This window comes from Bos javanicus, chromosome 9, assembly GCF_032452875.1.
Source record: "Bos javanicus breed banteng chromosome 9, ARS-OSU_banteng_1.0, whole genome shotgun sequence".
Lineage (NCBI taxonomy): Eukaryota > Metazoa > Chordata > Mammalia > Artiodactyla > Bovidae > Bos > Bos javanicus.
Window position 1 is genome coordinate 99,931,258 of NC_083876.1, and position 144,179 is coordinate 100,075,436.

Here is a 144,179-nt window from a genome sequence, read left to right on the forward strand (position 1 = left end):
GCTGAAAAGTCCCGAATGAGGTGCATGGACTTCCCCATCCTCCAAGGTAAATGATGAGAAGAAGAGAGCCCTTGAAGACAGGGGACGTGCTGTGTGTCTTCTTGCATTGTGTATTTTACTCTAAAAGTTGGGGAAATCCACACTATCCTTCATATTAAAAATTGCAACATCTATATAACATAGTCAGAGAAGGCAATGGCATCCCACTCCAGTACTCTTGCCTGGTAAATCCCATGGAGGAGCCAGGTGGGCTGCAGTCCATGGGGTCGCTGAGGGTCGGACACAACTGAGCGACTTCCCTTTCACTTTTCACTTTCATGCATTGGAGAAGGAAATGGCAACCCACTCCAGTGTTCTTGCCTGGAGAATTCCAGGGACGGGGGAGCCTGGTAGGCTGCTGTCTATGGGGTCGCACAGAGTCGGACACGACTGAAGCGACTTAGCAGTATATAACATAGTAAAGTACACATTCTCACCTGATGTGAAGAGTCAACTCATTGGAAAAGAGCCTGATGCTGGGAAAGATTGAGGGAAAGCGGAGAAGGGGGTGACAGAGGATGAGACAGTTGAATGGCATCACTGACTCAATGCATATGGTCTGAGCAAACTCCAGGAGATAGTGTCCAGGAGATAGTGAAGGACAGGGAAGCCCGGTGTGCTGCAGTTTATAGGGTGGCAAAGGGTTGGACATGACTTAGTGACTGAACAACAACAAAAGTTGCTTGGTTGAAAGATGTGACTTTAAATAAACACTGAAATCACGGTAGGCCAGTTTTGGCCATAAGGCCAAAGATATCTAAGACATGCTTGTTCTTTTTCCTTCTGCTTGGAGTCACTTCCCTAGATTTGTGAAGAAGCACTAATATGACATAAAAATGTTGCAAAGTTAGTGTTGCATAGGTTAAGTCTTTTAAAAAGAGAGAACGGAACAGAAAATATAAGTATTATTTTGTTTTAATATTAGTCTTAGGTGTATGTGTGTGCAAATGTGTATGTGTGGGTTTGTGGTCTTTGCAAAGGCAACTGCCTTTTAGGAATTGAGTAGTGTGGCATTCTTAGTCAAGCTTTTTAAATACTTTATCCATTGATCCTTCACTCAAGCTGTAGAAAAAAACTGAAAACACACAAAATAAAATAACTTCTGCAGGGATCCTTCTTCCATAGCTTGCCCTGTTCTCCTCTTTCGTCCAACCAACCAGACCAGCTTGTCTTCAACAGCATCTCCCAGTATTCCCAGTATCTCCCCAGGCTCCCCGATGCTGCTGATGGAACGTATCTGCTTAGCACCTGCAACACCCGGTAAGCCTGGACCACAAGCTGGAGGTCTCAGCCAGCCAGGAGTCTCTCTCCTCTCTGTTCCTGCTTTTCCTTTACTTGCCATCACCTGCCTCCTTCTCCGTTACTCAACCACACCATTTACGTGGCGTTCACGGTCATTAAAATCGTTGCATAGACTATGCAGAGAAAGAAAACTGAGAAGCACATTTAGTTGTCATCAGGCCACCACCTCACACAGTCATGAGTCAAATTCTTCCAAGTTTATAATTTCTTTTCCTCTTGTTCATAAGACAGTGCCCATTAAAACTTTGATTATCAGTTACTACAAAACGGAGGTAAGTGATGGGGGACAGCTCATTATTTAAGTCTTTCTCCAAATACCTGATTTTCATCTAAGCCAGGAAACTCTTCCCTTTCTCAGCATTCTCAGAGCTTTTTGTCTTGACTAAGACATAGTGAAGTTCCCCTCAGCTTGACTAAACTTTAAACAGTTTTCTTCTGACTTTTATAGGGCCCCTTGCCTCCCTTTTCTTCAAGAATTTAATTTAGAAAACTTGCATTTGTAAGTTACTTTGTTGCCACTTCAAGATGAAGGCCTCCCGCTGGCAACCAACCTCCCCTAATATCCTGCAGTGCTTACTTTTCCACTAGTTCATCCCAGCTAACAACCATCCTGTTTTTTTATTTCAGCAGAGTTGAGTTTTGTCTCATTCCCCCATCGCAGTAGCATTGAATAAAATCTCCCGTAAATTCAACCAGTGAAATTCTTTTACAAGACAGTCTTCGTGAGGAAGGTAACTATTGGTCTACGGATCTGATCACTGAGAGTGGTCATTGGATGGATCTTCTGAAATTAAGGAAAAGAGGAAAATGAGCAAGTATCTCAAAGAGGTAAAACAACACAAACATGTATGTACTACATCCTAGGCCCGGAGTGTCTCCCATTCTTCTGTGTACTAGTAAACTCAAGATGTTATAGTTGTATCTGTTGAAGACAAAGTAGCAGAACCCAAAGTTCTGCAAAGACTAGATTCAAGAAGTGAAATACTGAAAAAAAGTTTTAAAAAGTCACAAATGGTCTTTTGCTAAATGGTGTATTGGTTCGAAATATGAATAAGTCTTTATTATTTCCCAAATGAGAAAAGGTTACTTGTCTCCTCTGACTAGTTGCATCATACTAATCAGAGATTACTAGACTGAAAGCAGCTTGATTTTTTTTTTTTTTTTTTGTAGTAAGCCATAAGGAAGAGGTCATTTCCCCTCCACATAACTATCTAATTGACTCAGTGCGGGCATATTCACTTGTGTCTGACTCTGTGACCCTGTGGACTACAACCCTCCAGGCTCCTCTGTCCATGGGGTTTCCCAGGCAAGAATACTGGAATGGGTTGCTTTTCCTTCTCCGGGGGATCTTTCTGACCCAGGGATCGAACCGGCATCTGCTGTATGGCAGACTCTTTACTGCTTGAGCTATCCAGGAAGCTGGGTTTCCCAGCTGGCACTGGTGGTAAAGAACCTGCCTGCCAATGTAGGAGACACAGGAGACGTGGGTTCCATCCCTGGGTCTGGAAGATTCCCTGGGGAAGGAAATGGCAACCCACTCCAGTATTCTTGCCTGAGAAATCTCATGGACAGAGGAGCCTCCCAGGATATACAGGCCGTGAGGTTGCAAAGAGTTGAACACGACTGAAGCCACTTAGCACGCAGACACAGAAGACTGAACGCAGCCTGAAAGGTGTGGGTCCAGAGTCCTTTCATGGATTAGAAACCGGAGCCCTGATGGTCTGTGTCCTTCCTCAAGGTTACAGACTCAACGCTCCCACCCTTTATTCAGAGCCCTTTCACCAAACAGCACTAATTCATACAACAGCTTAGGGAAGGAAATACCATGGAACTAAATTTAAATCATATTAGACCTGACTGTATTGTTGAATGTTAGCAAAGTCATGTTAAGCAATCACTGACCAATTCAACTGCATTAAATTTATCTAAGTCTATCTGAATTCAAGATAGTTTTATGAAATACATTTTATTGTACTCAAAACTCTGTAAAACTTTCTCCTATGTATATAGGCATTCTGGTTTTAACTTTATATTATTTTATATGGTTTTAAATATCAAAATAAATGATAAAAAGTGGGGAAAAAATAGCACCAACACAGTGGATCAAAACCTCTTTAAGTCTGATGTGAACAACATGCAACTCTGCACCTTTTTCCTAAAGTATAGGACGGCTTTCCATAGCCCACCCAGCGATCACTGCTGGTGCCTGAGCTCTTTCGAAAACGCTATCATCATCACTGAAGCACAGAGGCACCAGCACCATGAAGATATTTCCACAACTTTTAATTAGCTCCCAGGATTTTTCTTTTAGAGACTGCATTGTTTTAGGAGTAGCAATTAGCGGCTATTTTGGCTCCCTGATTCGTGGCTGTGTTTCTGACTGTCTCTCGTGGATTTAGGAGAGAGAACAATTACGTTTGGAAAGGGCAATGATAGGGTTCTTGCCTGACAGTTTTAACTCGGCCCTGGTGTGAGTCACCATGCTCCTGGAAACAAAGGAAAGGAGTGGGAGCAAGATTTCCACTCTGCTCGTCACGTCGCAATTTCAGGGCGCTTCTCTTTGACCCATCTCTGCTTCTTTCTTTCTTTTTTTTTTTTTTCTCTGCTTCTTTCTCAGTTCAAACTAGCATCTTCGAGGCACAGCAATGAAAATTTCTCATTTATAGCTAAAGATTTTTGACGAAAAAAAAACTGAAACATCTTCAGAAATAGGGAGAACACAGTGTCCTTTCCCTGTTGAACGTTCAGATAAGACCCTGCATGAGCCTTTCAGCCTGTCTGATATTTTTGCTTGTTTCCACTGGAATTTTCCTTCTTTCTTTCCTTCTCTCTTTTCTTCCTTCTTTCTTTCTTCCTTTCATTTTATTGAAGCATAGTAGATTTACAATGCTGTGCCAATCTCTGTTATACAGCAAAGTGACTCAGTTATGCGCATTCCTTTTTCATATTCTTTTTCAGTATGGTTTATCACAGAATACTGAATACAGTTCCCTGAGCTACAGAATCGGACCTTGTTGTTTATCCTTTCTAAACATAACATTTTGCATCTAATAATCTCAAACTTCCAGTCCATCCCTCTCCTTCCCTGCTCCCTGCTTTACAAACACTATGAGGAACAAGCACAAAACAAATGGAGAAAGGTTATCAACTGGTCAAGGACTGTATAATCATCAGAGGCTTAGGTAGGATGTGGGTTCAGCCAACCACTGCGATATAGTGTCTCATACAGTTCACTGTTTATTCAGGCTTAAAAAGATCACTCTGGAAATTAACCAAGACAGAGGGCCTTTGAATATAACCTCCAAGATTCAGCTCTGTTGTTGCTTCCCTTATAAAACCTTCCTTCCCTTTAGTAAGAAGATAGCACTTCCTTCTCTTTGCTTATAAAGTATTTTGTTTGGTTCTCTTTTATAACACTCTTGACTGTCAGATCATAATGAATGCAACCATATTTACTCAAGGGTGGAAACTGTCTTACTAATGCTATTGTTTAATTGCTGGTGATCTGCCTTGAACACAGCAGGTTTCCAATATAGGTTTGCCTAATTAAGTTAATAAGAGAGTCCTTTGGACAGCAAGGAGATAAACCAGTCAATCCTAAAGGAAATCAACCCTGAATATTCACTGCAAAGACTAATGCTAAAGTTGAAGCTCCAGTACTTTGGCCACCTGATGTGAAGAGCTGACTCATTGGAAAAGACCCTGATGCTGGGAAAGTCCATGGGGTCACAAAGAGATGGACACAACTGAGCAACGGAACAGCAACCAAGCTAAACTGCAGACACGCAAGTATTTGTTCATTAAATGAGGGTCCACTTTCAAGAGCTACAAGTTTTGGTAAATTGTAGTTGGAGAAACATTACAATGCAGCCAGTTCTTGTATGTTCTTATTTATCCTGGATCTCTTTGTTCTGGTGTGAAGAGTACACACAAGTGCCTAAAAGCACGGATCCATTCAGTTCCATTCCAACTGAGTTCAAATCCAAACCTTGATGCTAAGTAACTGAGAATTTGGGCATGTTTTGATCTCCTTAAATCTCATCTCTCAAACTGGAGTACAAACAGTTATCTCAGAGTGTTGAAGAATCTGAAAATGGTTGAATATTATATTAAAAAAAAGTCACAACTTTGCTATCAGTTTCTGTCACTGAGCAGATACTATAATGATTGCTTTCATTATTTTTCTGTTTTATAAGATAAATAGGAGAAAAAGCTTTAAATTATTTTATATTATTCATACATAAATAGGAGAGTTTCTAGGCTCTATAGCTCTCCATTCTCAACTGTCATAACTCCAAAAGGAAGAAAACTACTCAAAAATCATTACCCATCTTCTTCTCCAACTGAAAGGAGCAGCTCTTAATTCTGAACATAATAATTGTGCTTTGGAATTCTCAGAATCTAAGAGCTAGGTAGAATGACCCCACCTCTCCAGGGATGTAGAGGTAAGATTGGGAAAGACCAAATATAATTTAATGTTACAACCAGAAGAAAGTGGGAATAGATGGGGTTGCACATGTCACAGTGGTAAAATGTAGTAAAAAATTATAGAATCCAGCCAAATGCTAGGAAATACATAAATTATATATTGAAGATTAATAATGACCTCACCCAAATTAACTTTTTTCCCTTGCACTGATGATATTTCAGATTTGGTAGCATGTTTTGATATAAAAATTTATGTATAGAGTTTAATCTTTCTTTTGTGTTTTCCTTTAATTCACACCTAAAATGAAAGTCAATTAACATGCAAATATCTGGAGATGTGTCTATTTTTCCACCACTCATGCAAAGAGGCATGTTTGAGTTCATGTAGGGAAAATACAAGTTGAAAAAAATTAACCATATGCTAATCATCACTGGCCACTTCCAATAACTTCAGTGTGTTTACAGGCGTTTTAAGTGATTGAAGCTGTGTTTGAACTATGTGTGCGTGTGCTTAGTCACTCAGTCGTGTCTGACTCTTTGTGACCCCATGGGCTGCAGCCCACCAGGCTCCTCTGTCCATGAGGATTCTCCAGGCAAGAACACTGGAGTGGGTGGCCATGCCCTCCTCCGGGGCATCTTCCCAACGCAGGGATCAAACCCAGTCTCCCACATTGCAGGCGGATTTGTTACCATCTAAGCCACCAGGGAAGCCCTCTTGAACTATATAGGTGTGTATATATATATACATATATGTCTGTGTGTGTGTGTGTGTATATATATATCTATATATATCTATATATATATCTGCTTTCTTCTCTCAAGGAACAGGAAAATATAATGATATGTTTGGTAAAATCTGGAGGTTGTGAGATAAACATTTTTGCTTTTTTCCTCTTAAATTAAAAAGTAGTTTGAGTAGTATCAGTACAGAAAAGGACCTAGGGGATTATCAAATTCTAACACTTTGCTTTTCAGATGAGTAAACAATAGTCTATAAAATCCAGGTCACAGCACAAACTATCACAAGTCTATGGCAGAACCAGGAGTAGAGGTGTCTTCTCAGCTCTGGTCCAGGCTCTTCCGCCACTTATCCTGGTTTTGCACAATTTTGGATGAGTGGTCATCGCACTTGTACACAGCATTCCTGGGAGTTCCTGTAAAGGGCCCATTGGAACAAGTTAGTTTTAATGTGAGGAGTGAACACTCCTTTGGGGGTGCATTCCAAATGTGAAGTAAGAGTCTATTCTTTTTAGTACACACACATGCACAGACAAGCGAAAACACACACACTCACATTATGTTTGCAGCCCCTTCCACATTTGCCAGAAGAACTAAAGAGCCTCCTGATGAAAGTGAAAGAGGAGAGTGAAAAAGTGGGCTTAAAGCTCAACATTCAGAAAACGAAGATCATGGCATCTGGTCCCATCACTTCATGGGAAGTAGATGGGGAAACAGTGGAAACAGTGTCAGACTTTATTTTGGGGGGCTCCAAAATCACTGCAGATGGTGACTGCAGCCATGAAATTAAAAGACACTTACTCCTTGGAAGGAAAGTTATGACCAACCTAGACAGCATATTCTAAAGCAGAGACATTACTTTGCCAACAAAGGTCTGTCTAGTCCAGGCTATGGTTTTTCCAGTGGTCATGTATGGATGTGAGAGTTGGATCATAAAGAAAGCTGAGCACCGAAGAATTGATGCTTTTGAACTGTGGTGTTGGAGAAGACTCTTGAGAGTCCCTTGGACTGCAAGGAGATCCAACCAGTCCATTCTGAAGGAGATCAGTCCTGGGTGTTCAATGGAAGGACTGATGTTGAAGCTGAAACTCCAATACTTTGGCCACCTGATGTGAAGAGCTGACTCATTTGAAAAGACCCTGATGCTGGGAAAAATTGAGGGCAGGAGGAGAAGGGGATGACAGAGGATGAGATGGTTGGATGGCATCACTGACTCAATGGACATGGGTTTAGGTGGACTCTGGGAGTTGATGATGGACAGGGAGACCTGGCGTGCTGTGGTTCCTGGGGTCACAAAGAGTCGGACACGACTGAGCGACTGAACTGAACTGAAGTACATTTGCATTCATATTTATGATTTTTCTGTTACTTCCTTATTGATATTTGAGATTCCAACAATTAAAAAAGAATATTTCATACCCTAAAAAAAGAAAGCTTACTTTTTTAACAATATGGCACAATTACAGTGTAATCAATGCAATCAAAACTGCAAGAGGACAGTTGACCAGATTTCATATGAGCAGTTCTACTGAAGGTTCACTAACAGAACCTTTGAACAACTTATCAAGTGCTAATATCTACCCAGGGTTACCCTCATCCTGCCTGTAAGTTGGGGTACCTGAGTGATAGCTTTACAAGACCTTATTTGAAATATCTAAGGAGTAGCAAGGTCTTCCCTGGTGGCTCAGTGGTAACGAACTTGTGTGCCAATGCAGAAGACATGTGTGATCCCTGATCTGGGAAGATACCCTGGAGAAGGAAATGGCCACCCACCCTAATATTCTTGCCTGGAAACCCCCTTGGACAGAGGAGCCTGGCAGGCTACAGTCTGTGGGTCACAAAGATAGTATATTATCACATACTCAACTGCACTCTGTCCTTAAAAATTGTGAACAATGTTAAGTGTATTCTTTAAGTTTCATAGGGAAATATGAGATTATAAATAATAAATCCTAGGGAAAGTAAGGCTTGGCTATACATAGTATTTCTGACTTTATACGAATCTATTTTGACATAAAACTTTTAATATTAGATGAATAAGTAGTAAAATGTAAATATCAATCTTTATTACGTTAGGACATTTTTTTAAATTTAGAACTTTTATTTCAAAATCAAAGTCATCTGATCTTAATTGGTTACTGATGTGCAAAATCTGTCAAGTTCTCTGGTAGCGATGACAAGCAAGGTACGTACAATGATGCCCAGTTAGGTAGTGTCAAATTCAGTGCTGTAACTTGATGGGATGCTGGGATCCATAAAGGAGAGGAAAAACAGCCCATCCTGCGTCCATACCCATCTCTCACAATGAAAACCCCAAAAAGCTGCTCTTTCCCAGACCAAAGCTGATGTGGCCAGTTCACATCATGGCCAGTTCCTTGAGAAATGGTCTCACCCACTAACGGTAGACTGTTTCTAAGACAATGTAATACACCTTGCAAAACCCCTATTTTATTGCCTTTGAAGCTGTTGAAAGTTCCTCTGATGCCCATCCACATTTTTTTTTTTTTTCTGGAAAATAAGAGATACCTTCAAGTTCTGAAGCCTACAGGAGACAGTTCATACTAAGCTTAAAGTTGTTTCCACCAAATCTCCACTTGGAAACTAGAAGTTAGCGAATCTTACTCTTCTTCCTCCTGTGTCATCTTGGGGTTCAGTTCAATACAATCCCTTGTCAATGCTCATCTTTCCCGTTCCACTTTTCCCACTTCATATTTCTCTGGAATTTTCCTCCATGTTTCAACTTCTCAGCTCTTACTTCCTCCAGCCATTTGAACTCTGTTGGACACCATTCTATACTTAAACAACGACAACAACAAAAAAAACACCCAACCTTAGAAACTGTCAAACTTCATTTGACTTCAGTCACCTGATCATGTGACCATATTCTTGACCATCTCTTAACCCAGAATTACCACTTCTCCGACATCTTAAACTCCAGAAGTTTCAGTGTCTCAAGTCAGGTCTGTGCTGCCCTCTGCTCACCGCATCTCTGGCCACTTCCACTGGGATCAGTATTCTTCCGCTGTGGCGAGCCACCATCTCTTTCTCCATTTCAGCTCAGTAGTTTAGTTCTGTTCTGGCTTAACCACCCTCCCTGATCAATTTAGTCACAAAGGTTCAGCACTTCAACCATATTATCAATATATTTATTTCTGATAACCTCTTATCATGTGGTTACCATGTCTATTAACATCCTGTGAATCTATTAATTAAAGAACCCACCTTTCCCTTCCTATAACAAGGCTGCTTAGTGATGAAAAACCACAGAACAGAACCACTACGAACTCATAGTCTTCAGTCTCTGATGATTACGTAAAACTCAACTGCCCTTCTTTTATGTACTCCTAGTTGCTTATTTCTGTCTCTCTTAAAACTCTCAGGAGGGAACATCTCCTACTGCAAACAGAATACAGGCCAGAAGTGGAGGACGGGAAAAAACTGCACTCCCTGTCACTTCGGAACCTGTGTCAATCCAGACCCTATGGAGATCTGTCTCTGTTCTCCTTCTTCTAGCTTCAGTGGAAGATTCCATTTCCCCTCTTCATGTGCTAATGTGTTTAAAATAAGCCCCCTGTAACTCCTCTGGGGGATTATTAAACATTAGCTACCAGTATGGCTCCTCCCAGGACCTAAGATTTATCTCCGTCAGTTCTTACCCCATTCCCCATAGTAAATAGACAGGCATTTCTCTCCTGTCGTGAAACAAAGACTTTCTGTTGACTCTCCTCCTCCTCCTCTCCTCATTCTCCTTTCTCTCTCCTCTGTGAAGCTTTATAAATAAAAGTCAATACTTATTTCTTGCATTTCCCCTTCATCACATTGAAATCTGGTGTCTGATTTTCACACTCTATGACAATTGTTATTATCCAGATTGTAAGTGGTCAGATGACTTAATTCAGTGAATTTTTTTTTTTTTTTGGTTCTTATATTACTCATTCCATTTATGGTGTGTAAAATTAATTGCTTCTTATAGGTTTTAAGAGTCTGTCTGTCGTCATTGATAGGATTCTCTCTGGCCTCAATTTCTCTTCTTCCATCTCTAAGCTAATTGTGAAGCAGATTCAGAGCCAGTGACTGCAGGAAGCAGGAGTGGTGAAGACCATTCTGGCGATGCTGGTGGGGCCACACAAACTTCTGCAAAAGGCAGCGTTGGCAGTGCTAAAAGTAGCACTTCCAGGGCTAAGAGGATTTTCAGGATAAGCTGTGGAGTCCGGTCCTCAAGGCTAGAGGCAGCAGATCCTAAATAGCTGTTGAGAAAATCGTGTTTTTTCCTCATGGAATTGAAACAGTGAAAAAAAAAAAAACTAGACAAATATATAATGAAACCTCGAGTAGTGATAAATGCTAAGAAAATTTAAGAAAAATGACACTGTGATAGGAAGTGGCCAGTGTGGACATGTAATGTTTTAACTACAGGATCAGAAATCAAGCTGAAGAATCACACTGGGGCCAGGTACTAACAGAGTGAAGCACAAACCATGAAAATATCTCGGACAGTCCTTTCCAGTCATGGGAAGGGCTGATGCCAAGGCCCCAGAACAGAGACAGGTCTGGCAATTTCCAAACATGATCAACACAGCAGGAGAAATGAAATCAGAGCTTAGACAAGGGCCAGCACTTGGAGGAGCTTGGATTTAGTTCTGCGTGTGATAGGTGTAGTTAGAGTGTTTTCAGCAGTGATGAAACACGGCCTGGTTTAATTTGGGGAAATGCTGCTTTGTGTCCTGAATGAAGTAGAGAGTTTCAGAAAATCGGAACTGGAAACAAAGAGAGAAATAACTGAGTTGAAGGTCTTGGTGCCTTGCAGTTAAGTCACAGGAAAGAGGATGACAGGATATAAGTAGATCCAGGAAATATTTTGAAGGAAGAGCTGATAACACTGGATGATTGACAGCAAATGAAGTATGACTTCTAGGTCTTGAACCTTAGCTCTGAGATAGATGTTAGTGACATTTATGGCACTGGGGGCGTGATGGCGCAATGAAGAATTCCTTTGGGGACAAGTTAACATGAATAGGCCTACAAGACATCAGAGAAGAGAGCCTTAAATTGAAGAACTTGACACATAGTAGAGATTGAGCTGGAAATGCAAACTTGACAGCTATTCCAGGTAGTAAATATGTACAGAGAAAAGAGAAATGCCAAGCAACTTAAGGCCAGGGAAAGGATGATCCAGTAAATAAAACTGAGAATAGAGAAAAGAAACGCCATGACTGTGGTGCTCTGGAAGGGTACCTGTGGATCGCATTTCAAGAAAGAGTGAATAATGAAGAAATGGTGCAAACTGCTGACTAGGTGTGGAAAGATACAGGGTATTGGTGCCTTCAACATGAGCAGGTTTGTGAAACAGGAGTGCTAGAGATGTGGGGTGTAAAGAGGGCTGAGAAAGTGGGGGCAGGGATTGGAAGCAACCCTACTAATGAGCTGTGCTATGAAGAGGAACAGGTATGGGAGTTACGACATATTCTGAGAACAGACAATGTCTCCACATTTATATAATTGTTTCTTTAAGGACATGTTTGTTTGGTGTGGTAAATGAGATCCAGTAGAGAGGGACAAAGCAAGGATGCTATAGGAAGAAGGGAGAATTAAAGGACTAAAGGGTAAGGGAGAGCAAGAATCGATGAAATCCAGAGCAGAAATACGATAGTGGGAAATGCACCTGAGCAGCTATCCACTCTAACAAAAAAGAAAGCGAGCACCTTGGTACCCAGGGAGATGGGCTTTTGATTTTCCTGCAGCTCCTGTTTTCTAAGCAAAAGTAGATGAAATGTCATGAACTAATGGTGAAGTGGAAGCAGGAACACTGGGCATTTGAGAGGAAGGAGAAGATGTAAAATAGATACATCAGAGAGAAGCAGTGTACTTCATATAAATGAATAGAATTGCTAGGAAATAGCAAGGGCCCACTTGGGAATCATAGGGAAAAGTCTAAGAAGGGACTGGGTAACACTGTTCTAAGTTTCACCTCTTGCAGGGTAGGGCCTGTGTTTTATTTTCTCGGTCTCTCCTGAGCTTTCTGTGTGTGTGTGTGTTAGTCGCTCAGTCATGTCCAACCTTTGCAACTCCATAGACTGTAGCCCACCAGGCTCCTCTGTCCATGGAGTTCTCCAGGCAAGAATACTGGAGTGGGTAGCCATCCACTTCTCTGGGGGATCTTCCCAACCCAGAGATCGAACCCTAGTATCCCACATTGCAGGCAGATTCTTTATCCTCTGAGCCTACCATAGTAGATACTAAATATGGAGAAACAGACATAGAGAATAGACTTATGGACATGGGGAGAGGGGAGGAGCAGATGAGATGCATGGAAAGAATAACCTGGAAACTTACATTATCATATGTAAAATAGATAGCCAATGAAAATTTGCTGTATGGCTCAGGAAACTCAAACAGGGGCTCTGTATCAATCTAGAGGGGTGGGATGGGGCAGGAGAGGGGAGGGAGGTTCAAAAGGGAGGGGATATATGTATACCTATGACTGATTAATGTTGAGCTTTGACAGAAAACAGCAAAATTCTGTAAAACAATTATCTTTCAATAAAAAATATAAATTAAAAAATAATGGAAATAAATGAGTTCATTGCACAACACTCTAAATGAGAAAATGTTTCTTTATATGTAAATATATCTCAGACTGTAAAAAAATACAGGTGCATAATTCATCTAAAAGCTTCTTTCACAAGTCATGATTATCCTCAAGATTATTACCATCCTTATATTCCATTATACTTTTCAGTTTGTAAAGTTTTCCTTGCAAAACTGTGTGTTTTTTAAACTTTGCTTTTAAGCTATTTGCATAAGTTATGACTATATTTAGGTTATTATATCACAGATGTTAAAAAGTAAGCTTATTTTTGAATTAGACCATCATCCATTTGAATTATGGCTCTAAACCCTGTTAGCTGTATGACCTGAGACATATTACTCAAACTATTTTTTGCATCAATTATTTAAAAATAAAGTGAAAATACAAACACCTATTTTCTATGCAAAGTGCACAAGTAGAAAAATCATTATAACTGCAAAGATCACAGGAGAGAAAAGAATCAATGTAGGTATCTCAATGCATCAATGTAGCAGGAGAGAAAAGAATCAATCTAGGTATCATGTAGATAACCATGATGATGTGATCACTCACCTAGAGCCAGACATCCTGGAATGCGAAGTCAAGTGGGTCTTAGGAAGCATCACTACAAACAAAGCTAGTGAAGGTGATGGAACTCCAGCTGAGCTATTTCAAATGCGAAAAGGTGATGCTGTGGAAGTCCTGCATTCAATATGTCAGCAAATTTGGAACACGCGGCAGTGGCTACAGACTCGAAAAGGTCAGTTTTTATTCCATTCCCCAAGAAAGGCAATGCCAAAGAATGTTTAAACTACTGCACAATTGCACAAATCTCACATGCTAACAAAGGAATGCTCAAAATTCTCCAAGCTAATCTTCAACCGTATGTGAGGCAAGGACTTCCAGATGTTCAAGCTGGTTTTTAGAAAAGGCAGGGGAACCAGAGATCAAATTGCCAACATCTGTTGGATCATACAAAAAGCAAGAGAATTCCAGAAAATCATCTATTTTTGTGTCATTGACTACACTAAAGCCTTTGACTCTGTGGATCACAACAAACTGTGGAAAAATTCTTAAAAATGGGAATACCAGACCACCTTACTTGCCTCCTGAAAAATCTGTATGGAGGTCAAGAAGCAAAGGATAGAACTGGACATGGAACAATGAACTGGTTCCAAATTGGGAAAGGAGTACATCAAAGCTATATATTGTCATCCTGCTTATTTAACTTATATGCAGAGTACATCATGGGAAATGCTGGGCCAGATAAAGCACAAGCTGGAATCCAAATTGCTGGGAGAAATATCAATAACCTAAGATATCCAGATGACACCACACTTATGGCAGAAAACAAAGAGGAACTGAAGAGCCTCTTGATGAAAGTGAAAGAGGAGAGTGAAAAAGTTGGCTTAAAACTCAATGTTCAGAAAACAAAGATCATGGCATCCAGTCCCATCACTTTATGGCAAATAGATGGGGAAGCAATGGAAATAGTGACAGACTTTATTTTCTTGGACTCCAAAATCTCTGCAGATGGTGACTGCAGCCATGAAATTAAAAGATGCTTGCTCCTTGGAAGAAAAGCTATGACCAACCTATACAGCATATTAAAAAGCAGAGACATTATTTTACTGACAAATGTCCATATGGTCAAAGCTATGTTTTTTCCAGTAGTCATGTATGGATGTGAGAGTTGGACCATAAAAAAGGCTGAGAGCCAGAGAACTGATTCTAGAACTGTACAAAAAAGATCTTCACGACCCAGATAATCACGATGGTGTGATCACTCACCTAGAGCCAGACATCCTAGAATGTGAAGTCAAGTGGGCCTTAGGAAGCATCACTACGAACAAAGCTAGTGGAGGTGATGGAATTCCAGTTGAGCTATTCCAAATCCTGAAAGATGATGCTGTGAAAGTGCTGCACTCAATATGCCAGCAAATTTGGAAAACTCAGCAGTGGCCACAGGACTGGAAAAGGTCAGTTTTCATTCCAATCCCAAAGAAAGTCAATGCCAAAGAATGCTCAAACTACCGCACAATTGCACTCATCTCACATGCTAGTAAAGTAATGCTTAAAATTCTCCAAGCCAGGCTTCAGCAATATGTGAACCGTGAACTTCCTGATGTTCAAGCTGGTTTTAGAAAAGGCAGAGGAACCAGAGATCAAATTGCCAACATCCGCTGGATCATAGAAAAAGCAAGAGAGTTCCAGAAAAACATCTATTTCTGCTTTATTGACTGTGCCAAAGCCTTTGACTGTGTGGATCACAATAAACTAGGGAAATTCTGAAAGAGATGGGAATACCAGACCCCTGACCTGCCTCTTGAGAAATGTGTATGCAGGTCAGGAAGCAACAGTTAGAACTGGACATGGAACAACAGACTGGTTCCAAATAGGAAAAGGAGTACGTCAAGGCTGTATATTGTCACCCTGTTTATTTAACTTCTATGCAGAGTACATCATGAGAAACGCTGGACTGGAAGAAACACAAGCTGGAATCAAGATTGCTGGGAGAAATATCAATAACCTCAGATATGCAGATGACACCAGCCTTATGGCAGAAAGTGAAGAGGAACTAAAAAGCCTCTTGATGAAGGTGAAAGTGCAGAGTGAAAAAGTTGGCTTAAAGCTCAACATTCAGAAAACTAAGGAAGGGGAACTGTGCACTTGAGGTGTCCAGGGACTGAGCATTTCAGATCTGCTTGGTAAACCTGGTGCACCACCATGCTGGCCGCAAGACTTGTGTGTCTCCGAGCTCTACCTTCCAGGGTTTTCCACCCAGCTTTCACCAAGGCCTCCCCTGTTGTGAAGAATTCCATCACGAAGAATCAATGGCTTTTAACACCCAGCAGAGAATATGCTACCAAGACAAGAATTGGGATTTGACGTGGAAAAACAACCCAAGAACTCAAGGAGGCAGCTTTGGAACCATCGGTGGAAAAAATATTTAAAATTGATCAGATGGGAAGATGGTTTATTGCTAGAGGGGCTGCAATTGGTCTTGGAGCTTTGTGCTACTATGGATTGGGAATGTCTAATGAGATCGGAGCTATTGAAAAAGCTGTAATTTGGCCTCAGTGTGTGAAGGACAGAATTCATTCCACTTACATGTACTTAGCAGGAAGTATTGGCTTAACAGCTTTGTCTGCCATGGCAGTGAGCAGAACTCCTGCTCTCATGAACTTCATGATGAGAGGCTCTTGGATAACCATTGGTGCAACCTTTGCAGCCATGATTGGAGCTGGAATGCTGGTACAGTCAATATCATATGAGCAGAGTCCAGGCCCAAAGCACCTTGCTTGGTTACTACATTCTGGTGTGATGGGTGCTGTGGTGGCTCCTCTGACGATACTAGGGGGGCCTCTTCTCCTCAGAGCTGCGTGGTACATGGCTGGCATCGTGGGAGGTCTCTCCACCGTGGCCATGTGTGCGCCCAGTGAGAAGTTTCTCAACATGGGGGCCCCCCTGGGTGTGGGCCTCGGTGTCGTCTTTGTGTCCTCACTAGGATCAATGTTCCTCCACCTACCACTGTGGCTGGTGCCACTCTGTACTCAGTGGCGGTTTATGGTGGATTAGTTCTTTTCAGCATGTTTCTTCTATATGATACACAGAAAGTAATCAAGCGTGCAGAAGTAGTACCAATGTATGGAGTTCAGAAATACGATCCCATCAGTTCGATGCTGGGAATCGACATGGATACATTAAACATATTTATGCGTGTTGCCACTGTTCTAGCAACTGGAGGCAACAGGAAGAAGTGAAGTGACCCAGCTTCTGCTATCCTCAATACATCAGATATCTGGCTTGTTTAATAGGGGCAGATATTCATTAAATAGTTTGTACAAGCAGCTTTCATTGAAGTTTAGAAGATAAGAACTTGTCATCGTGTTTCAAACGTTCCAGTAATGTGATGCTTCAGGTCTGTTTTTCTCCTGGAGAATAAATTCAGTAGTTCTCTTCCAGATAGCACATGCATTTTCAATTCTTGTGTCTGAGTAATTCTACAATGTTCAAATGATTGTGAAAACCAAGGTTTGTTTTTCAGGAATTTGAGTGTTTTATCTATTTTAAAATTTATCTGGTTTAGTGAAAGTTCACAAACTTGTGTACCTGCAGTTTCCTTTTTGGAATGTTGAATATTAACAAGTAATGTCATAAGTGATGAAAGGATTTGGTGAAGGGACCAGAGAGAAGCAAAAGGGCACCTGCAGTGTTTCTTTGAATGCTCAGCACTGAGGCGATGGCTGCGGCAAGCCAGGGAGTCTGCACATGGGCAGACGAGGCATGGCTGCATCTCCGCAGAGCCGCCAGACACACTGAGCAGGTGACAAAGACATCGAGGGTTCTCCAGGCGCTCCTTACAGTACAGATGGGGTCATGCTTGACTGCCTGCTGTCTCACGCTGTTACAGAGTTCAAAATGCTAACCACATGGAGAATTCCTGTTATGTGACGTGTATGTTGTAAGTCTTACTTTTGAATCACCTGAAACAAAGTATCGTTAAAACACTCAGGAAAAAATACTCAAAGCATGAATGTTATTGCATTTTTAAGTATAGAAACAATATGTGCATAATTGCTGAAAAATTTTGCAAATTTATTGAGATGCTTAAAGAAATGCATGCTTGCCTTTCTCATTTCTTCAAGCTTTAAAACTTTTTTCAGAAAAACCTGTTTGTGATTTATACTTGAGATTATGAAAGTTCTTCCCTTTAATCTGATTTCTTGCATTCAAAAAGGAAGGCAAAGTGAGGCTTTTTTCCTGAACTGTATCGATCAAAAATGTAATGGAGAAAACACTTCATTAGAGTTTCCCCCGCCAGAATTTTCCTTCTGTATAGACCGTTATCTTGTGCCCTTTGTAAGTTTTTTGATACAGAAGAGTTATTTCTGGCAGCTCTTAAGAATGAAAAAAGTGTATGATTATTGAGATGGTATATCGACAAATATTTATTACAGTAACCCAGAAAAAACTATGCTAACCACCTCACTTCAGGATGTTTATTTCTGAATAATAAAGGTTCTAGTCAGATGGTAAAAAAAAAAAAAAAGAAGAAGAAAAGAAAGAAAACAAAGATCATGGCATCTGGTCCCATCACTTCATGGGAAATAGATGGGGAAACAGTGGAAACAGTGTCAGACTTTATTTTTCTGGGCTCCAAAATCACTGCAGATGGTGACTGCAGCCATGAAATTAAAAGACGCTTACTCCTTGGAAGGAAAGTTATGACCAACCTAGACAGCATACTCAAAAGCAGAGACACTCCTTTGCCAAAAAAGGTCCATCTAGTCAAGGCTATGGTTTTTCCTGTAGTCATGTATGGATGTGAGAGTTGGACTGTGAAGAAGGCTGAGCGCGGAAGAATTGATGGTTTTGAACTGTGGTGTTGGAGAAGAGTCTTGAGAGTCCCTTGGACTGCAAGGAGATCCAACCAGTCCATTCTGAAGATCAGCTCTGGGATTTCTTTGGAAGGAATGATGCTAAAGCTGAAACTCCAGTACTTTGGCCACCTCATGCAAAGAGTTGACTCATTGGAAAAGACTCTGAAGCTGGGAGGGATTGGGGGCAAGAGGAGAAGGGGACGACAGAGGATGAGATGGCTGGATGGCATCACTGACTCAATGGACATGAGTCTGAGTGAACTCTGGGAGTTGGTGATGGACAGGGAGGCCTGGCCTGCTTCGATTCATGGAGTTGCAAAAAGTCGGACATGACTGAGAGACTGAGCTGATCTGATCTTATCTGTTGGAGAAGACTCTTGAGAGTCCCTTGGACTTCAAGGATATCCAACCACTCAATCCTAAAGGAAATCAGCCCTGAATATTCATTGGAAGGACTGATGCTGAAGCTGAAACTCCAATACTTTGGCTATCTTATGTGCTGCTACTGCTAAGTCGCTTCAGTCATGTCTGACTCTGTGCGACCCCATAGATGGCAGCCCACCAGGCTCCCCTGTCCCTGGGATTCTCCAGGCAGGAACACTGGAGTGGGTTGCCATTTCCTCCTCCAATGCATGAAAGTGAAAAGTGAAAGTGAAGTTGCTCAGTCATGTCCGACTCTTAGCGACCCCATGGACCACAGCCTACCAGGCTCCTCCGCCCATGGGATTTTCCAGGCAAGAGTACTGGAGTGGGTTGCCATTGCCTTCTCCAACCTTATGTGAAGAACTGACTCATTTGAAAAGACCCTGAAACTGGGAACGATTGAAGGCAGGAAAAGAAGGAAACAATAGAAAATGAGATGGTTGGATGACATCACAAACTTGATGGACATGAGTTTGAGCAAGCTCCAGGAGTTGGTGATGGACAGGGAATCGTGTCTTGCTGCAGTCTATGGGGTCACAAAGAGTTGGATGTGACAGAGTGACTGAACTGTTCTCAAATTTGGATATGTTATTACAGAGTCACTGGTGTCTGAACTGTCGTAAATAATTAGAAAAATTGAAAAAATATATGAAACAATTTTTTCACATATTGCACCAAAGAAGGAAAAGGATTCAACCCTGGGAAAAGGGAGACCAATGAGGTGTGTCCTACCATCACTCCGATTTTGCTAGATGTCCTTTAGTACGCCATTTGTGGGAGCCGTTCTTAAAGTAGAGTCTGGAGTTTTGCTGACTTGACAAGGAAGAAAGGGATGTCTGGGGGAGTGCTGATGGCTGGAATTTGAGTTGCAGAGTTCCAGAGAGGAGGATGCAGTGCAGAGGAAGAGCTTCAGGGACCCACACAGTGGCCCTGTGAATTCTTGCCTGGATCCTGAGACGTGCACTTGTAGAGACCAGCAAGGAGAAACTACCCTGCAGCCATAAGCGGCCAGATCAGGCAAACACATGGGGGTCTGAGGTGTCTGAGTTCCCCTCAACCAGCGTGGGTGATGAAAGACCATTCAACTCTCTGTTGAGATCCCAGGAGGGTAACACTTCCGTGTCAGATTCACCTAGAGGTAACATACGGCCAGTCCAGAGTTGCCTTATCAGAACATGAAAAGAAGCCGCAAAAGTTTTAAGTTTCAGCGTTTACTTCCTGGGATAAAGAGTATCTGCACCTGGACTTGTCCCTCCCATAACTATAGCTTCACATTGGATGAAAAACTGAAGTAAGCAGATCCTCTGAATGAACTTATTGGAAAAGAACCTGATGCTGGGAAAGAAGAATGGGGTGACCGAGGATGAGATGGAGAGATAGCATCAGCAAGTCAATGGACATGAATTTGAGCAAGCTCTGGAAGATAGTGGAGGACCGAGGAGCCTGGTGTGCTGAAGCACATGGGGTAACAAAGAGTCAGACATGACTTAACAGCTGAACAACGACAGCCTACAAGTAACTTAATCACCTGCCATCTCAAACTGAAGCCCGATTGAAGAAATGTTTCAAAATTGTAATATCACAATATCCAGAATCTATTTAAAAAAATCACTTGATATGCAAAGAAACAGAAAAAAGGTGAACCATAAATGGAAAACGTTAGGTAATAGGGACTCAGAAATTCCAGAGATAATATAATAAGAGACAAATTCTTTAAAATAGCAATTATAGCTATATTCAAGTATTTAAAGGAAATAAATAAATGATATAAAAAGAAATATGTGGGACTTTTAGGGAAGAAAAAATATGAGTTGAAATGAAATTTTCAGTGAATTGACTTAATAGAATATTAGAATCTGCAGGGGAAATATATAATGAGTTTGAAGACATAGCAATCAAAGTTAACCAAAATAAAGGACACTGGGAAAAAAGGCTGAAATAAGCAGATCCTCAGAAACTTGCATACAATATCAAGGAGTGTAGCGTGCTATTTAAAGGAGAGGCGAAAGGGGGGAGCAGAAACAGTATTTGAAGGAATAATGACTGAAATTTTTCCAAATCAGATGAGAACTATAAAACTGTAGATGCAAAAAGACTGAAAAATCCAAGCAGGAAAGATAAAAATAACACAAATGACATCATAGTCAAATTGCCCCAAGGGTAGGGCATGGCATTTCTCCATCTCATCTTCTTCCAGAACCTGTTCCAAGCCATGGGGTGTGATGCAGACAACGGGGATGATGGGAAGCAGCTGGTGATTGGTAGGTGTCCTTGTCTGTGAAAATAGGATGCATTGGTTTTACTCTAGGTTCTTTCAAGCTTTCTATTGGTTATAAATGTATTTCTCTACTGAAGGGAAAATGAACAGAGCCTTTTTGACAAAAGATTTTGCACCAGGCTTCAGGGTCTGAAACACAAGGCCAGAAGTTCCTCTGCTTCAAGTGGAAGCAAGTTTTTGGTGCCCCTTCCCTTCTAGTTTTGACTTGAAGCAGATCTTTTGTGCTAGGCCTTTCCTTCTCTGCCCCACCACAAAATACCCTACACACAGCCACATTTTACTCTCAGAAAAATGCCATCATTCCTAAAACATCGGTACAATCTGGAGAAATTAGAACATCCCACCCTTCATTCTCAGCCCTCTTGGTCAAGACCACTCCTTGCTGTCATTCATGCAAAACGCCTGGACTGCTGGTTTTGTTGTTGCTGTTCAGGCACATGGTGTGTCCGACTCTTTGAGATCCCATGGACGGCAGCACCAGACTTCCCTATCCTTCAGTGTATCCCAGAGTTTGCTCAAACTCATGTCCATGGAGACAATGATGCCACCCAACCTTCTCATCCTCTGTTGCTCCCTTTTCCTCCTGCCCTCAATCTTTCCCAACCTCAGAGTCTTCTCCAATGAGTCAGTTCTTCCATAAGGTGGCCAAACTGTTGGAGCTTCAGCTTTAGCATCAGTTCTTCCAATGAAATTCAGGGTTGATTTCCTTTAGGATTGACTGTTTTTTTTCTCTTTGCAGTTCAAGGGACTTTCAAGACTCTTCTCCAGCACCACAGTTTGAAAGCATCAGTTCTTCAGCACTCAGCCTTCTTTATGGTTCAACTCTCACATCTGCACATGACTACTGGAAAAACCATAGCTTTGACCATATGAACTTTTGTTGGAAGGTGATGTCTCTGATTTTTAACACATAGTCTGGGTTTGTCATAGCTTTTCTTTCAAAGAACAAGAGGTTTGTTTTTTTTTAACTGCTAAAACTTTTTTTATTTTATTTTTTAACTTCACAATATTGTATTGGTTTTGCCATATATCAACATGAATCCGCCACAGGTATACGTGTGTTCCCCATCCTGAACCCTCCTCCCTCCTCCCTCCCTGTACCATCCCTCTGGGTTGTCCCAGTGCACCAGCCCCGAGCATCCAGTATCGTGCATTGAACCTGGACTGGCGGCTCATTTCATATATGATATTATACATGTTTCAATGCCATTCTCCCAAATCATCCCACCCTCTCCCTCTCCCACAGAGTCCAAAAGACTGTTCTATACATCAGTGTCTCTTTTGCTGTCTCGTATACAGGGTTATTGTTACCATCTTTCTAAATTCCATATATATGCATTAGTATACTGTATTGGTGTTTTTCTTTCTGGCTTACTTCACTCTGTATAACAGGCTCCAGTTTCATCCACCTCATTAAAACCGATTCAAATGTATTCTTTTAAATGGCTGAGTAATACTCCATTGTGCATATGTACCACAGCTTTCTTATCCATTCATCATTTCATGGCTGCAGCCATTGTCCCCAGTGAGTTTGAAGGCCAAGAAAATAAAGTCTGTCACTGATTCCATTTGTTTGTTGTTGTTGTTGTTGCATTTTCCTGGCATGGCACAGTTTGAGTCCAGTTCTAGAGGAAAGAGAAGTAGTGGGTGGCCTTTACATGGTAACTGAGGATGAAGTGTGCTCAGTTTATTCAGTACTGCTGGGTAACTTTAAGGGACTTGTGTCAGTGGCCACACAATTTTCCAGTTGGGGGCAGACTAATGTAAATCCATGTTTATTGCTAGAAATCAAACTGAAATCTCAAGTTAGTTACAGGAAAGAGAAATAAAATATTGAGTTATTTGTGTTTCTTTTTAATTAACTTTAGAATCTTTTCTAATGAGTTTTGATGGCTTTCCCATCATATAAGCCCTTCATTGCTTTGTATCCCGTCTTTTCATGCTGCTGTTTCCTTCCATAACACTAGCCATTAGAGCTGGGGGTGTAAAAGTCCTCTCTTTAGCACTCAAAGTCACCCAGCACAGTTTTCTTCTCTTGATTCAACTACTTTCCATCCATTCTGAGCTTGCTAATATAAAAGAACCACCTGTTCTTTACAATTTCATAATTACCTTTTCTTTTTCCTTCTTGAAACCATACTAATTTGTCTTACTCTTGGGTTAGATTTCAAATTTAAAAGCTACATAAAATAAAGTGCCATATTAATGTGGCACTTACTGTTCTTGATTTCTGTGTGACTTATATAAACTAGTGTCAAAGCTTTATTGTCAGCAGTCAGAAAAGCTACACATTTCCTACTATGAAATATATTGCTGTGTACCTATTCAAGAATGTAGAAGTTATTTTTGGTTGCTCTCTGGTTTTCAAAACAAAACCAACTCTGATAGAATTTGTCACTATCAGCAAAACCAAAAAAAAAAACAAAAAACAAAAAGAATAAAAATAGATAAACAGTGATAGCTTTTAGCTTGGGATTCTGTGTTTGCAATAAACCCTAGTGCCAGGCTACTGAAAATTACAATTTTATTTCTGAGTGGTTGAGAAGTAGATAATAAATATACACACACTTAGCCTTATGTAAAACTGCAGAGAATACTACCAACAGAGGAGATGTGTCGGAAGACTCAATGCAGTTTACAGTGAATTAATAACCCTTTATAATAAGCATGCAGTTCTATTAGAGCAAGGAACATGCATTCTTTCTCACTTAATTATGAAATAATGAATAAAATAATTAGTTACGCGACACTACTTCTGCCCAGATTATGTGGCTGGTTTATAATCAAGGCATAGCATAAAGAAAAAAAAGGAGCACTCTAAGAATGTTTTTGTTTTGTTTTTTGGAGTAAACAATCTTTACTGGCAGTGTTAAGAGTGCAGAAAAGAAACAAGTCCAGAGGGACCATGAGGGAGGCAGGCATGGCTCTCCTCCCCTGGTTAGGACCTGTCACCAGGCCAGTGCAGTGGAAGTGCTTAACTGTGGATACTCTGAACCCAGAGCCTTCCCCAAAACAAGATCTCAGGTAGGAGGAAGTGTCCATGATTAAAGATTACAGAGGAATACTTCCCCATCTATTTCCCATGAAGTGGTGGGACCAGATGCCATGATCTTTGTTTTCTGAATGTTGAGCTTTCAGCCAACTTTTTCACTCTCCACTTTCACTTTCATCAAGAGGCTTTTGAGTTCCTCTTCACTTTCTGCCATAAGGGTGGTGTCATCTGCATATGTGAGGTTACGATATTTCTCCCAGCAATCTTGATTCCAGCTTGTGTTTCTTCCAGTCCAGCGTTTCTCATGATGTACTCTGCATAGAAGTTAAATAAGCAAGGTGACAATATACAGCCTTGACGTACTCCTTTTCCTATTTGGAACCAGTCTGTTGTTTCATGTCCAGTTCTAACTGATGCTTCCTGACCTGCACACAAATTTCTCAAGATGCAGGTCAGGTGGTCTGGTATTCCCATCTCTTTCAGAATTTTCCACAGTTTATTGTGATCCACATAGTCAGAGGCTTTGGCATAGTCAATAAAGCAGAAATAGATATTTTTCTGGAACTCTCTTGCTTTTTCCATGATCTGGCGGATGTTGGCAATTTGATCGCTGGTTCCTCTGCCTTTTCTAAAACCAGCTTGAACATCAGGAAGTTCACGGTTCATGTATTGCTGAAGCCTGGCTTGGAGAATTTTGAGCATTATTTTACTAGTGTGTGAGATGAGTGCAATTGTGCGGTAGTTTGAGCATTCTTTGGCATTGCCTTTCTTTGGGATTGGAATGAAAACTGACCTTTTCCAGTCCATTCTGAAGGAGATCAGCCCTGGGATTTCTTTGGAGGGAATGATGCTGAAGCTGAAACTCCAGTACTTTGGCTACGTCATGCAAAGAGTTCACTCATTGTAAAAGACCCTGATGCTGGGAGGGATTGGGGGCAGGAGGAGAAAGGGATGACAGAGGATGAGATGGCTGGATGGCATCACTGACTCGATGGACATGAGTCTGAGTGAACTCTGGGAGTTGGTGATGGACAGGGAGGCCTGGCCTGCTGTGATTCATGGGGTCACGAAGAGTCGGACATGACTGAGCAACTGAACTGAACTGAACTGAACTGAAGAATACTTCACAGGAGAAACACAGTGAGAATCTAGCTTCCACCATTTAAGAATACACTTTATATTAACTAGAACTTGACCCAGAAAGTTTCTAATTTTAAATTTGCAATGGTAAATAATGTGGCTACCTATGATCTTGACTTTCTACTTTTCAATAAAAAAAAAAAAAAAAACCTATTCTCTTGGTTCAAATTTCTAATAACATATGGAAGATTATTTTAGTAAAGGATTGCTAGAGGTAAGAATCTGCCTGTCAATGGAGGAGATGCAAGAGACATGGGTTTGATCCCTGGGTTGGGAAGTTCCCCTAGAATAGGAACTGGCAACCCACTCCAGTATTCTTGCCTGGAAAATTCCATGGACAGAAGAGCCTGACAGGCTACAATTCATGAAGTTGCAGAGTTGGATATGGCTGAGTACACACACATACACTCGCACACAGAGCCCATCAGACAATTCCTTACTTGGGAAGGAAAGATCCAGTTGTATTGAAGATTGCTTAACTCTTTGCAGAAGAAAGGGACATGGAGATGTAAATGTCCAACATCTTGCTGTTAGTATGATGGGTGTAACAGGAAAAAAAAAAAAAAACCAGCAAAACCAGATTAGGCAGCCACTGATGCTTATCACCTGAAATAAAGTTGCTATTAAGTCACCCCTAAAAAATGATGTATAGAGCTCAGGGTAAGTCAGGAAGACTCTCCATGGCCTGAGTGGAGGCAGAACCCTAGGCAGATAAATGATGGGAAAACATTCAAAGAAAAAAACTGACCAAAATCCAGACTGACTGACAGCTTAACCGACATGTACTCCAACTCTGCCTTTCTCTACACTATTCATTAAAAGATGATCTGCACTTTGAAAATAACCCTTGAATTATGCTATAACCAAGCAAAGTCAGACAGCAAAAATGAGGAAAAATAGTTGGGTGATTTTCATCAGTCTTCAGGGTAGGAAATCAATACATAATTGTTAAGAAATATAAGTAAAATTATATAATATATTAAGGTTAATACAAAACAAAAATGCAATCTTTGATATTCTAATATTTCATAAAGTAACACAACAAAGTATTGACCATATTACAAAGATAAAATACAAAGAATCTATAAGAAAATAATCAAAACATTCCAAATAAATAAATATATTTATTCTGTAATAAAAATATCAGTAAAAAAAATAACAAGCAGTGCAAAGATGCCGATTAAAAGGACAATTGATCGTGTCAGAAAAAATTTGTATTCAAAACCCATGTTCCAAAGTACTTTTTAAAATTAGTAATGTAAAACTTACAGAAAGTTTCATAGCCATGAATTCTTAAATGCTTAAAATATTACAAATATTTCAAAAGAAGTTAGACATTCAATTTAAAGAGTTGGAAAAACTTTAAGAACTAAATGAAATGAGAAATAATAATAGCAAAGCAGAATTAAGTTAATAATTAGAACTATGTAATAACTAAAAAATACATTTCTGCTTCTAGAAATAAATTGCCTATAAAATCAATTTTTGCTTCTCTGTGGAAAAATAATACTGAGATAGAGAAGGCACTAGCTATCTTGATAAAAAATAATTTCATAAATTTATAACTGAGAATGAGCTAGTAATCACAGAATTAGAAGTAATTCAAACATAGATATTAAGTAATTTGATCAATTGTCTCCATGTTTTTTTGAAAACCTGGGAGAAATGGACAATTTCCTAGAAAAATATAACCTAATGAAAGTAACTGCTGATAGTCTAAAGTGACCAATTACTATTTAAGACATTGAGAAAGTGTCAAACAATACCCAGGTATATTCAGTTTCTCAAGTAGATGCTATTAAAACTTCAAAGAACATTTACATATTCATCTAATTGGAATAGAAAGACTGGAGATAGAAAATGAGTCAGGGAAGCAATTGAGACATAACAATTTGGAAAATTTTAGAACTGATGAAACACTTTAATTCCAATTAAAACTGTATACAATGCAGCACACATCAAAATATCTCTTGATGTTAAAAACTGAACAGTGTTTTAAAATACATGAAAAAACAGCACACGATCCTATAGGGCATGACGGGGTAGTAAGTCCCAAATTGGTACTTACTGGAAAGCATAATGACTTCAATAGTATTAGACCTTGTAGAATGACCAGCACAGGAGTAGCAATAAAAAGTGTAGTTTTAGAATTAATAAATTAAAAACTTGGCAGGAACTAAAATTCTAAATTCAAAAGGAAAAAAGATGGTTTTAAAATATTAGACAATAGATCTAATTTTAGAAAAAAACACAAAGACGACAGTAAAGACATATGTAATTGGACTAAATAATGCAGCTAAAAGGCAAAATTTTGTCAAGAATTTGGTAAAGAAATTTCCACAAATAATGGAATAAACTCTTCTATATGTTGTTTACAAAAATATATCTAAATTACAATGTTATCAAAATGTTGAAAAAAAAAAGCTAGGAAAAAATCTACCGAGAAAATACTAAGCAGAAAGAATGCTGGTATAACTCTTTCTTACTGGACAAAAATAGAGTTTAAGGGTAAACATTGTTGCATATTTCATAATGATAAATTTTAATATAGCTGAAAGATATAATTGTAATTAAGATAAGAATATGAATATAATTAATGAATAATTATAATTATAGTGTGCATTTAATAACACAGCTTAGAGATACAGAAGAAAATCTGACAGACTGAGAACTTTTTCAGTAACTAATAGATCAAGAAAACAAAAATCAATAAAGGTATAAAATGTTCAGATTTTATGGCAAGGAACCTAATCATAGTATATATATAACTGAACCCTAAAACTATGAACTCTAAAATTATGAACTTTTTTCAGTTCGGTTCCATTCTGTTGCTCAGTCGTGTCCAACTCTTTGTGACCCATGGACTGGAGCATGCCAGGCCTCCCTGTCCATCACCAACTCCTGGAGCTTGCTCAAACTCATGTCCATTGAGTCGGTGATGCCATCCAGCCATCTCATCCTCTGTCTTCCCCTTTTCCTCCCGCCTTCAATCTTGCGCAGCATCAGAGTCTTTTCAAATGAGTCAGTTCTTTGCATAAAGTGGCCAAAGTATCGAAGTGTCAGCTTCAGCATCAGTCCTTCCAATGAATATTCAGGACTGATTTCCTTTAGGATGGACTGGTTGGATGTCCTTGCAGTCCAAGGGACTCACAAGAGTCTTCTCCAACACCACAGTTCAAAAGCATCAATTCTTCAGTGCTCAGCTTTCTTTATAATCCAACTTTCACATCCTTACATGACTACTGGAAATCAATGTGCTTATCAACCATAAATGGTGTATTACATACAATTTGCTCTATTTTAGATTATTTAGTAAATTCAGTAAGTTTCAATTTATTTCAAAGGATTAGTGTCATATAGATATTATCTTTTATCTCACTTTCCATATCCAAAATTCTTATATATTGTAAAACTAAGAAATTCTTCTAAATAACTCACAAATTAAAGGAGAAATAATAATGAAAATCAGAAATATCGAAAACAAGGCATCATTAAAAATGCTACACAGAAAAAAAACAGATGATTTTTTTTAATTTATTGGCAAAATTGCTCTCTTAAACTTTAAATGAGAAAATAGTAAGAGGTAATAAATTAAGCAACAGACATGGGGAGATATTATGGAAAGGCAAAGCCAATCTGAAGGAAAGAGGCAATTTGGCACTTTTATCAATAACCTCAGATATGCAGATGACACCACCCTTATGGCAGAAAGTGAAGAGGAACTAAAAAGCCTCTTGATGAAAGTGAAAGAAGAGAGTGAAAAAGTTGGCTTAAAGCTCAACATTCAGAAAACGAAGATCATGGCATCTGGTCCCATCACTTCATGGGAAATAGATGGGGAAACAGTGGAAACACTGTCAGACTTTATTTTTGGGTGACTCCAAAATCACTGCAGATGGTGACTGCAGCCATGAAATTAAAAGATGCTTACTCCTTGGAAGGAAAGTTATGACCAACCTAGATAGCATATTGAAAAGCAGAGACATTACTTGGCCAACAAAGGTCCGTCTAGTCAAGGCTATGGTTTTTCCAGTGATCATGTATGGATGTGAGAGTTGGACTGTGAAGAAGGCTGAGCACCGAAGAATTGATTCTTTTGAACTGTGGTGTTGGAGAAGACTCTTGAGAGTCCCTTGGACTGCAAGGAGATCCAACCAGTCCATCCTAAGGGAGATCAGTCCTGGGTGTTCATTGGAAGGACTGATGCTGAAGCTGAAACTCCAGTACTTTAGCCACCTCATGTGAAGAGTTGACTCACTGGAAAAAACTGTGATGCTGGGAGGGATTGGGGGCAGGAAGAGAAGGGGATGACAGAGGATGAGATGGCTGGATGGCATCACTGACTCAATGGACATGAGTTTGAGTGAACTCTAGGAGTTGGTGATGGACAGGGAGGCCTGGTGTGCTGCGATTCATGGGGTTGCAAAGAGTTGGACATGACTGAGCGACTGAACTGAACGGACAGAAACATTTCAAATAATATCAATAAAAACTCATAAAAGAACATTTTCTTAAAACTGAGAACAACACTGAGTGCTTCCACCACTACTTCTATTTCCCTGGTGACTCAGACAGTAAAGCGTCTTGGTTACAATGAGGGAGACCTCGGTTAGATCCCTGGGTTGGGAAGATGCTCTGGAGAAGGAAATGGCAATCCATTCCAGTACTCTTGCCTGGAAAATCCCATGGACAGAGGAGCCGGGTAGGCTACAGTCCATGGGTTCACAAAGAGTCAGACATAACTGAGCGACTCCACTTTCAGTTTCTATATATCTAGCTAGTTCAGTAAGTAAAAGGGATGGGAAATTATAAAAGTAGAAAGGAAAGTGACATTACTTAACTTTTGTCTCTATAAAATACCCTGAAGAATCTACAAATAAATTAGTAAAATTAATAAGGGAAATCAGCATAATTCCTGAATGTAATATCAAGATTCAAAAGAATGTATTTCTATGTATCAAAAAACAGGAAAATATTTAATATTTAATATCTTCAACAGAAAAGGAGATGCAATGGTTAAGCAACATTGGAAAGTATGTTCAAATCCAGTAATACTCAGAAGAGTACAAATCAACAACATAATGGATTTCCATTCCACAATGTCCAGATTGGCAAAACGTTTAAGCTGTTAAATATACCAAATGTTTGTGAAACTGTGGAACCCTAGAGCTCACAGACATTGCTAATTGGAGTGTCAGTGGTACAAGCAAAGTGGAAAATATTTGGCATAACATATAAATACGAACTTATGCTTATGCTACTACTCAGCAGTAAACTAGAGAGAGATGATCTCACTTAGATACCAAGAGGGAATGGAATAATGTTCATCGCTGCATTGTCTATAAGAACTAAATGTGGAACATCCTACATGGCCTATCTAATGAATACAAGACTGCAAAGAATCCATTCGATAGAATTCTATCATCAGTGAAAATAAAATTAGCTTGAAGAATTAGATTGACTACTTGTAAAATGACCTAATCTTAAATATGAAATGCTGAGTGAAAAGGCAAAAATCCATGAGTGCAGTTGCATTCCTATGTAGCTCAAAATCGAAACTAAACAACATATCTTTTAATCTCTCTCACACACTCACACATACACACACACTTAGCTATTAAACCTGTAGAGAACAGTAAGGGGATAACTAACACAAGGATCAGAATTGCAGTTACTTCTGGGCAGAACTATCAGTTGGCATTTGCAAGTGGCAAATAGGAGGCGTAAGTTTCTAACAATATTCCAATTTTATTATTTATTACTCTTCAACCATTCAAACCATTCCTCAGCATTTTTGAATCTGTTTTGTTGCTATCACAGATTTTGTAAAAAAAAAAATGGAAAGAATATTTAGGAAGAATGAAGTTTATTATAAAATAATTTATATAAAAATAAAACAACTCTGTGATAATTTAAGTGAGTAAATGTGCGATTTTGTGAACCCCATTTGAGTGGCAAAAGAAATCTAGTTTTGAGCTAAGAGAAAGAATTCAAATGGAAAATATTAATATTTAAATACATAAATTGATATTAACATGTTTGTACATATATGTATATAAATGATTATTGAATAGTTTAAAAGTAATAACCACTCAATAAAATGTTTATCAAATGCCTTTCCTGTAAAGTGCAGTGGAGCTTCATAATTTACATGTAGTCTCTTAGTTAATGTAAAATCTCCATAAAGTCAGGAGTATTTTGTTGTTACTGTTATAGGTTATACTCTGCATATATTCCTTAGGAGCTTTAATAAACCTTTAAGAATAAGTAGCACTTTTTTAGTATTGCTTACTCTTTTTTCATTAATGTATATTTTAGAGCTTTATTGAGAGAAAAATTACATAGCATATAATTCACCCATTTTCTATGTAGAATCCAATGATTTTAGTAAAATTATAAAGTGTGCAAATATTACCACAGTAGTTCTAGAATATTTCAAAACGCCCTTGAATCTATTTTCAATTACCTGCTATCAGGTTAAGCCCAAGGCAACCATTGATCAGCTGTCTGTCTCTAGAAATTTGCATTTTCTGTATACTTCATATAAAGTGATTCATATAATCCATTCCCATATATTTGTTTTATTTTTGGTTTATATCACTTTCACTTATCATAATAGTTGTGAGGTTAATCTGCATTGTAGCATTTATCAATAGTTCTAATTTTTGTGTGTGCGGCTGAATAGCATGCCATTTTATGAACACACCATACACTGATTTGTGTTTAACTTTTTAAAAAACTGCCACACTGCTTCCAAAGCAGCTGTAACATTCTTTATTTCTGCCTGGAATATGTTGAAATTTTCATTTTTTTCCTCCTCAGGAGCAGGAGGCATTTTTTTTGTTGTTTTTGGTCTTTAAATTATGGTCCTTTTCGTGGATAGACATGAAGTGGTATCTCATTTAATTTGCATTCCCTACAAATACATTTGAACACATTTTCATGCATTAATAGCCATCACTGTATCTTCTCTGGTGAAATATCCATTCAAATCTTTTTTCCCATTTTAACTGAATTATTGTATTCCTTTTCATTGTTAAGTGCATTATATAGTGTGGATACAAGTTATTTATTAGAGAAATGCCTTGTAAATGTTTCCTTTCTGTGTGTGACTTGTCTTTTCATTTTCTCAATAGGGTCTTTTGAAGTGCAAAGGTTTTAAATCTTCATGAAATCCAATTTGCCTTTTGTTTTTGTTTTATGGATCATGCTTTTGGCGTTACGTCTAGTTCTTGACCAATGCACAGTCTTGAATTTTTTCTCATAGAAATCTTTGTTCTTCTATTTACTTTCCCAGTGGACACTATTATTATGCTCATTTACCAGAGAGGCTTAAAGATACAGGGTGACAGTCCCCAGTCACACAGTGATGGAGCCAGGATTTGAAACTCGCCTGCTGGCACGAGCTTCTAAACTTTGCAAAACTGTGCAGTGCTGCTTAATGCTTATTTTAGATTTGCTCTATACATGCTTATGACATCTGCGAGGCTCAAAAACAGCAGTAATCATGAACATCATGAAGACGTGCAGTTTAGAGATCGGCAGCAAGAGCAACCGCAGTCTTCATGAGTTTGGAAAGACAGCTAGTTTAAAATTTTAAAATTAAATAATCCTGAGCCTGCATTGAAGATCTACCACTGCCTTTATATAAAATGAACACTCCTTCTCTGACTGTCAGTTCACTCTTTCCTATGCTGCCTCACCTGCCTAGACTCTTGCCTTCCTCCCTCAATAGCCTCTTTACCCATTTCAGAGCCTGAAATGCTGCTCATAATTGTGCATCTCTCTGTTCTTCCCCTGATCTCACCTGGACCATTTCATTCATTAATATTCTGTTATGTGAAGTGCAGTTTATAGACATAGTTGGGTGGACCAGGTTTAATGTCCAGTAGCTATATTCTACTGGAGGAGGCAGATGTTCTAAAAAAAAAGCTCCCTGTCCCTTTAATGAGCTTTGAGTCATTAGTTGTCACTTTAATGCCTTCACAGGGTTACTACTCTCTGAATTTAATCTGTGACCTATGATAGAGACACAATATGTAGAACGGAGCAATCGATTATACCTGTGAAGATCCCAGGAACCTTTACAGAGGTGATATTTGAGCTGTGACAAGTATTTGCAGCCTCTTTATTGCTTTTAAGGCCCATTTTCTTATAAAGACCTTGGAAAATGTTTAAAGTTTATTGCTAAGCAGATCCTGTGAAGCTTCACCATGGTCTGTCTTCCTGATTTACAGGTGTCTAATGAGATTAAAGGCTTGATGGATCACTGTGCTTTCATGATAAATAATAATAAAGTCCAGGGATGTGACAAGCCCTGTGTTATACTCCACTCATGGAGACACCTTTGTTTTATTCTTTCTTTCCCTCCCACTCAACGTAAAGGCCAAATCAGTAAAAGGTCAAGCTGACTGGTATGGATTATTATAATATTGTTCTCAACCTGTCCAGAGATCAATAGTGAATGTCATCATCCATTTTCCAGAAACATAGACACTAACTTCATTATCCTAAGACATTAAAGAAAGCAGAGCCTGAAGCTACATTTCCACAACCTTCAAACTTAAAAAAAAATCTGGGTAAAATGTTTTACAGGTAAATGTTTTTCATCACAGCTGCTTTAGCATTGATCTGAATCAAGCCCTCCAAGTTTACTTTGATAAGTTTGTGAATTTCAGATTTATGTCTTTAAGAAAACCATACTCCAATAAAAACCTTCTTAAAAAATAAAAGTCCTAATGATTATGCTCTCACTATAAACTTCAGTGAATGAGGAATGTCCGTTCCATGTGCCTTCTCTAAGGGCCTTAGATACAGGTGCTGACTACCATGATCACCATGATAAGCAGCACGTGGAAACAGTCCCTTCTCTGCTCACATATCCTACAATCCCCTAGTAATTCTGGAAAGATGAGCGATTTCAGTAAGAATGAAAATATTACCTGAAAAGTAGTCTTAGCATAAAAGAATAAAATTGACTCCCACCTAAAAACAATCTTTCGATAAATGAATTATCATTATAGTCAAACTTAAGGGACTAAGGTTATACAATCTATACCACATTTCTTATTTCCATAATGCACCTTAAATGTCTTCATGACTTGATCTCTGGATGCAGGTTGATGTATGGCAAAACCAATACAATATTGTAAAGTAAAAATAATAATAATAATAATAAAAATAAATAAAACATTTAACCCATGTCTATCTGAAATTAGATCTGAAATTTACTAGTTATAGTCAGCATCCATGATTCAAACATCTAAAATTTGACTACCTTTTCTGTAATATTGGGACTAACACTATCTACTTTGTAAGCTTTTCGAGAAGAATAAACGTAAATCTACTCACTTCTATCGGGCTTCCCTGGTGGCTCACAGGAAAGAACCCACCTGCCAGCGCAGGAGAAGGAGGCTCAGTCCTTGAGTCGGGAAGATGCTCTGGAGAGGAAAACGGCAACCCACTGCCTGGGAAATCCCACGGACAGAGGAGCCTGGCGGGCTACAGTCCATGGGGTTGCAGAGTCGGACATGACTTAGAGGCTAAACAACCACAACAGGCAGCTCTTCTCAATGCCTGGATACACATATATTTTCTCGATACAGTTTGGTTTTGTTTGCTTGGATTGTAGAACATAAATTTCGAAGGTCTGTTAGGACCAGTACAAGCATCAGTATTGATAACATCTCATTAACGATGAAGTAAAAGTATTATACAATGTATAAATTAATGTCATTTTATAAATTTCCTATATTTAGATTTTTATATATTTGGAGACTATGATTATAAAAATCCAATACACAATATACTACAATACACTTTAAAATGTTTTCAACTTTACAACAAAATTTCTATCTTTAATAATTTACCACCAAATCAAAAAGAGCTTAAAAATATAGACAGAGGGTTATATATAATGATTCAAATATTACATTGGATAATAGTCTAAACATAAAAGAATAAAATCGACTCCCACCTAAAAGCAGTCTTCCAGTATATGAATTACAGTCAACATTAAGGAAGTAAGGTTACACAAATTACAATCTATACCACATTTCTTATTTCCATAATGCACCTTATGTTTCTTAATGACTATGATCTCTTGGCACCAGGATCAATGACTGATTCTTTTTTATATATCATATAAAACTAGCATATAGCCTTGTATATTTCTAATGAATGAATAAATTGATGAGCAAATAAACTTATAAAGGTGTGAATGAATCATAGCAATGTTACATACACCAAAGGAACGCAATATCTTATTCTGTAGAATAACATCTTTATCTCAGTTCTTTCTGATATTTCAATACAGGAATGCAGCCTAGGAGATAAACTACCAATTATCAGATCATTGAGATTTAAAACAAAACGCAAATATTTGTCTAGAAATTCTGGCATCTCCAATGATTGTTGTTGCTGTTAAGTCACTTCAGCCGTGTCTGACTCTGCATGACCCCATAGACGTCAGCCCACCAGGCTCTCCTGCCCCTAGGATTCTCCGGGCAAGAAAACTGGAGTGGGTTACCATTTCCTTCTCCAATGCATGAAAGTGAAAAAGTGAAAGTGAAATCGCTCAGTCGTGTCTGACTCTTAGCGATCCCATGGACTGCAGACCACCAGGCTCCTCCATCCATGGGATTTTCCAGGCAAGAGTACTGGAGTGGGGTGCCATTGCCTTCTCCGGAATGATTGCTGTTAGAGAACACATTTGAAGATGAAGATAGGAAAATTGGAACATATTTTAAATACCAACACCAGTATGATGAAGCAACACATTTTTTCCTATAATAAGCTGTACAGATAAATTTTGTTTGCCAAAAAGGTCATGTTGGGGGAATATGAAAGGCTGCCCCCCCATACAAGGGAATTCGCCTTTTGCACTGTCCTAAGAGGCAGGCCTGTTATCTGCAGGTTAGAATTTACATATAGGGAGATGTGCTTTGAGTGAATTTAAGAACTTCCTATAGACATAGCTACCTCATGAGAAAATACCTTGTTCCCAGTACTCCCGGTGTTAAGTGTAGACAAGATGCTCATGATGGATGAAATCCAAGCTTAACAAGTGTAGCTTTAGGATTATTTCCCACCCAATAGTGGGTTCAGTCCCTGGGCAGGAAGGGAGAAGGAGAAGGAAATGGCAACCCACTCCAGTATTTTTGCCTGGGAGATCCCATGGACAGAGGAGCCTGGTGGACTACAGTCCATGGGGTCACAAAGGGTCAGACACGACTGAGTGACTAACACTTTCACATGATTCATGATAAGGTGTTTTTTTTTTTGTTTTTTTGTTTTCTTTTTTTAATTCCAATGCTGATTCCAAGGAATTGAGCATTAATGAAGTACATTTATCAAGGAAAAAGTTGGTAAGGAAAGGAGATAAGGAGACCTCCCTCTGCAGCTGAACTCTAAGGCCACGTGCTTCTCCCAGGTCCTGGACTCTCCTGTGTGTATGTGAGAGTGGGTGTGTGTGTGGGAGCCATCTATGCGGGCATGAGTGTGCTGTGAGTTTGATGTCTTCTTGTTTTGCACTTGAAAAGAGGCATATAATGGGAGAAAAATTCTTGTGTTTTCTCTGAATTGTGTAAAGAGTGCAACCCTGAGATTTTCACTCAGAAAAACCTGATGAAATGAGATAGCATGTATTATTCCAGCGGGTAGATTTTATGTTCCATATTCTAGAAATGGTTACCCTTCCCCCATCCTCCCAGTAAATGGTGACCATTAGAAAGATACCAGAGTAAACAGTGTCAACCACAGGGTTGCCAACGATCATTCTGACCCTCTTTAGACAGCTGCGTCTACCCTGGCAGGCTACCATGGGGCTGCCAAAGAGCGGGACATGATTTAGAGACCAGACAACAACAACAACATGGATTTGTCAGTGTCTGCTAAGTGAACACTGAAAGAAGCTAAGTAATTAAAGGCAGTATTTGTGATTAAAACAAAACAGAACTGTATTCCAGCAGTACATCTTGGAGAGATATCCGAGCAGCCTTCTCTATGCATTTGTAGTAACCAGCTAAGATGCTATCTGAGAAGCAAAGACCTTTTAAGACGGATTTTTAAAAAATTTTCTGGGGTTGTAAGTGACACACGTAAATAAAATAAGTAAAAATACAAATCCAATATTCAGTTAACAATTATACTGTAGACAGAAAGCTAAGTTAGTGTACAATACTTCCTCTCCTGTAATAGGCAGTATAGCTGCTCATTTACTGTTGAACAAAATTAAGTGCCAATCCAATTTTCTCCAGTGAGATATTCTATAAAATGTCCATTAGTGCATTTCAGTATTTTAATCAGTTGAGCGCAGAGCAGTTACAAAGACACTATTTGAGAATGATAATTTTTTTTTCTTTCAACAATGTAAAGCATTGATTGGTTTTAATAGATTTTTGTGTTTAAAAAACTATTAATGTTGATGTTTGATGGGAAACAACAAAATTCTGTAAAGCAATTATCCTTCAATTAAAAAATAAATTAATCTAAAAAAATGAAAAAAAATTACTAAAAAAGCTCTGCCTAAATGACAAAGTCTGACCATGTCTCTCCAGCTGGTCAAAGTCATTACTGTGGACACTCATCCCCTCCACATATGGTTTGGATTTTAAAACCTAAGTTTGTACAGTATACTTGGGAAGACAATCTGAGAAAAAAACTGGATATTGGAAAAATATAAATTCTGAGATAAGATTAAGAAAAAAAATAGAAACGACTAAGATAAATTCTACTGTGTGTTAAGTGTAAATACCATCAAGTTATTAGGGAACTATTTTGGTGGTGTTTTCATTTACATGGATTCCTCCTTCCATCCTTACCATTGATAAAAGAATAAAATAAGGAGTATTTAAAAACATCTCATATATTCGTTAATTGTTATATTTGTATATATATTCTTATATATGCAAATATATGAGATGCTTTCAAATGCTCCTTATTTATTTGTAGGGCATAACTAGAGGCACAAACATAGAGAACACATTTTGGACATAGTGGAAGGAGGGGAGGGTGGGACATATTGAGAGAGAGGCATTGATGTACATACACCACCATGCATGAAATAGAGAGCCAGTGGGGAGCTGCTCTATAACATGGGGAGCTCAACTCAGGGTGGTTGGCGGGGAGGTTCAAGTGGGAGGGGGAATATGTATGCCTATGGCTGATTCATGTTGTTGTATAGCAGAAGCCAAAAGGGTATTTTGGATCAATTATACTCCAATTAAAAAATTAAAACCTCTTTTTCATGAAGCATTGTAATTTTGTGAAATAAAATATTTAGGATATGATGCATTCATAACCATTTTTCTAGGAAGAAAATATCTTTCCAACATTCTGCAAGCAATTTAACTATATCTTTATTGGTATCTTTAAAAATTAGATAAAATTAAAATTATGGTATAAATTATGCTAAGCCATTCATGCAAAGGTATTATTTTGCAATCAACTAAACAAGGAAAATTTAAAGTGTAAAAGCTTTGCTCCACTAATGGATAAAAAGAAACAAATTCCTTACTAAATGGTCTGTTTTAACTCCAACCCCAAAGAAGGGCAATGCCAAAGAATGTTCAAACTACTGCACAGCTGTGCTTATTTTGCATGCTCATAAGGTTATGCTCAAAATCCTTCAAACTAGGCTTCAACAGTACAAGAACGAAGAACTTCCAGATGTACATGTTGGATTTAGAAAAGGCAGAAGAACCAGAGATCAAATTGCCAACATTCCTTGGATCATAGCAAGGGAATTCCAGAAAAATGTCTACTTCTGCTTCATTGACTATGTGAAAACCTTTGGCTGTGTGGATCACAACAAACTATGGAATATTCTTAAAGAGATGATAATACCAGACCACCTTACCTGTCTCCTGAGAAACCTGTATGCAGGTCAAGAAGCAACAGTTACATAGGACAATGTACTGTTTCAAAACTGAGAAAGGAGTACAACAAAGCTGTATCTTGTCACCCTACGTACTTAACTTATATGCAGAGTACATCATGCCAAATACTGGGCTGGATGAATCACAACCTGGAATCAAGATTGCCGGGAAAAACATCAACAACCTCAGACAGATGATACCACTCAAATGGCAAACAGTGAAGATGACCTACATAGCATCCTTATGAGGGTGAAAGGAGAGAGAGAAAAAGTTGGATTAAAATTTAGCGTTCAGAAAACTAAGATCATGGCATCTGGTCCAACCACTTCATGGCAAATAGATGGGGAAACAATGGAAACTGTGAGAGACTTTATTTTTTTGGTCTCCAAAATCATTGCAGATGGTGACTGCAGCCATTAAATTAAAAGACACTTACTCCTTGGAAGAAAAGCTATGACCAGCCTAGACAGAATATTAAAAAGCAAAGACTACTTTGCCAATAAAGGTCCATCTAGTCAAAACTATGGTGTTTCCAGTAGTCATGCATGGATGTGAGAGTTGGACTATAAAGAAAGCTCAGCATCAAAGAATTGACGCTTTTGAACTATGGTGTTGGAGAAGACTCTTGAGAGTCCCTTGGACTGCAGGATATCCAGCCAGTCTATCCTAAAGGAAAACAGTCCTGAATATTCATTGGAAGGACTGATGCTGAAACTGAAACTCTAAAACTTTGGCCACCTGATGCGAAGAAGTGACTCATTGGAAAAGACCCTGATACTAGGGAAAGATTGAATGCAGGAGTTGAAGGGGATGACAAAGGATGAGATGGTTGGATGACATCATGGACATGAGTTTGAGTAAGCTTGGGGATTTGGTGATGGACAGGGAAGACTGGCATGCTGCAGTCCACGGGGTCACAAAAAGACACAACTGAACAACTGAACTGAACTGATATCATTTTGCATCCTACACAATAAGAAATGAATCCTAGTTGTTCCACATCTCCAGGCATGGGCATTGTCAGATTTCTAAACTATCATGAAAAAGTAATCTTAAATTTGCATTCTCTTAAACACTAAGGCAGGCCAGGAAGCAACAGTTAGAACTGGATATGGAACAATAGACTGGTCCCAAATACAAAAAGGAGTATGTCAAGGCTGTATATTGTCACCCTGCTTATTTAACTTATATGCAGAGTACATCATGAGAAATGCTGGGCTGGAGGAAGCACAAGCTGGAATCAAGATTGCCGGGAGAAATATCAATAACCTCAGATATGCAGATGACAGCACCCTTATGGCAGAAAGTGAAGGAGAACTAAAGAGACTCTTGATGAAAGTGAAGGAGGAGAGTGAAAATGTTGGCTTAAAGCTCAACATTCAGAAAACAAAGATCATGGCATCTGGTCCCATCACTTCATGGCAAATAGATGGGGAAACAGTGGAACAGTGACTGATTTTATTTTTGGGGGCTCCAAAATCACTGTAGATGGTGATTGCAGCCATGAAATTAAAAGACGCTTACTCCTTGGAAGGAAAGTTATGACCAACCTACATAGCATATTCGGAAAAGGCAATGGCACCCCACTCCAGTACTATTGCTGGAAAATCCCATGGATGGAGAGGCCTGGTGGGCTGCAGTCCATTGGGTCGCTAGGAGTCGGACACGACTGAGCGACTTCACTTTCACTTTTCACTTTCATGCATTGGAGAAAGCAATGGCAACCCACTCCAGTGTTCTTGCCCAGAGAATCCCAGTGATGGGGAAGCCTGGTGGGCTGCCGTCTATGGGGTTGCACAGAGTCAGACACGACTGAAGTGACTTAGCAGCAGATAGCATATTAAAAAGCAGAGACATCACTTTGTCAACAGAGGTCCATCTAGTCAAAGCTATGGTTTTTCCAGTCGTCATGTATTCATGTGAAAATTGGACTATAATTGAGTGCTGAAGAATTGATACTTGTGAACTGTGGTGTTGGAGAAGACTCTTGAGAGCCCCTTGGACTGCAAGGAGATCCAAGCAGTCCATCCTAAAGGAGATCAGTCCTGGGTGTTCATTGGTAGGACTGATGCTGAAGCTGAAACTCCAATATTTTGGCCACCTGATGCAAAGAGCTGACTCATTTGAAAAGACCCTGATGCTGGGACAGATTGAAGATAGAAGGAGAAGGGGATGACAGAGGATGAGATGGTTGGATGACATCACTGATTTAATGGACATGGGTTTGGGTGGACTCCAGGAATTGGTGATGGACAGGGAGGCCTGGCACGCTGCGATTCATGGAGTCGCAAAGAGTCGGACACGACTGAGCAACTGAACTGAACTGAAACACTATGGATGTGTACTTCAGGTTCTACTTTGCCATTTGTTTCTTTTAATTCATGAAGTCATTGTTCAATTCTTTGGTAATTTTAATATCTCTCCATTTTTCCCTTTAACATTTAGTCATTAAAGTTCTTTATACCTAGTTGTTTCATAGGTATGCTCTTGTTGTTGTTGCTGTTCAGTAGTGTCTGACACTTTGGAGACCCTTTGGACTCTATCTAGCCCACCAGGCTCCTCTGTCCATGGAATTTCCTAGGCAACCACACTGGAGAGTGTTGCCATTTCCTTCTCCAGGGGGTCTCCCCACCCAGGGATTGAGCCTGCATTTCCTTCATAAGCAGGCAGATTCTCTACCCCAGAACTCCCTGGGATGTCCCAGGTGTGCTCTTAGGCATAGGTATCTACTGTGGAAAGAAGTTTAGAATACAAAGCACGTCTGTCAGGCTGTTGCTGTATTCTGAGCGAGGTGGAACTTCCCCCCATCCGCACACCTGTGCACTTTCTGTCACTTACCCAATGTATTCATCTTTCTTCCTGCTTGGCTTGCTTGTTAAAAGCAATCAATAGACACAAGCAAACATGCGTAGACATCACAGAACATATCTCTTCCCTGCGAATTCACTTTGTGCGAGCTGGAATGATGTGCAGATGTTGAGGAATCATGGCGGCAACTTGTAAATGATGCATGAAAAGGAAACAAAATATCCCAGCTCAGTGTGGGCAGGGCAATCAGAGCTTTAGGGTGTGTGTGTGAGTGTGTGTGTGTGTGTGTGTGTGTGTGTGTGAGTATGCACAAAGCCGAGTACAAACAAAGCTGTGGTATGTGTGTCTGTGTACGCACAAAACTGAGTGCAAGCAAAGCTGTGGTGTATGTGTGTGTGTGTGTGTGTGTGTGTATGCACGAAACTGAGTACAAGCATGGCCTCCCATAGTTTCCCCTTAAGTTAAGAAAATCCTCAGCTATACCTTAAAAAGACGTCCTCCGTCCTCTGGATCCTCACTTCCTCATTGTCAGTACTTTAGAAGCCAAATGAAATCCTAAAACATGGACAGTAACCGTGCAGCTGAAATGAGTCATAAAATATGTGAAGTGTTTCTCCACATTTTAAAGGACACTTTCTAATCTGGAAGGAAGGATTAGTGAAAGTGTCTCAATTTTATGATCATCTGGCACTTAAAAATTTCCTTGCGAACTAGTCCTGAAGTATTTCGTGGTTAAGGTCGTGCTGTGTGACCTGTTGCTCTGAGACGTAGGCTAAGGCTCCTGTTTATAACACGTTCACAGTCCACTTTCGGTAAGGAGAGACATTCTCATGTTTCTTGAAGATATGGAAATTAAAAGGGTAGACTCCATACAGCAATATTACAGGGAAAAAGTCTCAAGATGACTGTCTGATTTTGCATTTTTAAGAAGAAGCCATTGTTTTTTGTTATATGATAAAACTAGAAGCTTAAATTGACAAGATTACTAAACAGATGTAAACTTTGAAATATATTATGTGTGAATTTTCTCAATGTCTGTAATAAAAATAAAAAGCAGTCTTTTGTAAATGAAATTATTTAAAATTTTCCAAGCTGGTTATTCTCTGTCTCTTACAGAAGAAATAATTATGATTTCTTTCTTTTGAGCAAACTTCTCCCTGAACAGTGATGGACTGTTCCCTTGGATTCTGGTTTTGTCCTGGAATTGAGGTATCCTCAGGTTAACCACATTTTCCTTCTTTACCAGGCTATTCAGAGTTTAATTGAACACCAGACTGTGTCATGCAGGCCACTTTACACATCACACCCAACATGCATTTTGCCTTATTTTCAATCTATTGGTTCTCTATCGACATAATGAGTGCCATAATCAGGAAGCATTGCTGTGAATTTTATACCTATGATATTGAGGAAGATCATGGAACAGATGACTTATCAACCAAGATTAATCAAGAATATGGTTTTGTACTTCATATTTAAATGTAATGGTGAAATAGAAAAAAAAATGTGATATTTTTACCATAGTGGAGAAGAGAAAGGCAGAAAACTCTATTTTCATTGTCTCTTTCTTTAAAAAAAAAAATCAAAGAATGAGATAGAATAAGCATTTTAATTTGTTGAGGTATTTCTCTTTGTTATTATTGGGTTTTCAGAGCCCTGTAGCAGCAGATTATTAATAGAAACTGGAGTCATAAAACCATGATGTGAAGGAATAGATGAGGATTTAATTAAATGGGAAGTCAAAACTCAGCTAGAGTTCTCCCGGAGGGTCAGTGGTAAAGAATCCACCTGCCAATGCAGGAGACACAGGAGACCCAGATTCGATTCCTGGGTCAGGAAGATCCCCAGGAGGAGTAAATGGCAATCCACTCCAAAATTCTTGTCTGGAAAATCCCATGGACAGAGGAGCCTGGCAAGCCACAGTCCATGAGGCCAAAAAGAGTCAGATAAGACTTGGTGACTGCGTGTACATCCATGCAAAACTCAGCTATCCTGTGTTATCCTTCAAAAGTGCTAGAGAAATGTTTTGAATGCTTTTCTATGTATTACTTTTCATTTATCGTATACAATCTTTTATAGCTTAAAAATCTTGAGAATTAAAAAAAATCTTTGAATTCTATATCTTTTCTTGAAATTATTTTAAGAAAAATCTGTTATGTTCTGGAAAGTAGTTTTCCAGTCACCAAAAAACTCATCAGACAGCATGACTACTGATAGGAAGCCATTAGGTAAATTTAGCTTTCTTACAAATAAGCTTCTAATAATCATGTTTAGCTTCTGACAACTTCACATATTTTTTACATTATGCGTAATATACTCATATCTTGAAACTGACTTGGTTTAGAACTACAGCAGACGGAAAGCCAGATTTCTCCTGGGACTCTGCGCCATCCTTAAAGACATGTCATGCACCCACCCCTCTTTGTCATTTCGATCTCAAAAACCCAACTAAAGAGTATCTACTGAAATATATTGCTTATTAAATATACAGATTCTTAGTTTGGTATATAGGTTCTCCTAAGAAATTCGTTCCCTTGTAGTTACAGAATTTTTGATAGAAACTTACTTGCCTATGTCAGAAACACAGTCTCAGAACCTCATGTTATTTCCTTAGGGGATAAATTTTCCACAGAAACATTTTACATAATTAGAAAGCTTCTCTCCAGTGAGATATTAAGTGTTTCTCTCTTGTTCCCATCTCCTCCTCCTGGATTTAATGTATTTCCAGGTCAATTCCCATATAGTTCCAATTGTTTCTACTCCACTTACTTAGGAAATTTAGCCAACACAACTCTCTCAGCCTACACTCTCTGGAATATAGCTTAGATTTTACCCTCATGTAAATGGTATATTTCATGGGTAACATATCAAACATGTATTGACCCACTAAAATGACCCTGATCATTCCCAATTATTATTCTTAGGACAATTTTCAGAAACCAAAACCAACATTTGATATAAATTTAAGTGTTTCAACTAGCTTCTCTTTAAAAAATATTGTTTCAATTTTCCAAATTAAAAATATTGCTGTCCTTAGTGACAACTTTGACAAATGACTTAATGAAACTTTTATAAATCAGAAAAAGAACACAATGCAAAATTGGAAGATTTTTTTAAAAAATCAGTTTTGGAAAGATCATTAGGATATCCTTAGAAATGTGAGCTTATAGCTCTGAGAGGATTTTTGACATTGTTTTAAAATTCTTACTTATCTATTTTCTTACCTGTGTTGTGTCTTCCTACAATATGTAGTTGATAACAGTATGTCAATATGTCTACTTAATAGTGAAATGAAAGATGAATGAATAATGCTAAATGGTGTTCTATTCTTAGAACAGATTTCATTATAATAGGAAATTTGGGGAGAAACAGCAAAGAATGTACTCAGAGAATGCAAAAAAAATACTTTTGAGGATAAATTATGAGTAAAGCAGTCTTCCTCCTTGTCTTATGCAAAATCTAAACTGTATATTTAGCCTTATTCTAAGAGATTTTACGATGTACAGAACTTGGATAACACCAAAGGCAAACGTGGCATGTGGTATGCAAAGCCAGTGACTCTGGGAAAAGCTGCTTCTACAGAAACAGACAAAGCCCTGTGCAGATTCTGTATTGGTGCTACCCGAATATGACCAAACAACATCACTCTTGGAAGGCTAAGGAGTTCCAGGTCAACTGAGCTGGACATTGTAAGACCAATAGAAAAAAAGTGTGTTAGTTGCTCAGTCATATCCGACTCTTTGCAACCCCATGGACCGTAGCCCACCGGGTCCCTCCATCCATGGGATTGTCCAGGCAAGAATGCTGGAGTGGGTTGCCATTTTCTTCGCCAGGGGATCTTCCCAACCAGGGATTGAACCCGGGTCTCCCACATTGCAGGCAGGGAAACCCAACAGAAGAAAAGAAGAGGAGAATGAGTAACACTTTTTTGGCTGTGTTGTCATCCTGCCCGTTTCACTCTTTCAAGCTAGAAGAGTCTTACTCTGCCTTTCCCCATTTTTGAGACTTCCACTCTTGGATTAGTTAGTTACTCCTGTAAACAAATGTGAGCCCCAGTGAGTAATCTGGGAAAAACATCATAAACCAGAGGATCCAATAGCAACAAGAGAGAAAAAGATTGGAACAAACTCAAGAACTGGCAAAACATGGCAGCTATAGGAAATCTCATAAGTTAAGGTTCTCCAGGGAAGCAAAAACCATAGCTGGAGATCCAAGGGAGAGCCTGTTTTGGTTCTAGTTTAAAGGCCATTAGCCTGACAGAATCCCCTCTTTCTTGGGGGATATCTTTTGTGGAGCTAAGGTTTCAAGTTATTGTATGAGACCACACATTATAAAGAACAATCTGCCTTACTAGAAGTGCACCAATTAAAATGTTAATTTCATCCAAAATATCATAGCAGAAACATTCAGAATAATGTTTGACTACATATCTGGGCACCATGGTTCAGCCAAGTGTTGACACATAAAATAAACAAAAACAGAAACAAGGCATTCAGCAGATAAAAAAAGAAAAAGGAGGTTTAGGAGAATCATTAAAAAGACATTATGTAGATAGAAAACATGATTTATCAGATATAAATTCAACTGAAGAAATAAAGATAGGGATCATCATTATTCATACCTGTGTAACCTAAGAATCACATGAAATTGGTATTTCATTGAACAAAGAGAAAATATAAAGTGATGAAAATTATAAGATTCTTAGAAGATGTAAAAGATTGTGAGTAGTTGAAGTTCCAGGGAAAAGAATACATATGTGGAAGATAAGAATTATACAAAGAACAGAGGAAAATGCCCATGAGTTGAAGAAATAGCTACACCTATTTCTTCAATAGCTATTTGAAGGGTCCACCTGAATCTAAACTGAAATGATGAGACAATCGTAAATGCAGACTCAACTTGGTTAAAAAATATGCCAATTTTCCAGATAAAAGTTCATGTTTTCTATAAAGGATGCAATATCGACTCTGCATGAGGAATCCATCTATTGAAGGATGAGTGTCATAAAAGCAAAGTCAATGAAGAGTCTTCAACATAAGCACTTATGAAGTGAAATCGCTCAATCGTGTCTGACTCTTTGTGACCCCGTGGACTGTAGCCCACCAGGCTTCTCCATCCATGGGATTCTCCACGCAATAATACTGGAGTGGGTTACCATTTCCTTCTCCAGGGGATCTTCCTGACCTAGGGATCAAACCCAGGTCTCCCACATTGCAGGCAGATGCTTTAACCTCTGAGCCACCAGGGCAAGAGGACTTATGGATAGCATTAAATACAGAATTGCTTACAGAACTAAGATTAAACGGGAAGCCACTCCAGTACTCTTGCCTGGAAAATCGCATGGACGGAGGAGCCTGGTAGGCCGCAGTCCATGGGGCCGCTAAGAGTCGGACACGACTGAAGGACTTCACTTCCACTTTTCACTTTCATGCACTGGAGAAGGAAATGGCAACCCACTCCAGTGTTCTTGCCTGGAGAATCCCAGGGACGGGGCAGCCTGGTGGGCTGCTGTCTATGGGGTCACACAGAGTCGGACACGATTGAGGTGACTTAGCAGCAGCAGCAGCAGCATGTAGAAAACCATATGATCTGAAAATATAGTACACAAATGTAAAAATAGAATATGAGGATAGAGTATATAAACTAACCTACTTCAGCTATCAAGATTAGTGAGATAGTATTGGTATGGTTATTCTGAGAGATTTGTATGTGTGATGATGAGATATTTCAGTTCTGTCATCTCCTGTGACCCTGACAACTAGGATTCTCAATGTAAGTGAAAACAGACACAGATGTGATGTTGAAGACATAGAATAGAAGCTGTGCTGTCCTGAGAATTAGAAAAGCAAGCATAAACGACAAGGTATGGGGTAGCTATTAGGTAAATACATATTTGTATTATATTTACACATTATAATTTATGCTATATACATAACATTATACATTATTTACATATGTGTTTATTATACATTATATATTATATACATATCATATATGTTATATGCATTATATATAATGGAGAAGGAAATGGCAACCCACTCCAGCGTTCTTGCCTGGAGAATCTCATGGACGGAGGAGCCTGGTGGGCTGTAGTCCATGGGGTCTCGAAGAGTCGGACACGACTGAGCGACTTCACTTTCACTTTTCACTTTCATGCATTGGAGAAGGAGGTGGCAACCCACTCCAGTGTTCTTGCCTGGAGAATCCCAGGGACGGCCGAGCCTGGTGGGCTGCTGTCTATGGGGTCGCACGGAGTCGGACACGACTGAAGTGACTTAACAGCAGCAGCAACATTAAAATATGTGATGATTGGACTCTAGCATATTTCTGATGATCCCAACCTCCTGGAGATACTCTCCCACTTGAGCCTCCAGATTAGTGTGCAGCCCAAAGGCCTCTCAACCCTACTTTGTAAGATCCTAAATAGAAGATCCAGATTAGCTTTATGCTGAAGCTCAGTCCAATGAAGACCCTAGAATTCATGAGAGTCCAAGGACAAAAACATGTCATGCCCATAGACTTTAGATTTGAATATGAAATGCCATTTTCTATGTAAAGAAACCAGAACTTCTTGAAGAAACAGATGAACTTAAATTTTGAGAAGGAAATGTGCAAGAACATTAGACAAAGAAATGATCAAAGATTGCCAGGTTTATGTCAAAAGGAGTAAGAAGCCAGCTTGAAAGAGCCCTCACTGACAAAGATATGGAAATATTGTAAATATAATAATAATAATATGTATAAAGAAAGGGTTTTGGCTTTCCTTATATGTAAAGGATTTTATCAGATTAAATATATTTAAGCCATAACTTATATTAAATAGGATTTCCCTGGTGGCTCAGATGGTAAAGCATCTGCCTATGAACTAGCTGTCTCTGAAGATGCTAGAAAAACAATTTGCTTGCCTTAAAATTTGGCATTCATTTTGACTTTCCTATATGAACTGTATGAATGAGCAAACAGATAAAGGAAAGAATCTTATTAGAAAATTACTCTAACAAGTATTAATAAAAATATTATGAGAATTATAAAAGTTATTACTTTGCAATTCCTCAATAAATTGAGGATACAGAAATTAAGGGCTTCTCTAGTGGCTCAGGTGGTAAAGAAACTGCCCCAAATGCAGGAGACTTGGGTTTGATCCCTGGATCAGGAAGGTCTCCTGGAGAAGGAAATGGCATCCCACTCCAGTATTCTTGCCTGGATAATACCATGAACAGAGGAGTCTGGTGGGCTACAGTCCATGGGGTTGTAAAGAGTCAGAAATGACTGAGTGACTTTCACACACACACACACAGAGAAATTAAAGAGGAACACTACCAATGTCAAAAAAGCACGAAAACTAGAAACCCTGCATCAATATACTGGAAATCATAATACTATTTTCTTTGTAAGACAGTTGTGTGCTTTAGTTAATGCATAGAAGAATTTCTGGCACCAAGAAATCACTGTACAAATCTTAACGATTAGTGTGTATATATATATATACATATAGAGAGAGAGAGAGACTCGGGGAAACACACATTTACAAAGAAATATTCTTGCACGCAGTGCTCAGTTGTGTCCAACTCTGTGTGACCCATGGACTGTAACCTGCCATGCTCCTCTGTTTGTGGGATTCTCCAGGCAAGAATATTGGAATGGGTTGCTATCTCCTTCTCCAGGGAATCTTGCCAACCCAGGTATTGAACCTGTGTCTCTTGCATTGGCAGGCAGATTCTTTACCACTGAGCCACCTGGGAAGCCCTTACAAAGAATTATAATCACTTTTTTATCAATATAAAATATATTATTTAAAATACATGCCTCCAGGAGGCTGAACAACACGCTGCTGAATAACCAACAAATCACAGAAGAAATCAAAAAAGAAATCAAAATATGCATGGAAACGAATGAAAACACAACAACCCAAAACCTGTGGGACAGTATAAAAGCAGTGCTAAGGGGAAAGTTCATAGCAATACAGGTTTACCTCAAGAAACAAGAAAAAATTCAAATAAATAACCTAACTCTACACCTAAAGCAACTAGAAAAGGAAGAAATGAAGAACCCCAGGGTTAGTAGAAGGAAAGAAATATTAAAAATTAGGGTAGAAATAAATGTAAAAGAAACAAAGGAGACCATAGCAAAAATGAACAAAGCCAAAAGCTGGTTCTTTGAAAGGATAAATAAAATTGACAAACCATTAGCCAGACTCGTCAAGAAACAAAGGGAGAAAAATCAAATCAACAAAATTAAAAATGAAATTGGAGAGATCACAACAGACAACACAGAAATACAAAGGATCATAAGAGACTACTATCAGCAATTATAAGCCAATAAAATGGACAAATTCTTAGAAAAGTGACAGCTTTTCAAAACTGAACCAGGAAGGAATAGAAAATCTTAACAGACCCATCACAAGCACAGAAATTGAAACCGTAATCAGAAATCTTCCAGCAAACAAAAGCCCAGGGCCAGACGGCTTCACGCTGAATTCTACCAAAAATTTAGAGAAGAGCTAACACCTATCCTACTCAAACTCTTCCAGAAAATTGCAAAGGAAGGTAAACTTCCAAACTCATTCTATGAGGCCACCATCACCCTAATACCAAAACCTGACAAAGATCCCACAAAAAAAGAAAACTACAGGCCAATATCACTGATGAACATAGATGTAAAAATCCTTAACAAAATTCTAGCAATCAGAATCCAACAACATGTTAAAAAGACCATACACCATGACCAAGTGGGCTTTACCCCAGGGATGCAAGGATTCTTCAATATCCACAAATCAATCAGTATAATACACCACATTAACAAATTGAAAAATAAAAGCCATATGATCATCTCAATAGATGCAGAGAAAGCCTTTGACAAAATTCAACATCCATTTATGATAAAAACTCTCCAGAAATAGAGGAATAGAAGGAACATACCTCAACATAATAAAAGCTATATATGACAAACCCAGAGCAAACATTATCCTCAATGGTGAAAAACTGAAAGCATTTCCCCTAAAGTCAGGAACAAGAAAAGGGTGCCCACTTTCACCATTACTATTCAATATAGTTTTGGAAGTTTTGGCCACAGCAATCAGAGTAGAAAAAGAAATAAAAGGAATCCAGATTGGAAAAGAAGTAAAATTCTCACTGTTTGCAGATGACATGATCCTCTACACAGAAAACCCTAAAGACTCCACCAGAAAATTACTAGAGCTAATCAACGAATATAGTAAAGTTGCAGGATATAAAATCAACACACAGAAATCCCTTGCATTCCTATACACTAACAATGAGGAAACAGAAAGAGAAATTAAGGAAACAATTCCATTCACCATTGCAACGAAAAGAATAAAATACTTAGGAATACATCTACCTAAAGAAACTAAAGACCTTATATATAGAAAACTATAAAACATTGGTGAAACAAATCAAAAAGGACACTAATAGATGGAGAAATATACCAGGTTCATGGATCGGAAGAATCAATATAGTGAAAATGAATATACTACCCAAAGCAATCTATAGATTCGATGCAATCCCTATCAAGCTACCAATGGTATTTTTCACAGAAGTAGGTCAAATAATTTCACGATTTGTATGGAAATACAAAAAACCTCGAATAGCCAAAGCAATCTTGAGAAAGAAGAATGGAACTGGAGGAATCAACCTGCCTGACTTCAGGCTCTACTACAAAGCCACAGTCATCAAGACAGTGTGGTACTGGCACAAAGACAGAAATATAGATCAATAGAAACAAAATAGAAATAGAAAACCCGGAGATAAATCAACGCACCTATGGACACCTTATCTTTGACAAAGGAGACAAGAATATACAATGGAGAAAAGGCAATCTTTTTAACAAGTGGTGCTGGGAAAACTGGTCAACCACTTGTAAAAGAATGAAACTAGAACACTTTCTAACACGATACACAAAAATAAACTCAAAATGAATTAAAGATCTAAACGTAAGACCAGAAACTATAAAACTCCTAAAGGAGAACATAGGCAAAACACTCTCCAACATAAATCACAGCAGGATCCTCTATGACCACCTCCCAGAATATTGGAAATAAAAGCAAAAATAAACAAATGGGACCTAATTAAAATTAAAAGCTTCTGCACAACAAAGGAAACTATTAGCAAGGTGAAAAGGCAGCCTTCAGAATGGGAGAAAATAATAGCAAATGAAGCAACTGACAAAGAACTAATCTCAAAAATATACAAGCAACTCCTACAGCTCAATTCCAGAAAAATAAACGACCCAATCAAAAAATGAGCCAACGAACTAAACAGACATTTTCCCAAAGACATACAGATGGCTAACAAACACATGAAAAGATGCTCAGCATCACTCATTATCAGAGAAATGCAAATCAAAACCACAATGAGGTGCCATTTCACGCCAGTCAGAATGGCTGCGATCCAAAAGTCTACAAGCAATAAATGCTGGAGAGGGTGTGGAGAAAAGGGAACCCTCTTACACTGTTGGTGGGAATGCAAACTAGTACAGCCACTATGGAGAACAGTGTGGAGTATTCCTTAAAAAACTGGAAATAGAACTGCCTTATGACCCAGCAATACCGCTACTGGGCATACACATCAAGGAAACCAGAATTGAAAGAAACATGTGTACCCCAATATTCATTGCAGTACTGTTTATAATAGCCAGGACATGGAAGCAACCTAGATGTTCAACAGCAGATGAATGGTTAAGAAAGCAGTGGTACATATACACAATGGAGTATTACTCAGCCATTAAAAAGAATACATTTGAATCAGTTCTAATGAGGTGGATGAAACTGGAGCCTATTATACAGAGTGAAGTAAGCCAGAAAGAAAAACACCAATACAGTATACTAACGCATATATATGGAATTTATAAAGATGGTAATGATAACCCTGTATGCAAGACAGAAAAAGAGACAGTCATATAGAACAGTCTTTTGAACTCTGTGGGAGAGGGAGAGGGTGGGATGATTTGGAAGAATGGCATTGAAACATGTATAATATCATATAAGAAACAAATCGCCAGTCCAGGATCGATGCAGGATATAGGATGCTTGGGGCTGGTGCACTGGGATGACCCAGAGGGATGGTACGGGGAGGGAGGTGAGAGGGGGGTTCAGGATGGGGAACACGTGTACACCCATGGTGGATTCATGTTGATGTATGGCAAAACCAATACAATATTGTAAGTAATTAGCCTCCAAGTAAATACATTTATATTTAAAAAAATAAATCTAAAAAAAAATAAAATAAAATACATGTATATGCATCCTTAAGTTCTCCACTCCTGAAAAATAAAAAGCTTAAATTATTATTCAATTTGTAGTAGTTGGATATCTACCAAGAATTTAGTGTACATATAAGTTTAAATGTCCACGTCTATTTGAAAGTGTGTGCATTTGTGTTCACACATAAACATTTGAAAAAGATCTTACTTTAACCTTCAGAAAAGCTGCTGTAATCAAGCTTTTGCAAACCATATGGAATTCCTCGAAGGGCTCTCCTTTAATGGGGCATTGGTGCTTTGAATACCAGGTAATGTACTGTTTATGTTGGCTCGTGCCAGGAATATCAGAAGAAGCAGTAACTTTCAATGATTTTTTTTTTCCAACTGTGGCTTTTGTTTAAGATTAAGAAAAGGCAAAGAAAAATAATGAATATTATCAGGACATCTTTACAAGTACTGTTAAACCTGAAAGTCCTTGCATGCTGGCTCCAACTTCCCCCGATGAATCCTCAGGACCCCCTTTCTCAGCAGGATCCACTCACACCAGTGTTCTTTAATGTTCTGGATATGGCCTTTGCCTGTCTCTTGACTTTTTCTGTTTCTGATACCTGAAATTCTGAGCCTTCAACACTTTACTATCACTGTAATGCTAAAATGCAGAAATGGATAACTTGTTAAACTGATTACTACCAGAGAGTTGGCCTTCCCTGGTGGCTTAGCAGTAAAGCATCTGCCTGCAATGCAGGAGACACAGGAGACACAGGTTCGATTCCTGGGTTGGGAAGATTCCCTGGAGAAGGAATTGGCAACCCACTCCAGTACTGTTGCCTGTAGAATCCTATGGACAGAAGAGTTCGGCAGACTATATTAAGACTTTAAGCTAAAGATTCAATCCACCACATACTATATGGACAGGTATAGGGTATATAAATTTTAGGACTATACCTGCTGCCTAGGCATGCTCTGGGGGCTTCCCAGGTGGTCTAGTAGTGAAGAATCCGCCTGCCAATACAGGAGATGCAGGACTTGCAATTTCAATCTCTGGGTTCAGGAAGATCCCCTGGAGAAGGGCCTGGCAACCCACTCCAGTATTATTGCCGGGAAAATCCTATGGACAGAGTAGCCTGGAGGGGTACAGTCCATGGGATCACAAAAAGTTGGACATGACTGAGTGAACATGCACACACTGGAGATATAAAAAACATACAAATAAATATAATGAAGCAGTAATTCTTAAATTTGTATTTTTTTAATTGAGGTAAAGTTTACAGATAGTGCAATGCACACGTCTTAAGTGTACAATCAATTTTGACAAATACACATTTTAGCATCACCCAAACAAGATAGAGAATACATCCATCTCCTCAGATTTCCTTGTATTCCTCTTCTTTAATTTTTTACTCACTGTTCGAATTTTTATTACTGTAAAATAATCTTGTTTCTTCTACAGCTTCATATAAATATTTAACTTGTTTTAGATTCCTCCAAGTTATTGCTTATGCCAGTAGTTCATTTAAAAAAGAATTACTGAGTATTCCATTGTGTTTGGGTTTTTAAAAATAATTTTCTTGTTGATGAAAACTTGTCTTTTTCTCAGTTTGAGGATTGTTACAAATAGAATTGTTGTGAATAATTTTACATGAGTCTTTAGGTAAGCATTTTTCCATTTCTCTTAATCAGATACCTAAAAGTAAAATTGTTGACTCATAACCTGAGTGTTAGAGAAGGCAATGGCACCCCACTCAAGTACTCTTGCCTGGAAAATCCCATGGACGGAGGAGCCTGGTGGGCTGCAGTCCATGGGGTTGCTGAGAGTCGGACAGGACTGAGCGACTTCACTTTCACTTTTCACTTTCATGCACTGGAGAAGGAAATGGCAACCCACTCCAGTGTTCTTGCCTGGAGAATCCCAGGGACGGGGGAGCCTGGTGGGCTGCCATCTACGGGGTCGCACAGAGTCGGACACAAGTGAAGTGACTTAGCAGCAGCAGCAGCAGCAGTCTCAGTGTGGGCTTCCCTGGTGGCTCAGTGGTAAAGAATCCTCCTGCCAATGCAGGAGACACAAGAGACGTGGGTTATATCCCTGAATTGGGAAGATCCCCTGGAGGAGGGCATGGCAACCCACTCCAGTATTTTTGCCTGGGAAATCCCATGAACAGGAAAGCCTGGCAGACTACAATCCATGGCGTCATGAAGAGCTGGAAAGGGATGAACAATTGAGCACAACCTCAGTGTATATTTAGCTTGGTAAGAATTTTGCACATTGTTGCCCCATTTGTGATCCCATTTATTCTATATTTCAGGAAACATTTATCTGAAGTTAAAGATTTCCAACCTTTTAGTATGCTTATCTAATCTATAGTTCTTTTAGTTTTTTAAACATTAATAGATTAGCATGGTTAAAGTAAGTATTGGATTGTTACCTAAAGTAGTGCATGCTGTTTGTTATTAGTACATTGTCATTCTAATTATGTCTTTAAATCACTAGAGCAATATTTCTCAATATTGCATGCAAGTAAAAATGGGGCGTATACAGGTTGTAATTGCTCCACATCTTCCCAACATTTGATTAGTCATTATCTTGAATTTTGACATTCTTTTTGATGTGAAATGGCATCTCACAATAGTTTTATTTTCTCTTTCTCAGATGACCAGTGATACTGAGTACCTGTTGATATGATTATTGGTCATTTCTGCATTATCTTTGTGAACCTTCTGCATGTTCCCATTTTTAATTAAAATTATATCTCTGTTATTGAGCACTGGGGGTTATTTGTGTGCATTGTGTTGGTCACTCAGTCATGTCCGACTCTTTGCAATCCCATGGACTGTCGCTTGCCAAGCTCCTCTGTCCATGAAATTCTCCAGGCAAGAATGATGGAGTGAGTTGCCATTTCTTTCTCCAGGGGATTGTTTATATATTCTAAATGTAAGTTCTTTAAAAGATATATGTATTGTAAACAACTTTTTTCCCCAATCTCTGGAGTCAGCTTTGCTTTTAAAAATTCTCTGATAAGTTAAAAATGGAGAATAAATGCTCATTTAATTTAGTAATATTTCGTTAAATTCATTGCAATGAATATTTTAACTAATTTAAAACATCATCAAATCAAAATTTATTCTATATTTCAGGAAACATTTATCTGAAGTTAAAAATTTCCAGACTTTTAGTATGCTTATCTAACCTATGGTTCTTACGGTTTTTAAAAAACATTAATTAGGTTAGAATAGTTAAAATAGATATTGGATTATTACCTAAAGTAGTGCATGCTGTTTATTATTAGTACATTGTTATTCTTATTCTTTAAATAGAGGAATATTTCTCAATATTGCATGCAAGTAAAAATGGGGATGTATTGCTTTCTTCAACTAAACTATTTTTATTCATCACATTAACAGTTCTAGACAGTAAGTAAGGTTTTTATAAGTTCTTAAATAACCAAGCTAAGCATCTTCTGTGCTACTGAATATTTTATGACATTCCACTAAGAGGATATGTCTCTTAATTCTAACCTAACCCTAAAAAATTATACAAAGTTTATTCTATGAAAAATCAAATTAGTCATTGTAATTTTAGCTATGAATAGTATATTAAAATAATAACCTATAAGGCAAAAGAATTTGAAAAAGAATATATATAACTGAATTGCCAGGCAGTACACCTAAACTTAACATTATATTGTAAATCAAATATATTTCAAAAATATTATATAAATATTAATATATCAATTAAGTCCATACTAAACAATTAATAAGTTTGATATTTAATTTCTTAATTTCAGACATTTAGCTTTATAACAAATTTCTCAAACTCTTTGTAAAATATTATTTTTGGAGGAAACCTTAGTTGTTCCTCGCATAGCAAGGTCCGTTTCAGAAGATTAAAATAATTGCTGAATAAATAACAGGATATCGTTTTTTCACGTATGTGCTTTGGCGGTCGATGTTAAGGTTGCTCAGCAGTGTTCTCTGTTCCTCTCATTTCGAGCACAGGGCTGTGGATGCTCTCCACCATCTCAATATCAGGAATGGCCATGTGAACTGACCTCATTGGATAGCTGGTTCTGGACTCTCCAGCCTTCTCTCATCTTTGACTTTTGGGAGCAGGTGTCTATCCCTAGGTACCATAACATTAAAGCCATCTGCAATGCTGAGCTAACAAAGAGACGGAGAGCAGCTGACCTTAACAGACAGTGGAGGCAGGAAGTGCATTTTCCCGTCGTTGATACCCCTTGACATTACATGGGTGTTGTTACTGTAGCTTACCCTTGTCTGTCGTTACAATTAGGAATCCCGTTATTTTTAATTATAAACCATAATGATAAACTAATTATAAGTATTTGAAAAGTCTTGCTGCAATTATCTGTGTCAAAATATAGGTTTTGATAAGCATTAGGGTCTCACAAGACGTGTTCTTGTGATGGGCTGAGATGTCCACCATGTCCATAAGTGCATCTCTATTTTTTTTAAACTGAAAGAAAATTCTATGGATTTTATTTCCTGCCTTCAAATAGAAAATGTGAAAAGCAAATGTTGCTTTGTTCAGTCGCTAAGTTGCGTCCAACTTTTTGTGACCCTGTGGACTGCAGCATGCCAGGCTTCTCTGTCCTCTACTATATCCCAGAGTTTGTTCAAATTCATGGCCATTGAGCTGATGGTGCTGTCTAATCATCTCATTCTCTGCCGCCCCCTTCTCCTTCTGCCCTCAATCTTTCCCAGCATCACAGTCTTTTCCAGTGAATCAGCTGGCTCCTTCCATCGGGTGGCCAAAGTATTGGAGCTTCAGCCTCAGCACCAGTCCTTCTAATGAATATTCAGGGTTGATTTCCTTTAGGACTGACTGGTTTGATTTTCTTGCAGTCCAAGGACCTGTCAAGAGTCTTCTCCAGCACCACAATTCAAAAGCATCAATTTTTCCATGTTCAGCCTTCTCTGTGGTCCAACTCTCACATCCATATATGACTAGTGGGAAAACCATAGCTTTGACTATACGGACCTTTGTCGGCAAAATGATGTCTATGCTTTGTAATATGCTGTCTAGCTGTGTCATAGCTTTTCTTCCAAGGACCAAGTGTCTTTTAATTTCATGTCTGCAGTCACCATCTGAAGTGATTTTGGAACCCAAGAAAATAAAGTCTGTCACTGTTTCCAGGTTTTCGCATCTATCTGCCGTGAGTTGATGGGACCAGATGCCACGATCTTAGTTCTTTAATGTTGTCTCAAGTCAGTTTTTTACTCTCCCCTGTCACCCTCATCAAGAGGCTCTTTCATTCCTCTTCAATTTCTGCCATTAGAGTGGTATCATCTGTATATCTGAAGTTGTTGATATTTCTCCCGGCACTCCTGATTCCAGCTTGTGCTTCATCCAGCCCGGCATTTTGCCTGATGTATACTCTGCATATGGTTTAAATATGCAGGGGACAATATACAGCCTTGTCACAAATGTAAAAAAAAAAAAAAGCCATATTAATCCTATTCATGTGTGCTTACTTTGATATCATTTCTTTTACAGAATTTGCTTTTCATTTTCTACATATAACTTAAAATTGTTATTATCTACTACATAATGAAATCTGACTATTCTGTAAGTAATTGCATGTTTCTAAAGTGCATTTCATTGTCCCCCAGTTTATTAAACAATAAATATTTTATCTGTTCATTTGATTTTCTTAGGAGCATCACTATGAACAACAATTATTGCGCTGTGATAGTCAGGACCCCAACAGAGCTGGAGGGAGCTATTGTCTCACACCTAAGACCTTAAGTTGCAGCTGTATTATTGGAAGCACTTTTGATCACAGGTCCTTCTTTTACTCTCAGGATCATACAGCTATTAGCATGTATCCTCGGGCAAGCTATTTCTCATCTAGGCTTTAGTTTTGCATTTTCAAATATTCCTACTTCATAAACTACAGGAGAGAATTAGATGACAGTAATATAAGTACTGAGTAGGAACAGTAGGTGCACAGTAATTAACATCTCTTATTACCAGTTTTGCTATGGGCATTATCTACATTTAAATTGTAACTTCAGTTGTACTGTGAGCTTTCCAAAAGATGCAAACCCAGGAGAATTGCACGAAAAAAAAAAAAAAATGAAGAAAACTACAAGCAAATTCCCCAGGGAATGAACACTGTGAAATTTATTTTGTGGCTCAGTGGTCATGGTTCATATGAATGCTGTGCTTTGAATATGCAAGACTAATGACTGTTTCCTTTTAATAAATGCAGGAGCTGTTGTGAAACATAAAATTTACCAAAATTTAAAATTTTGGCTAAGTTATCTTTCAGGAAATCCATGACTGAATTTCACTTTTTCTTTTTTCCCCTGTATTATATATTGCTTGATGTCAAAACATAATATGCAATTATTAAAAATAATAATTAAACAGAATACTAGCATTTATATTGTATTAGCCTGAAAAATCTCATGGATGGAGGAGCCTGGAAGGCTGCAGTCCATGGGGTGGCTGGGGGTAGGACATGACTGAGCAACTTCACTTTCACTTTTCAACTTCATGCATTGGAGAAGGAAATGGCAACCCACTCCAGTGTTCTTGCCTGGAGAATCCCAGGGACGGGGGAGTCTGGTGGGCTGCCATCTATGGGTCACACAGAGTCGGACATGACTGAAGTAACTTAGCAGCAGCACAATAGTATTTGATGACTGGAAGAATGGAGTGAAAGATTCAAAGCTAGAAGATGCCCAAAGACATAATTTATCTCAAAGGGACTTCATTTGAAGGATGGGGCTATCAAGTCTGAATGCCTGGGCCAGAAACTCAGAGCAACACTTCCTATTTCTGCTGGTACTGAAGAGTCAGAGACACACTAGATGACTCTTATACTGTAGATATACAATTCTCCCTTCTAACACAACCCCAAGATTTTGACTTTGTGTGGTGCAGGAAGCAAAAGCAAACTTCAAGAACTCTGAAGGAAAGAGCTTTCAAGTATCAAAAAGGCAGTGTTAAGTTGCTGTAGTCATGTTTGACTCTTTGTGACCCTATGGATTATAACCCACCAGGCTCCTCTGTCCATGGGATTCTCCAGGCAAGAATACTGGAGTGGATTGCTGTGCCTTCCTCCAGGGGATCCTCCCAACCCAGAGATCCAACCCATGTCTCCTAGGTCTTCTGCATTGGCAGGTGGGTTCTTTACCGCTAGTGCCATATGGGAAGCCCAGAGTTCCTGGGCATTCCCTAGCAATCCAGTGGTTGGAGAGCAGAACAGGGAAGAGAAATTAATCTCTCATCAACTTTGGGTGCTTAGAAGATGAAAACTCCGCAATGTGATGTAGAGTGGTTTGCCATAAACTTACAGTTCTTCCCCACAAACCATTTGGAATTAGAACTAGATGAAATTTAAATGAAACTTCACCCCAATTCTGGACAAGATGTATTATTAATTGACTGATTGGTTCATCTCCTCATCCTATCTGTGTAACAGGCAAAACAATATACACGGTCTGGGGAAGAACAATAACAATTTTGACTACTAGATATTATGAGACAAAGGAAGAATTTTCTTCAAAGCCAAGAAAACAGCAAGAAAATAAAAACTGTGATCAAGAGAAAAAACATAAATAAAAGTGAATGCATAGACAGTCTATCTGCTGAAGTTAATATCTTTACTTCAAATACATATTTTTTAATAGGAGAAAAGACAAGGAAATCAGGATCTTAAAAAGGAAAGAATGTTAACAGATAATTGCAATCTCTTAAACAAAAAGCAAGCATTCTATAATTAATACAATGTCAGAAAGTTAATGATCATGAAATAGATTTAATTAATACCAAGAAGATAAGATTAGTAAATTTGAAGACAAGTAAATGGAAATTATCAAAATTGAATCCTATAGTAACATTCAAAAAACCTAATCAGGTTACAGAAGTATATAAAACTATCAAATTATTGATCATATATGAAAGAATGCTCAAACTACTGCACATTTGCACTCATTTCACACGCTAGTAATGCTTAAAATACTCCTAGCCAGGCTTCAGCAATACATGAACCGAGAACTTCCAGATGTTCGAGATGGTTTTAGAAAAGGCAGAGGAACCAGAGATCAAATTGCCAACATCCGCTGGATCATGGAAAAAGCAAGAGAGTTCCAGAGAAAACATCTATTTCTGCTTTATTGATTATGCCAAAGCCTTTGACTGTGTGGATCACAATAAACTGTGGAAAATTCTGAAAGAGATGGGAATACCAGAACACCTGACCTGCCTCTTGAGAAATCTGTATGCAGGTCAGGAAGCAACAGTTAGAACTGGACATGGAACAACAGACTGGTTCCAAACAGGAAAAGGAGTATGTCAAGGCTGTATATTGTCACCTTGCTTATTTAACTTATATGTAGAGTACATCATGAAAAACACTGGGCTGGAGGAAGCACAAGCTGGAATCAAGACTGCCGGGAGAAATATCAATAACCTCAGATATGCAGATGACACCACCCTTATGGCAGAAAGTGAAGAAGAACTAAAGAGGCTCTTGAAGAAAATGAAAGAAGAGAGTGGAAAAGTTGGCTTAAAGCTCAACATTCAGAAAACTAAGATCATGGCATCTGGTCCCATCACTTCATGACAAATAGATGGGGAAACAGTGTCAGACTTTATTTTTCTGGGCTCCAAAATCACTGCAGTTGGTGACTGCAGTCATGAAATTAAAAGACACTTACTCTTTGGAAGGAAAGTTATGACCAACCTAGACAGCATATTAAAAAGCAGAGACATTTCTTTGCCAACAAAGGTCCGTCTAGTCAAGGCTATGGTTTTTCCAGTAGTCCTGTATGGATGTGAGAGTTGGACTGTGAAGAAAGCTGAGCACCGAAGAATTGATTCTTTTGAACTGTAGTGTTGGAGAAGACTCTTGAGAGTCCCTTGGACTGCAAGGAGATCCAACCAGTCCATCCTAAAGGAAACCAGTCCTGGGTGTTCATTGGAGGGACTGATGTTGAAGCTGAAACTCCAATACTTTGGCCACCTGATGCGAAGAGCTGATTCATTTGAAAAGACTCTGATGCTGGGAAAGATTGAGGGCAAGAGGAGAAGGGGACGACAGAGGATGAGATGGTTGGATGGCATCACCGACTTGATGGACATGGGTTTGGGTGGACTCTGGGAGTTGGTGATGGACACTGAGGCCTGGTGTGCTGCAGTTCATGGCATCGCAAAGAGTCAGACACAACTGAATGACTGAACTGACTAACTGACTGATAATTAAAGGACCAGAAAAAGAGGAGTTCATGATTGGGATAGAATTAGACTTAGAAATATAAATGGAAATATATTTCCTAATGTTTGTTGTTAGTATACTAAAATACATTAGATCTTTATACAGTGAATTTGGGACATCTGATCCTGCTAGATGAGCATGTTCAGTCCTGCCGGCTGTTTGATGGGTTTGTTAAGATATTCTGCACATACGTACGCATCACCAGTGAATAAACTGATTGCTTTCTTTCTATTTGGTAATGCTTTATATAGTTTTCTTCTCCTGTTGCACTAAGAACTCAAGCACAAAGTTAAATAGAAGCAGTGAAGAGAGACATCTTGTCTTGTCTTAATATAGAAGAAAACATTCCCTCATAAATACAGAGTGGCTTGAAGGTTTTGTAGGGAGCGTGTATCAGCTTAAGCACGCTTCTTCATACTATTACATCATTGAGACATTGTAAGATGGATTCATTTTAAATTTTGTCAGATGTGCTTTTTAAAAATCTATTCATTCATTATATTTTTCTCCTAAATGCCCTTAATTTAGTGAATTGCATTGTTTGAGTGTTTTTTTTCAGTTCAGTTCACTGTGTCTGATTCTTTGCAACCCCATGAATTGCAGCAGATTTGTTGAACAAATGTTGCATTTCTATGATAAACTTAAGTATAACTTTTTATTCATTTTATATATGACTGATTTTAATTTTCTAGCATTTTGTTAAAGGTTTTTGGTTTTATATTATGAGTGATGTTGACCTGAATTATTTTTGCAATACCTTTTGCTGGTTTTAGAAGCAAGATTATACTTGTCTCATAAATGTGTCTAGAAATGTCCCTTCCATGTCCATTTTCTGAATTAAAAAAAAGAAAGAGATGCATATACTGACACTTTTTTCTTCCCTAAGTGTTTGACATATTTCATGAGCACTGACACCTTAGTCTGAGATTTATTCTGTATGAAAAAAAAATTAACTTATGCAATTTTAATAGGATTTAAATAAGGCTACTTATTTATTAATAGATAACAAGCTTTAATAGGCTATTGAAGAGCTTATGTTTATGAAGCTAATTGTCTATTTTATCTAAGCTGGTGAATGTACTATAATAAATTTTTTCATGCTCTTCTCTATTTCTTTAAAAATATTTTTATTGTCTCTACTGGTGTCCAATCCTTAATACTGGTCATTTTTATCCTTGCTCTTACTCTCCCAATCAGTCTAGATAGAAATTTCTTGATTTTGTTGAGAGATCTTGACATCCAGTGCTTCATTATTTTTTATTTTTTACTTCTTTTAATTTTTACTTCACTGCTTCTGTTCTTTTAAATTAATTATCTCCTCCTGTTTCTATTCATAAGGTGGAAAATTAAAATTTTCTTTGGATATCTTTATAGATTTACATAGCTATGATCAATATTGTTTGTTTTATTTTGTGTGATAAAAGCCAAATATTCTTTTTCAAATATCTAGTTCTCCAAGAACTATATGTTTAAAGACTATTGCTCATTAAATTATCTTGGCTCTTGAGGGAGAAAAAAAAAAGACCATATTTGTTTGGTCAAAGTCCACTTATTTGCACTTTCAGTGATATCCAATCTCTTCTAAGATTTTGTATTTTCATCTAGGATCAGTCTTCAGTCTGAAAATTATCTTTGATTATTTCTTGCAGTGTAATTCCCCGATTGACTCAGTTTCTGCCTAAGAAGTCCTAATTTCACTAGCTCTAGAATTTTAGGTTGACTATTATATTTTCTCTTAATTGAGCACAACACTAATTAATTCTCTTTATTAAGCATAAACTGTTTCTGGCCCTTTTAGTCTAACATAATTGTAGAGTTTTCTTGTATATATCCTCCTTAAATCCTCTCTGGGCTTCCTATGAACATAACAGACACTTACACAGTGCCCCAAAGGGACCGTCCATAACCCTTTGGAGACGTGGTCTTTGTGTGAGGCAGTTGTAGTGCCAGGCACTGAGGGTTCTTAGAAGGGCTTTTGTCAATTTTAGCTTAATTCTACTATCCACTGCCTTATGTCTCTCTGAATCCTTGAAAGTACATTTGATAGCCTCATCCTGATGTCATCTCTCCTCTGATGCCTTTCATTGCATACAGATTCTTCTAAGAATAAAACTCCTATTAAAAAAAAAAACTCCTTCAACCATATACGTTGTCCTCTATACTGCCACTAAATTGTGCTTACAAACTGAACACAACTGAAGAAAGGAATTCTCAAGCAAACAGTTGAGAATTTCAGAGAGGTCTTGAAAATGGAAGTGTGAATCCCCCAGGAAAAGCTAAACAAACTTGGCTGTACAAGTTTTTGCCATCCCATTGTTGCCTTCACTGTAACTCTTTAAACAAGAGAGATGGCTCTTAAATTCTTAAATAGAGGGAACCTTGGGATTCCAAGGTGGCTCAGACAGTAAAGAATCTCCCTGCAATGCAGGAGACACCAGTTCGATCTCTGGGTTGGGAAGATCCCTTGAAGAGGCTAATGGCAGCCCACTCCAACATTCTGGCCTGGAGAGTTCCTTGGACAGAGGAGCCTGTAGGGCTACAGTCCAGGGGGTCACAAAGAGTTGGACACAACTGAGTGACCAACACTTTCACTTTTCAGAGGACACAGTTCTCCTCTGTGAAAAATCTGCTTCCATAAAGGAGAATGACCTAGAACAGTTCAAACAGAGAAGATGAAGAGAACAAAAACATTTTGAAATAAGCACATTCTAGACTGCATTCTGAAAGTTCTATGAACTGCTTTGGGACATTTGGGTTTCTTAATTCTATCTCCTTTTTTTTGACATCACTAACACTTCATTTCTCCTTTCTCCTGTAATCTCTCATCCATCAAAAATGAAGGAATAAGGGATTATTTCACCAAAGCAAGGAGCTCCTGGCTAAGTGGAAAATAGCACGAGGCTGGAGTTTCTTAGTGGGAGAGTGCCAACAATATTTTATATCCTCTGCCTGCATGGTTTAGAATTTACGTCACACTAGAGCAACTCTTCGTTATCTCTATTCTTCAAATTAGTAAATTCTGAAGAATATGACACAAATACAAGTCAAGTCACATAATTAGGACAGAGAAAAAGTAAATGCTAGTTATTAACCTGGTTCTGGTATGAGCTAAATATGCGGTGAAGGGAAATGACATGATCATAAAGGTATTTGAAAGAAGGAGGGAAAGAAACATTTTAATTTTGTTTTCTCTCTGTACCTCTCTTTTGCTCTTCCTTTCCCTCCTTCTAGGGAGAGGTCACGATGATGAGATAGATGAGCAGAAATCAATGGCTCTGGCTCCTTGGTGGTCTGAGTCCATCCGTCAGACGACTGGTGGCAGTCACTCAGCCTCCACAGTCACCCCCCGCCCTGTGCTGGCCCACGTGAGAATTCATTTGCATAGCTGGGTAGCACTCCCTGTGGGGTCGCATTGAGCGATTTTGCAGCTGTGACAGCTTGAAATAGAAAAGCTAATGCAACCAACCCTTGACTTCCTCTTTTCCTAAGCCCTAGCTGGGAATTCTTGACATGGAAAGGGTGAAGATCCGTTAAAATAGAAGGGAAAATGAATAAAGCTCTCAGGTATTGTGTGTTAAAATATCACCAGGCATTTTGCATTTCTAATTTAACATTCCTTGGCTCTGATTTCTGCTTTCATCTCTGATTATACCTACCTACTTTGCTTTACTGGTTGAAAGGAGAATAGTACTGTTGGGTTCCTTAGTAGATCTCTTCCCTTTACCTTTTGGGAAACAAAGACTTGAGTGATTTTCCTAAAGTTTGAAAATTCAGGAAAGCTTTTTTTCACTTCTCTTTTTTATGTTTCCTTCGATGTGTACTGGCCTCCTTATCTTTTACTCTCTCTCCAGCCATATCTCTCTGTGCAAACACAAACATGGACATACGCATGCATATGGCACAACGCATTGTGAAACAGGAGCCTTTGATTGATTCTCCTGAATTAACTGAATTTCAATGTTTTCAGAACACTATGTGGAGAAATTAAAATATTTTTCACACACAGAACTCTGTACATTTGTCTATTATATTTAACATTACCTTGCAATTTAAGCAATGATTCTTCTAAAATGTGGAAAATAATATATTCAGTTACCTTTCATTGCAATTTCTCGTCACATAAACCAAATAATGGATTACATGTTGACCATATTTCTTTTAAAATAAGTGAGCCACAGCAATATAGCCTCATTATTTTAGAATATATTATCATGAGATAGGTACTTGGGGAGGTGGGGAAAGTCAGTTTTTCTCACTAAAAAGGAATCAAGACAAAAAGTGTATTGGTTGGAGAAAGCTGGGTTGGTGAAGATTAAAATATTTGTTAAAATTTATTCCTTTACTATTTGTATCCAGAAAGGTCTTCATTAAAATTTATTGGCTCAACTAAATAGGTTTATATCAGATGCATTGACTTTTCCAAAATCTAATATAATGCCTTAAATTAACATTGCAAAACCCAGTAATTATTTTATTTCATGCCAAATGTCAGTTAAAACATCAATATCTGAGTGGTTTCCATGAATCAGATTTTGCTAAACTTTCTAGACCCTTCTGGAGGATATATTGCTTATTGATACATATATACATTTGTGATGCTGTTGGGACTGTGGGGTGAGTACAGGGCTGCAGTGGTGGTTGACTAAAGCTGCTGTAAAAATGATCAGAGAGTTCCATATTGTTCTACACACACGTATATATAGGGAACCATGACTGGACATGAAAGACAGTCAGGACTCATTTAAGGAGAATATTTCACTCTGTCGTTGACTCCTGTGAAGCGTCAAAATCCCACCGTGACTCCTGTTTCATCAGGATCCAGGCAGCTTTCAAATTACATGCACGCAGAGTGACTTCTCCAACTACATCTCCAGGCCGACTTCTCCGAACGATGCCATCTGCTTATGCTGGCCAGGGGAAATCAGAACATCTGAGGACTGGCACCAGCCAGAAATCTCCCTGACACATAGTATTGGGGATTATGTGATAAGCCTTTGGTGAGTTTTCCAAATTGGGTGTGTATATTATCAGGTTTGGCTAAAACTAAGGCAAGAATTAATTTCTAGGTCAACTAATGGAAACATTTTTGCAGGAAAAGATAAATATCAAGATGATCCTACCAGAAACTCCCGTGTAGTTACAAACTCCACTTAGGTTTCCCCAAGCGGAAACTTTCTTCTCCAATTCAGCACCTCTTCTCTTGACTAGCACGTGCTGTGTGCTATGTCATTCAATCTTGTCTGACTCTTTGCAACCCCATGAACTGTAGCCAGCCAGGCTCCTCTGTCTGCGGAATTATCCAGGCAAGGACACTGCAGTAGGTTGCCATGCCCTATCATATAAACCACCTATAGATCTCTTGCTTCATTATCACATATTATATGATGTATGTGTTATGTCAGTCCTAAGGATCAAGCACTAATATTAGTCTTATTACTGAAACTCCAATACTTTGGAAACCTGATGTGAAGAGCTGACTCGTTGGAAAAGACCCTGATGCTGGGAAAGATTGAGGGCAGGAGGAGAAGGGGACGACAGAGGATGAGATGGTTGGATGGCATCATCAACTCAATGGACATGGGTTTGAGTAAACTCCAGGAGTTGGTGATAGACAGGGAGGCCTGGCGTGTTGCTGTTCTTGGGGTCACAAATAGTCAGACACAACTGAGTGACTGAACTGAACATAAATGAGAAATTAAGGTAACAATGAAAAGAGGAAGAGAGAAAGATAATTCATTACTCTATGTAGCAGGCAATATATTGATATAATATTTTTTCTTTAATCTTTGATTTTCTTTAACTCTCATTATTCAATGAGTTGAATATCATCTCCATTCTACACCTGAGGATAACAAAACATTATACAGGCAATTGGTAATCTCCTTGGACACAAAGAGAAACCTCTACTTCAGAAGCCTCCATGATGGCCCTTCTCTGATCATGCTTCTCTCCTGGCAAGGAGTCTTAAGCAGCAAAGGGAGATGCCCACAGAACTACTATGCCCATCTGTAGACCAGGTTCAGGTTCAAGAATCCTGGATTCTTAAATCCTCGGCCAAATGATCTAAGCTCAGTTCCATCATCAGTATGGATCTTTTCTCCTCCCAAGGATAATCCATACCGCTCAGGACTTTTAACACTGAGTCCAAGGGGACTCAGCTTGGGTGTGCAGGTGGGTGTCCATGTCCATGCACATCAGACTCCTTGTGATGCTGCATAAAGTCAGAAGCAAGAACAAGGGGTGCTAGGCCAGAAACTTGGGGAGAAATCCAACGAGTCTCAATGTGGTCCTAGCCTTTCAGAGTGCTATAAAAGTATATTTGTCAAGGTGAGAGGAGAGAGCCTGTTTTATTTAACATCCTACTAGCTTGGTGTGCAATCTTCCAACCCTGAATATACGTTGGAAAGACTGATGCTGAAGCTGAAGCTCCAATACTTTGGCCACCTGAAGTGAAGAGCTGACTCTCTGGAAAAGACTCTGATGCTGGGAAAGACAGAATGCAAGAGAAGGGGGTAACAGAGGATGAAATGGTTGGATGGTATCACCAACTCAATTGACTTCAGTTTGAGCAAGCTCCGGGAGATAGTGAAGGACAGGGGAGCCTGGCAGGCTGCAGTTGGTGGAGTCACAGAATTGGACCTGACTGATTGACACAACAAAAATGATACTTAGATATATTGTACACGAACTTTTGGGGCCTCAGAAATAGTATGATTGGCACTTGGTGCAGGAACCAGGCTTTAAACCAAAATCTCTTACTCCGAGTTCTAAGCCCTTTGCCAGTAAACCAGATCTGTCTCTCTCCATTCGCTTTGTGGGAGAAGTAAAGTAAAAGCCCTATAGATTCCCATCAACTTCGTTCTTCTTTTTATCTTTTTATGTACTTTAAGGACAGAAATTCTTTTAAACCTGCTGCAGACTGAATATTTCTCACCCCCAGTGTGGCAATTTTTGGAGGTGGGGTCTTCAGGAGATGTTTAAGTCATGAATTCAGAGCCCTCATGACTGGGATCAGCAGACTTACACAAGAGCCCTCAGAGAGATCTCCCACCCTTCTGCTTTGTGAGGACACAGCAAGAAGAAAGGAGTCTAAACCAGGAATCCGGCTCTCACCAGACACAGACTCCACCAGCGTATTGATCTCCAACTGCCCAGACTGTAAAGCTGTGAGAAATCCTGGCTGGCCACAAAGCTTGCTTCAGTTTTTCTGTAAGATGTTGCAGACTTTTGGACAATCCAATATATTTCTGCTGTTTATAACTTGAGAAAGACATTTCTGTTGTTTATAATGTCCTGGATGGGCTCTGATATCATCTTTTCTTGTTTCTGGTCATAGAAGGAAAGCTTTCAAGAATTTACCATTAAGCATAACGTGAGTCCATCCTAAAGGAGATCAGTCCTGGGTGTTCATTGGAAGATGTTCATCAGTCCTGATGTTGAAGCTGAAACTCCAATACTTTGGCCACCTGATGCAAAGAGCTGACTCATTTGAAAAGACCCTGATGCTGGGAAAGATTGAGGGCCGGAGGAAAAGGGATGACAGAGGATGAGATGGTTGGATGGCATCACCGACTCAATGGACATGAGTTTGGGTGGACTCCAGGAGTTGGTGATGGACAGGGAGGCCTGGCATGCTGTGGTTCATGGGGTCACAAAGAGTCGGACACGACTGAGCAACTGAACTGAACTGAGCTGATAAAGTGAGTTTTGTTTTATTTCTTTATATCCTATTGTTGACTCAGAAAGTTTGTTTCTATTCCTAGGGGGATTATTCAACTTTTTTTTTTTCCATAAAAGAGTAATGGATTTTATCAAATGATTGTTCTGTGTCTATTACAATTGTATGTTTACTTCCCTTTTATTAATATGGTATATTATATTGACTGATTTTTGTGTGTTAAGCCACACTTAGAATTGTGTGGCAAATTCCATTTGGTCATGCTGTATAATCATTCTGATATGTTAGATTCACTTTTCTAGAAATGTGTTAATATATTTTATGTCAATATTTTTGTAATATTTTGCTATCAAATGAGACTGATCTCAATAAAATTGAATCAGAAAGTGTTTTCTTTTTTTTTTTTCTTTTAGTTTAATGTTAATTCTTTAAATCATCATTATAGTTTACCAACAAAGTAATGTAGGTTTGGATTTTTCTTTGTGGGAAAATGGTTTCAAATACTCAATCTGTACACTTGTTACTGATCTATTCAGGTTTGTGTCTTCTGAGGAAGTTTATTTATTTATTTATTTATTGACCATGCAGTATGGCATGTGAGATCTTAGTACCCCAACCAGGGATTGAACCCAAGTCCCCTGCTTTGGAAGCAGAGTCTTATCCATTGGCCAGCCAGGGAAGTCCCCTGAGTCAGTTTTGGGAGCTTGCATCTTTTTAGGAATTTGTTCATTTCACCTGCATTATATAATCTATTGCCATACAATTGCTCAGAGTATTTCCTTACAACCTTTATATTGTAAATCCAGCACTAATTTTCCCTATATCATATTCAATTTTAGTAATTTAAATCTTTTTTCTTGGTCAGTCTTGCTAAAGTCATCAATTTTATTGGTATTTTAAGTGTTTCATTTTCTTCATTTTCTCTATTACTTTTTCTGCTTTGTAGGTGTGGTTTATATCTACAATCACTTGCCTTAAGGATAAGAGATTATCCTTAATAATGTGGGTGGGTCTCATCCAATCACTTAGAGGCCCAGAGAACAACAAATGAGGTTTAAAGTGAAAAGAAATTCTGTCTCAAGACTGAAGTGCCAACTTCCACCTGTTTCTAGCCTATGGGTTGCCCTGAAGATTACAGACCTGCCAGCTCTCATAATCACATGAGTGAAGTTTTTAAAAATTATATTTATATAGATATATGTATGTATACATATCATACATACACACACACATACACACACACACACACACCCCAATATTCTGGTTTGGATTCAGTGAATTTCCTAAATATGTAAACTGTATATAACAGATTTGGAAACATCTCCCAATTTGCCCTTCTCTCCTGTCCTCTATTATTTCTAACTGGAGTCTTGAAATGGTGCTAGAACGTCTTACACAATCTTATGTATCTTTTTAAGTCTCTTTAAGATATACCCCCACTCTTCTACAGAGCATTTCCTGTACAATTTCTTCAAGTCATCTGTTTAAGTTTTTCAAATCTATCTCTAACTCTCTCTTAAGTGATGTTTATTTTGGTGCACAGCTACTTAATTTCTATTCTAATTTTCACTTTATAATTTGTTTATTTCAGATTTAAATTTGCTGTCACATATTATATCCTGCTTTCCTTCATTATATTTTGTTAACTTTATTTCTTTAAGTATCAGTTCAGTTCAGTCGCTCAGTCGTGTCTGACTCTTTGCGACTCCATGAATCGCAGCACGCCAGGCCTCCCTGTCCATCACCAACTCCCGGAGTTCACTCAGACTCACGTTCATCGAATCAGTGATGCCATCCAGCCATCTCATCCTCTGTCGTCCCCTTCTCCTCCTGCCCCCAATCCCTCCCAGCATCAGAGTCCTTTCCAATGAGTCAACTCTTCGCATGAGGTGGCCAAAGTACTGGAGCTTCAGCTATAGCATCATTCCTTCCAAAGAAATCCCAGGGCTGATCTCCTTTAGAATGGACTGGTTGGATCTCCTTGCAGTCCAAGGGACTCTCAAGAGTCTTCTCCAACACCACAGTTCAAAAGCATCAATTCTTCAGCACTCAGCCTTTTTCACAGTCCAACTCTCACGTCCATACATGACCACAGGAAAAACCATAGCCTTGATTAGACGAACCTTTGTTGGCAAAGTAATGTCTCTGCTTTTGAATATGCTATCTAGGTTGGTCACAACTTTCCTTCCAAGGAGTAAGCGTCTTTTAATTTCATGGCTGCAGTCACCATCTGCAGTGATTTTGGAGCCCCCCAAAATAAAGTCTGATACTGTTCCCACTGTTTCCCCATCTATTTCCCATGAAGTGATGGGGCTGGATGCCATTATCTTCGTTTTCTGAATGTTGAGCTTTAAGCCAACCTTTTCACTCTCCACTTTCACTTTCATCAAGAGGCTTTTTAGTTCCTCTTCACTTTCTGCCGTAAGGGTGGTGTCATCTGCATATCTGAGGTTATTGATATTTCTCCCGGCAATCTTGATGCCAGCTTGTGTTTCTTTCAGCCCAGCATTTCTCATGATGTACTCTGCATAGAAGTTAAATAAGCAGGGTGACAATATACAGCCTTGGCGTACTCCTTTTCCTATTTGGAACCAGTCTGTTGTTCCATGTCCAGTTCTAACTGATGCTTCCTGACCTGCATACAAATTTCTCAAGAGGCAGGTCAGGTGGTCTGGTATTCCCATCTCTTTCAGAATTTCCCACAGTTTACTGTGATCCACACAGTCAAAGGCTTTGGCATAGTCAATAAAGCAGAAATAGATGTTTTTCTTAAACTCTCTTGCTTTTTCCATGATCCAGTGGATGTTGGCAATTTGATCTCTGGTTCCTCTGTCCTTTCTAAAACCAGCTTGAACATCAGGAAGTTCACAGTTCACATATTGCTGAAGCCTGGCTTGGAGAATTTTGAGCATTACTTTACTAGCGTGTGAGATGAGTGCAATTGTGCGGTAGTTTGAGCATTCTTTAGCATTGCCTTTCTTTGGGATTGGAATGAAAACTGACCTTTTCCAGTCCTGAGGCCACTGCTGGGTTTTCCAAATCTTTGAGTATATCAAACATTTATTTTATATAGTTTATACGATAGTTCTAATATCAGTTGTCATTGTGTATCTGTATCTGTGATTTCTTCTGATAAATCAAAATAATTGGGCCTTCTTTCGTTTGTAATTAAAAGACTCGGTTTAAGAGCTTTGTATTTTACCCTTGTCATCATAAAGGACCTACTGGTTGAACTTTGAACCCTAGATGTAGGATGCGTGTCCTCAGGATGTGTGTGTCCCTCCCCTTGTGTCATATATGCACACAATTTCTTTCATTTTTTCCTTTCTTCTTCAGGGAAATAGAAGGCACTACCAAGTCCAGATTGATGTAAACTAAATGTTTAGCTTTCATGTAAATTCTAGATTTTTCCTATTTGATCTACTGAACGTGCTACTGATCAGAGGTCCTCACGTTAGCAAGGTTCTCCTCAATAAATCTGTGTTTTAAACCATCAGAACTGGCATTCACTGTTAGAGGAATATTGACTCCAGATATTTTTGCTGAGTAGACTCATGACTTATTTTTGTTTTCGACTAGAACAGTATGTAAGAATCTTTAAACTTTGCCTTAAATTTTAATTCATTAGAAATAAATTTAATCTACCATACATCGACAGCTAATATGTTTTTAATATTTTTGGAATAAAAAGCAGTTTTATCTCTTATAAGAATATATTTAACAAAATACTTTTTAATATTTCATATATTTAATATTCATATATATGTGCACACATGACTATTGCAAGAGAAAGTTATATTAACATTACTAGTTAACATATATTTCATATTGACTTTAAATGTTTTAAAAGTTGAAATGTGGAATGTGTATTTTAAATTATGTTACTGTACCCCTGGGCTTAGTGACATAGGGTGTAACTCATAAACTGTATAATATGAATATTTATATACACACAGAATGATCCATATTTAAATATGGTGCTTCCTCTGATTATTCTAACTCTGAGTGAATAAGAATACCTTACCATAATAAGGAATTTGACTCTTTATGGAGACTATAGTGAGAATTCATTATATTACTTGTGAAACACTCATGAGAAAACCTTTTTGTCAAGAATTTCACATCCGTTCTAGTTACGCGTTCACCATGTTCAACCCTGAAACATTATTTCTTCGGAACAACATTCAGGAAGATGCCCCTGGGAATACAAAAGGCCAGTGGTAAATTTTAGAGAATTGCTTGAAAAAGCTGCTCAAGTGAAGGCTTCACTCAATTTCCTGGTGTTTGTGCAGGCTCCATGCATTTCCTGTCAGAGGCACAGGTTAAATTTGGTTACCTTCTGAGCGAAATCTGGGGATAACTTGAGTGTAGAACAAGGGAAAGAATACAATATCCACAATCCAAATGCAGGATTGGTTCTAAGGTTTCTCCTGGGATTTTAGAATATGTCTGGGTTGAGTGCCTGTCTCAGCCACTCACCGGCCACTGGGAGCCTGCCAGTCATGGCACCCTGGTCTCAGCCATCACTCCCGAGCCACAGCTCACCTAAGCCCAAGAGCAGGGGAGAAAGAGAACTGCAAACATTTGGAGCAAGGATGAAGGGGGAAGAGCACTTTGGTTTTTAGGAAGGTGAGGGCTAGTCTACCGCTGAAAAGATCTTTAAGACTGTTATATCTGATATATGATTAAAGCTAAGAGAGTATATTTTGAAACATTATTATAGCATAGTTGCTTTACAATGTGTTGTTAGCTTCTGCTGTACAGCAAAGTGAGTCGGCCATATGCATATGTCTGTCCCCTCTTTGGGGGATTTCCTTCCCATTTAGGTCGCAGCAGAGCATCGCATGGGGTGCGTATACAGCTATGTACCTATGTGTGTGCACCCTCCACTATAGTGTGTGCTGTTGCATCCATCCCTTTGCAACCCTATGCCGGGCTCCTCTGTCCATGGGATTCTCCAGGCTGGAATACAGGAGCGGATTGCCATTTCCTACTGCAGAGGATCTTTCTGACCCAGGGATAGAACCTGTGTCTCTCTCATCGGAGGCAGATTCTTTACCTACTGTTCCACCCAGGAAGCCTGTGTTTTATAGTGGATTAGTATATTTTTAACTGTAATTGGCCTTTCCTTGAAAAACCGTGAATTCTACATATGAGCACATGCTAAGACTCAGAGGACTTTTCCATTTCCTTTTGCTGTTCCACAGAGGATTTGCCTTTCTGTGGTTGGGGAATTACACTGCAGGAAACAAAACTTCATCTCCCCCCAATAAAAACCACAAATGCCAGGTTTCATGTCCCAGACTCTATTGCAGGCAAGCAGGGAACATGACATAGCAACCCGAACTGGACATGCCGACCCCACACTTTGAATCATAAGCAGTGTGACTGAGCAGGACCCATTCTTGCTATGGGTGGAGAACGCTGACAGCAGTTACCTCCAGGTCCCTGGTGGCTCAGACAGTAACGAATCCACCTGCAATGTGGGAGACCTGGGTTCAATCCCTGGGTTGGGAAGATCCCCTGGAGGAGGGAAATGCTACCCACTCCAGTATTTTTACTGGAGAATCCCCAGACAGAGGAGCCTGGCGGGCTACACCCACAGGGTTGCAAAGAGTCAGACCTGACAGAGCGACTAAGTACACACACTAGAGGTTAGATCTATATTGTGTTGTCCACTGTTGGTGAGATGCTTTTAGTGGAAAAAAGTTACATCTGCAGCCAGTACTTCACTGACTTGATTTTTTCTTTCAATATTTTTTGATCATGCCCATAGCATGTGGCTTTCCTGGTGGCTCAGATGGTAAAGCATCTGCCTGCAATGCGGGAGACCCAGGTTTGATCCCTGGGTTGGGGAAGATCCCCTGGAGAAGGAAATGGCAACCCACTCCAGTACTCTTGCCCGGAAAATTCCATGGACAGAGGAGCCTTGTAGGCTACAGTCCATGGGGTCGCAAAGAGTTGGACAAGACTGAGCAACTTCACTTCACTTCACTTCATAGCATATGGGGTCTTAGTCCCTTGACCAGGGATCTAACCCCTGACCCTTGCATTGGAAGCTCAGAGTCAATCACTGGCCCACCAGGGAAGTCCTTTACTGACTGGATTTAGATTATTATTTCTCTTTATGTAGCCTCCAAATTCTGTTCCTTAGATTTCCTAGAGGATTTGTGAATCACTTAATATGCTTTTAATACATTCCTCTTCAGGTTAAATTATTCATACTTTATTTGTTGCCTTCAATTAAGTATCACATATAAAATGTGATAGGTAATATAGCTTATTTTGTTCCTTAGAATTTCAGTTCAGAAAATCATGTAGAAACAATATCAACATTCATTAGTTATTAGATTATGATTTTGCAGGATGATTGTGGTTTTGGCTAACTGTTTCTGAAGGCAAGCTATGTTAGACGCTGCGTGGAGAGTTTTATATGCAGTGTTGCCTATACTATTCAACATGGCACACAAAGTAGGTACTATTTTTACTTTTCTCGCACAGGTGTAGAAGTCTAGCCAAAGATAGGCAGTACTGTGCAAACACTATGGTGAAGCCACAGCAAACACTGCCTTGGAAGCAGCTTCATGCTCTGCTGTGGGCCTGTTCTGTATCAGTTAATGTGCTTAGAGCTAGAAATGCAAAAATTAATTATGAACATTCCTATCCTTGATTCATCGTTTAGGTAAAATAATAAAGTAAATCTATAACTATTCTTCATTACAAAAATTTTATAATAGCATGATGGAAACTCAAATAAGGGCGCAATCATTTCTCAACACTAGTGTCCTGAAAAGCTGTAGACCAGAGAAGACAAGGATTCCCCCTTGTGCGTATATGGCATCTGCTGTTGGACAGTTCTATCAGTGTTATTTATGGGCTGAAAGGGTAAGACTGTTGTTGTTCAATCACTAAGCTGTGACTGACTCTTTGTGACCCCAGGTACTATAGCACCGCAGGCTTCCCTGTCCTTCACCATCTCCCAGAGTTTGCTAAAACTCATGTCCATTGAGTCAGTGACGCCATCCAAAAGGGTAAGATATGGTGACTGAACAAAAACTAAATCCTGAAGACCACTCATGATGCCTAATCTATCAGAGAAGAGTGTAAAATATCACTACTGTGGATTCCCTCCTAAGACTGCATTATCAGGAATTTCTTGGGATTTTGTTTTACAAATGATGACTAACTTTGGGGCATAAGAAAAAGAAACAAGTATCAGATTTGTTTGCAATATTTAAATGATATATTAGCGACAGGAAAACATCTGACTTTATACGGGTCAATTTTGACCTGATTACAAAATATTTTAATTGTGTAGATATTTAATGGTGTCTTTATATGTAAGAGATGGAGAAGGAAATGGCAACCGTGTCCAGTATTCTGGTCTGGAAAATCTCCTGGACAGAGGAGCCTGATCGGCTTTAATCCTTGGGGTTGCAAAGAGTTGGACATGACTGTGTGACTGAGCACACATGTGTATGTAAGAGAAAGCAATTTTCTCAGTAAGAATCAAGTCTGCGCTTTTAATGAAATAGTTTTATGAATAAAGAGGTCAATAAGAAATATAATCTCCCACCACCAGAAACACATTTCAGATGTGAAACCGTTAAGGGAAATAGACCAGACAGAAGCTGCAGCAGCTTCCTACTGTCTCTGAAACAAACCAGACAAAAGTAGTGGCTTAAAAGAACACAGATGTATCATCATCATTTGGAGGATGGCAGAAATCCCAGGTGGTGCTAGTGGTAAAGAAACTGCTTGCCCATGCAGGAGATGTAAGAGATGTGGGTTGGACCCCTGGGTTGGGGAAATCCCCTGGAGAAGGGAAAGGCAACCTACTCCAGTGTTCTTGCCTGGAGAATTCCATGGATAGAGGAGCCTGGCGGGTTATGGTCCACGGGGCTGCAAAGAGTCAGACACGACTGAGCGACTTGACACACGCAGCAGAAATTCAAACTATGTCTCTGCTGCTGCTGCTGCTAAGTCGCTTCATTCACGTCTGACTCTGTGTGACCCCATGGACTGCAGCCTACCAGGCTCCTCTGTCCATGGATTTTCCAGGCAAGAGTACTGCAGTGGGGTGCCATTGCCTTCTCCGAAACTATGTCTCAAGAGGCTCAAATCAAGGTGTCAGCAGTGCTGTGTTCCCTGAGGCTCCAGGGGAGACGCCGTTTCTCTGCCTTTTCCACCTTCTAGAGACACCTCGGTCCTTGACTGCCTCTCATCTTGAAAGCCGTCAAGAACATCACTCAGCTTCTGCTTCTGTCATCACGCCTCCTCCTCTGACTCTCTTTCCCGTCTCCCTCTTTCACGTTTAAGGACCTTTATGATTCCATTGCATCTACCTGGGTGATCTCTCCATCTGAAGCTCCTTTCCCCAACTGCAAAGCTCCCTTTGTCATCGAAGTAACAGATTCACAGATTCCAGAGATGAGGGTATGGATCTATCTGGGGGGCATTGTTCTGTCAACCACAGAATCTTTTTCCTTCTACTTTGGCTCCCAATTTCTCACCTACTGAATGAACTTATTTTTCTCTCCTGATTTCTTTCCCTTAAATATACAAGCCTATTTTAGAATGTCTCGTTAAAGCAAATAAACTTCTCTTTGGACTTTATATCTCTCTCCAATTACCATCTTACAAGGTTTTTTTCTTTAACAGCAGTCTTTTGAAAGTTTCTTTCACTCACTCTTTCCATTCCTTCTCTCTAAATCAATCTCCAGTTCATTTTATTCCCCAGGGAGATTTTATAGCTGGTAACTCCAGAAAACACTCCCTCCCTCTTCATATTCTGAACCCTCACAATAACAATTAAGATACCTTCCTTCTTGAAATGACCATTGAGCTTGGATTTCATGCTATCACGTTTCCATACTTTTCCTCTGATCCCTGCAGATTAATCTTCTCCTAGTTCATTTGTTACTTTTTTTTATTTTCTATCTAGGTTAGTCTTGAACTTTTCTCCATTCCTACAAAACTGTTTCTGTCTAGGTAATCTCATTCACTTGCTTTAAGTATGGTCTATATGCCTTTTCTTTCTTTCTGGAAAAAAAAAGAAAAAAATATATATTCTATTTAATTAGAGAAAATGAATGATAATTGTTCATGCTTATGTTTCAGTGAAGTTATATATGGAAATTTTGTGTCAGTTAATGCATATCTATCTCATTTCTATGGCAATGCAATATTATGGATATACCATAATTAATATAACTAGCTTATTGAGAAACTCCAATTTTCTATTTTTTCTATTATAGCATCATTTTGATAAATGTGTAATATGTAGTGACAAACATTTTATCAGTGAGGAATACCAGACAAGGATATTGAATTCATTTCAAAAGAAACATCATAGATGTTATACTGTGAACAGTATTTTGGTCTGAAGTCCTTTCCGTCAGCAGAGTCCAGCAGTTCGCTAACTTACTTCCCTACGCATTAAGGACCCGAAGTCATAAGAAAGAGAGTAAGTAGTTATGCAATCACATTGGAAAGTAGTCCGTTTCCAACTATGTTCTCTTTTTTTTGGAGAGGAGATACTTCCTCTTTCCTTGGCGCTTTTCCATAAGAATGCCCCTTCAAGAAAAGAAGAAATATTCCAATAATATACACGTGTACAGTGAAAAATTCTTTCTATATGTTCTGTTAAACTTGTATAGAAGCAGTGACAATTTTTTTGAGCAACAATATAGGTTAAAACTCAGGATTTATATGGTCACATCTCTGATGGTATCTGCTTTTCTCATGAAAAGCAGTTGATATCCAGCATAGCAGTGGTTTTGCTAAAGGTACACCTTCTGCCCTGTGACTTAGGTTAGCCTTAGGAAACCACCCTGTTCACCTCTGAGAAGGTTAGAAATAGTCCCTCCAAATTCCCACTCTTTTCCTTATGAATGATTATCTGAACTGTTTGTCCCCACTGATCAATGGGAACAAAAAGCTTGGAATCCAATTTTCCTTAAGATGCCCTTGAACTTGAACTCTGGCTGACTCAGCCCCAGCTGGCACAGTGCACATCCTTAGGTGTCTTCCAGAAAAGCGCCCTGACCTCAAGTGAGACATCCACCGTCCAAGAACACACAAGTTGAGGGGATTTCTGAACCTTTTCTCTTTTCCAGGATCACAAGGCTCAGGTAATAGTCAACATTGTCAAGAATAGAAATAGTTGAGCATGAATCAGATCAGATCAGATCAGTCGCTCAGTCGTGTCCAACTCTTTGCAACCCCATGTATCACAGCACACCAGGCCTCCCTGTCCATCACCAACTCTTGGAGTTCACTCAGACTCATGTCCATCGAGTCAGTGATGCCATCCAGCCATCTCATCCTCTGTCGTCCCCTTCTCCTCTTGCCCCCAATCCCTCCCAGCATCAGAGTCTTTTCCAATGAGTCATCTCTTCGCAGGACGTGGCCAAAGTACTGGAGTTTCAGCTTCAGCATCATTCCTTCCAAAGAAATCCCAGGGCTGATCTCCTTCAGAATGGACTGGTTGGATCTCCTTGCAGTCCAAGGGACTCTCAGGAGTCTTCTCCAACACCACAGTTCAAAAGCATCAATTCTTCGGCGCTCAGCCTTCTTCACAGTCCAGCTCTCACATCCATACATGACCACAGGAAAAACCATAGCCTTGACTAGATGGACCTTTGTTGGCAAAGTAATGTCTCTGCTTTTGAATATGCTATCTAGGTTGGTCATAACTTTCCTTCCAAGGAGTAAGCGTCTTTTAATTTCATGGCTGCAATCACCATCTGCAGTGATGTTGGAGCCCAGAAAAATAAAGTCAGCCACTGTTTCCACTGTTTCCCCATCTATTTCCCATGAAGTGATGGGACTAGATGCCATGATCTTCATTTTCTGAATGTTGAGCTTTAAGCCAACTTTTTCACTCTCCACTTTCACCTTCATTGAGAGGCTTTTTAGTTCCTCTTCACTTTCTGCCATAAGGGTGATGTCATCTGCATATCTGAGGTTATTGATATTTCTCCCAGGTAGGCACACACAATTTTTAAACAAAGTGGCAGAAGCAATTTAATGAAGAAATGTATTAAATAAATCATATTGGAAAAAAATGGACGTCTGTAAGCAGAGCAAACAAGCAACAATCTTCATTAAAACTACATTGTATTTAAAACATTGACCTATAGGTCCAAGTGTAAAAAGCATAATTATAATTTTGGAAAACACGGAGAAGAACATGTGACCTAAGATTAGGCAGAGTTCACCGATATGACTCTAAAGAGCACAGTCCAGTAGAAACATAATGAAGAAATTGTGCTTCACCAAGATTAAAATCATTTGATTTCTGAAAGACCTTGTTAAGAGGATGAAAAGGCAAACCACAGATGGGGAGCAAATATCAGCAAACCACATAATTGACCAAGGACTTGTTTCCATAATTATAAAATATTTTCTAAATGATATGGTAAGAATACAATTCAGTTAGAACATGAGCAAAAGACGTGAAAGACATCAGGGAAGAGAATATGAAATACCAAGTGTTCACAGGAAAGTTGTTGATGTCGTTGTCCATCATGGAAATGCAAATTAAAGCATTTTAATGATGAGATACCACTTGTTCCTGAAGAATCACATGTGCTTACATGCTAAGTTGCTTCAGTTGTGCTTGACTCTTTGTGACCCCATGAACTGCAGCCCGCCGGGCTCCTCTGTCTGTGAGATTCTCTAGGCAAGAACACTGGAGTGGGCTGCCCTCCTCCAGAGGATCTTCCCGACCCAGGGATCAAACTCTTAAGTCTCCTACATTGGCAGGCAGGTTCTTTCCCACTAGTGAGTGTGTGTGTGTGTGTGTGTGTGTGTGTGTGTGATAAATACATATGATTCACACACACACACACACATACATGCCAAGTTCTGATGAGGATATGGAACAACTAGATCCTGATGCATTGCTTGGGAGATGAGAGATCATTACAGCTACTCTGGAGACTGCTTGGCGATTTTTCTTTTTTTTTGCACTCACTAGAGTTCATTTCATTGAATTGATCTAAATATTTTATTTAAAGAAATATCTGAAGATTACATTATTAATGGGAAGAATATAAACATACATATTTAAAGATCTTTTTGTAGTGACATATGGGAAACAGATTTCTCCAATAACATGATTAGTTTTGTCATTCTACTAGTGGAATACATCCTGCAGAAACATGATTTTACCTTCAAATCTGAGCACATTACCCTCACATAAAAAAAGAAAAAAAAAAGATAATTGAAAAAAAAGGAAACTTTGATTAGTTTAAATTTGCGGTAGACCACATCTGATTTGTTGAAGAGCAAGTTCTTTTCCAGTCCCTAAGACATCCAACACCCATGCAGAGGAATTAAATTTAGATGCCCTTCTTCAGATGGCTGATAATTTACATGTGAATGAGTTCAGCAAGATTGAGAGTTTGAACTACTTTTGTGACCAGGAAGAAAAGTTTAGAGATGCAATGGCGTTTATTTGGGAATTTGCTCCTGCTTCTGGAGATATGTATGAGCTATCTACAAACGCACAAGAAAAGAAGCATTATGCAAATATTGTAAAGACGTGGTGAAAAAGCTATTAAGAGAACACTCAAAGATGGACATTGTCATCTATGGCATGTGGTTTTGTGTGGCTGTGTATCTGAATGTGAGGGCTTACAAAACAAAATCAAATACCAACAACACTTAAAGAAACATCTAGATAAAACAAGGGAAGATACTGTTACACTCTCAAAACTGAACTGGGTTGAGCAAAAGCATAACTCTGTTTGGAAAAATACCATCCTCAGCTATACAGGAAGCTTTGCAACATTTCCTTAAGGCTGAAGAACTAATTCCTGGGTTTTCTAAGTCCAACTGTATATTCTTAGCAATTTCTTATTGAGCTGAATATGTGCTATATGTTCCCGCAATTATATTCCTGAGTATTTATAATATAAAAATGAAAATATGTCTACTTAACACTCATAGCATGAAGTTGAGCAAAATGTGATTTGCCCATAAAACGTGCAGTTACCAGACGACTCGGGCTTCCCTCATAGCTCTTCCCTCAGCTCAGCTGGTAAAGAATCTGCCTGCAATCCAGGAGACTCCGATTCAATCCCTGGGTTGGGAAGATTCCCTGGAGAAGGAAAAGGCTGCGCACTCCAGTATGCTGGCCTGGAGAGTTCCATGGACCATAGTCCATGAGGTCATAAAGAGTTGGACACGACTGAGCTACTTTCACGGCCACTTTTCACCACCAGACGACTCAACGAGTAGATAACAGACTGTTCAGTTCAGTTCACGACAGTCGCTCGGTCGTGTCTCACTGTTTGCGACCCCGCGGACCGCAGCAGACACACAAGGTGAAAACAATTGTTCACATTAGTGTTAGTCCTAACAGCCATGACCAAACAAATTCCCACTGAATGATAAATAAAGGAAGAAAATATGGTATATACACATCACAGAATATTATTCAAAAATAAAATGTAATGAAAGTGTGTAGCATGCTAAAATGTGAACTTTGGTGCCATTATTTTTCAGTTGAAAGAAGCCAGAAGATCATATATTGTACAGCTCCACTTATATTAAATACACAGAATATAAAAATCCAGGGTGACAGAAAGTAGAAAGTAATTCCTGATTTCTTAATGCTGTATGAACTTTTTGAGTATGGAAATGGGGGGAGGCCATGATGGGCATGGGGTTTCTTTTTGGGGTGAAAATGTTTTAAAATTAGTTTATGGTAATGGGCTATACAATTCTGTGAGTATCCCAAAATGCACTGAACGGTATATTCCAAATGGGTGGCTTGAGGACATGCCACGTCTATCTCTGTTAAGTTGTTTAAACAGCTTATATGCTTTTTCATTTAGTTTTTATAACATTCTTTAAATGACAAAATCGTAATGATGGAGAAAACTCCGTAGTTGCCAGGGCGTGGGATTGGGAGGAAAGACTGTATAAATGTGGTGTATCAATGTCATATTGCTGCCCTTGATACATGTACAATAGTTTTGTACAATGTTATTATTTAAGGAAGCTTGGTCAAAGGTATCTGGGAATGCTGCTTTTTTTTTCAACTTCTCTTGAATTTAAACAATTTCAAATTTAAAAGTTTCTAAAAATCTAACTCTTTAAGAGACTGAATCTTATTTTTGAGAAACTTTCTGACATATTATGTGTTGACATTGTTTAAAGTCAAAATCCAGCTGAACAATCGTATTACTGATATTTCAGTCTGTTAGTTATTCTCGTTCACAGCTTAAGTCTTGAGGTTGGTTCTGCTATGTCCACACATTGATCTGTTAGAACTTTAAAGTTTTCAGCTCCAGAGAGCATCACTTTCAACACCTAGGGAAAATGTTGTCAGAAATCCTGGAGATTTAAGGAAAGAATACAACATATTTAGCCACACACTCTCCAGTTTAAAATAAATAAATAAAAAGGAAAATATGTAACTCACATTCCCAACCTCATGTAAAGGCAGAAATTAAGTGGTGTGAAGCATCACCATGCTAGAAATATATCATTTCTTGTGTTTTGTCCCCTTGATGGTAGTTTGGTCACGAAGTCATGTCTGATTCTTGCAACTTCACGGACTGTAGCCTGCCAGGCCCCTCTGTCCATGGGATTCTCCAGGCAAGAATACTGGAGTGGGTTGCCATTACCTTCTCCAGGGGATCTTCCCGACCCAGGAGTCGAATCCAAGTCTCCTGCATTGCAGGCAGATTCTTTACCAACTGAGCTATGAGGGAAGCCCTTTGTCCTCTTAGGATATTTTAAAACAATAAAATGAGTTAGCTCATATATGTATCCTCTTCGTTAGACCTTCATGTTGATTTATTGATTAGTCCTTCATGGCCTCTGTGTGATCATGTGAGCTTGAAGAAAAAAATAAAAAGGAGACTAAAAAGTGATACCTGCTGAGCCTGCCAATACAAAAGCAGCTTTGACAGTTACAAGAGAAAACTGCCACGCTGTCAGAAAGGCTTTGACGGAATTAAGTGAACCACGTTGACAGGATATCACGCAGCATCTGGTGGGCTGTCTCAGATGAACGCTCTCATTTCCTTGTCAATGTGCTTACGTGGGATGCATTCTGTGGACTGTCTTGGTTTCCCACAGCCCCTTGAAAGCAGGGGACCGGTACCTTGAGCAGAATCACTGCTCAGCTTTTTATCAACTGCCTTCCAAAGGAAACGTGACCATCGGAGAGGTGACAGTGGGAAATTCTGAGTTTTAGCCCAAATTGCTGGTCAAAAGGAATTTCCATTGCCTCAACGCCAGGCTAACAAAACAGGCAAAAGGGATTTTCCCCTATACTTCTGTACTCTTTGGAATACTGTCTCTTTTTTCAGGGACATTGTTATGGAAATTCACTTATCTCTGCTCCAAGAGAAGGAGAACACAGTGAAAAACTACTTTCCAAGTGTGATTTTTTTTGACTGCTTACCTCACTCCCTATCTTATGATAGACTCTCTGGTCCTTCCACACACAGGGAAGTAATAGTTACTGAACTACTGGACTCTGTGCTATGATCACAGGATCAGAATAGTATTTAATATCATAATTTGGGAATATGTTAACTATTCTATGGCATTCTCCACTGACCAGTTATTTGTTACAGCCTATTACATAGTTATTAAAATGCTTTTAGAGTAGAAACAATAGAAAAAGAGAACTACTCAATAGGAGAGCTGTTATAATAATTATAGTGAATCCAGAATACTGCATTGCTATACAAATGAGGTAAATATCCGTGTGCTAATATGGAAAATTTCCATGCTATGATTTCAGTAAAAAGCAGAAGTAAATAATTATCATCTCTTTTCCCTAAGTAAGCAAGAAAATATGTTTTTTTTTTCTTTCTTTCTTTTCAGGAAGAGTTATAAGAAAATTAAAAGAGTGATCATCTTTAGGGGAATAAACTGGGAACTGGGGTAGGGGTATTTCTTTCATTTTTCATCTCACTCTTTTCTAAACGGTTTAAATATTTTAGCTATGCATGCGTAGCACTTTTTTATGTTAACTATCATTATCCAGGAAGAAAGAACACAGACACCTGTTCGTTTCAGTCATTGTGTTCTCTTTCTTCAAACAAGAACCACAAGCCTGCTTGCTGCATACATCTGAGAGATTCTGTCTGTTTATTCACTGGTGATCCCTCACACTTGGCACATGTTAGGAACTTAATAAATGTTCATTTCATAAACAAACAACAAAAATGAATAAATATATTTAAAATGGCATTGGAGTTAAAATAAAAGGTCTCTTTAAGTGCAAAATAAACAGATTCAATTATACTTATTCTTAGCATGTACTTTCCCAGAGTGTTAACCCTGCCTGATAAGAAGTGAAGACATTCCCGTTAATGAAACACTTTTAATGCTGAACTCATTATAAAGTGCGTCATTGGCTCAGTCAGTAAATATGTCAATACTAATGCCTAGTATGAGCTAGATGAATGAACTAAAGAGATAAGCATGCACAAATGTGTATATGAGCTTTAAATTATCATATGAATACAATTCTAAAATTAATTCGGGATAAAGAGTTGTAACAGAGTGAGAATTCACTTACACTAACCTTCCAAAGAAAGTCTTCCTGATTAAACTCTACAGAGATTTAAATCTAGAGTCTACATGTACATGCGGGGAAAGCCTTTCAAAGCCATGCCAGTTTTGGTTGAGAAGAGCTTCCCAGGTGATGCTAGTGGTAAGGAACTCGCCTGACAATGCAGGAGACATAAGAAACGCACGTTTGACCCCTGGGTCCGGGAGATCCCCTGGAGGAGGGAACGGCAACCCATTCTAGTATTCTTGCTGGGAAAATCCCATGCACAGAGCAGCATGGAGGGCTACACTCCATGGCGTCACAAAGAGTGGACACAACTGAAGGGACTGACCACCCACACACACACACACACAGACAGCGTGTCCCCAGAGACTGTGAGCAGGGCCTGTAATTGAACTGTGGCATGTAGCACCAGAGAGATCACAGAGGCCAGTCCTGACAGAGTTGTGGGATACTTGGAAAACTCATTCTTCAGTCTAAGAGCAATCAAAAGCCATGGAAGAGTTTTAAGAATGGGTATAATTTGCCAAATGTCTTCCTTTTACTAATTGATTCAACCATGTGGGGTTTTATTCCTTAGACAGGTGATATAATGGACTATATAATTGAATTTTGAATATTGAAAACATTAACATTTTGGAAAGAAACCTGAATTGTTAGTGGCATGTTATTCTTTCAGTTCAGTGGCTCAGTCGTGTCCAACTCTATGTGACCCCATGGACTCCATGCCAGGTTTCCCTGTCCATCACCAACTCCTGGAGCTTGCTTAAACTCATGCCTATCGAGTCGGTGATGCCATCCAACCATCTCATCCTCTGTCACCCCCTTCTCCTCCTGCCTTCAATCTTACCCAGCATCAGGGCCTTTTCCATGAGTCAGTTCTTCGCATCAGGTGGCCATAGTATTGGAGCTTCTACCTCAGTCCTTACAATGAACATTCAGGACTGATCTCCTTTAGGATGGACGGGTTGGATCTCCTTGCAGTCCAAGGGACTCTCAAGAGTCTTCTCCAACACCACAGTTCAAAAGCATAATACTTCAGCACTCAGCTTTCTTTATGGTCCAACTCTTATATCCATACATGACTACTGGAAAAATCAAAACTTTGGCTAAATGGACCTTTGTTGGCAAAGTAATGTGCAGTGATTTTGGAGCACAAGAAAATAAAGTGTCACTGTTTCCACTGTTTCCCCATCTATTTGCCATGAAGTGATGGGACCAGATGCCATGATTGTTGTTTTCTGAATGTTGACTTTTAAGCCAGCTTTTTCACTCTGCTCTTTCACTTTCGTCAAGAGGCTTTTTATTTCCTCTTCACTTTCTGCCATAAGGGTGGTGTCATCTGCATATCTGAGGTTATTGATATTTCTCCCAGCAATCTTTATTCCAGCTTGCACTTCATCCAGCCAGCCCAGCGTTTCTCATGATGTACTCTTCATATGAGTTAAATAAACAGGGTGACAATATACAGCCTTGAAGTACTGCTTTCCTGATTTGGAACCAGTTCATTGTTACATGTCCAGTTCTACCTGTTGCTTCTGGAATGGGTAGGTCAGAACACGGGAGTGGGTAGCCTTTCCCTTCTCCAGGGGATCTTCCCAACCCAGAGTTTGAACCCAGGTCTCCCACATTGCAGGTGGATTATTTACCAGCTGAGCCACAAAAGAAACATGCTATTCTTTAGATTTCTAGTTGTCTATGTATTTATGTATGAATGTGTGTATCCATCCATCCATCTAAATTTATACCAATATAAATTTATATCAATCTATCTATACACAAAAAACTAGATTTGCTACCATTTATGCTGAGGATTTTTGTGTCTAAGCTCTTACAGGATAATATTCTATAGTGGGTTTTGTTTTTTGTTTTTTTTTGTACTTGTTTTGTCTAGTTTTAAGATCAGGGCAAAGCTGGCGTCATGAAATGAGTTGAAAAATGTTCATTCCTATTCTATCTCTGGTGCAGACTGTGCTGAATTGCTATTTCTTCTTTTATGTTCGGCAGGATTGAATCTTCCTGAGGGACTTTGGTTATGTGTAGTTGTCAAGGAGCCCTTTTATCTAAGCTGCTAAATTCATGTGCTGATAGGTGTTTGTAGTATTCGTGGTGATTCTTGTAAAGTCTCTGGGATCTCTTCTCATTATCCTCTACAGGACTCCTGATATTAGCCATTTGTGTCTCCTCTTTTTTTTTTCTTTTATCAGTTTTGATAAAAGGTCGTCATTTCATTGTTATTTTTACAGAGGTAGGTTTTGGTTTGACTGATTTTTCCATTATTTTTGCTCTTGATTTCATTGATTTCTTTTCTATTTCATTTTCTTCCTTATGTTCATTTTGAATTTATTTTGTTATCCACTTCCTATTTCTTGATGTGGAAGCTGGTATTATTAATTTGAAGCACCTCCATTATCTTTTAAATGAACTTCAAATAAGAAGATATGTCTTATTACTGACGTTTATAGATCCTAGTGATCTTAAATCCTTTGTATAGATCCACATTTCCGTCTGGTCTAACTGTCTTTTGATTGAATGACTTTCTAAATACTTCATTGGTTACTGGTGATGAGTTTGTTAATTGTCTGTACCTCAAACATTTAATATCACCCATGTTTTTAAAAGCTGACTAGGTGTAGAATTCTTCTTTCCTTCTTATTTTGCATTAAACGTGGTCATCCTGGTTTTCTAACTAGGATTTCTGATGAGGAGTCACCTGTACTTTTCCTTTTCCTTATGTATGTAGGTCTTTTTGGATGTTATTTTTTAAATAATTTTCTATAGACTTAAACAATTTTACTTTCACCAGTTCTGTATTTTTCTTCCTATTTCAGCTGCTTATGGTTCATTAAGCTTTTCGCATCTGTGTATTTACAGCTTGTATTTTTTTTGTCCATGCCATGCAGCATGCAGGATCTTTGTTCCCTGTCTAGGGATTGAACTTGTGCGCCCTGCAGGGAAAGCTCAGAGTCTTAACCACTGGCCTACCAGAGAAGTCCCAAGAAAAAGAACTAAAGAGCTTCTTGATGAAAGTGAAAGAGCAGAGTGAAAAAGTCGGCTTAAAACTCAACATTCAGAAAACTAAGTTCATGGCATCTGGTCCCATCACTTCATGGCAAATAGATGGGGAAACAATGGAAACAGTGACAGACTTTATTCTGGGGGGCTCCAAAATCACTGCAGATGATGACTGCAGCCATGAAATTAAAAGACTCCTGCTCCATGAAAGAAAAGTTATGACCAACCTAGACAGTATATTAAAAAGCAGAGATTACTTTGTCCACAAAGGTCTATCTCATCAAAGCTATGGTTTTTGCAGGAGTCATGTATGGATGTGAGAGTTGGACTATAAAGAAAGCTGAGCGCTGAAGAATTGATGCTTTTGAAGTGTGGTGCTGAAGACTCTTGAGAGTCCCTTGGACTGCAAGGAGATCCAACCAGTCAATCCTAAAGGAAATCAGTCCTAAATATTCATTGGAAGGACTGATGCTGAAGCTGAAACTCCAATACTTTGGCCTCCTGATGTGAAGAGCTGACTCATTTGAAAAGACCCTGATGCTGGGAAAGATTGAGGGCAGGAGGAGAAGGGGATGACAGAGGATGAGATGGTTGGATGGCATCACAGACTCAATGGACATGAGTTTGGGTAACTCCGGGAGTTGGTGATGGACGGGGAGGCCTGACACATTGCTGTTTACTTCAGTTCAGTCCTTCAGTCCATGACCGGGCATGACTGAGGGACTCAACTGAACTGAATTTACATTTTTTATTAATTCATGAAACAACTGGCCATATTTCATCACACATTTTCCTGTACCCCCCTTTTTCTAGAGTTCCAATTTATTCAGTATATATTCAGTATATTCAGTTCCAGTATATATTTGGCCTCCTGATGCTTCATATCTTACTGAGTCTCTGTACATTTTTTTCTCACATTAGGTTTTTTCTGAGTTTGTTTGTTTATTTGTTTGTTTTTACTACATCCTAAGTTCATTTGTCTTTTTGGTCTTGAATGTCTAACACTTTTAATCCCACTCAACATATATTTTATATGATACATTTAGTCTCTAGAATTTTGATTTGAGTATTTTGGGCATGCATATCTGCTCTTGACATGCAGCCTATATTCAAAATAGCTTCCTTACCGTCTTTACTCACTAATTGCACTTTCTGTTCCTTTTTACGGTCTGTTTCTATTGACTGACTAGTCTCATTGTGGGTCAACTTTCCTGCTTCATTGCATGTCTGATTTTTTGTATAAGTAATTCTATTTCTTTATGGTTATGCTGGATCTTCGCTGCTGCATGGGCTTTCCTCTAGTTACAGTGAGTGCGGCCTACACTTCAGCTGTGGTAGCAGGCTCTTCTCATTGTGGGGCCTTCTCTTGTTGAGGAGCATTGGCTGTATGGCACGTGGGCTTCAGTAATTGCAGTGCTTAGGCTCAGTGGCTGTGGTCCCCAAGGTCTGGGGCACAGGCTCAGTAGCTGTGGTGCATACGCTCAGCTCTGCAGCCTGTAGGCTCTTCCTGGATCGAGGATCAAACCCACATGTCCTGCCTTGGCAGGTGGATTATGTCCCACTGAACCACCTGGGAAGCCCCCTTTGTCATCTTAACTTTGTCATATTTTATCAATCTGGTAAAATCAGAGCATTATTTTCCATTACTCTCTATAAATATTTTTTAAATTTCTCTTTTGCCTACACACTTGTTTTGAAGATTCAGAATCATCTTGTCAAGAATTCATTTCTGACCGCATATACCTTTTAACCCAGCAAAAACACACACTCTCCATAGAATGCTAATCAGTAATAGTGAAGTTGGAAATTTAGTTGGAAGAATCTGCCTGCAATGCAGGAGACCCCGGGTTGATTCCTGGGTCAGGTAAAGCTGCTGGAGAAGGGAAAAGCTACCCACTCCAGTATTCTTGAGCTTCCCTGGTGGCTCAGCTGGTAAAGAATCCACCTGCAATGTGGGAGACCTGGGTTCAATCCCTGGGTTGGGAAGATCCCCTGGAGAAGGGAAAGGCTACCCACTCTATTCTTGCCCGGAGAATTCCATGGACTATATTTCCATGGGGTCGCCAAGAGCTGGACACGACTGAGCGACTTGCACTTCACTTCACTTCACTACAGTGGTTTCAGCTACATCTTAAAAAACATAAAAAAGACTGCTACTCAGTCAATTCTTGTGGCTTTACAGGTGCCTTCTTCCCTCCCATATTTCCATCATGCTATGCAGGCTCTTACCATAAGAAACAACCTCACATTCCTAGGCTTCCCAGTTAACTATATACTCTTCATCACCTTATTAAGGGAAAGCATGTGCATTCTATTTTGCACCAACTTTAAAAGGGAAGGATGCAGCAGAAATCCAAAACAAACTGGAGTTAACAATTGTCATAAATAAAAATTGGGAGGAGATGGGGATAGTCCTGAAGCAGTTTCCACAGCCATTTGATAAAGAAAAGCTTCCCAGTTGACTCATATATTTATGACACAGATGAGTAAGGTGATTATTCCCAATTCCTGGCAGTAAAAACTATACCACACCCCACAAGTTCCCAGCATTTATTTTCTCTCTCTGAGTGCATTAATAACACTCCTTTTTCGTAGAAAAATGTCCAGCTTCAGTCACCTTTCCAAAGCTGGGCCCTTAACAATTGTACAACCACGTTCAGTGACAGAGTGAAGTTGCAGATGGGTCAAAACGACCTGGGAGAGGAAGCGAGCAGTAGATGGCACAGATGGATTTTCTCTCTTTATTTGACCAGATAGCCCGAGTGGCACTCAGAAAAGCACCCAGCGACGCAGAAACACAGCTCCTATCGGCTGTGAAGAGATCCATCTCTGTCAGTCCCTCCACGTTGGGCAGTAACCTTCTGACGTGCTTTTGCACACAACAAGGTGTTTGATAAATAAAGCGAAAACCCTGCATCTGCCACTTCATTGTCTTCTTCTAATGGCATTTTAAATTATCTTTATGATCTGATTGTAAGTGTTCGAGGTGTCCTGAGGAAAACTGTCCACACCAATGACAATTCTTTAAAATGTTAACTGCATACACCACAGATATACTTGGAAATGTGTATTTTTAAAATAAATTGGAATATATTAGTGTAGCAGGAAAGTAAAGAGGGTTCCCAGGTGGTGGAATGGTGAAAAATCCACCTGGCATTGCAGACACCAGAGTCATGGGCTTGATTCCTGGGTCAGGAAGATCCCTTGGAGAAGGAAATGGGAACCCACTCCAGTATTCATGCCTAGAAAATCCCATGGATAGAGGATCCTAGCAGGCTACAGTCCACGGGGTTGCAAAGAGTCAGACAACTGAGCACACAGGAGAGTAAAACTTACAAGAAAATAGATTTCATCTTAATATTTTTAATAAAAAGAAAGAAAAAGGTGGTTTTTTATGCATGGATAAGGGGTCTGGGTGGGCTCCGGGAGTTGCTGATGGACAGGGAGGCCTGGCGTGCTGCGATTCATGGGGTCGCAAAGAGTCAGACATGACTGAGCGACTGAACTGAACTGAACTGAGACTTCAGCAACTGATAAAAACCAATTCTGTGGCCTGATGCTATCAAGACAATGGGAGAGGTCACCCCTAACTTCAGTCGTCTCAATATAATAAAGGCCGTATGTTACAAGCCCACAGCTGACGTCACACTCCATGATAAAAGTCTGAAAACCTCTCCTCTCACATTAGTAACGAGACAGAAGCACTCACGGCCATCACTTGTGTTTCACAAAGCGCTGTAGGTTCTGTCCAGAGCAATCAGGCAAGAGGAAAAATGAAAGGCATCCAGAAGAAAGCAGGTGGCTGGCAGGTTTTTCTGACTAAATGGATGGAGGAAGAAGTTAAGAGCTTAATCTATTTCCCTTGTTAATGAAGTCAAAACGTAGTGCTGGCAAGGGCAGTGTTCTAAAATTATGAATCATTATAGCAAAAGTGCAGTTGCTGAAAAGATGGCAGATTAACCTTAGGGTACACCAGGTACACCAGGTCTCGGTCACCTAGATAAATAAAAAATAGATAATAAATGCACCTTGGTAAAAAAAAAAAAAAAAAGGCCAAATATCATTATAAAACACTGGAAAATAATAGTTTCAAATTAGTCTAAAGGAACTTCTGAGCATCTTGGCTTATGCATTTATGGGTGCTTTGCACATGGCATATAGTGGGCTTTAACATGATTCCAAAGCTCAGCTATTAATCTGCTTTATCTTTTAATATTCCAAACTCAAAAGAAAATATTGACTTTATATTTAGTTTACCACACAGAAAAATGCACTGAAGTATATGTAGCTTCAATTGAACACATAGACTTCCCTATGTAAGAATGAAGCAAAAAATCTAGTCAAGGGAATATTTACCTTGAATTTTTTTTCCTAATAGTAATGATAAATTGCACTGTGTCATCTGCATTCCTGTGACATATCACTTTTATAACCCTTAATGTGCAGCTACGAGACGTCAAAGTGAGAAGCACAGGTGGTAGCTGTGTACAGAGACTTTTTTCTAACTGAGAACCTAACAGGAATTAAAACCACAGCTCTGGCCTCATGATCACCATTCTAAACCTCCAGAGCTAAGTGACCAGACAATAGAGACTGCTGAAGATACTTGCTGAGCTATTAGGCTGATGAATGGGAAGTATTTCAGAATATGGCATCTTGTGAAAAATAATACAATAATACAAGTACTTGTCCATCCCAGTGGTACCAATTTATAGGCAAGGCTAACTCAATACTCTTTTTTTGCCCAGAGGCCAAGCACTGCTGAACTACTTCATTGCCAGAGAGACAGAAAATAAACACACCTAATATATAGCAATGTTGTAATCAGGCTAAGACAAAAGCAGATTCCAGGCAGAATTTCAAAGCTCCTTTTTTACCGCTACTATCAAAAATGAAAGAGAAAGAAAAATGTGCATTAGAATGCTATCCTAAATTATTTTTTATAAATTATTTATTTAATCAATATAAACGTATCTATAAGGATATGACAGGGTATGTCATCATAAGAAGAACGTTAAATTTATTTTCTAGCATATATTAATAATGAAATATACCATTTTTAAACTGTGTACCAACTATCAGCTTACATAAAGTATATCCAGAGTGTTCTGCCTTGAGTTGTTAAGAATAAAAATTTTAACTCCTGAGTAACACACATACTAACAATTACATTTGAGCCACAATGAAAACCTTCAGTATGGAATAGTTGTTAAGCAGCATGTAAACTTATCTATTTGAGAGAAAATTTAGTAAAGAATGTCTTTTGTTAGCATTGCTTGAATTTGGTTTTGCTCTGTTGATCTTACAGCACTTTGATCAGTTCTTAATAGGGAGAGGCTGGAATTTAGGAGATTACCACTTAGCTGAAATCCTTGGTGGCATGACTAACCAGCTATATTTTCCAGAAAAATCTGTAATTGAAAAAGAAATAAATTAAACACAAGTATTTTTAATAATTCTGTCACTAACTTTACCTAAATTACATATGTTAAATACACATATGAAGTGTACTTTATATATTTTGTATATATTTGCCTCAAATATATACATATGTGGAGAAGGCAATGGCACCCCACTCCAGTACTCTTGCCTGGAAAATCCCATGGACAGAGAGCCTGGTGGGCTACAGTCCATGAGGTCCCGAATAGTCAGACATGACTGAGCGACTTCACTTTCACTTTTCACTTTCTTTTTTTTTAAATTTAATTTATTATTATTATTTTTTTTTTTTTTACTAACCCTGTATGCGAGACAACAAAAGAGACACAGATGTATAGAACAGTCTTTTGGACTCTGTGAGAGAGGGAGGGGGGGATGATTTGGGAGAATGGCATTAAAACATGTATAATATCATATAAGAAACGAATCGCTAGTCCAGGTTCGATGCAGGATACAGGAAGCTTGGGGCTGGTGCACTGGGATGACCCAGAGGGATGGTATGGGGAGGGAGGTGGGAGGGGGTTCAGGATGAGGAACACGTGTACACCCGTGGCGGATGCATGTTGATGTATGGCAAAACCAATACAATATTGTAAAGTAAAAAAAAAATAATAATAATCACTTTTCACTTTCATGCATTGGAGGAGGAAATGGCAACCCACTCCAGTGTTCTTGCCTGGAGAATCCCAGGGACAGGGGAGCCTGGTGGGCTGCCATCTGTGGGGTCGCACAGAGTCAGACACGACTGAAGAGACTTAGCATGTACATATGTACATGTGTGTATATACATATACATATATATGTATATTTGTTGTGATTGTTCAGTTGCTCAGTCATGTCCAACTCTTGGCAACCCCGTGGACTGCAGTATGCCAGGCTTCCCTGTCCTTCACTATCTCCTGGATTTTGCTCAAACTCATGTCCATTAAGTCAAGAGAGAAAATATGTAATAAAATGTCCATACTCATAGTTACATAGTCACAGATTACAGATGTTCTTCAGTGAAAAGGTAATCTTTCCCCCCTTTCATATATTAATAGATAGCTAGGCAAAATGAAAAGAAAGGAATACATCATTGGAACAATATCATTAAACATGTGACCTAATTGCTAGAATACCAATACCGAACAACTGTAGAAAACTGTATTCTTTCCAAATGCATGTGGTATTTGCACCAAGACAGATCAAATCCTTGGCCATAAAGTATGTCTTATTAAATTTAATAGATTTCTGTCTTACAGAGTACATTCTCTCACTACAATGTAATTAATATATACATAATCTTACATAAAAATTCCTGAGGAATCAATAAAATAGTAATAAAGTCAGTAAGTAAATTTAACTAAATTACAAAGCATAACATTGAAACTCAAAAATCATTTGTACTCTGTATACTAAGAGGCAGAGAATTAGACGGTTAGAGAGCATCACCAACTCAATGGACGTGAATCTGAGCGAACTCCAGGAGACGGCAGAGGACAGGGGAGCCTGGCGTGCTGCAGGCCACGGGGTCACAGAGAGTCGGACAGGACTTGACGGCTGAACGACAAGATGCCAACAGTGCAGAGCCAAAAATGATAGTTTCAAAGGTTTTATTACAGTTACACTGAGAACGTTCAGTAGGTATGAACAAAGTTTTTAAAGACTTTTGAGTCTTGAAAACTATAAAATACAAACTAAGAAAAATTAATTAGCAAAATATCATGTTCATCTATTGGAAATCTCAATATTTTCAAGATATCATACTTTAGATTGACCTGTACACTCAATATAAACCCAATAATAATCCCACCAGGCTTTTTCTTTACATTTACAGGCTGACTCTAAAACTTTTATTGAAATTCCAAGGGCTTAGAACATCTTTAAGAAAAAAAACAATCTTAAAAAAGAATAAACTCAGAAGACTTGCATACCTGTTCTTCAGACTTCCTGTAAAACTAACCAAGACGATCTGGAGCTGGTCAATGGAAGGGGACAGGGAGCCCACAGATAGATCCTCAGGTAAGCAGTCCTTTGATATAGACAAGCCATCAAATCAATCTCAAGTAGAAAGAATGGTTTTTCAAGAAATGATTCAGAAACAACTGGATATCTATATGAAAAAAATAAAAAGCCAATGCTTACTTTCACCATTCACAAAAATCTATTACAAATCTAAGTATAAAAGTTGAAAGGATGAAATTCTTGATTAATCTTACTGTGGCATATGACCAGGTCCGTATAGAAAATGGGCTGAAGCTTAGTCTTTAGTTTTTCTCGTTTGTTTCTTTTCTGTTTTACAATGTCTTTCATTTGCTCTTGCTGTGATATTGGCCTAAAAGGTGAGGTGTAATGCTTCTTTTTTTTCCTCTTATATTTTCTTAAAGAGTTTGTTTATAATTTTTGTTATTTCTTTCTTAAGTGTTTAGCAAAATTTACCAGTCAGTCATCTGGGCCTTGGGCTTCCCAGACAGTTCAGTGGTAAAGAACCTGCCTGCCAGTGCAGGAGCCACAATAGACATGGGTTTGATCCCTGGGTCAGGAAGATCCCCTGGAGAAAGAAATGGCTACTCACTCCAGTATTCTTTCCTGGGAAACTCCATGGACAGAGAAGCCTGGTGGGCTACAGTCCAGGGGGGGTCACAAAAGAGTTGGACGTGACTAAGTGATTAAACAACAACAGCTGGGCCTTGAGTTTGCTCTAAGGAAGGCTTTTAACTACAGCTTTAATTTGTGATAGGTATGGGGTGCTCTGGTTATCTCTCCATATGTAAATTCTTTCAGTTCAGTTCTGTTCAGTTCAGTCACTCAGTTGTGTCCAACTCTTTGTGACCCCATGAATCGCAGCACGCCAGGCCTCCCTGTCCATCACCAATTCCCAGAGTCCACTCAAACTCATGTCCATTGAGTCGGTGATGCCATCCAGCCATCTCATCCTCCATCGTCCCCTTCTTCTCCTCCCCTCAGTCCCTCCCAGCATCAGGGTCTTTTCCATTGAGTCAGCTCTTCACATCAGGTGGCCAAAGTATTGGAGCTTCAGCCTCAGCATCAATCCCTCCAATCAACACCCAGGACTGATCTCCTTTAGGATGGCCTGGTTGGATCTCCTTGCAGTCCAAGGGACTCTCAAGAGTCTTCTCCAACACCACAGTTCAAAAGCATCAATTCTTTGGTGCTCAGCTTTCTTCACAGTCCAACTCTCACATCCATACATGACCAATGGAAAAACCATAGCCTTGACTAGACAGACCTTTGTTGGCAAAGTAATATCTCTGCTTTTCAATATGTTATCTAGGTTGATCATAACTTTCCTTCCAAGGAATAAGCGTCTTTTAATTTCATGGCTGCAGTCACCATCTATTATTTAGAGTAAATTTTAGAAGTTTCTGTCTTCCAAAGAATTTGTCCATTTCAAGTGTGTGCTCAATTAATTTACATAAGTTTATTTACAATTTCCCCATGTCATCCTTTTAATTTCTGTAGTATCCAGCAGCATCATATCCCCTACTTCTTTTCTAATATGTTTGATAGATCATGTTTTCACTTTCATTCAAACTATTTAATTTTTTTTTCCTGACCGAGGTCTGACATTGAAAGCTATGATTTTTCCAGTATTTATGTATGGATGTTAGAGCTGAACCATTCAGAAGGCTGAGCACTGAAGAATTGATGCTTTTGATCTGCGGTACTGGAGAAGACTCCTGAGAGTCCCTTGGACAGCAAGGAGATCAAACCAGTCAGTCCTAAAAAAAAATCAACCCTGAATATTCATTGGAAGGATTGATGCTGAAGCTGAAGCTCCAATACTTTGGCCTCCTGATTCGAACAGCTGACTTACAGAAAAAGACGCAAATACTGGGAAAGGTTGAAGGCAGAAGGAGAAGAGGGTGGCAGAGGATGAGATGATTGGATGGTGTCACCGACACAGTGGACATGAATTTGAGCAAACTCTGAGAGATGGTGAAGGACAGCGAAGCCTGGCATGCTGCAGTCCTTGGGATCACAAAGAGTTGGACATGACTTAGCGGCTGAACAACAGCAATTTTCATTTGACCTCTGAGATACTTAGAATTGAATTGCACAGCTTCCAAGTATTTAGAGATTATCTAGGTGCCTTTTTATTATTGATATTTAATACGATTTTATTTTGGACAGCAAACATACTTTATATGCTCTTAAAATATTAAGTTGGTTGGTAATATTCCTGCAGGCAATTAGTTCACTGGAAATGTGTTTGGGTTTTGTTCTGATGGAAGAGGCAAGGACTGATGTGACCCTGTTTCCTCAGCGTGTCCTTTCAGCCGCTGTATATCGAGTCTTCCTGCGCATGGACCTCGGTGAGTTAGTGGTCCTCAGCTGGCGAGTAAGGAAGATGGAAAGAGGAGTGAAGGGATTTCCCTGGGGGTCCAGGGGCTAGGACCCTGCATTCCCAATGCAGGATGTGCGGGTTCGATCACTGACCAGGGAACTAGACCCCTCATGCTGCAGCTAGGAGATCCCACATGCCACGGTGAAGACTGAAGATGCCTCGTGCTCCAGCTAAGACCTGCTGCAGCGAAACAAATAAAAATAAACATCACAAAACAAAGAAGTCAAGGTGTCTGCGGGAATGACGTCTGGAGCTTTTTCCAAATGCACGCATTATCTTGGCCTCGAATCCCTGGTTAATAGAAGGTGGGGGGACACATCTCAAAATTTTCCCATGGGTAATTTTGACTCCACTGTCCTCAGACCTTCATTAACAGCCATGTGGTCCTACTTTTATTAAATAGGCTGTGGTCCTATTTTTATTAAAATAACCTCTCTCCTTCCATTTCTCTTTCCTGTATTTACTCCTCCCTTCCATCCATGCTTTTCATCAAGAATAATCCACTCTGTACCTCCTGGGTACTACAACCTTAACCACAGTCCTGAGGAGAGTACCCGCCCTCCATGTGAAGAGAACACACACACACACACACACACACACACTCCACACACTCCACACACTCTTGCTAAGAAAACTTAGCAAGAGGGAATGGAATTCAATGGCAAGTTAATTGGTACATGAATTAATTGCTGACGAACTGTGTATTTGTATTACATACAAATCCATATATTAGAGGTAGGTTTGCAAGAAAGACTGGATTAAGATTTAAATGCAGAATTTCAGTTGACAAACTTGGGAATTAGTCATGACGTTTAGGAAGTAGCACACCAAGCAGGATGTGTTCAATACATACTAGACGGGTGCACATATAATCATGAGCGTGACAGGCCGCCGAAACTGTAAAGAAAAAAAAAGCAAGAAAAACAACCAAATAATGTAAAATCTTCAAGTAATCAAAGAATCATACCAAAATACTTATGGTCTCCTTTTTCAGTAGTAGAGATATTTAGAAGCTCATTTTCTGTTTTTCTATATTTGCTAAATATCTTTCTATTGATTTGTATTTGTGTTAATTTTTGCTCTTTTATATGGTTCTTCAGTACATGAAATATATACACAGACATTGTCATTGTTAACAAGTCATATGATATAACGTGAAATTATTACCTGAATCTTGACTTCTCAAGTCTGAGTCCACTCCTTCACAGAATGCTTTGTTCAGAACTTTACTCCAGGTTCTGTCTTCAATTTTATATTCGAATGAAAATGTGTAATCCCATGTTTAAAAACAATGTGTTCCTATTATATTTGTGGTTCTAAAATTTGTGCTTTATGTTTTCTTCATATTTTCTTAGGCATTTTCAGTGCATGTATGTGCAAAATTATGAAACAGAAATTATACACATCATTCTGTGTAGTAATATTCACTCTTCTTTATTTTATGCACATATGTCTCTACTTTCCAGTGATCCGCCATCTGGCTTTCACCCGGGGAACACTGCTCTTTCCCGCTTGTCCACCTGCCAGCCTCACAGCTCATAACTGGTCCTCCCCTCCACTGGTCTCCTCTGCAGCCTATTTACCTCCTTTTCACCTTTCAGAAATTACCGATAACTCTGGGTCCCCTAAAGGCAGTCCATTCTCCCTTGCTATTTTGGATTTATCTTTCTAAACACGCCCCTTCACCCCCTCCAGAAATTATATCTGGGGGAGACTGGTAGATTCATGAGTTCAGTCATCCATCTGATCAATCCATATATTACTTTTTATGGGAGAAATTAACTGCTTTCCACAATTTAAAAATGTTATAACCTAGATGATCTTTTTATAATCTATTTTTCCTCAGGCAGTAAATCCAATCAAATATTGAACACAGGAGGAACAAATTTCAGTTTAAGAAATAAACTAAAGGCATTTGAAGAAAAGGAAATAAGTCAGTTACTTGCCAGAAGAGAACAAGATAGATATGCATGAGGTTTACATAAGGGGCGTGTTCACTGCACCGTCATTAGGCTTTCCTGTTGTCAACTAATCTAAACACCTTTAATAAAAGAGGAGATAATCTAAAGGAAAAACAAATTACCCACTCTTTCCTGTTTACTTATTTTGGAAAAGATTATCTACACCCTAATTTTCTACCCAACTATAATTATTTCATCTATCATTTATCTTGAATTAATTATCTCTCCTTTAAGTCATCATAAGGAAACTATGGTGTTCCTTTTCTTTCAAATCCTAAAAGATAATGCTGTAATGAAAGTGCTGTACTCAATATACCAGCAAATTTAGAAAACTCAGCAGTGGCCACAGGACTGGAAAAGGTCAGTTTTCACTCTAATCCCAAAGAAGGGCAATGCCAAAGAACGCTAAAATTACTGCACAGTTGTACTCATCTCACATGCTAGTAAAGTAATGCTTAAAATTCTCCAAGCCAGGCTTCAACAGTACATGAACCGTGAACCTCAAGAGATGTTCAAGCTGGATTTAGAAAAGACAGAGAAACCAGAGATCAAATTCCCAACGTCCCTTGGATCATCAAAAAAGCAAGAGAGTTCCAGAAAAACATTGACTTCTGCTTTTTGATTATGCTAAAGACTTTGACTGTGTGGATCACAACAAACTGTAGAAAATTCTTCAAGAGATGGGAATACCAGACCACCTTACCACCTCCTGAGAAACCCGTATACAGGTCAAGAACCAACAGTTAGAACTGGACATGGAATAATACTGGTTCCAAATAGGAAAAGGAGTACATCAAGGCTGTATGTTGTCACCCTGCTTATTTAACTGATATGCAGAGTACATCATGTGAAATGCTGGGCTGGATGGAGCACAAGCTAGAATCAAGATTTCTGGGAGAAATATCAATAACCTCAGATACACAGATGACACCACCCTTATGGCAGAAATCAAAGAAGAACTAAGAGCCTCTTGATAAAAGTGAAATAGAAAAGTGAAAAAGTTGGTTTAAAGCTCAACATTCAAAAAATGAAGATCATGCCAACCAGTCCCATCACTTTATGGCAAATAGATGGGGAAACAGTGGAAACAGTGTCAGACTTTATTTTTGGTGGGCTCCAAAATCACCGCCAATGGTGACTGCAGCCATGAAATTAAAAGACTCTTGCTCCTTGTAAGGAAAGCTATGGCCAACTTAGACTGTGTATTAAAAAACATAAACATTACTTTGCTGACAGAGGTCTGTCTAGTCAAAGCTATGGTTTTTCCAGTGGTCATGTATGGATGTGAGAGTTGAACTACAAAGAAAGCTGAGAACTGAAGAATTGATGCTTTTGAACTGCAGTGTTGGAGAAGACTCTTGAGAGTCCCTTGGACTGTAAGAAGATCCAACTAGTCCATCATAAAGGAAATCAGTTCTGAATATTCATTGGAAGTATTGATGCTGAAGCTGAAACTCCAGTACCTTGGCCACCTGATGTGAAGAGCTGACTCATTGGAAAAGACCCTGATGCTGGGAAAGATTGAAGGCAGGAGGAGAAGGGGACGACAGAGGATGAGATGGTTAGATGGCATCACCAACTTGATAGACATGAGTTTGAGCAAGCTTTGGGAGTTGATGATGGACAGGGAAGCCTGGTGTGCTGCAGTCCATGGGGTTGCAAAGAGTTGGACATGACTGAGTGGCTGAACTGACTGATTGACTTCTTTCTATATATAAGTGTAATATCTCCTTCCCTTTTACATCCCCCTTAAATAAATTGTTTGAATCTGGTAAGAAAAGTTAGATTAGAAGTGTACTGAAAAGATCAGGAAATGCTCTGATTTATGTAATAGTTTACATTATTGCTCAGCAGGTTGCCACTACGAGCTTCTCCCACACCCATCCTGCTTCTTAACCATGTGAGATGGCGCTTGGCTACATGACTTGCTGTGGTCAATGAAATGTTAGTAGATGTGAGCAGAGTCTCTAAGATGCTGTTTCGGATGGTTTTGCTCTTGCACTACAGTGATTTACAGTGGAAAACCACAGCCCAGGGAGCTGCTGCATCTTCATTCTAGGTCCAGTAACAGACACTTGGAACACACCTGAGCCAGTTATCCTATGGAACCAAGCATAGGAAACCAACAACCTGAAGTAGGGCTTAGCTGAGCAAACGCTTCCTAGATCGGCCAAATGTCCTGAATATTCATGAACTCATTGAGTTTGGAGGTGCTTTGTTATGAGATACTTCTGTGGCAGTTGCTGGCATTTACATCGTGAGACACATTGAATGCATTTAAAATGCTGAAAGCTTTCTGAGGTATAGGTGTATGGAAGGCAGCAGCCACTCTCAGAATCTGGGCGAGAGACTCCAGTGATGTTTGTATTTCTTTCCTATTCTTCCACTTCTTCCACCTGAAATGAAAAAGAAAAGGAAGGAAAAAGAACATACAACTATAGTTTTGGCTCTCAACCTGCTGCAATGGACAAAGCAAAGGAAGCCCTCTGGTGACAAGACAGGAGAAATCCATCTGGAGTTTGTAGGCTGATAAGAACAAGACACTTTTCAGAGCTCCTGGAGGCACAATGGCTCCCAGTGGTGACCCAACGTGAGGTGGCAGCCACATAAGTTTACCGCAGCAGCTTTTCTCATCAAGGAGCAGTGATGGGCAAAAGTTCATGGCCCATCGCAGCATGGACAACAGCATCATCTGTTTGCCCTTCCAGATTTCTCCCCACCTCCTCTCCTTAAAAACAAGAAGCCTGAAAATTGATGCCGCTTCCAACTTACTGGACTTCCCAATAGGTTTTGTGGCTACTTGTGGCTTGGTGAAAAAGCATCTGCTTGCAATGCAGGAGACTTGGGTTTGATCCCTTGAAGAAGGAAATGGCAACCCACTCCAGTATTCTGAATTCCATGGACAGAGGAGCCTGGCAGGCTACAGTTCATGGGGTTGCAAAGAGTCAGACACAACTGAGCCATTAACACCTTTACTTTCTAGGAATGTACTAGACACAGGGTAGAACTAGGGGAAGTGAAATCTAGAATCTAGGGAAAGTGAACTAGACACGTTCACTTTCTAGGAATGTACAAGGAACGTACTAGACCCTTCCAAACTGGAAGATAAGTTATTGACCCTGTAGTGACCACCACAAAAGGAGACACAGCCTTGCGGAGCCTCTTCATATCAACGTCAATATTAGTATGTTAATGGTTGGAAAAGCTGTAAAGAAATTCACTACCATCACCTGATTCTACGTTTATTTTGCCATTTGATAATGAAATCCTTTGCTCACAGCAGTGGAATCATTTAAGCAACTTTAAGATCCTTTGGAAAATTCCCCTGGAAGACCTGTGTGGGAATCTACACTGTAATTAAGACTATATTAAACTTATACATAGAGTGCAATGCATCTTGCATTTTTAAAAGAAAGTTATATAAATATCTAAGATGTTTAAAATATCTAAGATGCAAAGCATAACAAAAAGCCTAAAGAGGAGGTTTTCCATAGACTGTGAATAACTATCAATCTATAGGTTCCAATTTACCCTTCCAGAACATTCTACCAACAAAAGCAGAAAACAGCTTCTTTCCTAGCACTGTTGGAACATTCACCAAGATAGAGCATATCCTGGCTTATAAAACAAATCTCAGTGCATTTCAAAAAAAATTAAGCCACATAGAGTATGTTCTTCTACCGTATTGCAATCAAACTAAAAATCAATAATAGAAAGACAACGTAAAAATCTCTAGATACTTGGAAATTAAGCACACACTTCTAAATAAGCCATTGGGTCAACCTAGAAGAAAAATATAAAATATGAACAATTGAACAGAAAGGAAAATACAATATGTCAATTGGACTTTTTCCATTACTTTACATGAGGAAGTTTAAGATTGTCTACTTGGGAGGTCATAATCAAATTAAAGTAAAAATAATAATGAGATTCATGGTTATTGCACCAGGATGTTATGTACCTCTCTCATTTAATTTCCTCAGTGGTTTTTCATGCCTATATTGATCACGTCTTGATTTTAGGGCCCCTTTGCCTTATTTTATCAGCAGAATCACTACAGCTATTATAAATATGCTAATATTAACTACTCAGGTTTGGAAATTAAATGTTGACAGTTTTGTCATGTCTGCATTTTCAATAATTGTGGGTCTAAATGCAGTTTTCAGAAGTGGTCCTTTTACTTGTTTTATTGAACTAGACGAGCACTATCAGTTAGTCACGTTTCAAGCTACGAAGTGCTTCATTGACGTGAAGTCAGGCATCATCCTTTCATCTTAGAAAACTTGCAAAGATAGTACCTATTTATCATAACACATAAAAAGTAAGCAAAAAAAGAAGAAAACTTAGAACCAGTGATGAAGTATTAAAACAGAACTTTGAGGTAATGCATAATCACACAGTTAACTCTCTGAGTCCGTTCTGAAATGAACCTGGCAAATGATGATAAATTATAATTGAACATCTCAATTTATGGCAGGTGCGTTATTGCTGGGGCAGTGTATTACATTTTTAGAACATTTCTTATTATTTCAGAGTTCTTTTAATTAACCTGAAACATATTTCAATTTCATTTTTAATATGTGGTACTTTCTTAGTTTGGCTTCTTAGAGTTGGGGGAAATTCTAATAAATCTATATATATTTCCCCCCCTAAATTCTTCACTAGGTTTTATGACTCAATCATAGTTACCTTAATGTCTTGTTATTGTTGTTGTTCAATCGCTAAGTCATGTCTGACCCTTGTGCCCAGGGTCTGCAGCATGCCAGGCTTCCCTGTCTGTCATTATCTCCAGAAGTTTGCTCAAATTCATCAGATTCATGTCCATTAAGTCGGTGACGCTGTCTAACCATCTCAACCTCTGCCATGCCCTTTCTCCTTCTGCCTTCAATCTTAATCTTTTCTTAATATGGGTAGCCTTAACCCTGGGCACAGTTGCTTGGGTTGCCCTCTCTCATCACTAGGAAATTTTTCTCTCTGTTGAGACCCTCGTCTCATTCAAAGGAAGTATCCACTTGTCTCTTCATCCACCTTTGTGAATCAGAGGAACTTCTCCCTCCCTTGAGTGTCTCTGGCAATACATTTGTGATATATTGTTTGCTTAACGTCCATAACTTCCCAGTCCCTGAACACACTTTAAATAGAAGAAAGAAGAGAGGCAGTCCTAGAGCGTTACCATCTGTTTTCATGTAAAATTGCTGAACTCCATTTACTTTTGTCATTGTCTCTTCGAGAAACATGTTTAAAGTGTCCTCTTGCTTTTTGTCCATCTCAAATCTGCAAATATATATGTAAAATATGTATTTTACATATCATGATCTTTTAATTAGTTATTTAATGTCCCGGACGGGAAGTTTCTTTGGAAATGACTTCAGATACAAAATCTATAGGTTGAGAAATCACAGTGTAACAGAATAAAAGTGAACTATATTTTAAATTGATCCCTGGAATCAGTAACACTAAGAATCACAGCATCCCTGGTATCGCACACCATAGATTGGATAAAGGCGTTCAGTCAGAACGGCTTCTTGTGAACTGCAAGGAGATAAATTATTGCACTTATTAATTCTGTACACAGAACTTCAGAAAGTCCCTAAAGTAAACAAAGCAAGTAGCTAGAAGGGAAATGCTGAATGTGGAAGGGATGATGAGCTAATTACATGATTATTGAAATATATTAAACAGCCAGCAAATCTAAAGGGGTTAAACTTTTCATCTGAATGCAACTTCTGGAAGGTTGTTCTCAAAACAATAAGGGAGTTAATGCTGCAGTATCAGGGAAATAAATATTTCATGCTTCATTGCTAGCCTCATTTAAATATATTTCTCTGAATAATGTTAAATATTTTAGAGTGGAAATATGATATTTCATTGCTATTTTCAAGAATTCTCTTTTGTTTAGTGTAAATGCAAGAAGCATATTTTTCTCTGACCCATGACCTTAGGTTCAAGAAAAAAGAAAGATTAAAAAATAGTGGTCAGTATAGGAATGAGGAGTGCTTTTAAAATTAAGTGCATTTAAAATGTTAGCTAACTGCGTTTTCATTAATGTGGATGATGAGATCAGGCTTAATATTTTAGTATACTGGCCTCACACATTAAAATCGGACTCACGTTCTGGTCTGGCTTCCTTGTTTTCATTAAATTGCTGCCTCTCCTCAGGAACCCAGACAAACGGGGTGCCTGCATTGCTCTGTGTGACTTTCTGTAGGAAGCTTCCATAAAAGGTTGCATAATTGTGAATAAGCCTTTTGGAAGAGATGTGAAAGCTTCCATTGTGGGAAAACAAGGAAGTCGGCCAATGTTTGAGAGTAGGTTGCTATAGTTTTGCCAAATTAAGGAAGGAAAAAATGCATGGGGCCAATTTTAAAGCCCAGCTGCATCTTTCTAATCTAAATATATAGAGAAATTGGGGTTCAGATTTTTAGATTTGAGTAAAATGACAGCTCTACCAAGGTAATGATTAAAAATATGTTTTAACTTTATGAAAATAATGTATCTTGGTCTGCATATGACACCATAAAATCAACACTCTTTTGCCAGCGTCTTTCAGTGAATTGAACTGAAATCTTTTTGACACTGTCCATCCCCTAGTTAAGCCCAGTAATGCCTCTCATTGTCTGCAAACCTTCATTCACCCCTATTTTCTTTCCCAATTTTGTATCTACTACATCCAAAGCCCAGACCTCTGCTTCGTGGGGTAGAGCCCTGGGCTCTCCATGGAGAACGGAGTCTTGAGTAAAAGATCAAGCTTGCAATATTCTGAATTAGAATATCCTCTCCAACTTCTGTTTCTCTCAAGAAGCTTGCATGCTTTCCTAAGTTCGGGTCTAAACTCATTTCTCAAGGATCTGTTGCTTCTAGTCGCATGACATGGCATTTCCTCAGCCACCCCAAGTTCAATCCCACACGTGTGTCTTTGCATGTACTGCTTTGAACATGCGCTGACAGACCTTCTCTGTCACACAGCCCCAGGGGAGGGGTGTCAATCATATGGAACTAGAGGCCCCGCTCTGCTGTTTACCAGATGTGTATGCACTTCAGAAACTCAGTTTCTCAGAACCCTTAAAGCAGAGACTCTGGAACTTGCTTTGACTTAATTTAGAAAAGTTTTATGAGGCTCCCATGAGACAGAAGTTCTTAGTAAATTATTAAGTTCTGTGCAAACTGAGTTTTCATTATGAAAACTGTTTTATGTGCACCTGGCTTGTTTCTTTAGCTAATTAAAAATTATTGATGGGGAGTAACCGTACTTTATACTCCATTGACTTATTGGAAGTTTAATAGAGGCATAAAATATTACAGTCTATAGATGCTCAATACATACTGTCTAAACAAGTGCTAGTTCATATGTCATCAAATGGGCTAAACATTCACTCAATGGAACATTCCCCAGCACATACACTGTTGAAAGCACTGATAAATCCTATTGCCTGGATACCTGGGACATATCTGGTAACTTTCAGAAAATCCTGAATCCTTCTATGATTCCCAGGTGGTGCTAGTGGTAAAGAACCCACCTGCCAATGCAGGAGATGTAAGAACACAGGTTTGATCTCTGTGTCAGGAAGATCCCCTGGAGAAGGAAATGGCACCCTGCTCCAGTATTCTTACCTAGAGAATCCCATGGACAGAAGAGCCTGGCGGGCTACAGTCCACAGGGTTGAGAAGAGTTGGACATGACTGAGCACAGGCACAGGAACAAGAACACATAGATCCTGTCCTCCAGAAACTACTTGAAGAGGCAGGTCTCCCGTGGTTCATAAAACAGCAGAGTTATGCACAGGGAGCTCAACCCAAGGGTGGAATTCAACATGATTGAAGTGGTTGTTAACATTTTTGATTATGACACATTGCAGAGAGAACACACTAAGACGTAGTACAGGGCTCCAAGAAGCCTAGTGAGGGCAAAGACCATATGTCTTTAGCCGTCAAGATGAAAGGGCTACCGAAGAAGAATTGAATGCTCACGGATGCTATACAGAGGTTGGGTGCAGTATGCAGTTGGAACAGCTCTTAAATTTCTTTTAAAGCAAACAAACCGGCCTCATGAATAATACATGACTGTTTGGCTGTATGCCTCGTGATTGCAGAATCCTTTGGGGACAGTAGGTTGAGAGTTTGCATTTATTAAAACATACACTAACAATAATAACAATAATGAATCTTAACTCTTGTTTTTTCGTCTTATCTCTGCTTCAGAGATGCAGAATATTCAGATGCTCTAACGGCAAAAATAAATCAATAATAGACAGTCTTTTAAAAAGTGGCACTTAGGTGTTTAGAATTCCAAACTCCTTCCCTAGTACATAGCAGGCCTCTGGTGGGCTTCCCAGATGGCACTAGTGTTAAAGAACTCCTCTGCCAATGCAGGAGACTTCAGAGACTCAGGTTTGATCCCTGGGTTGGGAAGATCCTTTGGAGAAGGGCATCGTAACCCACTCCAGTATTCTTTCGTGGCCAATCTCATGGACAGAGGAGCCTGGCAGACTACAGTCCATGGGGTTGCAAAGAGTTGGACATGACTGAGGTGACTTAGCGTGGATACAGCAGGTCTCTGACTTGACCCTTAAGCAAGCATTAAAGGTACACTTTCTCCTCACTGAAGACAGAACATTTGGTTCCGTAAGACACAGATGTTTCATTAGGTCTCCATTTATCTTCTAAGACAGATTTAGAATTTAGGTCTTCCTCACTATTCTACTTCCCTTGACATTTTCCAAACCCCACTTTGTCTATTACTACTCTTGATTTTTATTTGTATCTTCATATTTTTATAGTACTTTGTAGCTCTTAAAGACATTTTATAGATACTCTTTTTAAGATGACATCAATCTTGCAAGATGAACTGGATAAATAAAACAGGTGAGAAAACTGCCTTACAAAAAATTACGTTAACATGTCTGGCAATTCACCAGCCTTTTATATTAAGTGCACTTTCAGACATGTGAAGATTACTAGTTCTCAGACTTATCCATTCTGTCCAAACTCTCTTGAACCCTTACTTTACTGGCTGCCCAGTTTCCACTCTCAGTTGATGCTTCTCTTCCTTTATGGAAAAAGCAGCAGAACCGTCTAGTTCGTCATCAGTGCAATTGCAAGCTTCCATGCTCTCACGGCTTATCCTATTCTCCCCATTAGAGCACTAACCAACTCACATGCAATGCATATTCTCCAAGGCTTGTGTCCTTGAGGTCACGTCTAACTCCTAAAATGCTCAAGGGTCAGAGGTTGCGAAAATAAGGAGAAAGCTGCTACATAGAGGTTAGAAACCCAAGAAGAGCTTTAGGCATTCTCTCAGGGGAAAAAAAAAAAACAAATAAACAAATAAATTCTCTCAGATAAACAAAACCAGGCCTTCAGATCCACTGAAAGAGGAAGGGTCTTGCAAAATGCCCTGAGTTTTCTGCTGAGACCTCTGAGTGGCTTTTCTCTGAGAGACAGGGCCTATGAAAACGGACCAGCACTCACGAAGTCTGAAACTCCGATCCAAAACATCTCAATTCTTCCTACTGCTGCTCAATTGCTCAGTCGTGTCTGACTCTTTGGGGCCCCATGGCCTGTAGCCAAGCAGGCTCTTCTGTCCATGGGATTTCCCAGGCAAGAATACTGGAGTGGGTTGCCATTTCCTTCTCCAGGAAGCTTCCCAACCCAGGGCTTGAAACCACACCTCCTGTATTTCCTGCTAGCTGAAAGAAAATTAAATCCAACATCAGGGAAAGTAACTAAAATGTAAGATAAAAAGTCAGAGAAGGCAATGGCACCCCACTCCAGTACTCTTGCCTGGGAAATCCCATGGACGGAGGAGCCTGGTGGGCTGCAGTCCCTGGGGTCACGAAGAGTCGGACATGACTGAGCGACTTCACTTTCACTTTTCACTTTCATGCATTGGAGAAGGAAATGGCAACCCACTCCAGTGTTCTTGCCTGGAGAATCCCAGGGACGGGGAGCCTGGTGGGCTGCCGTCTATGGGGTCAGACAGAGTTGGACACGACTGAAGTGACTTAGCAGCAGCAACAGTAGCAAGATAAAAAGTAAAAAATGAAAAGTCATTATTTGCATATGAAATATTTGTGTACATAAAAATCAAAAGACAATCAATGCTGCTAAGTCACTTCAGTCGTGTCCGACTCTGTCTGACCCCATAGACGGCAGCCCACCAGGCTCCCCCATCCCTGGGATTCTCCAGGCAAGAACACTGGAGTGGGTTGCCATTTCCTCCTCCAATGCATGAAAGTGAAAAGTCAAAATGAAGTCGCTCAGTTGTGTCCGACTCTTAGCGACCCCATGGACTGCAGCCTACCAGGCTCCTCCGTCCATTGGATTTTCCAGGCAAGAGTACTGGAGTGGGGTGCCATTGCCTTCTCCAAGACAATCAATAAATCATAGATAATTTATCTGTAGATAAATTATAGTAATTCATATGTGAATTTAACAGTATCATTGCATGTAAGTTCAACATAAAAATTAATTACAATTCCCTGTAGTAGCATTAAGCAAATAAATTTAAGTATAAAGAAATATGCAAATTGAAGTCAATAAATGTGAATAAAATAAATTTTGAAATGTAATCCGTATCACTGACAATATCAAAAAATCTACAATGTCGTAATGAATCTACAAAGTGATGAATGTAAGTTTTACTCTGAAATTTATAAAACATTGCTGAAAATAGTCAAAGAAGATTTAAACTTATGAATGTACACATGCATTAAAGTTTCAATGTTATAAAAAAATCATTCCCAAAATAATTTGTAAATTCATGGCAATTCAAAACAGAATTCCAGAATTCTGGAATTCTAGAATTCTAGAATTTTTCTAGAAGAGTGTGGAAACTGACCAGCCAACTCAAACACTTTTATAGAAATCCAGAGGTCTGAGATAAGAAGCAGAAATGTAGAGGTCTTACACAAGTAGAAACGAGGACTTACATACCTACAGTCACTAAGAGAGTAACACAGCCTGTGGACAGACAAATAGAATGGGGGACTGGAAGTGGTGCAGTCACACACTTGCCATGGTCCCCAGATCTATAGCAATGGTGGGAAATGTGAAGCCAGATGCAAAACCAGCCTCTGCAGTAAGATGTTAGACAACAGGAGACTGGCAAATGGACAGTACATCCATGAGCAGTCACTCCATTCACAATTCAGCAGGGAAAGGTAATTTAAAACTATAACAAGATACCCCTACCTACCTATTAGAATCATTAAAATGAAAACAGGAAATATCTTACAAAGTTTTAGTAGAAACGTGAATCAATTGAAATCTTTCTAAAGCTGTCAGGAATTAAAAACAGTACAATTATTCTGGAAATAAAGTTTGGCAGTGTCTATTTAAGCTGGATATATGCAAACATTTGAGGAGTAATTTTGTACCTTGGTGTTTAATCAAGAAAAATGGAAGTATTTTTCTACAAAAGAAAGATGTTAGAGAATATTAGAGCATCTCATTCATTACTGAACAAATCCAGAAATAACCTAATGTCTATCAAAATAGAATGCAACAGAAAAATGTAGTATATTGGGGAAAATGCATACGACATAGCAGTGAAAGTGAATGAAGTGTTTTATAAAATACCATGAAATATAGGAACTTCACAAATATAGGAATGGGTGAAAGAAGCTAGACATAAGCAAACACATGCTGTCTGATTTCATTTATGTAATGTTCAATAATATGCCAAACTAAGTGGTGGTGACTGTAATATGGAGAGCTGACATTTTTGGTAAAAGGTGATGACCACAAAGAAGCTGGAAAGATGTTTCTGGGTATTTTTGTAGTGGTGTATGCCTAAAAAGGCAGGACTGGTTTCACAAGTGTCTTAACTGTTAGAAATTACCTACCTACACCTCCAGTATTTGTGCTTTTCCCCCTACCATCTCTTATGGCCTCTTGGTACTGAATCTTTTATCTGTATCTCTGCAAAGATAACGTCTTAGCTTCTAAAAATATAGATAAACTTCTAAAAAAGTGCTATCAGTGCAGTTGGTTCCTATCCTCACCTCTCATTTTTTATCCAGTTTTTTCATATGTTTTTTCTCCCAAAGTGCAAAAGAATACCACTTATAAAGATCCAAAGACCAGGCTATTTGTTTAAATCCAGTAGATCCTATCCTATTCTCATCTTGTTCCTCTCAACAGAATTCAGCATTTCTGAAATCTTCCTCCTAAACATGCTCCTCTGTTAACCTGTTAACTGCCAAATCTTTCTTTTTTTAAATTTCTTGTTTCCTGTTTTCTTTTGAAATAATCGTGTATTTTTTATCATTTCATCATATTTTTTCTATCAGTGTTGCTTTATAACATTTCATATCATTATTTTCTAATCGAAAGTCTAGAATTCAAGTATATGCTTTACCTTATTCCATGATTTCCTAATTTATTATCTTCTCCACACGCAGAATACTACAAGCATCTTATAGCAGGTTAAAAACTTTTACCTCCTTTGGATCTTTTCATTAATGTTGTCGTGTGTTTTATTTCTACAGCTTATAAATCTAAATAGATGAACTTATTGTTTTCTGTTTAAACAACCAATATTCTTTCATCTTTGTGTACAAATTTCTGTTTTCCAGTATCATTTCTTCCTGAAATTTACTTTTAATGTTCAACATTGACTATGATGTGTCTAAAAGTGCTCTAACATTTGATTATTATTCTACAGTCAAATATTAGGTATTTCATTTTGTTTTAATCTATCTCTCAGCCTGTAATTGTACATATGGGAGACCATTTTGAGCTTCTCTTGTGGCTCAACTGTTAAAGAATCTGCCTGCAATTCGGGGCACCTGGGTTTGATTCCTAGGTTGGAAAGATACCCAGGAGAAGGGAAAGGCTAACCCCACCCCCATTATGCTGGCCTGGAGAATTCCACTGACCATCACAAGATGGTCAATATTGAAATCAGATTGACTATATTCTTTGCAGCCAAAGATGGAGAAGCTCTATACAGTCAGCAAAAACAAGACCAGGAGCTGACTGTGGCTCAGATCATGAACTCCTTATTGCCAAATTCAGACTGAAATTGAAGAAAGTAGGGAAAACCACTAGACCATTCAGGTATGACCTAAGTCAAATCCCTTATGATTATACAGTGGAACTGAGAAATAGATTTAAGGGACTAGATCTGATAGATAGAGTGCCTGAAGAACTATGGATGAAGGTTTGTGACGTTATACAGGAGGCAGTGATCAAGACTATCCCCAACAAAAAGAAATGCAAAAGCTCAAAATGGTTGTCTGAGAAGGCCTTACAAATAGCTGTGAAAAGAAGAGATGGGAAAAACAAAGGAGAAAAGGAAAGATATACCCGTTTGAATGCAGAGTTCCAAAGAATAACAAGGAGAGATAAGAAAGGCTTCCTCAGTGATCTATGCAAAAAAATAGAGGAAAACAATAGAATGGGAAAGACTAGAGATCTCTTCAAGAAAATTAGAGATACCAAGCGAATATTTCATGCAAAGATGGGCTCAAAAAAAGACAGAAATGGTACAGACCTAACAGAAGCAGAAGATATTAAGAAGAGGTGGCAAGAATACACAGAACTGTACAAAAAAAGATCCTCATGACCCAGATAATCATGGTGATGTGATCACTCACCTAGAGCCAGACATCCTGGAATGCAAAGTCAAGTGGGCCTTAGGAAGCATCACTATGAACAAAGCTAGTGGAGGTGATAGAATTCCAGTTGAGGTATTTCAAATCCTAAAAGATGATACTGTGAAAGTGCTGCACTCAATATGCCAGCACATTTGGAAAACTCAGCAGTGGCCACAGGACTGGAAAAGGTCAGTTTTCATTCTAATCCCAAACAAAGGCAATGTCAAAGAATGCTCAAACTACCGCACAATTGCACTCACCTCACACTCTAGTAAAGTAATGATCAAAATTCTCCAAGCCAGGCTTCAACAGTACAGGAACCGTGAACTTCCAGATGTTCAAGCTGGTTTTAGAAAAGGTAGAGGAACCAGAGATTGAATTGCCAACATCCATCGGGTCATCAAAAAAGCAAGAGAGTTACAGAAAAACATCTACCTCTGCTTTATTGACTACACCAAAGCCTTTGACTGTGTGGATCACAATAGACTGTGGAAAATTCTGAAAGAGATAGGAATACCAGACCACCTGACCTGCCTCCTGAGAAATCTGTATGCAGGTCAGGAAGCAACAGTTAGAAGTGGACATGGAATGACAGACTGGTTCCAAATCAAGAAAGGACTACGTCAAGGCTGTATATTGTCACCTTGCTTATTTAACTTATATGCAGAGTACGTCATGAGAAATGTTTGACTGAATGAAGCACAAACTGGAATCTAGATTGCCAGGAGAAATATAAATAACCTCAGATAAGCAGATGACACCACCCTTATGGAAGAAAGTGAAGAGGAACTAAAGAGCCTCTTGATGAAAGTGAAAGTGGAGAGTGAAAAAGTTGGCTTAAAGCTCAACATTTAGAAAACTAAGATCATGGCATCTGGCCCCATCATTTCATGGCAAATAGATTGGGAAACAGTGGAAACAGTGACAGACTATTTTGGGGGGCTCCAAAATCACTGCAGATGGTGACTGCAGCCATGAAATTAAAAGACTCTTGCTCCTTGAAAGAAAAGCTATGACCAACCTAGACAGCTTATTAAAAACCAGAGACATTACTTTGCCAACAAAGGTCCGTCTAGTCCTATGTTTTTTCCAGTAGTCATGTATGGATGTGTGTTGGACTATAAAGAAAGCTGAGAACCAAAGAATTGATGCTTTTAAACTGTGGTGTTGGAGAAGACTCTTGAAAGTCCCTTGGACTTCAAGGAGATCAAACCAGTCCATTCTAAATGAAATCTATCCTGAATATAAATCAGAAGGACTGATGCTAAAGCTCCAATATTTTGGCCACCTAATGCGAGGAACTGACTCATTTGAAAAGACCCTAGTGCTGGGAAAGATTTAAGGTGGGAGGAGAAGGGGAAGACCTAGGATGAGATGGCTGAATGGCATCACTGACTCAATGTCCATGAATCTGAGTGAACTCCGGGAGTTGGTGATGGACAGGGAGGCCTGGGTGCTGCAGTTCATGGGGTTGCAAAGAGTCGGACAGGACAGAGTGAACTGAAACTGAGGCCATTTTACCAGAGCTATCCATTTTTTTACTTTCTTCTGTCTTTTATTTCTCCTTTGGTGCTTTAATTTGTGTATTTTCCATTGATCTAGTAAAATTAGCTTTACTAATTTTGTTTAAAACTACTTCCAGGATGATTTTAATAGCACTCTTTTGATATGTTTTATTATTTAGTTCTATAATATTCTTTTGGTCCATTTTTATGGACGCAACTCCTCATTAAAATCTGTACTTTTAATCCATTTTCTACAGCTGTCTCCGTAGTTTGACACATTTACATTATCTATTTTAAAGTCCTCGCTGGCTGGCTTCTGAGCCAACTGTGGATTCGCCTCCATTACTTGTTTCTTGCTCAAGTACATGTCCCGTTTTCCCACACCTTTGCATTTCTTATAATTATTTACAGTGGAGTTCATGTTTCAACAGACTATACAGAAGAAAATCAATGTTTTTTCTCCACAGATACATTATTTTTTATTTATTCTTTAGACAGATCGGATGAAGCACTGTTTAATTCAATAGAGTCATGTATTTTGTTGTGTCCAGGTTGGATTCCAGTTTTAATGAGTTTCAGTCCAGTTCTTTTTTCAAATATCTTGAAGCTGAGTCTCTTTATTGAGACTTTGTTTTCTAAGCATTGTGAACAGATAATTTAATTTCCAGTCCATTCTGAAGGTTCACATTTCTCCACATCTACCAAATATTCCAGGAAGAAACATGAGTGTGCGTTTGGAGTTCCTCTAATGTTAATTCATTATATCAGTTCTGGAGGCCATCAGAACTTTGTAGTGACCTTCGGCCTATGGCAAGCCTGATTCTTAACCTGTTTCTACTTCAAGAAATTCTCTGAAAGAAAATGTTTCCAGTATTCTTTCTACTAAGGAAAAACATTTTTCTACCTGGAATTATAGTATTTTGATGGGTTTCCTAGGTGGCTCAATGGTAAAGAACTCCCCTGCCAATGTAGGTGACACAAGAGATATGGGTTTGATCCCTGGGTTGAGAAGATCCCCGGAGAAGGAAAGAGCAACTCACTCCAGTATTCTTGCCTGGAGGATCCCCATGTGGAGAAGAGCCTGGAGGGCTATAGTCCATGAGGTCACAGAGCGTCAGACATGACTGAGCACAAATGTTACAGTATTTGTGGTCCTCTGAAATATTCAGACTTCCATATCTTCTAAAAATATTTTTTAAACTATGTTTACTTCTTTAATTTTGCAAAGGAGTGATTTCCTCCACAACATCCTATAATAGTAAGAAAAGTCTTATTGCCATTTAAAAAATGCTGAAAATCTCCTTTAAAACCTTGTTACTCGGAAGCTGTCTCTCCTGTCTTTATCTCTTTCTCCTTGTCTTTGTAGGTGTGCGTACTTCAAAGCTTTATAGTTCCAAGTAAGAATTATATTATTTGTTTTTAAAAAAACTTCTCCACCAGTACAAGGTATGCAAAATTTTCAATATATTTTGAAATGTTTAAAGTGAAAGTGTAAGTCACTCAGTCGTGTCTGACTCTTGGCGACCCCATGGACTGCAACTCAGACTCAGTCCATCAAGTCCATGGTGCCATCCAGCCATCTCATCCTCTGTCGTCCCCTTCTCCTCCTGCCTTCAATCTTTCCCAACATCAGGGTCTTTTCCAGTGAGTCAGTTCTTTGCATCATGTGGCCAAAGTACTGGAGTTCAGCTTTAGCATCATTCCCTCCAAAGAAATCCCAGGGCTGATCTCCTTCAGAATGGACTGGTTGGATCTCCTTGCAGTCCAAGGGACTCTCAAGAGTCTTCTCCAACACCACACTGCAAAAGCATCAATTCTTCAGTGCTCAGCTTTCTTTGTAGTTCAACTCTCACATCCATACATGACCACAGGAATAAACAATAGCCTTAACTAGATGGATTGTTGACAAAGTAATGTCTCTGCTTTTCAATATGCTATCTAGGTTGGTCATAGCTTTTCTTCCAAGGAGCAAACGTCTTTTAATTTCATGGCTGCAGTCACCATCGGCGGTGATTTTGGAGCCCCAAAAAATAAAGTCTCTCACTGTTTCTATTGTTTCCCCATTGTATTTGCCTTGAAGTGATGGGACCAGATGCCATAGTCTTAGTTTTCCAAATGTTGAGTTTTAAGCCAACTTTTTCACTCTCCTCTCTCACTTTCATCTGTAAAATTTTAATAATTTCTAGAAAAATTACTTTTATAATTTTTTCTCAGAAATAAACCATAAGTTAAAAGCATAATCATATACAAATAGAAATGTAACAGTATTCAAATATGTAATATAATTGCAATATTTAATTTAATTTATATATTTATATCAAGTTTACTGTTCTACCATAACACGTATTGTAAGTAAAAATATAACCCAATTTTTCCACGAGGTATATGATTTTTATTAGTGGTATCTAAATATTATTTGGTCTTCCCAGGTGGTACTAGCAGTAAAGAACCCTCCTGCCAAGGCAGGAGATGTAAGAGATGTGGGTTTGATCCCTAAGTCAGGAAGATCCCCTGGAGTAGGGCATAGCAACCCACTCTAGTAATCTTGCCTTGAGAATCCCAGGGACAGAGAAGCCTGGTGGGCTATACAGCCCATAGGGTGGCAAGAATCTGTCCAAACACGCTCTTTGTCTCACTCACTATCTAATCTTGATCTCTCCTTCTCCTTAAGAAGGCTGACTATTCTAGTACAGGGACCACTGTTACCATCACCTCCTTTGTCGTTGTTCTGCCTGGACAGGTGAGTAAATGAAGTCAGACAACTTTTCTGGGCACTAGAGACAGCCAAGGGGCATATGACACTGCTGATGACATGCCCTTGCTCAGCAGTGACTTCTCAGTGAATGACAGCCAGCTTCCTGGGGCTGGCCTGGAGCAGTGCGCCAGCAGAACTGATGACCATCCTGAACCCCTGGCAGCAATGTCAGTAGGAGATGTCACTCCATCACTTCAGGGCCTGCCCCGAGCAACACAATTTGATTTGTCTTTGGTGGTTTCTCCCTTCTGCTCATTGATCATCCCCACCCATTCGAAACCCCCTTGCCTTTATGTTACCTGTAAAGAGACTGGTTATCAAACGCCTCGTTATAAACACGATGATGTGTGTGCTCAGATTGCATCTAGTCCAGATGACTACTGACCTAACACATCATTGTTAATAAACTATACTCCAATTTAAAAAAAGGAAAGAAATCATCTGCCTCAGAACAGGATTTGGTATTTATAGTCCACTGTAAATTTTTAAAAGTAAATTAAAAACTAAAAAAACTCTTAGCAGAAAAAAAGTAATAAATAATATAAGAAGCAAATTGAGAATATTAATATTATTAGAGATGGGCAGCAGGAAAAAAGTAATAAATAATATATGAAGCAAATTGAGAATATTAATACTATTAGAGATGGGCAGCAATACACTTTATTAATATTTTCCAAATTAAATACATGATTGATGTTTAGGCATCCATCAGAGCAACAATATTCCCATTTTTACAACTTTTGTCACAGAAATACAAGTCATTACGCATTTTTTGGTTGGAATGCTTTAATTATTTATGTCATTTAGACATGGATTTTAAAGTACTTATAAATTTATTATAAATTTATCATACAGAAACAGTTTGGGCCTCTCCTTAAAAATATTAACAACAAATTATATCCCATCTTCCATTTTTCCCAAAATTCTTAAAAGTCTGATTTTACAATGAGGATAACTTGGAAACAGAATACATATGTATGCTATAGAAAATTAAGAAAAACTGATTAAAAAACATTGAAAAGTTGAATTATTGTGACACATTAAATTATTATTAATGTATTGAATGTATATTAAAAGATGAAATGCTCTGGGACTTCCCCAGTGGTCCGATAGTGAAGAATTCACCTGTCAATGCAGGAGACATGGATTTATCCCTGGTCTGGGAATATTTGACATGCTGTGGGGCAACGAAGCCCATGCCCCCAACTACTGAAGCTCTTGCACCTGGGGCCCATGCTCCACAATAAGGGAAGCCCCTTATTCTTTCTTCTTTTCATAAGAGAACAAGTGGAAAATAGCTCCCACTTGCCACAGCTAGAGAAAGCCCACGAGCAGCAGCTAGAGAAGACCAGCACAACCAGGGAGAAATAGATACATACATAAATACATATGTATATATTTTTTAAAGGTGAGGTGCTCCAATCACTGATGTGTTGATATGATTCAAATTTGGGATTTACTAATAACTGATCCTCTTTGCTGGAGAGTGTTCAAAGCTCATTCATACTCTGCTGCGGTGGGCGAAGATCTCAGACATTCTCCCTTCCGTCCTCATGACAAAAGAGCTGAACAAACTGAAAACCAACAGCTCTTCTTAGATCTGTCAGAGAAATGAGGTCACGGGAAGAACAGCTTCCTGCAGGAATGGAGAAACAGATCAAGAATCAGAAATCCTTGACGCAGAAGCCTGGAGGCAGAAACTGCCCTACACTTTGGTCTTAGCCTTTACTTCCGCTTTGCACAAAGCCCTGGGCATGTGCAAAGTGCACGGAGTGAGTGTGGCCTTGTACATACCTACACCCTATGGCAGCTCATTCTCCACTGTTTCCTTCACAGATTTTTTTCCAGCTCCTTGTTTTCCCCAGTTGTCATCACCGACGTAGGCAGCTGCAATATTAATTAGTTCCTGCTGATTTTTTTCAAAAAACACCCTCAAGGAAAGTCTGTCCCCATAGGGTGACCTCTGTGCATGTGTCTGTGTGTGTGTGTTTGCTTTGTTGCTCTGTCATGCCCAGATCTTTGTGAGCCCATAGACTGTAGCCCACCAGGCTCCTTTGTCCGTGGTGATTCTCCAGGCCAGAATACTGGAGTGGGTTGCCATGCCCTCCCCCGAGAGATCTTCCCAATCCAGAGATCGAACCTACGTCTGCATTGCAGGCAGATTCTTTACCATCTGAGCCTCCAGGGAAACCCCAGGGTGAGCTCTAAGTCAAGTCAAATAAAGACAAACTTCATGAGTGTGGTTTTCCAGGGAAATACTGCTGCTGCTGCCAAGTCACTTCAGTCGTGTCCGACTCTGTGCGACCCCATAGATGGCAGCCCACCAGGCTCCCCCGTCCCTGGGATCCTCCAGGCAAGAACACTGGAGTGGGTTGCCATTTCCTTCTCCAATGCGTGAAAGTGAAAAGTGAAAGTGAAGTCGCTCAGTCGTGTCCAACTCTTAGCGACCCCATGGACTGTAGCCCACCAGGCTCCTCCGTCCATGGGATTTCCCAGGCAAGAGTACTGGAGTGGGGTGCCATTGCCTCCTCTGAGGGAAATACTGGAGAACTCTAAAGATGATATTTATATGAAAATTGAATTTTGCAGGAGTTTCAGCCATTATGTGGTTGTGCACCTTTTGGGAGCTCTGAGGCTGCTGGTTTTAACTGGGACAGTGGGCAACTTGTTTTTAAAGATTTCATTGAGCTTAAGAAAGGAGAGTTCATTTTATTTGAGTCTCTTTAAATTTCTCAGGTGTTTATATTCACGTATTTATCAAATCTGAGAGATTTCTGCCCATCATTCCTTCTAACGTCCTCTCTGCCCATCCCTCCCTCTCTTCCTCGGGGGCTCCCTCTCTTCCTCTGGGGCTCCCACAGTGTGCGTGCACGTGGATCTGTTTCTGGCCCATGGATTCCTTAGGCACCGGTCACTTTTCTTTAATATTTTCCTCTTTCTCTTTCTTTCCATTTCCGCTGTCCTATTAATATCTTCAAGTTCATCAGTTCTTTCTCATTTCTGCTTAAATCTGCTTTGAATCTCTCTAGGCAGTTTCTCATTTCATTGTATTTCCCGGTTCCAGAATGTCTATTTTAGGTGGTCTGTCTATTGATATTTCCACTGTATCCATACATGGTTTCCTGGCTTTCTTCATATTTTCTTTAGTTCTTTGAGCTTTTATGACAGCTGTTTATACAGTCTTTGGTATGTCTATCATCAGTCATTTTCAGAGGTTATTTTCTGTTGATTTTTGGTCTCCTTTTAATGGGCCATATTTTCTTGTTTCTTTGTCTGGCTTCAGATTTTTTGTTCAAAACTACACATTTGAGTGTAACGATGTGGGAACTGGAAATCAGATCTCCATCTCTTCTAGGGATTGCTGCCTTTGTTATTAATGTGTGTGTGTGTCTTTAAACTTTTCATAGGCTTCTAGTGTACCAAGGATCAACATGATATATGAACTTAAGGTCTTCTCAAGTTCCTTCTAAGCTTGTGCCTTTCCCTGGACAGACATGATTGCTATCTAATTTTCTTTATGTATGCAGAAGCTTTGGAATGTCCTCATTTTTAATGTCTGGCTCCCAAAAGGGGACAAAAATGTGAGAGAAAATAAGCATCAGTGGCCCTTTAAGTCCCCTGGAAGTCACCTTAGTCTGATTGAGAGGCCTTTCCACCACAGAGGGCAGATGCAACAAGGGTCCCCCAGCCATTGCCTGCACTCCTCTGACCAGAGGCAGCTATCAGCGATCAAGACACACACCCATATTCAGAGGGAGGCAGGTGATGGGCATGAGTAGGGTGGAGGATGAGTAGCTGCTCCTGTGCTAAGAGATAAAATAGACCACATTAGCCACAATTTGCCTTCCAAGTCTTCCTCTGGAGTGTGTTAGCATCCAATGGACCCAGGTTTCCAAAGTACTTACATCACAGAGATTCTGCCAGTGTAAGTGCTGTCTAGATTGGGAGGCTCATTCCTGCTGCTTCCTACTCTGATATCAACCCTAAGTCCTCAGTGCTGGGTGCTTATTCTGTTGAGAAACCAAAAGGCAGGCCTAGTTACCTCAAAATGAAAGAAATTTTACTAAAGATCTCTTCTGGCTCTTGTCAATGTTCTTTTAGAAGTTTACCTATGTGTGGATTAAGTAATCATAATTTTTAAAATACCCTAAAGCTGTTTTTATCCTTTCAAAAGATGCTTGTATGTTTAAAGTATTTTTCCCACCTTTTTGGCAAATCTTGTGATATATGTTAGTAATTACTGGGAGTGCCTCAGAATCATTTATTAATAAAATATGGCATTTCCCTGGCAAGAAAAATCCCATTAGTGCTTTGCTATGAAAGTCCTGTAAATGGACTTCGAAGTACTTTACCAGCTTCCGATCTTTTTTTTTTTTTTTTTTTGAATGACAGCCTGAATCATTAAAAACAGTCAGCACTAAAATGATTTATTTTCATCTAGATAGAGATTACTTAATTTAATTAAATATGCTTTAGGCTTTGCAATTGCCACAAGTGGCTCCTACAAACGTCTAACTCATTATTTAATGCAGTTACAGCCTCAGTGGAATACTAAGAGGATACAGATTTTTAGACCTTTCAGCTCTACTTTGTAAACATCTTTAAAAATTCAGGAACTCTCTGGAAATTTTTGTGTTGGTCTATGAAACTTCCACAGCTCCTGATCACTTTTCACTCCGCACTATACTTCCTTTCGGACTTCTGCAGTTCTGATTTGCTTTCTTGTGCATATGTTTATACCATGAAAGCTAAGAATTGCTCTCACAAACTTGAAGAATTGCATTTTTAATTTTTCATGGCTTTATTTAACTCATCCTGATTCCTTTTCATTGTTGTATCCAGGACCAATTTTCCTGTTTCAAAGCTTCATTTTCGAAGTTTGAAATTTAAAAAGTATCAGGTTCACAATTTAAAACTTGCCAGTTTCAAACTATGAGTATATTTCACCTCATGGAATGTCTTATATTAAAAAAAAATACATTGGCACTCTTGAAAGCCTTTTTTTGTTTTTTTTGTTTTCCTTAATGATAAACATAAATTCCTTTCATTATCTTCTTGCTGACTTTTAGATGACTGCGATTTGAAACCAAGGCAGCATAAGCACAGCTGAGGAGCCAGAGAGATGCTGGGATTAATCAGTATGGGTGGAGGTCTAGGACTCTGAACTCAGCCTGCACGAGTTTGAAAAACAATGTTGCTACCTTACCTGTACAGCTACAGCAGGTCACATTTCTCCTATGAATCTCAATTTCTTCTTCTAGAAAATGGCAATTACAACAGTACTTTATAAGGGCAAGTGTAACAGTGCTAATAATAGTAGTACATTGTAATGGTGTATACACATATAGTAGTACATTTATAACAGTATAAAAGTATAATAGTACGTACCATACGTAATAGTATTGTATACGATACAATAGTGTAATAGAATATACAAAAGTATAATAGTATGAGGAGGTTATTGTACGGAATAAGTGAGTAAATACACATAAATTATTAGCGCAGTATCTGCCATGTAGCAAGCACTCAGTACGTGAAGACTTTCATCAGCTACATTTCATCTGGCGCCACATTTATCCTGGACTTTTGTACTTCGGGTACATTATGTGTGTGAAATGAACTATTTTCTGCTCTAGGCTCTACTAGTAAACAAGCCTTTCCCACTGCAAATTCCTGAGCCCAGGTGAAGCAAAGCAGCTAGTTGGAAGCTATCGGCTCCTTCTTCCCCCGTAAGAGCTGAGGAGCGGGGAGGATGTGGGAAGCCATCTTCCGCCACATTCGCCATCCCTGGATGTAAACAAGGAATTACTGTGGGAACCGTAAAGAAAGCCGGACTGGCCCCAGATAGCTGGATGTATATGAAAGAAATGATTTTGGCAAGCCCGGGCATTTGCATCTTCTCATACATAGAAGATCACTTTTCTCTTAATTACCAATAATCTCTTCATATTCTGATTGAAGAGGAATATTCTGAGGAATATGAATAATCTCTTCATATTCCCGCCCCTTGCTGCACACTTGCATACAGCCTGGCTCCTCGCCTGCCTCCTCAGAGGCCACTCTCTCAGCATCACTCAAGACTGTGTCTCCTGGGCTTGAGTCCTCACATTCCCACTGAGTAAAACCTAACTCTCAACTTTTAGGCTGTGCATATTTGTTTAGTTGACAAAATACCTTCAAAATACCTCTGCAGAGCCATTGCAATTACCCATTATGCACTTACATGCTTTGCTCAAGGTCATGGAACAGATGCTGGTGGAGCCGAACCTCCTTGCAAGTCTAGGACAGACAACCCAACCTTTCCCTCTCTGACGTCCTCTGCCCAGAATAGAGAAATCGGAAAAGTGAATCAAAACACAGATATTAAAGTCTTGCTTTGTACACTCCAAATATGCAGAAAATCTGAAATGTTTTCTAGGTGGGGAGGGAAAACCCAAGAGAAGTTGGAAATATTTTATGCTCACCTGAATGGAGAACTTGGGGAAAGTTACTGATTTCCCTCAGCTCAACCCCTTCCCTACTACATCTTCCAAGGAACAAATGTCTTTTAATTTCTTGGATGCAGTCACTGTCTGCAGTGATTTTGGAGCCCAAGAAAATAAAATAAAAAACTACTTCTACTTCTTCCCCTTCTATTTGCCGATTTCCCAATGGCTCAGAAGGTAAAGGGTCCCCCTGCAGTGCAGGCAATGCAGAAGGCTCAGGTTCGATCCCTGGGTCAGGAAGAACCCCTGGAGGAAATAATGGCAACCCACTCCAGTATTCTTGCCTGGAAAATTGCATGGACAGGGAAGCCTGGAGTGCTGCTGTCCATGAAGGCACAAATTAGACATGATTTAGCGACTGAACAACACAGCAATACCTTATAACACAGGGTTGCACTGTGGAGCAAATTGGAGGGAAGGATAACTCTTCCCAGGGAGGGTGAGGATAGAAGAAAGTTTCAAAGGAAGATAACTTTAAAGCAGGCAACATTATTCTTCAGGAGCCATCCCCCCTCCCAAATACCAGAGCCTATGTGATTTTTGGACCCTGAGGTTCTCAACTGAGTGACCAGTCCATTCCAGACTCCCTACAGGATACATGCTGCAACTTCTCCACCCCCATTTCATGTATCCCATCAGAATGCAGTGTATATCCACCCATTTTCCTAAATTTGATTCATATACACAGAGCTGTCTTGGGAAACCAAGAAATCTTCAAACTAATTTTATTCAGTATAAACAGTCATCATTAGGTTAGACATGATTTTTCCCAAGGGTATCACTATTTCAGCACAGAAGCAAAGGACTGTTGAGGTTGGGAAATAATTCGATGCTGGGAATGAGTTGCTAAAGGGGGAATTATTAGGGTCATGGGGAGTTGCTCAGCACTCCTAAATTTATTCCAAGAAGCAGCTGCTTTCTCTGCTGTCAGGGAAGTCTGCTTCTACTCAGGGTTTGTGAATGCCTGAGGAATAGGGAATCCTCACCTGTGATGCTGTGATGGCATTCACTTTGGAGCGGTCTGGTAGAGACCTCTGACGATCCCCTTGTGCACACAGCCCCTGTGTGTGTTTGGTTTACTTTAGAACAGAGGTTTCCACGTGGGGAAAGAGCACGATCTGAGCAAAACCAGTTTCCCCCTGCTCTCCAATTGATAACACATGGCCCCCATTACAGATGCTCCTGAGTGCCTTTTCTAAATTCACACATATTTCTGCACAAAAACTAATGGCCCATTGACTCAGGAGTTGCGCATGTGACAGTAGCTGCTGCCAGATGTTCAGAGGAAAGCTGAAAGCCCCCATGACGGAGCTAACCATCAGAAACAAAAGCACAGGGAGACGTCCGAGTTGACCCAAGGTGGGAATCCATCACATCTTTTGAGCCAAAACGATCATGATTGTTGGCAAAACCTCATCTTGGCAAGTGCTGTTGCACACACCACTTTTCCATACAAATTAAGCTAAATGCATTATGAACAGTTGGTAACTATTAGCAGTGACTACACTTTTCGACAGTCTCTAACAATTTCTTCAACTCTTACCATGTTAATAGATGTGTTAATCACTGCACTAAACAAGGCATATAATGAGATCAGTTACCGTGGCTCTCTAGATGGAGAAAGGGGAACATTGGAATTATAACGACAAAATCACACACATTTTAAAAAGATGTTTTACTTAGATAGCCCAATAATGAGAATTCTAGGATGTTCAGAGAAAATTTTAATAACCTACTTAGAATATAAAAGCAACATATACAGAAATCAATCTATGTTCCTCACAGCTTTACATATAAAGTTAGATTGGAAAAGGTGAGGAATCAGATAAATAAAATAAATTATATTCACATGACTAACCTCTCTGTAGTTATTGAAATTAATTTTCTAAAATATATTTTTGAAAAAGAGGTCACAAAAAATGTGTGCTATATGATTTAGTCTGTCACCGGGCTATCATTCTAGCTAAATAAACAAGTACACTCAGACTTATGTGCACACAATCCTGGATGAATATATATCACAATATTCACAAAGGTTTTACAGAAATGGAAGAGTTATATGTATATATATTTATTTACATAGTGTTCTGTGTGCTCAGTCGCTCAGTTGTGTCTGAATCTCTGTGGCCCCGTGGACTGTAGCCCATGGGTTCCTCTGTCCGTGGAATTTTCCAGGTAAGAATACTGGAGTGGGTTGACATTTCCTATTCCAGGGGATCTTGCTGACTCAGGGATCGAACCCAGGTCACTTGCATCTCCTGCATTGGGAGGGGAATTCTTTACCACAAGAGTCACCTGGGAAGCCTATGTATAATATACATATATTACTTTTATTTCATTGCTTCCCTGCAAATAACATATATCACATTTTTAGTATGGAAATGCAAGTGAATTAAAAAAGAAAAAAAAACCAGTACTACAGTGGTTTAAAACAAAACTCGTTCCCAAATATAGGCCATCACCATCTTTAACAGTTCCCTTTAAAATATTTGAGGCAGGTTAGAATTCTCCAAAGGACTTTTAACTAACTCTGAGAGAGAGAATAAAGAGAAAGAGCCAAGAAAAGGCAGGAAACATAAAAACAGTCGCGCTTTCAAAGTATAGGTTTCGCATCCCATAATAACTACCTTCCAAGCTAGCAGGCCAAATTTCAGCTGTCATCTTGTCTTGTTCCTGCCTCAAAGGTTTAGCACAACTCTTCAGGAATGGGCATCAGGCTATGATTCCTGCACTCTCGGCTCTAGACAAAGATCCCATTTTATTTTCAAATACACACAAAGAAAGTGGTCTTCAGGTCATCCCAAATTTTTCCCTGCCTCCAGTTAAAAAAAAAAAATTCAGGCAATGAAAAATTTCTTCTATTTCTGGTTTTTGCTCTGGAGGATGGAAATTATCAAAAGTTCATTTAAAAGTCATTTGTGACTCACAAATGAGCCTTTCACTCAAATAAAACTGTATTTTCCTATTCTCAGCCCCCAACCCCATTACCTCCAGAACTACAGGTTTTGGAATGACCTACCCAAGTCCAGATTATCTCTATATCTCTATGGGATTCACTTAAGAATTTTTGAGTCTGAGGTCCTAATTTTGAATTTCAAGTTTCCCAGGACTTAGCTCTGTGTTTTTGAGCAAATTGATTAATCTTTCTAATTCACAATTTCTTCCCAGATAACAGTTCCACTCTTATGAAAATTTGCTGAAGATCAAAAGAGGTGCTCTTGTTGTTCAGCTGCTAAGTCATACCTGACTCTTCTCAACCCCATGGACTGCAGCATGCCAGGCTTCCCTGTCCTTCACTATGTCCCTAAGTTTACACAAACTCATGTCCATTGAGTTGGTGATACCACCCAGCCATCTCATCCTCTGTCATCCCCTTCTCCTCCTGCCTTTAATCTCTCCCAGCATCAGGCTCTTTTCCAATAAGTCAGTTCTTCACATCAGGTAGCCAAAGGGTTACAGCTTCAGCATCAGTCCTTCCAGTGAATATTCAGGATTGATTTCCTTTAGGACTGACTGTTTTTATTTTATTTTATTTTATCTCCTTGCTGTCCAAGGCACTCTCAAGAGTCTTTTCCAGCACCATAGTTCAAAAGCATTAATTCTTTGGTGCTCAGACTTCTTCGGGCTTCTCAGGTGGTTCTGTGCTGTGCTTAGCTGCTCAGGCGTGTCCAACTATTTGTGACCCCATGGACTGTAGCTCACCAAGCTCCTCTGTCCATGGGATTCTCCAGGCAAAAATACTGGAGTGGATTGCCATGCCCTCCTCCAGGAGGTCTTCCCAACTCAGGGATCAAACCCAGGTCTCCAGCACTGCAGGCAGATTCTTTACCATCTGAGCCACCAGGGAAGCCCAGGTGGCTTTATGGTAAAGAACCTTCCTGCCGATGCAGGAAATGCAGGAGACATGAGTTTCCTATGTCAGGAAGGTCCCCTGGAGTAGGAAATGGCAACCCACTCCAGTATTCTTGCCTGGAGAGTCCCATGGGCAGAGGAGCCTGGTGGGTTACAGCCCATAGGATCGCAGAGTCAGACACGACTGAAGAGACTTCACACACAAACAGCCTTCTTTACGGTCCAACTCTCACATCAGTACATAATTACTGGAAAAACCATAATTTGTCTAGCAGCTGTCCAGTGTTTACACTGTGTCTAGCACAAAGTAAACTCTGAGTGAAAGGAACATGTCACAGGCTTATGGCAGCAGTTCACAGGGACTCTGTTCTGAAACTTTTCCAAAGACCTTTACATTAGTTACTTGTCCGGTCATTTATGACCACATTCAGGACTGCAGATGAGCCATGAGATGTGTCATTAGCTACTACTAAGTGTGAGGAGTGGAAATGACCATACATACTTTTTTTTTTTTTTTAAACTTGGAGCAAATAATCCAAGATGCAGAAATGCCTGACACCCAGGGTTGCCTGTCATCCCTCACGTTCACTCCCTGTTAGTGCAGCGAATGGACGAGATCTTGGTGTACACGCACAGCCAGTGGTGGGAACACATAGAGGTCAGTTCCAAGAAAATGCACAGACTAGACAGCTAACCCTCCAGGAGAAACTAGGAAACTCTGCTCTGTCTCGCCTCAGCCCAGACACTGTGGTTAGGGGAGGGAAAGCAGTTTGCTTGCTAATATGGCCAGCCTAATACGGCTGATTATCTTTTCTTTCTTTCCTGTTTGTAGGCAGTTTGGAAAGCTTCCCAGGTAATGATCTATTTGTCTTTCCAAACAGCACCTCACAGGCTGAAGAAATAGGATGGGTGCGAGGGAAAACCAACTTGTGAGCAGGGTGGAATTTTTCCTTCTCTGCGTTAGCAGATTCCTCAGTGTCTATTCAGAGGCTAAAGAAAAGATCGTGCCTGTTAACCAAATTTCAGCAAACACGCAAATCAAACACGTCTCTGTCTACAGCCTGAGGGGCAGGCCTGTGAGTTTGTTTCTGTCCAGGGGCTTCACGTCAGCCCTCGACTAAGAAAGGGGTTCAATCCAGGAAGGAATTCCTGGGCAGCAGAGTGAAAGCACCATTTTTCCTCTTCTCCTCGCTGCATTCATTTTAACTCCTCTCCAGATGTTCTCTCTTTACTGTGTTGGGGAAGGTGATGTATTCAGAGGAGCTAGAAGAGAAGAGAAAGAAATGAAGCAACTCGTCCGGGAGACAGGCTCATAAGACAGACAGTATGTAGGTCTCTTGTTTGTGCGGTTCTATTTCTAAACCATGAGGAGGAGAAGGAGGAGGAGGTCTGAATCAAGAAATGGTGCCAAGAGTTGAGACGCAGCGTCTCTTCGTGGTGATGGAGGAGGCATGGAGATGCAACTAGTTGCAAAAACGTCTTTAGCTTTTTCTCGCACACAAAGATAAAAAGTTATTCTTTCTGGTGGGAAACGTGTTTGAATTCCCAAGTTAAATACTAAAAGAGATTGAAAGCATAAAACTGAAGAAAGTAGGAGAGGGAAGAACTCCCAAGATGCCAATTTATTGGTGAGCAGGAGACTAGGAGATGGGAAATACATTTAATACACCCTCTAAACAGCATATGTGTCTTCACCGGGTCACATGCTTTTTTAGGTTAAATTGTTTCTCCTAGAAGATACCTTGAAATCCAGATCCTAGCACCAGGGGAGGTGACCTTATGAGGAGAAAGGGCCTTTGCGGATGTAGCCAAGTTAGAATGAGGTCACACGGGGGAAAGTGGGCCCTGATACAATGTGATACGCGTGAGTGCTCAGTCACTCAGTCGTGTCCTACTCCTGGGGACCCCGTGGATCCTTGCCCATCAGGCTCCTTTGTCCAGGGATTTTTTTCCTGGCAAGAATACTGCAGGGGGTTGCCCATTTTCTCCTCCACGGGATCTTCTTGACCCAGGGATCAAAGCCACATCTGCATCTTCTGCACTGCAGGCAGATTCTTTACCACTGAGCCATGACAAAAGCCCAATATGATGGATGGGTGTCTCTAAGAAGAGACAGAAGACACACAGGTAGAGTGTCCCGTGACCAGAGCAGCAGCGATTAGAGTGATACAGTGCCAAGCAGACACCAAGGGCCAGGGTCAACACCAGTGACTCAGAGGAGGGGAGAGAGGGTTCCACCCAGAGTCCTAGAGGGAGCCCGGCCCTTCGGACAACTTGCTCTGGGACTCCTGGCCTCCAGAACTGTCGTGGAAGACATTTCTACCATTTTAAACCATCGAGCGTGTGGCATGTTACCACAGCAGCCCTTGGAAACTAACACCCACTGAAGGAAATATGACCGGAATAGGACATTGTTTTTACTGTAAAAGGATCTGCAACATAGCTAGGAAGGTTACCTGGTGGGTGCTGAAAACAGCTCTTTACTGCTCCTGGGGGAAGAAAGATTGATATTACCACGTTGAGGCTGTTGATGAAGTTTTGTGCTAAAATCTCTGATCAAAGCCTCGTGTTCTACATATGTAATTTTAGAACTATGTTATTTTGAAAATAAAATGGACTGTATAGAGTATCCAAGCCCTTGCAAAATGTGCCCTAATTAGAATTAAGGTCCCGAAGGGTGGCTTCACCCCTGTCCCAGTCCTGCTGTTTCTGCCTCTTTAACAAGGGCAGGTTCACTGTGATCCGCACCAGACACTTAGCATCAGGACATAATGCTGTCATGCAGCATGAATGTGAAGGAGCTTGCTTTCCCCAGCCAGTGAGAACAGGGCTTTCCAAAGCTTGAGCAGACTCACCCAACTTCTTGTTTGCTTGTGTCTTGATCAATGATTCGAAGAGCTGACTTGTTTGAAAAGACCCTAATGCTGGGAAAGATTGAGGGCAGGAGGAAAAGGGGACAACAGAGGATGAGATGGTTGGATGGCATCACTGACCTGATGGTTTTGGGTTTGGGTGGACTCCGGGAGTTGGTGATGGACAGGTAGGCCTGGCGTGCTGTGGTTCATGGGGTTGCAAAGAGTCAGACACGACTGGGCAGCTGAACTGAACTGAACTGATCGATGATTCTAAGTCTCTACCACTTCTATGGCTGAGTCAGAAAGATCCCTTGGAGAAGGGAATGGCAACCCACTCTAGTATTCTTGCCTGGGAAATCCCACAGCTGGAGGAGTCTGGCAGGCTACAGTCCATGGGGTCACCAAGAGTCAGACACGACTGAGCACACATGCACAGCTAACAATTATTTTTCTTAAGAAGGAGAACATGACCCAGATGAATTTCAGTGGAAAATGATTTTTTAGAAGGATGTTGTCTAGCTTATAAGATACTAAGAAAGACTTAGGTAATGGATCATATAAACACCAGGACCAAGCATACCAACCTCCCACCAGACAAGACATCTGAGGACAGTGGGCCCAGCCCTCAGACTCCCAAGATACCAGGTGATCTCTCTGCCCACTGTTCTCTTGCCCACCTGCTGTCCTGGTCCTGAAGGCTGGGGCTGCTGCCTCGGTCTCCTGCCTTTAGTCTACGACAAGGCATCTGGGTGTGTGAGCCTGGCCTCACGTGAATCTCATGGAACTGGTTATACAAGTAGTATGTAACTGTGTAAATGAATGGCAACTTCTTAGTACCTCAAAATATTTATACTAGTAACTTAATAAGATTAAGACATCCGTTATGAAATAAGAAAAAAGACTAATAGTTAACTCCTTCCCAGGAGCACCAAATATTCCAGCATCACATCATGTCCTACTTTGTAACAGCAAGCTGGAAATGAGAACACAGGTAAAAATTACAAGACCTTTTTCATTCTGAGGTTCTTCCAATAAGATGATAAACTCCCAGCGGCAGAGAATATATTCCAACCTTCCTTTCTCTCTCTGTGGACCCCTGAGCCTGTGTCTTCGTGCCACCAGCGCTAGTTGAATGCCACCCCCCCCACCCCCAGGAACATCCTAAAACAGACACAGTGACTGACGGGACAGCGTGGAGGCCACAGGTCATAGAGGGAGGCCGGCCACCAGCACCCGCTGCCTGACCGTCTCCTGTGAATAACTCCAGCCCAGTGTCGGTTGGTTTCATTTCTATTGTAAGGTGTGGATACGTAGCCAGGAGAAAGGAGCTTTAAAATTAAGTGTGCTCTGACTTGTCTATCTTTCCCGATTTTGAACTTCTTGAAGAATCCAACTGCATTTTCTATTGCTGAAATTTCCAAGTGCCTCAGCTCACTGCCATTCACTCAAGGGGCAGACACTTCACATTTCATGGGAAGAACAAAAGTAGGTTATAAATAGCTCACAGCACGGTTTATGGATATCTTTTAAAGCAGTGCTCTCCATCCGCAAGCAGTGTATGCTGGGAACCAATTAAACGCCGTGTGCATCACTTCCTGGGTGACTGGAATTTACTCAGGAAAACCATCACTGCTTTTGTGATTATCCAAACCTTCGGGACACAGATCAATTCCGAGTGAATTCTGTGAAGCGCATGGCAGACAAGCCCCCTCAGATCTCAGTGTGCCATCTCACAGGGATTGTGCCTGCAGACACCACAAAGAACGCTGAGCGTAGCTTGCAAGCTGAAAAAACATCGGCTGCTCGGAGTATGTTTGTGAGTGGTATCCGAGTGCAAAACGCCGTAAAGAAAGCATGACATTTCAGGAAGAGCTGGACCCGTCATACCCAGCATCATTTGCAAAGAGTCTTTCCCCAGTTTCTTTTGTCTTAACGAGTGATTATACAAGGCTCTAGGCTCAGAGTCCTGGAACCGATTGTTCGTGATGCATCTTCCTTGTCAGAGGGCATCACACAAACATATATAAAATGGGAAATTACAAACAAAGATAGTCTTTGCAAGACCAACTTGTTTTTCTTTAAATTTACACACATTTTTATTTAATCTTTTTTACACAAAACTATTATGTAATTGTAGAACCACTTAAGATAGATAAATAAAATGCAAAAGTATTATCAAATTTATTAGTCACTATTAACATTTAGCTCATTTCCTTCTATTATATTTTAATTGCATATATTTTTATATTCTCTACTTTAATAATTATATATTATATATAATTGTATCTATTATGTATTATATAATACAAATGCTGTTCTATTATTTCTATGTATACATGCATATAGTTTTATTTATTTTTTACACATCTGTATACGGATAGAAGGGCTTCCCAGGTAGCACTAGTGGTAAGGAACCTGCCTGCCATCGCAGGAGACAAGAGACGTGGGTTCGATCACTGGGTCAGGAAGATTTCCTGGAGGAGGGCATGGCAACCCATTCTTTCCTGGATTCCACAGACAGGAGAGTCTGGTGGGCTACAGTCCACCAGTCGTCAAGAGTCAGACATGACTGAAGGGATTTAGCATAGCACAGCACATGTGGATGGGATTGTCATGTTCTTTTTAAGTTATCACTCAGTTTCATACGTAACTAAATAATATTTGAAAATATGACAGAATGTTCATAATAGTTAATAGTTTGATAATTTTCCTATGAAGTGAACATTTGATACTGATGTTGACTATCCATGGGTACTCCGCTTTGTTTCCAAGCTTTTAGCATTATATATCATTTTGGATGAACATCCTTAATCAAAACATTTGGTTATATAAAGTTTTATATAGATTTCTTGGTAAGAGGTAATGAACATTTTAGAAAAGAGAGAGAAGAGTGAGAAAAAGAGTGTACCCCCCAAATTATTCACCCTCCCCTTAAATGTCTGATTTTTCAAAAAGTACATGAGAGAACTCATTTTATTCCAATCTTTCTGAAATTGAATATTACCATTAAAACTTTTTTCATAATCTTTCAAGCAAGAAAGTTATATTTTTGTTTTAATTGTAGTTTAATTACTAAGCTGAACAATTTAAACAGTTTTATTAATCATCTGTAATTCCTCTTCTCTAATAGTCATGTTATAATTATCTTGCACTGGGACGACCCAGAGGGATGGTGTGGGGAGGGAGGAGGGAGGAGGGTTCAGGATGGGGAACACATGTATGCCTGTGGTGGATTCATTTTGATATTTGGCAAAACTAATACAATTATGTAAAGTTTAAAAATAAAATAAAATTTAAAAGGAAAAAAAATAAATTTTAGTATTTTTCTTATCCACTTCTGTGGATTCTTTCTATAATAATTTATTGTCCCTTTTCTCTTATATTTGTTGTAATTATGTTTCTTATTTGCACTTTTAAAATTACGTTTGTGATTAACATCTTCAGATTCATATTTACTGTTCATGTTCTTTCGTATTTCACGTTGATTCAGATTTGGGAAGTGACTGATTTCAAGATCATATATATGTTTTCCTATAATTTTATATCCATTCTCTGGTTTTTATCTTTTAATAAAATTATTTAATGTATTAGAATTTCAGTGTTTCTTATCAAGTGAAGCTCCAAAATTCAAATGTATAATATCAAAATTAACAAAGAAGATCAACCCACAATCTGATTTATATGTAATTGTATTTAAAATTTCTATATAATTGTACTCAAAACCCACAAGTGACTTTCCATAAACACAGATCTACTCTTCCTATTTTCAAGTGAAACAATATTTTAAACAATGGTATAATATTGAAATGTAAGAAAAACAAATGTAAAATATAAAATTCCTTTTGAGAAACAGGATTAAAGGAAAGTGAGATTTAATATGGCTGGTAGTCATCTCCTCTCCGTATCAACTGAGCATTGAGACCAGAGAGTAAATCTGGTGAGACTGATGCGAAAATACTACCCTATCTAGTGAGGATGTGATTTTTTAAAACCTACAAGATTAGAATAGTAAGCTCACATGAGTAATGTACAGCTGCAAAGATTAATGCTACTGCTGTCTCTTCCGCTAGCCTGTCTCCTCTGCTGATGGCATTTATGTAACACTGGCCGGCTCTGATGAATAGTTTGCAATAATAGCAGGTGGACCGAGTTAATCAAAATGGCCACATTTATGGTAGAAATAATCCCCAAGGGCTGTTTAATTGTCTGCATGTCTGAATGTTCTGATATGACTTTTTTTTTTCTCTTGCCATCTTAAACAATAAAACTCAATGTGAGGAGAGTAAAGACAGATGCAGAAAGTAGGCTAAGAACCACATGGGTCTGAAACCAGCACAGTTGTCTCTGTCGATGATGCCTCTAACAGAAACCGAAGATAAATCACAAGACAACGAATGCTTATTGTCTCTTATTTGGTGTCCCATGGCTGAAATACGCAGTGTTTCTGATGGATATATTTGTGGAGCTTTTTCGGATAAAGAGAATCATGTAAGTTAGGGCTTTTCTGACATAAATATGATCTGGCGTCGACAAACTAGGATTTTTTGTGTCTACATGTAACTCATGCCCAGGCCCCTGGAGGGCACGTATGCCACGGAATTTTTTGCTGGGTTTTCAGTGCTCTGGAGGATTTACATTAGTGAGACAAATGGCTAATTCACTACAGCCAAATGTTGCACATTTCATGATTAAAGACAAGCCTCGCAGGACTGGGCTTCATTTATTTCTCCCACAGTGAAATATGTGTGGGTTTACATGTTTTCATTACTACATAAATACAAGCAGTTTATAAAATGCTGGAGGAATTATCGAAGAGAAATCTCCCATTCCAGGACAATGAAAGGAATTTTCCTGTTGTTTTTTTCTTTGTAAAAGCACATCTCATTTCATGCTCAGTTGTGTCCGACTCTTTTGTGACCCGATGGACTGCCTCTTCTGTCCATGAAATTTTCCGGGAAAGGACACTGGAGTGGGTTGTCATCTTCTCCTCTAGGGGACCTTCCTGACCCAGGGATCAAACCTGCATCTCCTGCATTTTCAGGCTGATTCTTTACCTCTGAGCCACCTGGGAAGCCCTTACAGCACTAGCCACCATATAATGATTTAATGACAATAAAAAGATCTATTTAATTGCATTACTTAAAAAGTGAAATGGATAAAATTCAGCACATCCACTCATTAAGTCAGCTGGAGTTAAACTCTTGCTTTCTGAAAATTAAAGGGTACTGGAGAAATTTGTACCGCTAACTGACCCAAGTTACTGCAATGTCTGGGGCTCCCCCAGTGGCTCAGTTCATAACGAACCTGCCTGCCAATGCAGGAGACACAAGAAGTGTGGATTCAAACCCTAGGTGGAGATCCCCTGGAGAAGGAAATGGCACCCCACACCAGTGTTCTTGCCTGGAGGATCCCATGCACAGAGGAGCCTGGCGGGCTGCCGTCCATGGGGTCGCACAGAATCGGACACGACTGAGCAGGCACGCACAGGACACAGGGCAGCCGTGCTCGCTGCGGCGCTGTTTACCAGCTCACGGAAGCGACTTAGTGTCCATCAGCAGACCAGTGGGTGAAGATGCGGTACATATATGCCACGGAATACTGCTCAGGAGAAGGCAATGGCACCCCACTCCAGTACTCTTGCCTGGAAAATCCCATGGATGGAGGAGCCTGGTAGGCTGCAGTCCATGGGGTCACTAAGAGTCGGACACGACTGAGTGACTTCCCTTTCACTTTTCACTTTCATGCATTGGAGAAGGAAATGGCAAGCCACTCCAATGTTCTTGCCTGGAGAATCCCAGGGACAGGGGAGCCTGGTGGGCTGCCGTCTCTGGGGTCGCACAGAGTCGGACACGACTGAAGTGACTTAGCAGCAGCAGCATACAAGGAATGAAATAGTGCCATTTGCAGAGACACAGATGGACCTAGAGGACTGTCATACAGAGTGAAGGAAGGTGAAAGAGGACAGCAAATATCGTATAATATTGCTTATACATAGAATCTAGAAAAATAGTCCAGACGAACTTACTTGTGAAGCAGAGATAGAGACAGATGTAGAGAACAAATGTGTGGACACCAAAGAGGGAAGGTGGGGTGGGACCAGTTAGGAGATTGGGATGGACATAGGCACTCTACTATGTGTAAAATAGACAGTTAATGACAACCTATGTATAACACAGGGAACCCTACTCTGTACTCTGTGGCGACCTAGATGGGAAGGAAATCTGAAAAAGAGGGGATATGTGTGTACTATATATATATAGTAAAAAAAGAGGGGCTATATAACTTTGCTCTACAGCGGGAACTAACACAGCGTTGTAAAGCAACTCTACACCAGTCAAAACTGGTAGAGACGGCATTGGATCATAACATCAAGTTTGCTAGTTTAGTACACGATTATGCTGCAAATTTTCCAGGTTATCAAACTATTCATTCGTCTGTTCCCCTACCCCAGGAATTCTTTAGGGACACCCTTATGCTTGCTCCCAGGAATCAGGAATTCAGTAGTTCTCAAGACAAAGTGTGAGTTTCCTGGAACTGACTGTGAAAGGCAGCAGTTAAAAATAGAACTCTCTATCTCACCCATCGGAATGCTCTTGTGTCTTTGTAAAAAGTCATCAGGGCTTACTTGCGGGGTTCCACTTCCAAACTCTACTCTGTTCCATTGGTCTGTGTGTCCCTCCCTTCATCAACACCATACAATTTGATTTTAGCAGCTCGATAACTCTTGGATTCAGGTAGAGTAATCCCTCCTCTTTATTCTTCTTTCTAATAGTTTTAGCTTAGATTAATTTAAAGCTTTTATTCTTTCCTAATATATGTGTTTAATATCATAAAATTCCCTCTCAGCATCGTTTTAACTGCATCCCACAGATATTCCAGTTTCTTCAACTTTATATGTACAGCTTTTACAATAATCTTGTCTATAAGTAACTATATGACATTTTACTAGGATTTTGAAAGAAATTAGTTAAACCTATGTTTCAATTGTTATCTTCATCATGTGAGTTTTCCAGTCAATGAACAAGATGTGTCCCCCCAGTTATTTAGATATTTGATTTCTTTAAATCGTGTTGTATAGTATTTAGCATACAAGTCCTATATATTCATTAGTTTACACTTTATTATTTCATTTTGTAAATGACCATCAATGCTATTATATTTTAAGCTTAATTCTAAGTGCTCATTACTAGTATATAAACTTCTACTGAATTTTGAGTATTTATATCCTACAATCTTGCTGAAAATATATTACTTCTAGCAATATTTTTGTAGATTTATTTGGTTTATTCAACAAAGATAATTATGTAATCTGAAAAAAGGAAGTTTTATTTTCTTCCTTAAGATCTGTATGCCTTTTACTTGTTTAGCTCACTGTTTTTCACTGGCTAAAACTTCTGGCTGAAACGATGTATTATTTTGAACGATGGTAGTATTAACAGGTATCAGGGTCTTCTTCCACATCTCAAGAGAAATGAATTCAAGCTTTTATAGTTAAGCACAATAGAAGCTATAGTTGTTTTGCAAGTACCTGTATTAAACTGGAGGATTTTAGTCATATTTTCCTAAGGGTTTTCATCATGAATTTGTGTTTAATTGTGGGTTTATCCTTTTTCTGAGTACGATGAATTTTTGCTTTACACCACTTCAGTTCAGTTGTTCAGTTATGTCCGACTCTTTGCACCCCATGGACTGCAGCACGCCAGGCTTCCCTGTCCATCACCAGCTCCCAAAGCTTGCTCAGACTCAAGTCTGTAGAGTCGGTGATGCCATTCAGCTATCTCATCCTCTGTCGTCCCCTTCTCCTCCTGCCTTCAATCTTTCCCAACATCAGGGTCTTTTCCAATGAGTCAGTTCTTCACATCAGGTGGCCAAAGTATTGGAGTTTCAGCTTCAGCATCAGTCCTTCCAATGAATATTCAGAACTGATTTCCTTTAGGATGAACTGGTTGGATCTCCTTGCAGTCCAACAGACTCAAGAGTCTTCTCCAACACCACAGTTCAAAAACATCAATTCTTTGGTGCTCAGCTTTCTTTATGATCCAACTCTCACACCCATACATGACTACCAGAAAAACCATGGCTTTGACCAGATGGACCTTTGTCAGCAAAGTAATGTCTCTGCTTTTTTTGTCTGTTTGTTTTAATATGTTTTTAGGATTACTGGGTATTCATGGTTGATTGACCCTTTCATCATTATATAACATATAACCCCCAAATTTTTGGTTTAATGTGCTCTTTTTCCTTCCTAATGTCTAAGTGTGCTAAGTATTTTTAAAATTATTTATGTTGGGGGACTGCTTTCAGCTATCCTTTTATGTCAGGTCTTCTGACAAAAACAACAACAAAAAAATCTCTTTATATTCTTTCTTCTGAGAATATCTTCATTTCTCCTTCATTCCTTAAGGACATTTTTACTGAATGTAAAGCTCCAGATTAATAGTTCTTTTCTCTCAGCATTTGAAAAGTAAGCTGCTTCCTTTTGGTCTTTATGGCTCTTGGTAAGACCCACTGCCACTTGACTTGTTTTCTCTGTAGATAAATTGTTGTTTCTCACTCACCAATTTCAAGATTTCTTTGTCTTTAGTGCCACGTATTCAATTATAATAAGCCTGAATTTGTTTGAGTTCCTCTAGTTCAAGTTTTACCTAGCTTCTTGCATCTGTAGTTTTCTGTCTTTTACTATATGTGAGAAGTTCTTTGCCATTATTTTTTAAAGTATTTTTCAGTCCCTCCCCTTTTCTCTTCCATTTCCAGGATTTTGATGGCACGAGCGTATGTTTTGTTACAGTCTTGATGTTCCTTCTTTTAACTCATTTTCTCTCTGTTGCTCAGACTGGATAATTTCTAGTGTTCTCTCTTCAAGCTCATCGGTTCTTTCCTCTCTCACCTTGCTGCAGGTTGAATGTGCGCCCCCTCAGAATTCTCATGTTGAAGCCCTAGCCTGTGATTGTTCATGAAGATGGGGTCTTTAGGGAAGTAAAGTCGCATGAGGTCATACGGGTGAGGTCCTGATCAGGGCAGTAGTGTCCTTATGAGAAAGGACCCCAGAGAGCACCTCCCGCTCCTCTCTCTCCCTCTCTTCTCGCCACCCTTGAGCTTTTGCACAGAGGACAGGCCATCTGAGAACTTCACAGGAAGGCAGCTTTTTGCAAGCTGAAGCGAGAGGAGAGGCCTCTCTAGAAAAGAAACCAGCTGAAATCTTGATCTTAGACTTCCAGCCTCCAGAACTGTGAAAAATAGATTTCTGCTGTGTAAGCCACCCAGGCTGTGGTATTCTGTTTTGGCAGCCTGAGTAGACTGAGACACCCCTCCATTCTTCCACTGAACCCCTTGTGGAGTGCTTTACTTCAGTTAGTGGCACTGGGCATGGTTATTGAGGAAGAATAAGTTTGCACTGAAGTAGGGAGGAATACAATGCATGAGCAAGGCAAACTCATCATGTATATATCAGTTATTATGCAGCTTTTATCTAAGATGAAAAAAAAAACCATAGGACCTTAAGACTTGAGTTTTCAGGCCTTTGGAAATTATCTAAAACTTCTCAGTTAAAGGTATGATTAAACTTTTCAGTTAAACAAATATGATTGATTAGCTAATTATTCGAGAAGCTATCCTTGCTGTTCAGTATTCTCTCTTAAATACCTATTATTTTAACAAGTTTCTCTACTATATGTATACATTCAATAAATTATTATTTATTGAGGGCAACTTATTTCCCTGAAACCATGGATAGTCTTTTTGACTGTGTTACATTTATAGTCTTATAATAATGATTTCTGAATTATACCCAGAAAAGGAAGTCTTTCGTATTTAGCGTGGATGCTAAGGCTGCTGGCCTCATTCCTAATTCTATTTAATACCTCTCTTCTCTACTTTTGGTGGGAGCTGTTTTCTTCCCTTGCTTATGACATGAGAGAAATAAATACCATTAAATGCATGCAGTGTATGGCTTCCCTTTGTCTCTATCTTTGTATAGAATTTATCCTGAAAAATAAAATTTATCCTTAAAAAAACAGGTTTCCTGATCCCTATGGGTGGTCTGAGGCTTCCTGTGGCAGCTGGTAAGCCTAGCCCACTGCTGTGGGGCAGCAGGGGAACCACTAGCAAAAGCCAGTTACAAGGACTTATTTTCCATTTGTTTTTTTTTTTTGTTTTTACCATAAATTAGGGGAAAAAAACTGTATAATACTTAGTTTGGCAAGCAGAAAAAGGAAAATGCAAGATTTAAATTATTGGTTCGTAAAATAAGGCACAGACAATTCACCACGGTTGGTCATCGTCTGCTGGCAGGCGGAAGTGCTGTGCGTCCAGACGCCGAGAGAGGAGGAAGGAGCCACTGACCGGGGAACCAGTTCCCCCGCCTGAATTATTCTCATAGTACTTCTCTATCCACTACCTTCATAGATAATCCATAAACAGAGTACACCACAAACTCCAGATTGTCATTGCATTTGCTTTTATTTTTTCAGTAGATAAAGTTTGCAACCATGCTGAGATAAAAGTTTTAAGTACTGTCTTGTCTCTGATTTATACTTGTTGTCATAATTGTGGGTAATAAGGCATATTGGCAGTCTAATATCCAAATTAAATGCATTATGCATTGGTAAAGGACTGAACCAAGAAGAGGTAAAGATACCGTGAAATTCTTGAACCTTAAAAGCTTTTGAAAATTTGAATTTATGTGCATTGTAATACTCTGGTGGCTCAGATGGTAAAGAATCTGCCCACAATGTGGGAGACCTGGATTCGATCCCTGGGTTGGGAAGATCCTTTGGAGAAGAGTATGGCTACCCACTCCAGTATTCTGGCCTGGAAAATTTCATAGACAGAGGAGCCTGGGAGGCTACAGTCCATGAGTTGGACATGACTGGGAGACTTTCATTTAATAATAGGAAAAATAGCCAAAAGAGTCCAGTTCCCAAAATTCAGAGTCTTCATAAGACATAGACTCAGAATCAGACTTCAGATTTTGAAGGCCCCACCCATTCAAAGTTTTAGCTAGTAACTGTGGGAAATTCTGAAAGAGATGGGAATACCAGACCACCTGACCTGCCTCTTGAGAAATTTGCATGCAGGTCAGGAAGCAACAGTTAGAACTGGGCATGGAACAACAGATTGGTTCCAAATAGGAAAAGGAGTACGTCAAGGCTGTATATTGTCACCCTGCTTATTTAACTTATATGCAGAGTACATCATGAGAAATGCTGGACTGGAAGAAACACAAGCTGGAATCAAGATTGCTGGGAGAAATATCAATAACCTCAGATATGCAGATGACACCACCCTTATGGCAGAAAGTGAAGAGGAACTCAAAAGCCTCTTGATGAAAGTGAAAGAGGAGAGTGAAAAAGTTGGCTTAAAGCTCAACATTCAGAAAACTAAGATCATGGCATCCGGTCCCATCATTTCATGGGAAATAGATGGGGAAACAGTGGAAACAGTGTCAGACTTTATTTTTCTGGGCTCCAAAATCACTACAGTTGGTCACTGCAGCCATGAAATTAAAAGACGCTTACTCCTTGGAAGGAAAGTTATGACCAACCTAGATAGCATTTTTAAAAGCAGAGACATTACTTTGCCAACAAAGGTTCGTCTAGTCAAGGCTATGGTTTTTCCAGTGGTCATGTATGGATGTGAGAGTTGGACTGTGAAGAAGGCTGAGTGCCGAAGAATTGATGCTTTTGAACTGTGGTGTTGGAGAAG

At 39.3% G+C, this 144,179-nt stretch overlaps 2 pseudogenes; both read left to right on the forward strand.

The window, feature by feature from the left end:
* The first annotated feature begins 15,713 nt into the window (after positions 1 to 15,713).
* Positions 15,714 to 17,044, forward strand: LOC133254281 (growth hormone-inducible transmembrane protein-like; annotated as a pseudogene).
* Positions 17,045 to 21,049: 4,005 nt separating this feature from the next.
* Positions 21,050 to 82,985, forward strand: LOC133254381 (regulator of microtubule dynamics protein 2-like; annotated as a pseudogene).
* Positions 82,986 to 144,179: the final 61,194 nt, after the last annotated feature.